Genomic DNA, 116,276 nt, shown 5'->3' on the forward strand with positions numbered 1-116,276 from the left:
AAACGAGTTTACCATCCGCTCTAACTCATCACATAGGCTCACCGGAATAAAGAAAACATTTATTATATTATTAGAAATTGATTGGGCCACAAACTTAATAAGGACCTCTTTACCCCCTCGAGAAAGAAATTTAGCATTTCATCCCTTCACTCTATAATTATTATCTGTTAAATCATTTGACGTTTACATATTATTTTAAATTTTAATATCAGATCCAGCTTCTAAGTTTCATCTCAATTATTGAGTGATTTATCAATTTCATTATAATTAATACTTTCAGTTTAATTTTATTGAATCCACCTGTAGTAATTGTAGTTTTTAAAAATGTGAGATTTTCCTATTTTGACTCCTAGTTACAGCTAATTAATATAAATAAAAATAATTATAAATAAAACACGTTCTTATGATATATTTGGATTAATTACATATAAAATCATCACCTTTACACGAGATTTCAAAAATAACACGATTTTTAAAATGTGTCAATTAAGGGCATCACCTTTTGTTTTTTTTTTTAAATAATATCGGCAAGTTTTTAGTGGCGTTTTTGCTGACGTATCATGACACGTGGCACTTCCATCAGGTTTTCAAATCAGTAAAATTTTATTTAAAAATGTGCCCATATTATTTTGAAAGAAAATGAAAGGTGATGTTCTAAGTTTGATACATTTTAGATCATAATATTTTTCAAGTTTCATATAAAGGTGATGATTTTATATATAATTAATTTTATATAATTTTAGATATTTTTGAAGGCTTCGCCTTTTTTTTTGTATGTTAAGATTGGGGGTTCGACTTCTAATTCTCTTTGGACAGTTGTTCACCTATTTAAAAAATATAATTAATTGTGCTAATTTTCCGCTAACAATTAGAATTAGTCTAACTCTGCTATTTTTTTTAAAAGCGATGAAATTTTCAATTTTTATTTTTTTATAAATTGTCTATCTTCAATTCATGAACACGTGGAATAAATCAAAACGTGGTTGTATAAATTCAGATCTAGAACGAGTGAAGGTTCAATTTACCCCCTGAACTTGGCACGAAGTATCAAATAAGCCCAACCTCGCAAAACCGGATCACTTCACCCCACAACTATGCAAAACCGGATCGGTTTCCCCCTTTTGTCCAAAAAAGAGAGTGGAAACATTTAATTTTAAAAATTAACCTTAATTAACCCTAATTAACTCTAATTAATTTTAATTAAAACACTAATTAATCCTATTTAATTAATACAAAATTGAGGGTTCTTTCCTACCCTTTTCCCCTAATCTTCTTCTTCTTCCACTACAACCTCCGGCTACCTCATCACCGCCGACCAAAAACCCCGGACACCGTCGACCTCCGGCTACGAACCACCACCAAATGACCCAGCGGGTCTGTTCCATCGTGAAGAACAGACCCGTTGTGTCTGTGTGGGTCTGTTCTTCATCGTGAAGAACAGATCCCACCGGATCTGTTCTTCACAAATGGAGAACAGATCCGGTGGGATCTGTTCTTTGCGTCTGAAGAACAGATCCCACCGGATCTGTTCTTGCGACGATGGAGAACAGATCCGGTGGGATCTGTTCTTCGCGCCTGAAGAACAGATCCCACTACTGGATCTGTTCTTCGCGACGATGAAGAACAGATCCGGTGGGATATGTTCTTCGCGCCTGAAGAACAGATCCCACTGGATCTGTTCTTCTTCACGATGAAGAACAGATCCTGGGGAATCTGTTCTTCATTGATTCCGGCAGTTAGCCTGCCGGAATTTTTTTTCCGGTTGGCGAATGGATTGGGTTAATGGGTTTGGGTTAATGGATTTGGGTTAATGGGTATAGATTTAATGATATAAAATGGTTAAAGTTAAAAATGGGTCCCTGTTTTTTTAGTTAAAAATTAATATGATTTTAAACTTATGAAATTATAAAAAATTAATAAATTTTTAAAATTAATTTATTGTTAATTTTGTAAATAATATGAATATTAAGGACTATTTTAAGCTTTAAACCATCTAAAACCACCTAAAACCGGAGAGTGTATTCACTCTCTATGGTGAGAGTGGGAAAGGGGGTGTTTGATCCGTTTTTGCATACTTGTGGGGTGATTTGATCCACTTTCGCAAGGTTGGACTTATTTGATCTTTCGTGCCAAGTTCAGGGGGTAAATTGAACCTTCACTCGATCTAGAACCTACCATTGTTCTTTTTCAGAATAATATTGAAGGATAGGATATGGGGAGGGTCAAACATCAACGGCTGGTTTTTGTTATGGTACAAAAGATTAAATTGAGAAATATTTTAGAAAATGCCAAAATAAAGGAAACAACAAGGCAAAAGTCTTACATAGCATAGTGTGTGTGTGACGATGACTATGTTGAGTGCAATGGTTGAGAAAGAAATTGTCAAAGTGTTTATTTTGATCCCTATACTAATATGTTTTCAAAATTGAGTCCCTTTATTATAATTTATGTATATTAAGTCAATATTTTTAATTATATAGACGTTAGTTTCCACCGTCGTAAAAAGTTTTAACGTGTCAAATCAAACCGAAAAAGTTGATTAGAAACCAACTTTAATAAAAATAAAAAATAGATTAATTGCATTAATGATGTGTGAAGTACAAGCTTCACTTTAGTAACGAATGGATTTAGTACTTATAAAATTAAAAATACAGATAGTTAAATTTGAGAAAAAAAAGTAGTGGACTCAATCAGAAAAAGTATAACAGTATAAATTTTTCCAATTTTTTTTTGCAAAGATAATAGCGATGCAAACATATACTTATAAGGAAAAAGTATAAAAATGACCTTAATGTTATCATCAAGGCGTAAAAAGGATTCTAACGATGTTTTAGGCGCGAAAATGACTTTAATATTGCCACCGAGGTGCAAAAATAATTTATAATACCTTGAAAACAAAAATTTAAATTCTCTGTTAAATGGAGTTAAATTTCACCGTTAAACTGAGGATTATTTTTGCACCTTTTAAATCATTAGGATCATTTTTGCGTCTTGATAATAACGTTAGAGTCATTTTTTGCACTTTTTAAATCAGGTTAATAATCACCTATGGACCCTGACTTTTGGCCCATCTTACAATAAATCTCTTGAATCTAAAAAATGATAAGTAAACCCACTAAATTATGTGGCGGCACTTACCATGGCTCTTATGCCTCAAAAATGCCTCCATCGTCGTTTTTTGTCAATTGTCGTTCTAAAAAAAATCGGCGGTGGCACGTGAGCTGCCACGTCATAAAAATTCAAAAAAACTTTCAAACATCCAAAATACCCCTAAAACTATTAAAATCTAATTAAAAAAAATTAAAAAGTAAAATCACACCGAACCCAACAACTCAACCCCTACCCCCACTCACTAATTTCCACCACCGACTCCTACCGATCGCCGAATTAATTTTTTTTTCGGCGGTCTTCTCCGAGTTGTTCTTTCATGGTAGAATATGCTCTGTTCTTTAAAGGGAAGAACGGAAGCGATATGTTCTTCCATGGAATAACATTAAATTAGAAGATTAATTTCTCTACACTCCTTCTTCTTCTTCTTCTACTTTTTTTTCTTCTACTTCTTCAAGTTATCAATCATGGATTCAGGTAAGTTTTGCATTTAGTTTTCTCAAACAATCATCTACACAAGAAATTAATCTACTTAATTTATTAAAATTTGAGAGGTTTGTTGTTCTTTCTTTTAGAAAGGTTCGTTGTTCCTTATTTATGAAGTGTTTATCAGATGGTGGTTGAATCGGATGCTATGGCTGTAGTTTCTAATATTAAAAATAAGTTTGCGGGTGATTGGAGAAATTTGATCGAAATTTGATCAAAGATATATTTTTTTAGCGAAGTAGTTAATTTTTTATTTTTTTCACAAATAAATATGTGAATCATACAACATGTTATTTGTTCTATGTCAGATTATCGGATTTAGTTTTCAAATTTTTCTAAATTTCTTACAGATATATATGATCTACTAAAGTAGATCGATATTGCCGATATAATGAAAGCAGATCTTGGTCCATGGAGTCCCAAGAAAGGTATTTAACCAAATAGGATCGTCCAGTTCCTATAGAACCTATCACTAAAATACCTCTAGAGGGGGGTAGAGGTACGCGGAGCAAAAAGGTTTTCCATGAAATGGGTTCTTCTCCTTACATCAAATAATATCAATGCATATTTGCAGTAGAATGAGGAGCAAGAAACTATCAGAGAAGATTCAAACATTGATTTTTGATTGATTCTTCAAAGTTTGATAAAATAACTAAAATAATATATTTTTATTTTAGGCTTAATTATTTAAAAATACTCTATTTTTTATTTTTTTTCGTTTATAGCCTTTTTAAAATTTTCAATTTTAGTCTATTTTTTCAGTTGTAGCTATTTATCCAAATTACAGTGGAAAGAAGTTCAAGTATGTTGTTTAAGTTTCATAGTGTTCTAATTTGTATTTTTATTTTAATAAATTTAAAAAATAAAATAATATGAGAGGTTTATTTTGACTTTTCTTCACTCTAATTTTTAAAAAACTAGTTACAATTGAAAGTGAAAATTTAAAAATTGGCTAAATTGAAGATTTTAAAAAAGAAGCCATAAATAAAAAAATAAGAAAAAAGGTGAGTTATTTTTGGTGATTAGACCTTTATGTTATTGTATATGGAGATTAAATTTTAAAAACTCAAGCTTAAAGCCATTGTTTTGAGATGGTAGTTTTGACCTTTAAACCGGAAAACCACCTCCTTCGCTCTTTTTTCTTTTCTTTGTCTAAATAATAAAAGTTTATCTAGGTTGTCTTTTCAATAAAATTTCATTTTTCGATTTTTCTCTTACCGAAAGGTTGAAGAAACATATTTTTCAGAGGAGATGGTTTTTTGGGAGAGAAAATAATATCTTAGTTTTATCTAGTGGATTTCTTCAAAATTTAGAGTTTCTTTGGATTTTAAAAAAAATTAGTTTTTTTTTCAGAGAAGGTAGTCTTTTTTGTGTGGTTGAAAACCACCTTCCACCTTTAAGATGTGGTTTCTTCAATTTGTTGTGTTGGAGATTTTAGAAATTTTGCGGTTTATCTTTTTTTAAAGTTCGTGTTGGTGTTAAATAGGGATGCTTTTTAAATTTAATTTTGCTGATTTACTTTGAAAATGCAGATTAAGTTTGAAGAGCAAGCGGTTTCAAGGTATAATCGAGTGAGTGTTTTGGATTAAGACGCCGTACTCTTAAAAAAGAGCCTCGTGTTGGCAATGTTAGCGGGTTTCCGATTTAATCATTCTCCTTTGATTAATTTTTTGCTTATACTTTATAGTTTCATTTGTAATTTTTATTATCTTATTTAGGTTGCATTCGCAAAGATCATATGTTTAAATTTTTGTTATTCTATTATCATGTAAGCCTTTAATTTATCTATCTAATTTATAATTTTGAAAAAAAAAAACAGCCCCATAAATTTTCTAAGTTTGATTTCCTTCATCCCAAACACCTTTACTTTTTTTTAAGGCAATAAATTCCTTATTCAAAATTATAAAATGACTCACGAAAAATGGGCTATGAGGCTGCTATTATGGATCATACGCCATAGTGTCCATCCTCTTTCGGCCCATAAAATGTCACAATTTGAAAAAATATGAAATTTTTTATAGAGTTATTAAATCAAGAACATACTCTTAAATTTAGTTATGTCCATTACATTTTCATTTGGAAGACATGCTATTTTTTTTTTTGAAAGTTATGGTGATCGGAGCTATCAAAACCATGTAGGTGCTACGGTTGCAGAGAGCGAATGAGACGGACTGTAATTTTCCGACCTTCAATTACTGGTTATTTTCTATTCACTCGAATATATTTTTATCATTCCATAGTTCCTCCTCACAAACGTTCTTCCTTCCTATTTATCAAAAAGAAAAAAAGAAACTTGAAACTATTCAAACAATAGACAAAACAATTTTTTTTGGTATTATAACAATAATAATCTATATTATATTTTGGGTTAATTTCTAAAAAAATCATGAACTTTACACGAAGTTTCATTTTAATCATGACCTTTAAAAGTTGCCATTTAAAGGCACAAACTTTCATTTTGTTTCAAATCTATCATTTCAGTGTATTTTTATTGACTAAATTCTTCAATAAACCATTAATGAAAGACCCAAATTATAAATCGACATTAAATCTTATTATCTTTTAGTTAGAGTATATAGGATTAGGAATTTTTGGTTCGATAAAATACACCGGATTTTACTTTGGCGATAGATTTGAAACAAAATGAAAGTTCGTGCCTTTAAATGACAACTTTTAAAGTTCATGATTAAAATGAAATTTCGTGTAAAGTTCGTGATTTTTTTTTAGAAATTAACCCTTATATTTTTAAGTCTATTTTAATTTTATAATTATTTGAAAAATATTTTTTAAACTAAAGAGAATGAATAACTATTATTATTATATAATTTAAAGTACAAATAAAATAATTGTAAAATATTTTTTAAAATTTATTTTTTTTATTTATGAATCCATATTAAAATAGAAAATTAAAAATCAAATTGAACTTTAATAGAGTGACCTATTGGCTAAATCAATTGATAATAAAGGATATAAGTGAATTTGATCAAACGTTAAAATATTTTTTTTTTTGTAAAATGTGAAGAGAGGGGAGACTTGGTTATTTCTACCTTACCTCATGAGGAATAAATTTCGTCGTTGTGAGAGACTTAGTTATTATAATCTTACCTCACATGATGAAATTATTTGAAGAAAAGCATTAAGCGGTGCAAGAGGTGTACCTAGAAAGCGAAAATTATCTAGAGAGAGATAATATTTTTATTTCGATTTTAACATGGGACGGTGATTTTCAGCTTTTAACCGATATTATCATCTCTTAGCTTGTTTATTGCTTTTTTTTCTCTTTTTTTTTTAAATAAATTGTTATGTTCTTTGGAATTTTGTGTGATTTTCGTGAGTTGTGTTTGATAATTTGTGTTCTCTAAATCCTTGGATCATTCAAATTCTTTTAGCGTTTGTTCAAATTTCAGATTCAAGTTCTTGAAGTTTCAAATTGTTTTAATTGTTTGAAGTATAAAAGTAGCGGAATAAAAGATAAATAAAAATTTTGAGGTGCAATTGGTATCAGAGAATTATTAACACTTGAATTCTTTCTGAATATTTCACACCTGTAAACTTTGTGTCTTTCAATTTTTATGTTTGTTTTGTTTCTTTTTCATAAGTTGATTGTAGTGTTTCAGTTTGTTTTTTATTTTTTATAATTTGATCTACGATGTACTTTGACAATTTAAATTGTAATCCATTTTTTACCTTAATATATTATCCTTGGTTAAAACAAATCTTACCTCATGACAAATTTTAGCAATTATCCACAATAATTGTAAATTTGTTGGTGTCTACTATTGCACGTAAATGAAAACAAATATTGTTATGAAAGTGGATACACTGAAACAATATTTTTTTTTGGAAATATAAAAAGTAGAAGCGGGAAAGAAACGTGCAAATAATGAATTCATAGATATATATATTAACAAAAACAGAATTTTAAATATATCATAATTTATTTATAGATAAATATATTTATATAAATAAATTACTATATATTTATAATTTTTTTGGATCATTGAACTTAGCTTTATTTTAAAAATTATAACTCTTCATTTGATGGATTCATAAAAAAAACTCTTCATTTGATGATGATGATGATAACGTCGTTGACGTCGTGGAGGTCGACGGAGAACGAGCAGAAGTTAAAAGCCATCAGACAAATCTATAGATAGCACGCGGTGGTAATAGTTGTAATCTGTTCCTCGATTTTCAATTTTTTGTTATTTGATGAAGTATGGATAACGTCGTTAAGTGTCATCCCGTTAATTAGGCCATTTTCAAAATTAAATTAGTAAAAATGGTAGCGATGAAAATTATAAAAAGATGGCCAAAATTATTGTAATTAAATTTTAAAAATAATATATTATATAAATAATTCCATAAAATAATGAGAATTTTAATAATTGAGTCAATTTTTTTTTAGTTTAGAAACTAAATTGATTTCTTTCTACTAATGTTAGAGATTAAAGGTTTGTTTTAAATATTTAAGAAGGTTAAAATATATTTTATATAAAATTTATTACAGAGTTTAACTTGTACAATATATATATATATATATATATATATATATATATATATATATATATATATATATATATATATATATATATATATATATATATATATATATATATATATATATATATATATATATATACCTAATTAGCAAATAGGTTCAACGTACATATTGAATCCTCACGTTTGGTTTAGTTTTAAATTTAGACGCTAATGAATTTTTCTTCTTCGATGAAGGTACTTAAAGTTATAAAACAATTTCACATCAGACTCTCAAAATCGAAAATGTCACATATCTGTTGGTAACTGGCCAATGTGAATCATCAAACCTAATATGTTAGTGCTAAGTTGACTAGTCATTCAGGGATATGTAGCATTTTGAATTTAGAGGGTCTGGTATGAATTTTTTTATAACGTTAAATATTTCCTTCAAAAAAAATCATTAAAGTTCAAAGTTAAAACTAAATCAAATGAGAGGATCCAATATGTAAATTTAACTTTATTAATATATTTTTTTTTTGACAATCGAATAATCTTTCATTTATAATAAAGAGCAGTTACAGGTTTATGAATTCAGAAAGGGTATAACCGTTTCTAATGACCTGACATGGAACAAGATATAAACCTTAATTCACATATCGCCTTACAAAATAAAATCAAAATTACATAACTGTTCTAACACAATAAGATCCAATCTTTTTCTGTCTAACAGAAGACTCACAAACTCTTCATAAAAAACAACAAATCTATCATATAGAAAAGGCTTAATTTCTTAAAAAACCCACACCTTTCACTTTTTTTTCGTTTATACCCTGATCTTGTAAAAATAACATTTGTACCCAATTTTGGATTTTTATGTTTCATCCCTACCCAAAAGCATTAAATTGTACTCTTTTCATTTAGAAAAGAGTTAAAACATACTTTTTTCTATTTTTAAAAATACAAATAAATTCTTAAACTTAAAAAATGATCAAATATATTCAAATAATTAATTAATTTTTTTAATTATATAAAAAAATTAAAAAAATTATTATTAATTTTAATTTTTTTGTCAGAAATATTTTTTAAAAAAATTAAAAAAAATAAAAAAATAAACAAAAAATTCGGAATTATTTTTTAAAAAAATTAAAAAAAATTTTATTTTTTATTTTTTTGAAGAAGATGATATTTTTGTACTATTAATAATTTTAATATCTAATTAGTATATAAGTTAAAAATGAAGGATTGTTTTAAACTCTTTTTCAAATGAAAATAGTACAATTTAATGTTTTTGGGTAGAGATGAAACATAAAAACCCAAAATTAGGTACAAATGGTGTTTTTACAAGATCAGGGTATAAACGAAAAAAAACATGCAAGGTGGTTTTTTTTTAAGGAATTAAGCCTATAGAAAAAACAGCAAAATTTTCAAAAAAGAAAGACAATCGCTGTAAAATAATTATAAAAAAAACTAATACAACCAGTAACGATTTCATCTTTAATCTTGGAAGGTCTTGATCCATCTCTAATTTTTTATTTGTATATATATTGAAATTGATGCGTCTCGTCGATAGATTTACCAACCAAAATGAAAAAGATGAAAAGGAATCGGTCATTTATTTTATTTTAAAGTAATACAAAAATGGCTACCGCTAACGGTAAAAATAAACTATTGATGGCAGCCGAAGCGAAAAATAAAAAGAGAAACGCTTGACGGTCTATTTAACTTTATTAATATCTTAAGCAATGGGGGTGGGGTCTATGAGAAATGCAAAAATAGCAAGTCACGAGCGAAAGAAAGAAAAGGATCGGCCCGTGACTCGTAATATGTATTACTATTATGACTCTTCTTTTGTCTACTTTTGCTATTTATCCAATTCACATGCACACTGTTTTTGCTCATCTCACTACTTGACAATTCTAGTACATCCTTTTTTATTTTTTTCTCTTTATTTTCCCTTCAATTTTTTTAGCTTTACTGTATTTTTCCCTTTTTAGTACTATTTAATTCATTTATATGAAAATAGATTTAATATTTTATCTTATCAACATTAAGCAAATAATTTTAGGTTTTATGAAGATTATAAAATAATACAAACACATCATTATTATGAGATTTTAGATATCCTGTCAAAATAATAAATTACATGAGATTTGAATTTAAAAAGAACATTGAATTAAAAAATTAAAGGGAAAACGGTGGCAAGAATTATGTGGCAATTTTGGCATTTCATTGTTTTTATACTTTAATGTGTTTTTATATTAATATATTTTATTTAATCATTGAAACGAAATCCTCAATGCACCCTACATTTACCCATTTTGTGAGTTCCTATACTTCTGATATATAGATATTTGAACTTGTCGTCACAAAATAAAATGCGTTTACTTCATATGCGTTTAGTAAGACTATGACAAATTTTTACTCATTTTTATACTTTAACATTGTTAAAATCTAGTTTTTATATTTTAGTTTTTGTCGATATTAAGTTTTTTTAATTATTTTTTGTATATTTTTAGGTTGCTTTGTTTTGTTTTGTTTTTCATATTATTTATCTAGACAAAATGATTGATAGTATATATATATAAATGTTTAGATAAAATAAATTATAAATTCTATTAAACTAATAATAACTTATGCTAAATTTGAGAATATTAATTTTCAAACTTTGTATTTAAACATATATCCCATTCAGTTATTTTAAGATTGAAAATTTCAATAATTTTTCTAAGTAATGAGTTATTTTAGTTTTTAATTTAAACTAAAATTTAGTTTCACTTTTATTTATAATTTAATAAAGCAACATATTTTTCTAAATATGTTTGGAAAATAGAAATATATTAAACAATGCATTATACTTTAAATTTTAATAATCTATCAGAACGAATGCAGGGACCCAAATGTATATTTTGAATAATTCAAAATGAAACTTGAAGCAGCAAGGTGTGGGGGTAGGATTTCAAGGATCTTCATGAATAAATGGCCATTTACTTGAACCTTAAATGCTGACCCATTAGCCCCATACTAATTAATAAAATAAAACTAATTAATTAATAAAATACAACTTTATATATATATATATATATATATATATATATATATGTCATTTGATGAATAGTATTATAGTATGTTTTATATTTAATCAGTTAAACTTTAATATAATTTTCATCATTTAATATAATACATATTAAATAAAGAAAATTTCCGAATAAAAAATCAACAAGACTTTTAAATTGGCGTCTTAAAATTAAATAAGTGCATTTTAATTTTTTGAGTCAATTAGATCTAAAATTTATATTTTTAGGTCAAATAAATCACTTGAATCAATTCTAAATTTACATTTCGGGGTCAAATAAGTTCACATTTAAGGTGTATAATTTTAGAATTATTTGACCTAAATTAAGAGTTTTAGGTTTAGTTAACCTAAAAAGTTAAAATAGATTTGTTTGATCCCCAAAATATAAGTTTTTAGTCTAATTAACCCCAAAAATTAAAATATACTTATTTGATTTTAAATCACCAGTTTGAAGGCCGCATGGATATTTTGTTCGAAAATTTTGGCAATAGTAAAACTGCAAACAAAAATTATAATCACAAAATAAAAAAAAGTAAGACCCAAAAATATAGAAGCATGGTACAAGTAACGTACGTTGATAAATAATAAATTGGTTAGTCCAATAATGCAAACAGGACAACCCAACAATTTTAAAATCGGGGACAAGAGTTGGTATGCTTGTTGAGTGAGGTTGTTGTTGTAGGGACATGACTTGCACAAATAATACATCTTTCTCCTATTAATTAGTTAATACCGAGGGAGTGAGCATTCGATCAGTTCGATTAAAATTAAATTAAAATCCGCTAAAGTGATCAAATAAAATTCTTCCAAGCTCAAACTCAAAACTATAAATAACTAAATTTAAATTAAGAAAATTCACAATATTTAATTAACAAAATCTCACACAACTAGATTTTTACTATTTGTACAAATAAATGGAGGAGCTATAGAAGGAGAGTGATGAGATTGTGGGGCAAAGGAATCCTTGCAAATTTTGTTTTGGTTTAGATTGGCCCCCTTTTAAAGATTTGATCTACATAAAGTACAGTATTTCTCACAGAACAAATTTAATTAGATCCACTTTTTTTTTCATATCCATATTTTGGATATAGAATCTGATTTTTGCCTAGTTTAAAAAAAGGATTTTGCTTTTACAAGTGAAATTAGAATGAAAAAAAGATCTTTAACATAAGGCGCAAGTGAGATGATGAGACGCTTTTTTGAATTAATTGAGATTGTAGATTCAAACCGTATGCATGTATACAGTCATTCAAATTTGAAGTTAGAATTTTACTCACGCAAGTAAATCTATACGGCTTGAACGAGGATTAGTCTGAACGTGGAAAATTTAAAAATGTCGTCTCATAGTTGAAACCCGTTGAGAACACTTCATGTACTCTATAAGAAAATGAAAATAAAAAGTCTCTCAAAATATAAATTATATGTTAGCAGTTCTTGTGTATTGCTAAAATGATATTTTACTCAAGAGCAAAAATGTCATTTTTGTTTCTAAATAATATCATCTAATCTCCTTTCATGAATATTTTTTAATAGATCTTACTATTTTTTATAAATATATTAATTGAGCTGATTTAAATTATTACTTATTAAAATTTGATATTTAATATTCGGTCAAACTTATTTAAAAATTAAATATTCAGTTTTAATGGTTTAAAATAACCATAAAGCAGAGTGGGTGGCGTAAAAAAACACGCGACCAAGTAATAGAAATATATTTTTAATTATTTGCTTGGAGTTTTATTTTGTATTTTATGAGTATAATTTCTATTTAATCTTTGATCAAATTATATTTCTATTTTTCTATAAATAAAATATTCGTTATTGCATAATTAAAAAAAGGAATTAATACAATTTGATTATGAAAATTACAAAAATATGAAATTTTATTTGATTGTTGCTAAAAATAAAACAAAACAATCTCATATTTTAAACTTCGAATCCGTATTCATAAATTAAAAAAATGAAATATGTCTTTGATATATTAAAAAAACCGAACTATAAATTTAAAACCTAAAATAATAAATTTAGAAAAGTTTAGGTAGTGATTATTGAAAGGAAAAGGTCAAAAGTATAAAAAAGCCTCGTAGTTTATTAAAAAGTACAAAACAACCCTCGTAATTTTTTAAAAAGTACAAAACAACCCTCGTAATTTTTTAAAAAGTACAAAACTACCCTTTAGCTTTTTAGGTACAAATCAACCCTCTAATTTTTTTTAACAAAAAAGACCTTCCGACCAAAACTCCGTTAACTAGTGATGTGGCATGTAAAAAACAATTTAAAAAAATTCTTAATGTTTAAAAACCTTACCAATTTTATATTTATAATTTTTTTAGCATATTTCACCCTCTTTTTCATTTAAATGTCAATAATTGAATAATATTTAAAATTAAAATATTTATTAAAATAAATCAAAACACAATTAAACGAATCGAAACCTAATTAAACACTTCGAAACCCAATTAAATCAATTGAAACCTAATTAAACACTTCCGAAACCTGATTAAATTAATTGAAACCTAATTAAACATTTCAAAACACAATTAAACTAATCGAAACACATCGAAATCCAACCAAAATTTAATTATTATTTTTTAATTTTTTTTTAAAACCTCATACGGAGGAGAATTCTCTGATTGCCAGCCGAACAAATCTCCTTTAGCGGCCTGTTCTTCATGAAGAACGTACCGTCATTTGTCTATTCTTGAAAAATAAATCTACTAATAGACCTGTAGATCTGTTCATATAGACTGTTCATGAAGAATACACCATTACTGGACTGTTCTTGAAAAATAAATATACTAACAGACCTGCATATATGTTCATCATGAGCAGACCTTCGTAGTTTGTTCATGAAGAAAATCGCCGGAGGAGAATTCTCCGGCCGGCGACCGGAGATTTCTCCTTCGTGTGTGGTTTAAAATAATAATAATTAAATTTTAATTAGGTTTTGATGTGTTTAATTAGATTTTGATCGGTTTGATTGAGTTTCAATATATTTAATTATTTTAAACACATCAAAAACCAATTAAACTACTAAAAAATCAATTATTATTCTTAATTGTGTTTCAAAGTGTTTAATTAGGTTTCGATTGATTTAATCGGATTTCAGTTGTTTTAATGAATTTTGATTGGTTTTAATTTATAATTTTATTAAATTATAGATATTTAAATAAAAAAAGAGTGAAAATAGTTAAAAAAACTATAAATATAAAATTGGTAAGTATTAGTAAATATTAAGGCTGTTTTTAATTTTTTTTCCTATGTGCCACGTCATCAGTTAATTGAGATTTTGGATGCAAGAGTTTTTTTGTTCAATTTTAAAAGTTTGAGGGTCGATATATATCCAAAATAAGTTAAAGAGCTGTTTTATACTTTCTAAAAAAAATTCAGGGATTGTTTTATACCTTCAGCCAAAAGAAAATAAAGAGTGCAGAAGATAAGGGCAGTTGGGTAAAATAAAGAGGAAAACATAAGGTTGGGGCAGTAGTAATGAGATCAAAAATGTCATGATCAGCAGCTTTTCTGATAAATTTATAAACTTTTTTATTTCTCTCTATATTATAACCAACACGCTCACTGAGTCTGAGTCACTCACTCACTCACTCGTCCACCCACATCACATGCATTATCTTTCTATCCCTCTCTTTCAATTCCCATTCTCCAATGGCTGCTATTTCTTTCGACCAGGTTCGATTTAATCTCTCTTTTTTTTCATGAATTTTGCTGCATTTTGTACTTGTTTTGATTCTTGAACAAATGGGTTTTCGATTTGGGTATCAATGCAGGGAATTGAAAGTTGCGGTGGTGGTGGGGATCTGCCGGTTGTTGTTGGTGCTGCTAATTCTTGTTTTCAGATATTAAATCCCAGTTTTGATGATGACCTTAAAAACCAATGTACTCTAGGTAATGCATTTCTGTGTTGTTGATTAAGATTTAGTTTTGTAAATTGGTTGTGTTGGTTAATTGATTGTGTTTGATTGTATTCTCAGATGTTGTGCCTATTCTTTTTGAGGATGCTTCTTTTCCAATTCAACATAATTGCTCCTTTCACACTTCAAATGTAAGTTTTCTATTTTTTGATTTTGTTAATTTAAATTTTTTGTTTGTTTGGTTGAGTTTTTTTTGGTTAGAATTCTTTTTAACGAAAAAACATTCTAAATAACCAATTGAGTTGGAGCAAATTAACAAAATATTTTACAAACCTGTATGTCTTGCTTGTCAATCAATGTTTATGTTGCCTATTCATTCAACCTTAATTTCTTTTTTATGTTTTTAATTTTTTTAAAAGGAATTCCTACCTCTGCAATTTATAATTTTAAGCACTTTAGCTACTATGCCATGCCAGGGATACATGTAAGAAACTCATAATCAAATGAAGTCATATCTTACGATAACATTTACGGTTAGCGGAAATCTGCTCCCGAAGCATACTGTTTCTATTGTTTTGGCATAGTACCAATTATTGGTCTCACAAGCTGACCAAGGAGTACAATAGTTGATTTAACTTATATATAGCTTTGCAACTACTGTTTGACTCCCTCAAACCCTGTTTCCAGTTGCAATTAGCTAGGAGAAATGCTAATATTCATATCGGCGCTATTAAAATAAATGGGGGTCGCATGTCAATTTAAAGTTAAAGCATTTTAAATATGAACATGCAGATGCACCATGACAATCCTAATGTCTTTATTGTTTCCTTACCATGCAAATAGGCTATAGTTTCTCTGACTAAACTATGGTTATTTCTGTTCCAAGTTTGCTGCTACTGCCATACAGTAACTTCTTTTAGGAAGGCGATCACGTTTCTTATGTTTGCAAGAACAAATGTTCCTTTTGTCAATCTTTAGAGTTTCCTGTAGCTGATCAAATATCCATAAGTTGAAGTTAGTATGATGAAATAATTTTCAGAATCATAATTTACATTTTACAGTATACTTGGCAATCATGTAAAAGCATCTAATGGGACTAGACTTCTTGCTATCCGTGTCTACTATTTTGCAAGAAACAAAATGGCATCCCCACCAGTCATCTTCCTCTTATATCCCTCTCTTTTAGTTTTATGTTTTCTTTTAAAGAGGCTAAAGAGGCTGATTTTGTATGAAGCAACCTTCTGAATACTAATTATGAGAGCTCAATCTTATAATTGTGCCTAATCTTTGTGACTAAATATGAAATTAGTATATGGAGATTCCTAGACCCTTTTTATTCCCACATCAAATGAATAGGTGATAAATAGATGTACTTAGTCCAACTTTGCGCTGATTATTCATCTGGTCATTCCCAGTGAGTGCTTGTTAGATTTAATGGGAATTTAGTTGTTCTTAAGACTTGCATTCTGTCACACGTCCATTAACCTTTTCCTCTTTTTTTTCTTTCTTTTTTTTACTTTTGCAGGGCCAAGATCTCTATAGTATTTCAATGTTGTCCGAGGAAGATAAAACCAATCCAATTTGTACATCACAATTAGCCTTTTTAAGCTTTGTCGAACTTCCTGTTTCACCAAAAAAACAGATGTGTTTAGACCCACAACTGAAATGCCAGAACTTCATTGGTTTACAAATGGAAAGTCCAGATGCTTATTCGCCATGTATTGTTGATATAGATATTGAGATGGAAAATTGTGAAAAAGTGAAAGCCGTTGATGAAACTATTGGAAGTACAAAAACGGAAGGTCTGCTAACAGTAAGTCCTTCTTCCCTATTGTGTAAAGAACAGTATGAAGGATTCTTAAATACCAATCATTGAAAGTAAATAACAAAAGACTTATGTTAGATGCCAAATTTTTTAAAGTTCGGTTGTCATTTGAATTACGTCATTTTGCAGGGGGTACTGCAGAGACAAGCAAGCATAAAAACACGTGGAAGATTGATGCAACTTTTGACAGATCATAGCTCAACTTTGATGAATTTGATTTCTAAACGTATGTAAGCATTATATACTACTTGCCATGTGCAAATCTAGATATGTTGCAATAATCTGGCAGAAAATTTGCTTTTAAAGAATGTTTGCTACAGAAGCAGTTTTTCTTTTATGCTGAATCTCTACAATGATTTTGTCACAAATGCGCCTTCCAAAAAGTGTGTTTTTGTAATTGTATGTTCTGCATAACCCAGGCTTTCTTTGTTATCCTGATATTAACCAGTTTGTGTATAAAAACCATCACATTGTTTATTGTTTGCAAGTTTATTTGAAGTCTTTTTTTGATTAGTAAAAAGCATATATATTTTATCTGCATCTACTAAAATAAGCCTTTTGCTGAATTTTTTTCAACAGAGAAGTCATTCAATGAAAGGGTTCATGATGTGCCAAATAACAGATGGAGAAAATACAAGCGTGCAGCATCTTTTGATTCACGGAAAGTTGTTCTTTTTTTCTCAATCTTGTAAGTTTCTTGCTTCACAAGGAATTAGAGACAAGTAAATGGCCTTCTCTTTTATTTTTAAATATTTTTCTATTCGATTGTCTTTTATTGTTGTTTATTTCTCCCAATTATTTAAACCACCATTAGTTAGACTAGGCTCTTAAGTCACCATCACTGCTTCGTGCATTCACAGTGAGAAGGTTCAGCATTAAGCAACTTACGATTTTTCCCTGATAGGCTGACACTAGCTATGGTTGTTATCATGTTGTCCTGTTGGTTAACAGATATCTTATCATGGGATGTGCCTATATATGTAAGCGAAGTACAATGCAAGGCTGCAATCTTTTATGAGAAATTATTGGTATGAGGAATGGGGATATATATCATCTTACAAATAAGGTTTCATTAAATAAGTTTTCATTAAATAAGGTAGTGAAGATTTAATACTTGCTAGTGTGTCCTTTGGATGAAACCTGATTGAATTGGCTCATTAGCATTCTGTTTAATGGAATCTTGCACCTTTTCGTGACGGCTTGAGCCTGAGATTACATATTAGTTCTATTATTATAAGATTACGCCATTAGATTACACTATATAGTATTGCACATCGAGTCTATCATTTAGGCTATTATTCCTCATATTATAGATGAAGCAAGGCTAACCTGCAAATAGAGCACTTCATCTCAGCTGGCTGTCCTGCAATATATGATCTGACCATTTGATATCATGTACTCTTTCATCTCTAATGTGCCTGCTACAATCAGGGGTGTGCAGAAATCAAACCAAACCAAACCGAATTCAAGATTATAACAATCAGTTTTTAGCTAGGCTAGGTTTTAGTAGTACATTTTCTATAAGTGGAAATTGAATCGAAAAAATGGCCCAACCTTTAATCTTCTATTTCATTCGTAGTCTAACTGAACCGACTGGTTCAATTTGAAAATTCTTATAAATTTGGTTGGTTCGTGTGTAAAATAGAAAATCAAATCCTAGTTTGATTCGGTTCGGTTTAGTTCGGTTTGAACCACATGCACACCTCTAAACTACAACTGTGTGGGATGATACACACTAAGATGGCGTCCAAAAATAGAAACAGAAAGATGGTGAAGAGGGAGTCATTTTATGTTTTTGTAAATCATGCTTACCATGTTTGGTTTTGTTAAATTATTGATGCAGGTCAAGTTTGGGGACGCTGATACTGATTTATCTTACGCTGAGAGTTAGACAAACTGCCGATGGCTATGTTAACATCTAACGGTGTGGCTTTCGGTGCATGATTGAAGCAGTTTTTCTGAAATTTGTAACTAAGAATTTCTGTTGAGGCCTTCAGTTTGTTCCATCATTTATTCCCACTCTGTAAATAACTTCTTCCAGTTTCTACCATTTGTATTTCCTTTGTTCTTTTTAGCAATGTTCCCACTCAGTTTTTCGCATACCCGAGTTGGCTTAAAGCTAATCAAATCTACACATTCTCACTCAAAATCCAAGAAACACTCAATTTATATTGCAGGAAATAGAAATGTTGAAATGAATAATGCTGAAATGAGAAATAAATGAAATAATTTTTTTTGGAAGAGAAATAAATTATAAATATAAAATTTTAGGTATTTAAAGGTATTTTTGAAAATAAAAATAGAATGTCGTTGAAACAAATTAGGTTATATTTTGAACCAAAAATAAGGTGGTAATTTCTGACCTTGTAAAATCATATTCTTAAAGTTTAGTAATTGCTTTCCTACAAAGCGTAATAAATCCAAAAGATAAACAAGGAACAGAGTCGAGCTTGTAAATTAACCTGAATACCTTTCCATCCAATTTCAGAAAAAAAGAAGATGGTATACATACATGACCTATAGCTACAACCATAAAACGTTAAACAATAAGCTAGGAATATTCGTCTGAGTTTTGTGACAATACACTCTATGAAATTGTTCAGTGCAATGAAAAAAGAGATATCAAAAGTTCAAAAAAAGAAGAATAACATTGGAAAAATAAAAGGTATCACCAAGCTTCTGGTTTACCATCTTGGATTAGATGTGCGGTTTTTTGTCACCATCGCTATTCGACGGCATATGAAACAAAGAGCATCATTCTGTAGCGCACTTCTTTGTCACAGTAGTTTCATATAAACACATTTTACTTTGTATCAATTAGGTGTAAATGAGTATGGAAAGTGCTTCAACCTCTGTTATACAATTTCTAACATGCACACCCGCCGCCTTTCTGCTCATTCTGGGATGAATTGACAGAAGGCTTAAGGTTCACATCAACCATGTCTTCTTGTTTTGTTGAAGACAGTGTTTCCATTCCCGGCAAGGCGGATGCAATTTTCCGGAATAAAGGCTGCCATTCATATTCAAAGGTTAAAAGAAAACAAACTAAGCATCCATAACAAGAACAAAAGAAAGTGCATCATCTTGCAATGGCTACAACTTCAGCTATTTAACTTGGAAAATAGATTGTCACCTTGATATTGAATCCTGCTTTTGCACTAGTTTCTATAAACATCACTCCGAACTCTTTAGCCTTGTTATCTCCTTCCTCTATGGACACTTGCCTGTTTGATCCATAAACAACCAATTAAAGCAAAACAGAATATGAACTCCAGAAACAGATGAAAGTGGAATTGCCATCACAGTTCCTTTGGTTTCTTGCTCGTGATGCAGAAACACGACACCCCAGAAAGCATGATCATTCATCAAAATATTTTCATGAGCTAACTCCTACCTCTTATCCACAAGGTCGGTTTTGTTGCCAACAAGGACTATAATGACATCACTTCCCCTTTCTGTTCGTACCTCCTCAATCCACTTAGAAGTGTTCAAAAATGATTGTCTATCTGCATAATTACATTTTAGCAACAATATTAATAAGGCGAAGTATACATAACATATTAAATTTCTTCTTTTTTGACAACTAAAGAGTTCCAAGGAATAAAAGCAAACACATGAACATGCAAATACCTTCCATAAGACATAGGTAATTGAGAGAGAAGAAAGAGGAGCGTGCAGAGAGGCTTCTGAATGCACATGATTATCAACTTTTTGTAGTTTCATTTTAGTTTTTAAAAAAAGCATTATTTATAAGTACAACATGTGGGAACCTTATAACTTTTGGAAGCCCTGTTTTGTTCCTATGTGTCTTATTTATTTATTTATTTAATTAATTATCATCATTTACTTATTTCTTTTTAGTTTCTAGACAAATTACTGGCCAGGACAGCTATGCTGTCCATATACATGCTTGAACATGTATGCAAAAGTTTCAATGTCGAAAAGATTTCAAAAAAACAGTCCAAGAAAACATGATTTAAGGTAAGACAGCTCACTTGCTACATCATATACAATTACAGCGACAGAGGAGTCCCTGATATAACTAGGTATCAGACTCCTAAATCTCTCTTGCCCGGCAGTGTCCCTGCCAAAAAAAACAAAAAAATCAAGGAATCTCAAAAAATAGCTAGATATGCAAGTATAAAATGGATATATATGTAAAATGAGTCCTAAGTTTTCAATCACCAAACAGATCGCAAGACATTATTCAGTTGACAACAATACAATAAAAGGAAAGATAAAACAGCTTCAAGAGTGAATGTCATGGTATAAGACAGCTATAAAAATCAAAGGCCATATCATTAGCTTTTCAAGAAAAATGTCCGCAAATGCATAGGAAACAAATTGAAGTAAGCATTAGATGGAGTACTACTATCACCTGCAATCTAACTATACAAAACACTAATGAAAAGAAGGCCCAATTGCTTAAAAATCACGAACTTTGCAATTTTAAAATGAACTTTCAATTATGGTAATATCAGACACCAACTTTCGAATTTTCGCAATTCGAAACACTGAACAATTTTTTATCAGAATAATATTATTCTGGTGTCCTCATCAGCAATTTTTTGCTGAAAAATTGCTCGAGGTTTTGAATTGTAAGAAAAAAATGATAGTTCATGTATTAAATTGCCAAAATTGAAGGTTCGTGTTAAAAATTGCAAAACATGCTAAAATCCATGATTTTTTAAGCCATTAAGCCAAAAAAAGAAATTGCAAGCTTGCTCAATGGTATTACAACAAAACAAAATCAAAAGAAACGAAATGACTTAATTAGGTGAATAATATGAAGATTAGAAGGCAATAATAATGAAAAAATAAATAGAAAAATGAGTGATAATTACCAAAGCTGCAAACGAACAGTGCGATCTTCAAGGTACATTGTTTTTGACAAAAAGTCAATTCCAATCGTAGCCTGCAATGAAATCAAAAAATAACAATTAGCAATAACAATCATCAGCTTCACAAATCACAAATCAATAGATCTGAATAAAAAAAGCTGTGTTAACATCACAATAAAAAGATCAGCTTCAATTTTCCTTCAAAACTTGAAAATTAAATGCTAAAAATGAAGAATACAAACAAGAACAAAGAGAAAACCTGATAAGTGGTGTCAAATTTGTCGTACATAAAACGAGTAATAATGCTGGTTTTCCCCACTGATTGATCTCCTAAGAAGACCAGCTTGTATTTCGCCAATGGTGATACTGTCGCCATTTTTTCTTATTTTATGTGAATTTGATTGAATTTCTGTAGATCTGTAAATCTCTCGTCTCTCTTTCAAAAATGATTGGATTTGATTTGATCTATGGGGGAAGAAGAAGAAGAAGAAATGGGAGAAAATAAGGAAAAAATGGAGAACTTTGAGTTGAAGGTATTTATATGTGCGATCCAAGAGAAACCGCCAACCTTCCAGTACGCGGCTTTAATCAGTCAAAAACGGCTTTTCGTTTTGGTATTAAAAAAACATTTTTCTTTTTTCGTTTTCCTTTTATACTTGGAAAAAGGGTCATTTATGCACATAAAGTTTGATTTGAGGATCAAATAAGCCCCTAACTTTCAAAAAGGTTCAAATATACCTCTAATGTCTTAAAGAGTGAACAACGAGGCCCCTATTTTGATTTATTAATGAGACGTAAGGGGCCTGATTGTCAAATCCGAGAGCCTGTTTGTTCAACTTTTAAGACGTTAGGGGCAATATATTTGAATCTTTTCGGACATTGAAAGCTTATTTGATCCTCGAGTCAAACTTTAAGGACATAAATGACTGTTTTTCCTTTATATTTCCATTTATCTTGTTATCGCGTATCATGGATTGGGCTTGTCAAACTTTGCTCATTTATAAAAGGGACGATGACAAAAGTACCTAAAATTTTAAAAATATTTACAAAAGTACCTGTAAACTTTTTTTATTTACAAAAATACGACTGATTTAAAATTAATTACAAAAGTACCAAAAAATGAAAATTAATTACAAAAGTACGATTTGTATAATGTCGGTATAATTATGGTATAATTTTGGAATATTAAAACTATAAATCAGATAATTTAAAAATAATATTTGGTTTATTATTGGTATAATTTTAGTATATTTTCGGTATATCGATTATAAATTTTTATATATTTTTTCTAGTTGATAACATGTATATTTTTTTTATATGTATTTTTCACAATAGTTGGTAATGAACTAGAGAATTTGTATATTGTTGGTATAATTTTAGTATATTGTTAGGTTAATATTTAGTATGTGATGTGGTGTAATGTTGATGTAATAATAAAATTTTAGTATATTTTAATGTGTACACTCTTAGTATACTGTTGGTATATTATTAATTTAATTTTTAGTAAACGATTTGATGTAATTTTGGTAAATTTTTATTTAATATTAATAAAATCTCAGTATATATAATGTTGGTATAATATTGATATAATGTTGATATAATGTTAGTTTTTAGTATACTGACATTAGACCCACAGTATACACCGTATGTTTGATATTATTTTTTATTTTTTTGTACTTTTGTAAATATTATTAATACTTTTGTAAATAAAAAAAGTCAACATGTAGTTTTGTAATTATTTTCATTTTTTTTGGTAAATGGTGTAATTTCCTCTTTATAAAAATACATATTTAGTAAAAAAATTAACTTTATCTAAAAATTAAATAATCCTATATAATTTATATACTTTTTTTACTGCAAATTGAATACATTTTTGATACATTGACAATAAATCTCTTATACAGTACGTAAAAAGTGAAAACTTATTTCGTATTTTTGTAAACCTTTTAGGTATTTTAGACATCTATTTTCCTGACAGGTAAAAAGTGATAAGTGACTGAAGCGTGCAATAATGATTTTTAGAGTAACTCGTCCAATTAAGTGACGAGCTAGCGGTGCGCATGTTTGAATTCAAGTGGGTTAGATTAATGCACAATGACAAACTTGAGGGGTTGAAGCGTAATTAGCCGCAAATAGCCCATAAAAATCCAAAAGTCACAATAGAAGTGTGAGAAATTGGACCAATTGGAACGCCTTAGAAGTTTATGGTTCAATTTGCAATTTTAACGAACTAAATTGTCCATATTCAAACCCTTGTGGCTCTGTAAGCCCTTTTTTGATACTTCTGGGCACCAAAATAGCCCTTTAGCCACCTTTTCATGACGTACATTAATTAATACAGAATTTACATTATAATTATGTAATCTATATTCTAAACCTCTCTAACCACTCACAGTCCTAATGATAGGAGTAAAATACTCTTATTTACTCGAGTCATTTTATTATGTTTTTATGCTATTAATCTTGCATTTTAAGGTGTTTGTGTGCCTTATTATCTGTCTGAGCTTTTTAACAAAAAAGGTATAATTGCTTAAAAATCAAAAATATTAGTGTGTTTAGCAATTTTAACACCATCTTTCAATTTTGGCAAATCGAAACACTGAACAATTTTCCGTCAAAAAATGTCGATGTGTACGCCAAAACAATATTTATTCCGGTGTCCACATTAGCAATTTTTACGAAAGCATTCATCGTAGTATTATCCTTCATAGCATCTATGGTCGTATCATCAATGAGATCTTCCACCATAATTGCTTCCTCATTGAACCGTGCTATAAAATCTTTCAAGCTCTCCCCGGACTTCTGAAAACACTTCTTCAAATCACTAGACTTTCTCCTCCTCTGGATGCTCAGAACAAAGTGTGCTTTGAATGCTACAGCCAAATCTTGGGAACTTTCAATAAATCCCTCCTTCAGGTTCTCGTACCACTTTTGAGCAGCATCACTAAGAGTCGTTGGAAAAATCTTACACACAGAGGCATCTGAAATGCTTTATACGCCCATGGTCACCTGAAAACAGTTTAAATGGTTCATGGGATCTGATTTTCCGTTATAACAATTAATATGCAGATTAAACTTATCTGGGAAAGGCTCATCGAGAATAGCTCGACATAGTGGACTACCAATCCCTATCAAGGTGGCTGGCCGAGATCCACCTTTGTTTCCTTTCTGTTTCTCTAATTCTACCTGGACAAGGCATGCTACCTTATCCCCTAGGGACTTCTGAGGTTAAGGATCTGCCCCCAAGCTATGTACACTTTATGCATTGTCTAGCCTGGCTGGTGGAACTCCCGTTCTCACAACCCGTAGAGGGTCTACCACCGGGTCTGGCACTTCCCTTCCCAGACCCTCCCTAAGAGGAACATGACCATTCCAGTCTTCACCTTCCAGAATGTTAACACCGCCAGCAGCAGGCCTGGTGCTGTTTGCTCCTCGTGCTATAACGGTGGAGTCATGGTCGGAGTAACTGGTGCTCCATATCCCGGGTAGTATTGTGCTAAAATAGCCATTTGCATCTGTTGGGCCTGTTGCATCTGTCAAGCAATATAATCTACATATTCTTGCGCATGTAACACCGCCGGGTGTACCTCAGTCACCTGGTTTGTTCCTGTTCCAGTCGCCATCGCGGTAGCGTTTACCGGAAAAGTTAGTTGCGTGGGAGGCAAACTATAGTGCAAGGAACTCTGAGGAATCGTGGCTCCGGGTGTTAACAACACTTGATGACCCAAATCTGGTATCTGAGGATTAGGTCTCGGGTAGTTTTCCACGCCATACAAAGGAATAAACCCAGTTCCACTACCAGATGCCCGCATACTTCCAAACTGGATATTGGCCGGAGGTGTTATCCTCGTGATCACTGAGGACCGACCACCAGTTGAACCACCATCAACAACATCAGTTTCAACTCTAGTGGAGCCTGGGTGCTCTACCCTTTCAAAGACAGTATCATCCGCCATTGTTCAAGATATGAAACCAGAAAAACAACTGAAACCAAGCAAAAACTGGGGATATTAAAAAAGTTTCCCACAGACGGCGCCAAGTGATAAATCACTGCCGATTGCACTGGTCTACGGAACCTGAGGCACTAAGAACAAACAATGTTAGACGAAATACTAGTAGGGAACACCGGCAAATCGCTCCGACGGTCTAGTGAGTATTTGAGGAAAGAAGAGAAAGAAAAGAAAGAAAGAAGAAGGTGTAGGGTAAAAGAATAAGTACCTTAGGGTTTGCACATAAGGTGCCTTATATAGGTTCACCTCGTGCAAACCTACCACAGCTGATTATTTCTCTTCTTTTGGTCCCCACGATTTTGTTAGCTGATGTGACAACTTCTCGTTGCGTCTCGAATATCGAGTGAGATACGCGATGCGAGAACATTCTTTGTGTGTTAGATCATGTTTGTGGTCTCAAGAAGTTTGTTAGGGAGTTGATAGCTCGGTGTAAGTAATAGCGGATATAGACCTTGGGCTGAGCTAGTGTGGGAACTTCGTTCGTCGCATTGATTGCATCTTGTACCGAGATACCGTGGTTCGCTTAGCTCGTCTTGGCTTAAAGGTGGTAGTTCGGTATATTTCATAATGAAGGTATCTTGGTCCGGGTCCCCTAATTGCCTAATCTAGTGAGATCTTATCTCGTTGAGGCTGCTTTGCTTTTTTTAAGTTACTAACTACGTTATCACATATGATAAACTACAAAATTTATTTTTAATTGGATCACTCGAAAGTTAATTTTATTTAGACAGTTTATTCGAATCAAGGTAACATTTTGAGCTAATGTTAGGTAATTGTCAAAAGGATAAAAATCAATTTTCTTTTTATAGTCGGTCCTCACGGTAAAACCACATTTGAGCAGGCTTCCAACTTCAAAGCATGATTAATCCAATTGAACTTATTAAATATTTTTTTATGATTAATTTTAGTACCTGTTGACAGTTTTTTTAATGGAAATAAACATATGCAAGATATTGGTTAATTTATTTTTTGTGCAAACTATATTTCTTACTTTCTTAATGGATTGACCATAGAATTATGGTAATAAACAAAATACATTTGTAAGATTTTAATCATTGAATTACTCAGAAGATGAGATGTATGATGAGGTGATTATCCAATAATTAAAACTAAAAGCTTGATGATTATTTAGCAATGACTTGGGATTGAATGTTACACTTGTAAGTTGTAATGAATACTGAATTGGTCACTTAATAGATTAAGAGAGATGCTATTTGTTTTTGATTTAATCAGTATAGCTTATAAAAAACTTCGTTTTTCATATATTAAAATCAATAAAAAATTAAAAGTTCATGTCGTTTGATTGATATACACAAAAATGATTAATCTTCATGATCATTTATGTTCAAATTTAATTAATTTTCATTAGAATTTAAATTATGTACAAGTAATACTATGAAGTCAAAATATAAAATTTCATTAATGAACCAAATGAAATACTCCCTCTGTCCCAATAGAGTTGTCCACTTTACCTTTATCACACAGTTTAAAAAAAGCAATTATTGTTCATGGGTTTTATAAAATTTTCCTTACTTTTCTTTTCATACCCCTATTTAATATAGGGTCCACTTTCAATTTACTTATTAGTGGATTTTAAATAGGGGTAATATAGAAAAATTGAATGTAAAAATTATTTACTTTTTGAAAGTGGACAAGTATTTTTGGACAAATTTTTTTCTCAAAGTGGACAACTCTATTGGGACGGAGGGAGTACAATTTTGGGTAAATTAGGATAAATACTCCATTTTTAAAAATAATTAGATTTCCTACCTCAATAAAAAAAAGATAAAAAAAATACCTCAACCTTTTATTGTTTTTATTTTTTTACTCTAATAGATGTTTATATTATAATTATACCTAACTTTTATTATTATTTTACTCTAGTCATAATTTTTTTACTCTCAAATGACAACTGTCATTTTTTTTCTCTCTCCTCTCTCCTCTCTTCTCTTTCTTCTTTTTCTTCTTCTTTTCTTCTCTGTTTGGCTTTTCTTCGCCATTTTTCTTCTTCTTCTTCTTTTTCTTCTTCTTTATTTCTTCTCTTCTTCTTCGTCGTTCCTTCATCGGCCGTCGTCGCTCCGCCATCACTCAACCGTCGCTCCGTCGTTCTTTTCATATTTGATTTTAGTTTTTCTTAAATTCGTGGTGATTATTACGATTTATATTAACTTTTATATCTAAATAAATTATCCTTTGATTTTCTCAATTTTAGATCTACAAATCTGCATGAAAACGATTTTATGATTGAAAAAAACGATTTTCTGCACAAAAAACAACATCTGATTATCATATGAGTATCACTGCATTATCATAATATTATCATAACACTGCAGAAAAAATGATTTTTTTTAAAAGATAACGTCTGATTATCATATGAGTATCACTATATTATCATGTTGTTATCATAACACTGCAAGAAAAAAATGATTTTCTGGAGAAAATAATATTTGATTATCACATCGTTATCATAATATTATCATGTCGTTATCATAATATTATCATATGATACCGAGATGATAATATTTATGGTAACTAGATGATAATGTTATGATAATATCTATGATTATGTTATGATAAAACAATGTCTGATTATCATGTCAGTATCACTACATTATCATGTCGTTATCATAACACTGCAGTATGATAATTAGATGATAATGAAGTATGATAAGGTTATGATAATTGTATGATAACCTACGAAAAAAATAAACTACATAAGTGTTTAAGATAACCAGATGATAACGGAGTAAAATCATAAATATTTTAATACCGAGAGTAAAAACATAAATCTGGAAAAAACATGAGGTATTTTCTTATAACTTTTCCGTGTTGAGGTATAAAATGTAAATATTTTTATTTTTGGAGTAAATACCTAAACTTCCCTACAATTTTATGAAATTCAAAATGAATTCTATCAAAATTGTAAGATTCATTTTAACCAAACACACTTTTGATATAATTTTAATATAACTTTTAAATATTTGTGATTCTTATATATTTACATTTTATGTTTTATTTTTAAATTTTAATTTCCATGAACCAATTACTCAATTAGGTTTTGAAACAATATTTTGTTAAGAAACTAAAGCAAAATTTGTGAATTAATTGAGAATAATCTCATAAATTACTGTAAAAAGAAATTAAAAAGATTATCAGTATTCAAAAGGCCTAATTATTTAAAAAAACCCCACCTTGAAACAATTTTTCGTTTATACCCTGACCTAGGAAAAAGTTCATTTGTACCCTTTTTTTGATTTTTCGTTTTCAACTGTACCCCAAAATTTTATTTTTTGACAATTTAATTAATTAAAAGATGAAAATATTAAAAACAATTAAATTGAAGGGTTATATCATCTTTTTTCTATTTGAAAAAATACAAATAAGTTAAAAAATGAAGGATTATTTTAAGCCTTTTCTAGATAAAAAAAGTTTAATTTAGTGCTTTAGGGTAGAGTTGAAAACAAAAAATCAAAAAAAGGGTACAAATGAACTTTTTCCTAGATCATGGTATAAACAAAAAAATATTACAAGGTGAGAGTTTTTTTAAGTAATTAAGCTTATTCAAAAAGCTTTCTTAATTATTTTACATGTGCAATAATTTAAGTTTTGTTTTTGATTTTTCAAAAGGTGAAATTAGAGACGAAACCACCATTAAAAAAAAGGCAACACTAATTACAAAGCATTAAAAAAAAAGGCAACACATGCTTTTTCAACTTTTGAAAAATCAATTGTGGCTATGCTTTCTTAGAGGAAAAAATGGCTTTTATGGGTATTATTCAGTTCCTTAAAATAATAATAATAAAAAACTATTAATCAACCTATTTGAGTGTAACAAGCCAAAGAGGATTAGCAAGTAGATAGAATAATAAAATGAAGAAACTTTGTGTAAATTCCAAACCAAAGATCAAGGATTGCACATGCTGACACATGCTGATTACTAACAACTCAGGATCCAATCTTTAAGCTAGAAAGATGACAGTAAGGAAAGTAGTAATTCTTGTTAACATTCAATCTCTAGCCAGTGCACACATTGTTGTTAAAATCGCGACCTAATTTGCACGATTTTACGAGTTTACAAACAGATCAACTGATCAAGTGATAAGTCACAATCCTGTACCGACATGGACAGCTTCAAACTGCAGGTCAATTTCATAAAACACAGATTGTTGAAAGCCTATCATTTCTTAAGCAATCACTAGATGATCTTCTCATCCGAATCAATATAACCACTCAATTAATGATTGATTGAGCTCATGGATGCTGTGTAAATGAGTCAGAACCAACAGATCAAGTGAAAGATATGCACCACAACACGATCATGCACACATGCCCACAAAACAAGCACTCATTTAACCATTTTATTGTCCGCGCAGGGAAGGCAAAGTTCTGTCTGTGTTCTGGCGTAATTTCCGCCGGGAATATTAACTAAACCCCGAAATATTATCTGGGTGATTTTCAACGTGCCAATGCAATAAATAAGGAACACACATGGCAATTTGCTCAAATAAGGAACAGAAGAAATGCTTTCTGTCCCCCTATCAATAAGTCCAGGCAATAAAGACAATAACAGGGTATGCAAAACTGCAGACACATTAAATGCTAGAAAGAAACACTTTCAGGTCAGAGTTTATAGCCACACAAAACTCCACGGATTCAATACCTGAATACGTGGTTAAGAATTGACCCGTCAAGGCGAACATTCTGTTCACAACAATCTCAAAAACCATGAGTGATCATAATCGAATCTCACACCAGTAAGTTGATTTACAAAGACTGAAAGTAATCAACACTCACCAACTGACTTAATAGTACTCGTATTCTAGCCACAGACTAAATTTTCGCAATAATTAGACAAAGTCCCCACACTATCATTTCATAACCATTTCTAGTAAAAAGTTGTGTTACTCTTAATTTATCTGCAACTAAAGTAGACATGAAATCTCTTCAAGTAGTCCTGTCTCAAAGCTCGGACAGCAATTCCGATGGTAATGATCACAGTTACAACCAAAGCAGCATAGTTCCAATTAAAGAAATGGCTATGGCTGAAAGCTTTGAAAAGAAGGGACGCTCATGGTACAGCTAACTAGCTAGAGTTTTCATACCAGCACTTAGAATTGGCTCCATGACCACTAGCTAGTTCTGTTGAAAGAAAGTTATAGCATTGTTTGTTTCTAAAGAAATGCCTAAGCTAAACTAAGAACACCTTAGCATGTCATATTTCTTACTAGATTCAGTTTTTCTTTTCAAGCATTTTGTGTATATCATCTCACTCATGTTCGTCTTTTCTCTATCCGTCATGGGATCACGCAGGTTTATTACTTCACAAATTCCAACAGATCTTTCCATTCAAGTTCAAGACATCACTTTTACTGTTCACAAGGTAACTCATGTTCAATAGAAAATCAGAAACTTCTCTTGATTTCTCACTCAAGTTTAAACATGTAAATATATATATATGTACTTCATTTTGGTTTAATCTATCTTCTTTGCTTGATAATCGAACACACATATCAAGTGACATTTCTAGACAAAGAAAGTCATAATTTGCTAATGCTTGCATTTTTTTCTGTCCTGAGACAGTACCCTTTGGTATCAAAGTGTGGCTATATAGGTCGTCTAGAACTTCAACCTTCAATTTCAAATTTTGGGTATGAACTCAAACTCGAAAACTTCCCAGGGGGACCAGAAGCATTTGAGATCATTCTAAAGTTTTGTTATGGTCTTCCATGGGACCTAAACCCTAACAACATAGCTGCACTGAGATGTGCATCAGAATTCCTAGAGATGAGTGAGGAATTTGAAGATGGAAACCTCATCTCGAAGACAGAAGCTTTTCTTACATTTGTAGTCCTCAGTTCATGGAAAGACACCATCACTGTTCTTAAATCCTGCGAAACTTTATCTCCATGGGCAGAAAATCTCCAAATTATAAGAAGATGTTGCGACTCAATCGCATGGAAAGCTTCTAGAGACAATTCAGCAACCGAAGACGTGGTTAATGAAGGATGGTGGTTTGATGATGTGGCAACCCTAAAAATTGATCATTTTACAAGAACTATAAATGCAATAAAGGCTAAAGGAACAAAACCAGAGATCACAGGTAAGTGCATAATGCAGTATGCATCTACATGGTTGCCAGGCATTGATGTGGAATTCGAAGGCTTAAGAGGTTATGGCTATGGAAAAAATGAGTTGCAGTTCTGTATCTTGAGTGATAGGAATGAAGGTGAGGGTGTCAGACACAGCAAGGAGCAAAAAACCATTATTGAAAGTATAATAAGCCTGCTTCCCCCTCAACAAGAAGCTGTCCCATGCAAGTTCTTGCTGAAGATGTTGAAGGTGGCCATTGTTTATTCTGCATCACAAGCATTAATCTCTGAGCTAGAGAAGAGAGTGGGGCTGACGTTGGAAAATGCAAGTGTTAATGATCTTATGATTCCTAATTTTAAGACTGAAGATCAAGGAAAAATGATGAAGTAAGACTTCTACCTTCCTTCTCTCATTATAAATTTTTCTATCGTAGCATAAAAATTGATGTAAGAAAAGATCAAAACAAAAATATCTCTCAAACCAGCTAATTTTCATACACATATATAACAGACAATCCGAACAGAACACAATGCATGCCGTAGAAGTGGTACAACGAATTTTGGAATACTTTTTGATGCATGAACAAGACCAGCAACAATTGCAACCAATGTCAGGGAAATCAAAAGTTAGCAGGCTCATGGACAGTTACCTAGCTGAAATTGCAAGGGACCCAAATCTTTGCATTACCAAATTTCAAGTATTGGCAGAAGCACTTCCAGCAAATGCTCGAACATGTGATGATGGTCTTTATAGAGCCATTGATACCTACCTCAAGGTTTGCCATCTTTTAGCTATCTCTCTCTCCCCTATAGTTTTGGTTATGCAAACTTACATCATCAAACTGCCCTTTCCAGACTCATCCTTCACTCTCTGAGCATGACCGGAAAAAGCTATGCAAAATTATGAACTGCGAGAAATTATCACTTGATGCGTGCGTGCATGCAGCACAAAATGACAGGTTGCCTCTAAGGACTGTAATTCAGGTAAAGTTTTAAAATACAAAACCTAAATCCATCATCCATGAATTCAACAATTGCTTGCCAGGATAACCAACACTACCAATAAACAAAATTACTTCCACTCACAAATAATTACGCAATCTATCTCCTAATTTCTCCATCATGACAGATATTGAAAGAGTCACAGATCAAATAAACAGAAAAAGTGACATTTCAACCTATAAAGTTAGCCTTACACACAACAATGAGCGGCAAGACTATGGATTTTGGATTGTGCATTTATATTAATCATTAAAATAAATGAAAAACACACTTGAAGTGTTTATACTTCCAATTAACCTTACTTTTATTCTAAACCGCTTTCAAATCTGCATTTAGGATCTCTAAACACTCTCTACCTAACAGTCGAACAAAAAAACAATTTACATTAAACCATGTCAGCTAGTGTACAGAAAGTGATAAAACATTGGAAATAGGAGTGACAATTTAGTTCAACAGTGAATGTTTTAAATTGTAACAGTAATTTGCAGATGTTCTAGATAACACATGAGCAGAAGGTTGCTGGTTCAAAACCTTAAGCTGCTACCAGATAATATTTCTAATGAAGTTCTTCAAAGCAAATACTACTTAAACTAGTAAGAATATGTATTTATTTTTCATCCATGTAATTAAACAAACATAGATAAGACAGCCATATTTACTCGGAGAAAATGAACAGACATGTGTTGAAGAAATGACATACTAATGGCAAGACATGAATACTCGAGAATTAAATTTCTGAAAAATGATAATTCTCATCTCAAGAATAAAAATGGACATGCAGGTTTTGTTTTCAGAGCAAGTAAAGATGAGGGCCGCAATGAGAGGAAAAGAGCCAGCAACAAGTGGTAATAACTCAGAACAGGAGGGGAGCCAAACATCAACCAAAACGGAAATTCTGACGCTTAAAACAGAACTTCAGAATATAAAGGCACAGATGGCAGAGTTGCAGAGAGACTACTCTGAACTGCAACATGAATATTTAAAGGTAAACAACAAGCAAAGAAATACATTGGCATGGACTCTTAATTGGAAAAATATCAGGAAATCGTCTCTTTTCAATCGAAAAACGGATGGAGATGAAACCAGAGAAGGACAGCAGAGATCCACTCCAGCAAATACATCAAGTGGCAGAGTCAGAAGAAGAGAATCCATATCATAATTTATAAAAGAGAAAAGGGGAAAAAAGAGCAATGAAGTCCTAGAGGCCCCACTTAGATCGCACGTAGATATCATGTTTTCCAGTATTTTGCTCATTTAAAATTATTACAAAACTCCTTCGTTTGTCCAGGAGTTCGGCAAGAAAAAAAATTATATAAAGTTATCATAATCCTACTCATTGCCTTGGAACCAAAGCACTTAAATAAAATTCAATGTTCAGGGTTAGTTGAACCATAACCATTAGCGATAACTCATAACTAATGGATTAAGCAAAATGTTCATGAAAATAGTTTCAAATATTTCCAGTGTGACCAAGCAGAATGGCAAAAACATTTTTCATCAAGATGCTGGACTTTGAAGATCCAGTTCAACATATTATTTACAAGCAGGAGGTGCTGGGTTGACAGTCTACACTCTGAAGTCGGAACAAGAAATAACATATTCTTGAAGCCTACACTGGTGTTTGTGGGGAAAAAAATATCACACCTCACAACTTAACCTATGTATCTTGTCATAATAGCAACCATAAAGGCAGTTAGACTGGCCTGTAACAATTGTTTATGTTGCATTATCATAGAAGCACCAAATGCTAATCTTGAATAATCAAGATTCCATGTACTAGTTGGAAATTGGAAGATAAAGATCATTTGCAAAACAGACGAATTCTATATCAGAACCTTGAAAGTTTGAAGACCCGAAAGCAGAAAGAGTTGACCTTACCCAGCAAGATGACAAGCAGTAAACCATATAATATCAGAAGCCATTCTGATTCCATCATCAGAAGTCTCGGAGAAACTGTTAAACATACATACTAGAAGAAGGCGAGATGACAACTGAAAATCCCAAGTAAAGGAACTAAAGGAGAAGGGAGATGACCATAATTATCATTCTAAGACTCCAAACCCATTCTTTCAAGGTTATTTAAAATTTTAATTAGGCAACCTGGTTACTCCACCAATATCCTATATCAATATACCTCCTTTTGCAGGTCCAGATAGACCAAGGAGAAGACTTCTAGGCTAAAGATATAACTCAAGTTCAAATATCACTATTATAATTAAGTTGCTAGTTAATCAAACAAACAAAAATCCATCAGAAACACAGCAAGTAGGATTAGCAACTAACAACATACATTCAGGGTTCAACAACTATAATACATTTTATGCTTTTCCAAGAACTCGATTATTTTTCCGAAACAAGTGACAGCTGAATACTTTTTCATAGTCTAAACATTACTAACTAAAACAATTCAACACGAAACACTGAATTCACCAAACAAAATTTAAACATCCAGACAAATTCATAACAACCAAAACTTAAAAAAATTAACAAAAACCACTACCTAGAAGTATTCCTCATGCTAGTCCATGGAAACTTCACATCAGCATTACCATCACCCCCACCATTACCATTAAAACCGCGACGGCCGTCTCGAGAATTTCTCTTCTGCTTCCCAAATGTCTCCTCCTTATACCTCTGTCTATCATCAAGCCAATGCCTTCTCCCTTCACCATCATCAACAATACTCGACTCCCTCGCCTTATTCATCCGCTCTTTTTCGTCTTCGATAACCCGAAGCGGGTACAGATCAGGCGAAATCGAGAGCGGGTTTTTCAAAGTAACGTAGGCTTTTTTATAATCTGGCTTTGCTATAAGTAAGCCACCTCGTTTTTTCTTCTTGCCTTCCATGTTAAGTGTGCGGACCTTGTCGACTTCGAATCCGTATAGGGATTCGAGTAGGCGTTTAATTTCGATTTTGGTAGCTGAAGGGATGGTTTTTAAGGCTATTTCTTGGATGTTGTCGAAGGTTTTTGGCATAAGGAGTTTGATTGGGAGGTTGGGGAAGTGGACTACTCTTCTTACTAGTCTGCCCGCCATGTGTTTGTTGTTTTGCCTCACTGAGTTTGTTTAGAACTAGCTGTTTGGAGGAGATGAATATTGAATACGTTTTTGAGTAATGGACTCGGATCTAAAAGGAGTGTGGTATTTGGGCTTAAAGCCATGGCCCAATCAGCAATGTTATATCAATTAAATTCGAGAAAATGTCACCATAAACCTCAAAATCTGAAAAGTTTATGTTAGTGACTCAACATAATTTTTTTAGCAAAAATCCCTCTTATTTCATTTTCCATTTTCAGCTCTACCCCTTTCATTTATAAGTTACTGAATTATCGTTTTAATGCAGCCATGCAAAATAGTAGTAACTTCAAGATTAGTGATATTTGGAGAACTTCTGATGAAATCCCCTCTGACGAACACAACAATTTGTCTTCTCTTGCAAACCCTTGTGATGAACACTTGCCTTTTCTTGCAAACCACTCTGATCAACCCAATGAATTGTCTTCTGATGTTCTTGCAAACCCCTCTGATCAACATAAAGAATTGTCTTCTGATGATAATGATGCAGTTCTTGCAATCCCTGATGAAGAACACAGGCAATTGCCTCACTTCAAGATTAGTGAAGCTGGTGGAGGAAGAAGATGCCCAAGCTGATAAGCAAACGAATATGATGACATGAAGCAAACTGAGTATAAGGCTATGGAATTGAAGATTCATGAACAGTGGCGATCCATCACTTTCAAACATCACACAAGAAAATGATCATCTTTTTGTTCATAGGCACAACAAGCGGATGATTCGTCTCTTGATATTTGGTATTTGCTTGAGTTTTTCATTCATTATTGACAATTGAGCGTCTGTATTTTACATCAATTGTGGTGTTATGGTACTAGTGCAGGAGTGTCTCTAATTCACAAGTTAGTGGCTACAGTTCTGAGATAAAACCATTTCATTCATATTTTGTAATCACTACTCAATACAACACCTCTTGAGAATACAATCATTGTTCATATATTTTGTGAAACCCTCTCTTTTTGTAGCATAATCTAGTAGATGTTAATACACTAGTGAAACAAAAGTAAAAGTCCCTTCTATAACTGGGGATTAATATCTTCACCAAATAGGTTAAGCTAGTCTGTTGAAATAGATCATGATTCCTTCTTTTTGTGTCGGCACGGATAGTTTTGGTATGTTGAAATGCTGCAAATGACAAGCGGTAAGAGCTAGCAGACAATACACTGAAGGTGGATTCCCTTCGATAATAAACTGCAGCATGGCTGTTACGAGAAGTGCAGAAACAATAACAAACCCCTGCATGCAGAAGCAAATTTTGTTTAATAATCAATCTTCCTGCCTTCTAATTCCCAAAATTTTATCTGACAAGAACCTTAATATTTCTCTAAACTGCATAAAATATATTTATCTTTTGTATAAATTAAAAAAAATTGTACCTTTCTAACACCTCCGGCATGAGTTGTCACAAGACCGACAAGGATTCCCTCGAGAGCATTAGCTATAACTGGAATCTAAAACATAATAAAACACAGTTCATCAGATTGACGGATACATGACATGACCACTGCAATAGCATGCTGAGAAAAGAGAGATTAATTCACTAATCATTTGGCTTGAATCAGTATCAATGTGCCATTTTATATGATCATACTGCTGAGTTTTCCATGTACTCAGATTCTACAAGGTGTGTTAGTGCCGCTAAATTTCCCTTATTAGAACAATGATACAAATTTGGATTATGCACGTGAGCAAAATAAAGGACTTAATCAAGGGAACTCAGAATAAAGATAAAATGACACTGACACCTAACCTGATTCCAATAATAAGGTAAATTAATAAACACTGATGCTGGAAGATCTTAACACAAATACCACCCAAGCAAGTATAAATTAGCAATCCAATTTCAAGAAGAAAAAAAATGACAAATATCAAGGACATATAATCAGGCTCATTATATTTTTCTTATGGATATGTTGAACTTTTCCTTAAAGAAAGACAGATTACTACAGCTACAAATGCATTTTGAAAATTTAATGAAGCTGTTTGACATTTTTCTATTTTTCCTTCTATTACTTTTGCGATACCAGATGTAAAAAAACACATCCCTTCACCATGTAAGCAGTTCTAAGGGGACTTTGACTATCTCAAGATAAAATTTGAAAGTACCATAGTCAGTGGAGTCCAGCCATGAAAGAATCCATATTTCCTGATAGCTTCACCATCTGGAGACTTGGTTTTGCTGGCTATTAAACACAAGCTTCCAACTATAGACATTTCAACTGTCATCAAGTATGATGAGTGCTTCTTAACCTAACAAGGGGTAAATGCTAAGGAAAGGCAGGGGACTCAAAATGCTACAAGATCGCCTAAATCAACAAAAAATGAAGTTTCACAAACCTGAGAAGCCCATTGACACAGAGAAGAAGCAAGGCCAGATAGAACAGAAGCGAACAGGACAGGGACAATACCAACAAATAATATTTGAGCAGGGTCACTAGTACTGGACCCTCGACTAGAGCCTTCACCAACGCTTAGAAGAACAGCAGCTATGATCAATAAGAGCAGAGCATCAATTTGTTGAATTAACTGCTTCTGCCTACACATTCAGACCACAGATTAGGGTAAAGAAAATTCCATACAGGTACATGATTCCGAAATCCAAAGACATGCCTTAATTATTTTTCTCTACACTACACACCGTTTCGTGTCTTTCTACCTGACTATGGAAAAATTAGAACAAACGGGGAAAGGAAACAAAAGAAATATCAATCAAAATTGGGCTATGAAATTCCCAATTTCCTGCTAAATATCAGCTTTGCTTTCAAATAGTTGATCAGGCCTCAATTGCATGGAAATTAGTTCATACTTTTAAAAACGTGTTAAATAAACAAAGAATGTTGTCATAGTAGCTTGAGAGGAGATGGTATTGGTGACTGAAACAGTTAAACATGTTCTGGTGGTTTTCAGGAATGGTTGGACTATTAACGCAATACTGCAAATGAATATTGCATTCAAAATAAATCATGCATTCTAGCCTTTTCCTGACACTGATTTTATAAATGATATGCTGGATTGTCAAACATTAAAAGAAAATACTACACAGTAGATACTTCATAAAACATACTGGAATTGGATATCTGGAATCGACCTCAATCAGAAAGCGCATAAACATAAAACACAGTGATAATTAATGCATGAGAAATGAATGTCATCAGTTTATGGAGGAAATCATTCAAAACAGATGAAGAATTACCAAAAATAAACTTTAGGAAACGTGCCTCCATATTATATAAGTAAAGAAAGCGGTGAAGAATATTTTTGTCTGATTCAGCATTTAAAATGTCAGTGAATCAAGATTCTTATAACATATCTGTAGCAAGCTGTTTTGTAGAGCGTAAATTGCTGCAGGAAGTCCTGATGCAGCGAGTGAACCAACCAAAGTCTATTCTCTGTATAATTTCTTCAAACTACCATCTTTAGCCATGAGAACAAAGGCACATATTACCTAGAGCGCATAAGTAGGGAAAGCATAAAAGTCTGAAAGGTATATGATAAGATAAAATATAAAAGAAAAATATATATGGAAATTACCTTGGTTATCTCACATGTTAAGACCAGTGTAGTCACAATAACTTCTCGTCTGCATGAAAATACAACAATGACATGACTAGCAACCCCTATGGAATTTCAGAGCAATTAAGCATTTATGGAGATGCATAAAACCAAGAACAAAAAAAAAAGTTAAATACAGATGAAGAACGGCAAGCACCCAAAAGTACATTTTTAGTTCTCAATTTCAAAACTAAAATTTGAGATAACAATCAGTGCAATAATAAAAAGGATAGAAATGGTAATCATATAATGAAGAACTAAAAATGATGTCTGACATTGAAACATAAAATTCTTTTTCACACGTGTAATCAGGGGCGGAGTCAGGATTGTTATACGGGAGGGGCCGATCACATCCATTAATAATAATAAAATATTTAAAAATAAATAATAAATTAATAATTGACAAATATTCAGAATTCAAACTAATAACTAAAATACAAAACGTCTCCCTTTCGAATCGCGGAAATCGTCAATGAACAAATTTAATTCAATTTTTTTTGTAATTGTGATTTACTTAAATTAAATATGCTAGTCTTTAAAATTTTGAGCATGGACTTTGTAATTTATTGATAGGGCAATAATGATAACAGGTTTTATAAAGAAATAAAAGTGGAAGGGGCCAAATGTGTTGTGGACTTTATAATTTTTGAATTTTAAAATTTTCTAACATTGATTTAATTAAAAACAAAAGTTGGGAGGGGTCAGGACCCCTCCCAAGCATACTGTGGCTCCGTCACTGCGTGTAATGCTTGCTAGTGTGGTTTTCAAAGAACGCCAGTAATCAATCTGCGAGCTAGAACATGTACAAACTAGGTAGCATGGACACAGGGACATGAAACACTTGAACACGGCGAAACAGTGTTATTTTAAGGTTTCCTATGTAAAAAATGAAGTTTTGTGTCCGAAACGTCAAATTGATTGTATAAATAGCATGCAGGCTTTAAAACGTTCACATTTTACACTTCAACGTCTATCTAACATACAGACACTGTTGAAAAGTGGCTATAATTAAAATTCTAATTAAGCATAAAACCGTATAAACCAATAATCTCCAATTGCTACAAATTCTAGTGAAAACAGTCTCTACATGTATATCCCAAAAGAAACTGATATATAACAATTTTGCAATAATGAGAATTCAAAAATTGAGTTATTGCAGATAGTTAAATAAAGTTACCCAGTGAAACGCTTAGAGATGAGAGGCTGAGCACCGTATTGAAAAGTGAGCAAAATGGAGTATAACCATACTCTTCCTCCATTATTCATCCCATCGGATCCTGAATTGATGGTTTCCTTACGCTTCTTCGCCGCCATTATCGCCGGAGCTGAGAAGCTGAGACTTGAGAGAGAGACCGGAAACTTTTTTCAGCGACCAAACGATCATTCCATGAGAAATCAAATGGGGTTACAGGTGCAACACTACGCCGTTTTGACACTTATTTTATAATTGCCAGAAGATACGAAAAAGCCCCTGTAGTTTTTCTAAGAAAACACATAACACCTTTTATTGTTTTATGTATCTCATTGACCCTCAAAATAATGACCCAAATTATAACCTTTTTAAGCGTTTACTGACAGATTTATGTTCGTCTTTGGGTCATCCTTTACGAGCTTATATCATATAGGAATTTTAGAAAATAAATGAAATGATCTATGGGGCAAGCTAACATAATTGATTTTATGAGTTACTAAATTCTTGAATTATTTAATTTGAGTGGTCGATTTTTTTTACTAATTTTAGTTTTACGTCAATATGAAAATTTAGTCACGAAAATAAAATAAATTAAAGTATAGTCACAAAGAATGTTTTTATCAATGAAATAAAATTAAAGTTTGTTAGGAACTTTAGTCACTAAATTAAAATAGTTTAAAAGTTTAATAACTTCCAAATAAATTCCTAATTTTTAATGACACACTGTTATATTTGAAATAATTTAAGCTACTACTGATCAATTCCCTGCTATAAATTATCCTGACTATGTTAATGTTAATCAGATTTTATACTGATCATCAGATTATCATTGCACATGGGTTCTAATCAGGCCCGGCCTATGCCTAGGGCCTCAAGTTTTTAAGGGCTCCATTTTAGATGGATTCTCTAAAAAAAAAAAAATTAAATTATTTATATGTTTATTGGGTTTTTTTTAGTGATAAGGTGTTGGAAATTTTATATAAAAATTAATTATATATTTAAATAATTAGTATGTTAAATTAAAAAGGCCCCCATATTCCTATAAGATCTTATTAAAAATATTAAGCTATTTAAAATATAAAATGATCATTGGTTCTTTTAAAAATAGGTGTTGTAATTTTTATTTTAAATATCAATTGGAACCATTTATAATCAATGTGCCAATAAAAATAATATATAGTTTATATATTTTTAACTGTATAGAGATGATCTTTTTTTATTTATTTACTTATTAAAAATATATTTTATATTCTTTTATTGATAAATAGATATATTTTTTTAATTGTTTAAAAAAATAACGATTTTTAAAAACATATCAAAAATAAAAATCTACTAATGATATAATAAGTCTACCAATGATCTACTAAAAGCGTAATTTTATAAGAAAAAAAAGTGAAATGTCATTTTTTTTATATAAAAAAGATAAAACAGGCGTATATTTGAAAAAATGTCAAAACAACCCGCCTAGGGCCTCATTTCATCTAAGGCCGGCCCTGGTTTTAATATATGAATCCTAATCAGCTCTGCAAGTAAATAAATAAAGCTGCAAACTAAAGTAAAATGTATCATGACACAAAACTAAAGTAAGAATAGAAAAAGCTGCAAATGTTAGAGAGATTGTGTTACATTCCCTTGAAACTTAATAAGCTGTAACTCTTCCAATGCTCGTAATTTTTCCGACATTTAAGCAAAATAGGTGTCGCGTTCTTCTCTGTTTCCAGTTCTCTCTTGTGGCTTCTACAATTATAAATTATCGCTTCGTTCCCTTTGGCAAAGAAAATCCAATGATTAATGCAGAATAATGGTTCTAATTCACTCCACATTTTATCACCTTCAACAAAATCCAATCTAATCATAACATGCTCACCAAATTTGTTTTTCTTACTATCTTCTAATAACACAAACTTTAGATCATAAAAATATATATACTTGAGTCGCGTCCTTACTACCATAGCGAATCCTGGAAACACAGCGTTCCGATCTAAATCGGAACGAAAAACGAAAAATTCGAAGCCCTCTCGATGTTTTTAAATATACCCAGAGGAAGAGTATTAGTGAGCACAGTTTCATCCTCTAATATTATTGTGATCACTTGAGCTAAATTGGTTCTAATTCTCATCAGGTGAAATTTAAGCCTGTCAGGATATTGCAGATTAAATAGAATATTCTCCCTTTTGAGATCAAGATCATGTAAGCAAGGGATTTCAAGGCTTCTCCAAGCAAGATCATCACCACCACCACCGAGTGTTAGAATTTCACAGCCGCCCATCTGATGATTGGTAGTGAAATTCGGACTTGGAAGGTTAAGTAGTTGTTTGGTCGCCGGGTTTCGGATACGATACCTCGGATTAATACCGTTGATTCTCTCAATGAATGCGCCGTAACCGTGGGCTATGAGTGCAAATTCCTGACTGCCAGCACCGTAAACTCTCCAGCTAACGTTGAAAAAGATTGAACTATGCATGTGTTTGTTTATGAAATATTGTTCCTGGATTAAGGAATTCCATTGCTGGCATACGATCTTGCATTTCATCGCAGATTTTGCATCTAATCGACTCAGAATCTCTATTATGATTACGCTTGGCAGGGAAGAGATATCCGTTTTCATTACGTATAACAATTTCTTCAAGTTCATGTTGTTAAGTTTCTTCTTCAAAGCCTTCTTTTTGGATTTATCAGTGGTTTGATTAGGGTTTGTAACTGGTACTGTTGTCATGTTTTTGGAAAAAGATGAGACAATGGAGTTTTTTTTAGTAGAGGTAAGAGAGGAGTCATAGTTAATGAGTTTACTAGGTTAAATTACCTATTTGTGTTGGACTTTGATTTGTAAAACAAACAAAACGTTGCATTTAAATTTAAAAAAATTATTTAAATAACAAAAATAAGGATCTGTTTTTTAAAGACTAAGTAAAATTCTAACCTAAGTAACAAAAATATCGTTACTCCCGACAAGACTCTCCAGCAGCTGATTTATAGCTGTTTGTTTATTAATTTGATGGGTCCTTTTACTAGTCATGCTTTAGGGTATGAGATTATTGGGATTCCTGTGAATTTGGATTTGGATGCTGCACCTAAAACTTGTTGATTATAATGGTCTCCATTCTCAAGGAATATTTGGGTTCAAATTGTTTAAAAGAATGTGATTACCTGATTAAAAATATTAATTCTAATGAACTCTAAATAATCTAGCTTTTAGTAATTTCTCTCTCTAATATTTGTGCTCTCACTTCTCTCTAAAAAGAACTTCCATTTTCTCCATTTTTTTGAGGGTGGGAGAAGATGATCTTTCCGGCTAGCCGGAAAATCATCTTCTCTCCGCCCATATTACTAAGTAGTATAAATTTACTCTTTATTTCAATAAATTTTTGTTAAAATTTTCATTTTGAGTTGGGTTTTTTTGATTTTTTCATGTTGGAATAAATTTTAAGGTCTTTACCACCTCTTTTGCTTTGATTTTTTAGATCTACAAAGAATTTTTAGTGTTTGATCGTTCTTCAAAGTCAAGTTTTTGTAGATCTAAAAATTGGGAGGTTTGTGACTTTTAACTTTATAGATCTAGATGATGAAGATGGTTGGTTGGCAAAAATAATACGCTTCAACGGTTCAAGCGGATTTTCCGTCTTATCGGAAGAAGAAGATCGAACTCCCCGTCCGACGGTTTATCGTTGTGTTAAGTTTGCGGGATCCATGATTAGACTTTGTTGCCTTTTATTGGTTGTTTAATCTTGAAAGATCATATAAAAAAAATTATTGTCATATGACTTTCACTCTTGTATTGTTATCTTCATCAATAGATTATCTTTGGAAAAAAAAAACTCTAAATAATCTTAATTAACACTAATTTAAATTTTAGATTAAACACTATTAACACTAATTTAAATTATTTTTTAAATACAAATTAGGGATTTTTTTTCGGCCTAATTACTTAAAAACCACTCACCTTGTAATTTTTTTTCATTTATACCACGACCTAGGAAAATTTTCATTTGTACCCTATTTTCGATTTTTATATTTCTTTTGTACCCCAAGAGTAATTTTTTTGATAATTTAATTAATTTAAAGATGAAAATATTAAAAACAAGATACATAAATGATTCACATTAACATTTTATTAGAATATAGGTTAAAAATGAAGGACTAATTTAAACTTTTTTTCAAAAAAAATAGGTCAATTAAACTCATTATGGTAGAGATGAAACATAAAAATCAAAAATAGGGTACAATTGAAAATTTTCCTAGATCATGGTATAAATGAAAAAAAATTATAAGGTGGGTGGTTTTTAAGTAATTAAGCCTTTTTTTTCCCGTTTCTCCTTTCTTCTCCTTCCCTCCCACCGCCGCCACTGTCAGCAGTTCTTTTGAGAGGTTCTATCATCAAAATAAACATAGTTAATACAAAAATAACAGTAGGGAGAGTTGGAATATAAAATAAAAATTTAAGGACAGTTGAGATACGAATTAACATTTAAAAACGATTGGGAGATACGAAATAACAATTTAAAATGGTTCGGAGAGAGATGAAAGTTTGAGGGCTGCTGGTGAAAAATACCCTATTAAAATGTGGGTTTTTTAGATAAATACCAAAAAAAGATAAAATATTCTCAAGAATACTACCTCAACGTTTTTTTTTGAGAAATACAATCTGTACTTTTTTTTTGCAAAAATAACTTTTGTTATTCTCATAAATATCTTTTTTAATCTCAGGAATACGATTTTGGTTATCCAGCGGTATACCAACACTGTTGGTTAACCAAAAAAAAAAACTATTTCAAATTCAAACCTACATTTTTATTAAACTAGTTGAAAATTCTATTACAAACCCCTCCCCTTCATCACCGCAACAGCAACCGTCAAATAAAATCTAAATCGTCTTTTTTAAAATCTAAAATTATTGATTAACCATTTGTTAACCAACATGGTACTAAAAATAAGGTCATTGGTGTACCATTAGTACAGCACTGGTTAACTAACAATAAACATAAAATTCAGCAACTGTTTGCTAATAATTTTATCAATGATATATTCAAAATAAAAATACAGGTTATCTAACAGTTTACCCAATGTTAACCATTGGTTATCCAACATTTAAAAATATTACAATTCTCACAAACATTTCTTCAAACACCTAGAGTGCAACATGCTGTGCAACATAAAAAAATCGAACCACAAACATAAAATTCAGTAACTGTTTACTAACGATTTCATTAATGATTTATTCAAAATAAAATTACAAGTTATCTAACGGTTTACCCAATGTTAACTATTGGTTACCCCAACACCCAAAAATATTACAATTCTCACAAGCATTTCTTCAAACACCTAGAGTGTAACATGTTGTGCAACACAAAAAAACCGAACCACAATTACATCAACATCATCGTTCAGAAAACAAAAATAAGAAATGGATTAAAACAATACACAAAATATTGATTCGATTTAAAGTGCAACATGCTGTACAACACAAAAAAATCGAACCACAATGTTTGCCTGCCTAAATCTAATTGCAGCAGCTCCTAACTTACAAGTTAACCAACGGTTTACCCAAAGTTAACCATTGGTTACTCAACACCCAAAAAATTACATACATCAAGAGATATTCTCATAAGCATTTCTTCAAACACTAAGAGTGCAAGCTGTGCAACACTAAAAAAATAGCATCTGCTCATTTCTAAATTTCAAAATCAAAGTAAATTGCTAATATATCAAAACAAAAATCTCAAAAAAAACTCCAAAAATTATACAAAAAGCCCCACAATTCCCTCTAACAAAAAAATTAAATACAGGTGTATGTGGCTTTTCACTCTCTTACTCGCCTCATCCATACTTCATCAACAGTTCTCCATCCTCGTCGTGATACCTGCAAAATTATTATCGGGCTTGTGTCGGAGGCGGGCTTACAACGGCGGCAGCGGTAGGCTTGGGATTTTCTGAAAACAGCGAGAAGGCGATCTTGAAGGTGGCTTCTTTAGTGGTTGTTGCTTGGCAGTGACGGCGGAGAGATTGCGTCGGAGATTGCAGTTTGGGTGATTATGTTAGGGTTGCAGTGGATGTTTTTATTTTTATTTGAAGAATAAAAGACAAGATGGCATTTATCAAAAACAGAAAGTATAAAAATCAAAAAAAGAAGATGGAAAATGTAAATAGCTAAATGGAAACTTGGCAGCGTACTATTCTAATTACTTTGGGTAATGAAGGTATTATGTCTAATTAACTCTTAAAATGTTGAAGATTTTTTTTATCTTTCTAAAAACTTACGATTTTTCTATTTTATAATAATGCATGTATTGATGTTATGATTTTTAAAAAAAAATTACTGTAAAACAAAATATTTTTAACATAAATTTCTATATTAATATAAACTCTATTATAATTAGCAATGTTTATTTATATTAATTTGGTTTGATATTCCGAGAAACCAGATTTTATAGGAACACTTGTCAAAACTCGATTCCAGACCAGCAGACCAAATCTCAACGGATCAAACAGATACCCACTGGTGGAGAAGAAAGAACCAGTGGCTATTGAATTAGAGGATATAGAAGATATGCTAAATGAAGATGATAGTGACCTCCAAATGCTTGAACTGCTGAAGCATATATTTTTACAAGTTCTGAGATAAATGTTGAAAAATCATTTCATTCATATCTTGTAATCAGTACTCAATACAAGACCTCTTGAGAATACAATCATTGTTCATATATTTTGTGAAACCCTCTCATTTTGTAGCATAATCTGGTAGATGTTAATACACTAGTGAAACAAAAATAAAAGTCCCTTCTATAACTGGGGATTAATATCTTCACCAAATAGGTTAAGCTAGTCTGTTGGAACAGATCATGATTCCTTCTTTTTGGGTCGGTACGGATAGTTTTGGTATGTTGAAATGCTGCAAATGACAAGCGGTAGAGCTAGCAGACAATACACCGAAGGTGGATTCCCTTCGATAATAAACTGCAGCATGGCTGTTACGAGAAGTGCAGAAACAATAACAAACCCCTGCACGCAGTAGCAAATTTTGTTCACTAATCGATCTTCCCGCCATCTAATTCGCAAAATTTTATCTGACAAGAACCTTAATATTCTGCATAAAATATTTTTTTTTTTATGTATAAATAAAAAAAGTAACAAAATTGTACCTTTCTAACACCTCCTGCATGAGATGTCACAAGACCAACGAGGATTCCCCCGAGAGCATTAGCTATAACTGGAATCTGAAATACAATGAAACACACTTCAAGCATGACATGATTATCGCCATATCGATGTGCCATTTTATATGATTATACTGCTAAGTTTTCCATGTATTCAGATTCTAAAACATGGGTGAGAGGGCTGCGAAATTGCTTAAATGTAAAACTATTACTTTGTGGTACCAGATGTAAAACCCCACATCCCTTCACCATGTAAGCAATTTTAAAGGGGGACTTTGTCTATATCAAGATGAAAAAAATTCTAAGTACCATAGTCAGTGGAGTCCAGCCATGAAAGAATCCATATTTCCTAATAGCTTCGCCGTCCGGAGACTTGGTTGTGCTGGCCATTAAACACAAGCTTCCAACTATAGACATTTCAACGGTCATCAAGTATGACGAGTGCTTCTTAACCTGTAACAATGGGTAAATTTCAAGGGAAGGCAGGGGACTTGTAATGCTACAAGATCACTTAAAAAAACAACAGATGCAATTTTACAAACCTGAGAAGCCCATTGACATAAGGAAGAAGCAAGGCCAGAAAGAACGGAAGCAACCAGGACAGGGACAATACCAAAAAATAATATTTGATCAGGGTCACTACTACTGGACCCTCGACTAGAGCCTTCACCAACGCTTAGAAGAACAGCAGCTATAATCAATAAGAACAGAGCACCAATTTGCTGAATTGACTGCTTCTGCCTACACATCAAAGATTAGGGTTAAAAAATTCATGAGTACAAGATTCAGAAATCCAAAGACATGCCTTATGCCTCTCTACACTACATACCGTTTCATATCTTTCTCCCTGACTATGGGAAAATTAGATCAAATGGAAAAAGGAAACCAATAAAATTCAATCAAAATTGTGCCAATTCACAATTTCCAGCTAGATATCAGCTTTGCTTTGTGGTCCAAATAGTTGATCAGGCCTCAATTGCATGATAACAGATATTAGGTTGCTTGAAATAAGCAAAGAAAGTTGTCATAGTAGCTTCAGAGGAGATGGTGACTGAAACAGTTAAACTTGCTCTTGTGGTTTTAAGGAATGGTTGGACTACCGAGGCAATACTAAGAAATGAATATTGCATTGAAAATAAATCATGCTATCTAGCCTTGTTCTGACACTGATTATAATGGTACGCTGGATTGTCAAATACTAAAAGGAATTACTTTGTAGTCAATGATTCATAATGGAATAGGATATCTAGAATCAACCAAGAGCAGAAAGAGCATAAACATAAACCCACACCCCTCTTTTTGTGATAGTTAATGCATGTGAGATGAATATCATCATTATATGGCGCGAGAATCATTCAAACAAAGATGAAGAATTGCCGAAAATAAACTTAGGAAACGTGCCTTAATATTATATAAGTAAAGAAAGCAGTGAAGAATATTTTTGTCTGATTCAGCATTGAAAACGTGAGCGAATCAAGATTCTTGTAAGATATCTGCAGCAAGCTGTTTTGTAGAGCGTAAATTGCTGCAGGAAGTCCTGATGCAGTGAGTGAACCAACCAAAGTCCATTCTCTGTATAATTTCTTCAAACTACCATCTTTAGCCATGAGAATTAGAGCGCATATTACCTAGAGCGCATAAGTAGGGAAAGCATAAAAGTCTGAAAGGGATGATAAGATAAAGTAAATACAAGAAAATAATATAACATATGAAAATTACCTTCGTTATCTCGCATGTTAAGACCAGTGTGGTCACAATAACTTCTCGTCTGCATGAAAATCCAACAATGAGATATAACTAGCGATTCCTATGGAATTTCAGAGCAATTAAGCATCTATTGAGATGGAGGATAAAACCGAGAACAAAAAACAGTAAATAAGATGGCAAACTTCAGTGTAGTACTAAAAGGAATTAGAAATGGTAATCATATAATCAAGTACTACAAAAAATGTCCGACATAGAAACACTAGAAGTTTTTTTGTTGTTGTTGATGAGAACTCACTCCCCCGAGCCAAAGCCTACAATGGATCACCCGCAAGCCCACATGCTTGACGATTCGGGGCTATAATGGCCAGCATCTCAGTCCCAACCACTCCAATTATTAGAAAGGGAGTAGCCGGGGTTTGAACACGCGACCATGGCGCCCAGATGACCGAGGCTTAGACCACAATACCAAACCCGTGCAGGCAACACTAGAAGTTTTATTCACACGTGTAATTCTTGCTGGGGTGTATTTCAAAGTACATCAATAATCAGTCTGCAAACTAGAATATGAATGAAATCCAAGCTTCGAAACGTTCACATTTCCCGCTTCATCGTCTCTCGAACATACAATGTAAGATATTGTGGTTCTAATTAGAATCCTAATTAAGCATAAAACCCTATAAAACATTGATCTCATATTGTCACAATTTCAAGTGAGTGCAGTCACCAAAAAATCTATATCCCAACAGAACTGATGTATATGATTACTGTGCAAGAATTAGAATTTACAAATTGAGTTGTTGCACATATAATTAAATAAAGTTACCCAGTGAAGCGCTTAGAGATGAGAGGCTGAGCACCGTATTGAAAAGTGAGCAAAATGGAGTATAACCATACTCTCGTTCCGTTATTCACCCCATTCGATCCTGAATTTCCGGTTTCTTTCCGCTTATTCGCCGCCATGATCGCCGGAGCTGAGAAGTTGAGACTCGACGGAAACTTTTTCCAGTGACCAAAGAATCATTCCATTTCGTTTCCTGCTTTTGTAGCCGCCGGCGTGGGACCACGAGAAATCAAATGGGGCTTCAGCTGCAACACTACGCCGTTTTGACACTTACTTTATCATTGGCAGAAGATACCAAAAAGCCCCTGTAGTTCTTCTAAGAAAACACTTAACACCTTTTATTGTTTTCTGTATCTCATCGACCCTCAATAATGACCCAAATTATAACATTTTTAAGCGTTTATTGAGGAAACTGTGGGTTCCAAGACTGCCTGCAGTCTGGTGAATAATTCCCTTCTGCTTAATTGGAGAGTACAATTAATTACTACCATCTTAGCACTATCAAAATCAAACTATAGATTTATGAATTATAGTTGAAGTTCATTCATGAGTTTTGTACCACCAATGTTAATCAGATTTTATACTGATCATAAGATTATCATTGCACATGAGTTCTAATATACGAATCCTAATCCGCTCTGAAAATAAATAAATAAAACTGCAATTAATAAAACTAAAATAAAATGTATCATGGCACAAAACTAAAGTAAGAAATAACAAAAACCAGAAAAAGCTGCAATTGCTAACAACATTTTGTTACATTCTCTTGAAACTTAATAAGCTGTAACTCTTCCAATGCTCGTAATTTTTTCGACATTTAAGTAAAATAGGTGTCACGTTCTTCTCCGTTGCAAATTCTCTCTTGTGGCTTCTATAATTATAAATTATCGCTTCGTTTCCTTTGGCAAAGAAAATCAAATGATTAATACAGAACAATGGTTCCAATTCACGCCACATTTTATCACCTTCAACAAAATCCAATCTAATCGAAACCTGCTCACCAAATTTGTTCTTCTTACTATCTTCTAATAACACAAACTCTAGACCATAAAAATATATATACTTCTGTAGCGTCCTTACTACCATAGCGAATCCTGGAAACACAGCGTTCCGATCTGAATTGGAACCCTTGACGAAAAACGAAAAATGCAAAGCGCTTTCGATGTTTTTAATGTTTTTAAATATACCTAGAGGCAGAGTATTAATGAACACAGATTCATCCTCTAATATTATTGTGATCACTTGAGCTAAATTGATTCTAATTCTCATCAGGTGAAATTTAAACCCGTCAGGATATTGCAGATTAAACAGAATTTTCTCTGTTTGGAGATTAAGATCATGTAAGCAAGGGATTTCAAGGCTTCTCCATGCAAGATCATCACCCCCACCGAGTGTTAGAATTTCACAACCGCCCCTTCTGTTATTTTCGACCGAATACGCGGAGATCAGTTTACAGATTTTACTTGAATAGTCATAGCAAATGGAGATCTGATGATTGGTAGTGAAATTCGGACTTGGAAGATCAAGTAGCTGTTTGGTCGCCGGGTTTCGAATACGATACCTCGGATTAATACCGTTGATTCTCTAAATGAATACGCCGTAACCGTGGGCTATTAGTTCAAATTCCTGACTGCCAGGACCGTCAACTTTCCAGCTAACGTTGAAAAAGATTGAATAATGCATGTGTTTATTTATGAAATATTGTTCTTGGACTAAGGAATTCCATTGCTTGCATACGATCTTGCATTTCATCGCAGATTTTGCATCTAATCGACTCAGAATCTCTATTATGATTACGCTTGGCAGGGAAGAGATGCCCGTTTTCATTACGTATAGTAACTTCTTCAAGTTCATGCTGTTAATTTTCTTCTTCAAAGCCTTCTTTTTGAATTTCATGCTGTTAATTTTCTTCTTCAAAGCCTTCTTATTGAACTTACCAGTGGTCGTATTATTCCTTGATTAGGGTTTGCAACTGGTACTGTTGTCATGTTCTTGGAAAAAGATGGAGACGATGGATTTTTTTAGTAGAGGTAAGAGAGGAGTCATAGATAATGACTTAAATTAGCTAGTTGTGTTGGACTTTGATTTGTAAAACAAACAAAATGTTGCTTTTAAATTATTTAAAATTTACTTAAATAATAGAAATAAGGAATTTTAACAGATTTTTACGTTGTTTAAGAAAAATAATTACTACAATTTCTAACCTAACTAACAGAAAATAGTAGATTATGAATTGATTGGAAAAAATTGGATTTGTGGTACATAACCAAATTGACCGGAGGAAATCGATGGAAAGCAAACTTTTATTTTTCCCGTATTTGATGTCTCCGTGCTCAAAATAATAATTTTTAAAATTATAGAAACAAACAGCTTAACAAATAAGAACATAACTAAATTTATACTTTTGTTTAGTTTAGTTTTTGATAATATATACACAAATCAACTCAACATTCTTTTTTCATCCAAAAAAAAAATCAACATTCTTAAATTGTTACTTTCTCCGTTCTACAAAAATAAGCAAAGTTTCTACATTGGCGTCCTAATATATAAACAAAATTGCTATATTAATTACTTGAAATATCAATTTTGTCTTTCATTAATTTTAATAACTTTTATTATATTCTATAAATCATTATTTATTATCACTTTATTCAATACAAAAATTAATAACAAATCTAATTTTTCAACATTTTATTACAATTCCAACAAATATTTAGCTTTTTTTATAATATAAATCAATAAAATTTAAAATATTTATATAATTAAATTGAAGGCAATATTGAATATTAATAAAAAAATAATTAATTTAACTTCTATTTCTTAATTATTATGTGGTTGTGGTTTGATTTTTTTGGTGTTGCACACCCTGCACTCTAGGTGTCTGAAGAAAAACTTATGAAAAGTGTAATGTTTTGGATGTTGGGTAACCAATGGTTAAAATTAGGTAAATCGTTGATTAACTTTTAATAAAATTTATTTTAAATATGTCATTAATAAAATCACTAGTAAACAATTGCTGAATTTTATTTTTGTTGCTAGTTAACCAATGGTATACTAATGGTACACCAATAACCTTGTTTTTAGTACACTGTTAGTAGACGTTGGGTTAACCGTTGGTAAACATGTAATAATTTTTATTTTGAATATATGGTTATAAGTTGTACTCCTTCCGTCCCAATAGAGTTGTCCACTTTACCTTTATCACACTGTTTAAGAAAAGCAATTATTGTTTATGGATTTTATAAATTTTTCTTTACTTTTCTTATCATATCCCTATTTAATATTGGGTCCACGTACAACTTACCTTCAATTTACTCATTAGTGAATTTAAAATAGGAGTAATATAAGAAAATTGATTGTAAAAATTAGTTATTTTTTAAAAGTGAATAAGAATTTTGGGACAAAAAAATTTCTTAAAATGGACAACTCTATTGAAACGGAGGGAGTAGTATTATGTGAAAAGAAAATCTATTGACCTTTTTTATACTTTTTATAATTTTATTTTTAAAATACCATTAGTGAACCGTGAGTAAATCGTTGATAAATTTATAGTTAATTAATTTTTAATATATTGTTAATAATTTTTAATAAATTAAAATTATGTATATAAAGTATAAATTATTTTTTAATATATTGTTAGTAATATGTTAGTATACTGTTGGTTAACTAAAATCGTATTTCTGAGATTAAAAAAATATTTTTGAGAATAACAAAAAAATAAGTACAAATTATATTTTTTAAAAATTAATTTTGACATTATATTTTTAAGAATATTTTAACTTTTTATAAATATTTATCAAAAGAGGCCTTGATAAAAAAACTTGTCATAACTCGATTCTAGCCCAGCGGACCAAATCTCAACGGATCAAACAGATACCCATAATTCATTCAACGTATCTAAGCGCGATGCACAATTTTCAAAAGATTCTCATTTCAAAACTAAATTTAATTAATTTCTATTGCCATCAGGGTTTCCATATCAGAATCGGACGGTTCTGTTTAAAGATTCAGTTAGGTTGGTAAGTGGACCCCACTTAATCACTCTTTCCAAAATTACTCTTTAGACCACACAGCCACAAGTTTTTATACTTTTCCCTTTTTGTGTTGTTTTTTTGCCGTTAATAATCGCAAAATATATAAAAAAGAGGGGTTTTATTATAATATGAATAAGAAAACGGGGTTAATCTGTCATTGACTCTAAAATCTGGACTAAAACCGTAAAAATCAGAACCTCAGCAGCCACTGTAAGCCAGCCCCCAATTTCAGTTGTCTTCTTATTTTCTGTTTCTTTCAGTTTCTGCAGATAGAAAAACAAAACGCTGTCGTTTCTCGCTCTCCGCCGTAGCCATGTGTGGTATTCTTGCCGTCTTTGGCTGTGTCGACACTTCGCAAGCTAAACGAGCTCGTATAATCGAATTATCACGAAGGTATCGGTTCTTAGAAACTCTACATTTCGTTTTTTTGTTTGTTTTGCATGTTTTTTGTAGTGTTTTTTCAGTGTTCAGTTTATGAAATTATTTGATGAGTAATGAACGGATTGAAATGAAATTTTTGATTGATTTGATATCATTTTTAATGAACAAGATTGAGGCATAGAGGACCAGATTGGAGTGGATTGCATTGTCAGGATGGATGTTATTTATCTCATCAGAGATTGGCTATTGTAGATCCCACTTCTGGTGATCAGCCTCTTTACAATGAGGATAAAACCATCGTCGTCACGGTGTGTTTTTCTTTGCTGTTTTTGTTGATAATTTGTGATGTTTTTGCATGTCATTAATTTTGGATTGAATATGATGAATTTATTTAGTGCTATCATGACTTTATGGAGGTGTAAGAAGTCCTGTGAATAGAAATATGTACTGTTGAATTGAGAATTAGATTTATCTAATTGAGCAGAGTTCTTGTTTGTCGGATTTCAAAATTGCAAATGCAGTAGGATAATGATGTTGTGATGCTGGCTTTTAACAAAACATCTTCTAGAATTTGTACTTATTTCATTTTGGTTATCTATTTGGGATATAGAAATGAATGCTCATTTTAACTAGGTAAGTGAAAGGAATAATAATTTAAGCTTATGAATGAATATCAACCATAAACGTTCATCAAAACTGTTTAGAGGCCGTAACATTGTTTTTTCATGTCTGGAATTACCCTTAAAAAGATTTTACGGTTCAACGAAAGAATGCCAAAGGATAATGTCACATGGATTTTGTTTCAAGTTTGATTCACGGAGTTTGATTTCTCCAGGTTAATGGAGAAATATACAATCACAAGCAATTGCGGGAAAAGCTAAAGTCTCACACATTCCGAACTGGTAGTGACTGTGAAGTTATTGCCCATCTTGTAAGTATCTGAGTATTTATTGAGGTTATATTACATGCTTTCTATTAGCGTATGATGGCACAGTCCCCGGATCATGCAAACAGCATAAATAGTTTAATTGATGTTTTCTCCTTTTTTTTTTAAACTGAGCTGCATTTATTCAAGTTTGAGAATTTAATTCATTATTCTTTTATGCTTTTAAGTAGTTCGTGTAAACTGGATTATGTTTCTCATCTTTTTCCTTTTCTTTTCTGTATCCTATACTTTTACCTCAACTCTATCACTCATTTTGCCAGTATGAAGAATATGGAGAGAATTTCGTTGACATGTTGGATGGGATGTTCTCATTTGTTATTTTGGACACCCGTGACAAAAGTTTTATTGCAGCTCGGGATGCCATTGGTATTACTCCCCTCTATGTGGGCTGGGGTCTTGATGGTATGTCAGATTATTAATTTTTATATGTGCTTCAAATTTGCTTTTGTTCTATTCTTGGAACTCATTGAATGATTGTTTTCATTGCTAAATTATGTTATTGGGTGTTACATGTTCATGATGATGACTTAATACATAGGAAATATTGTAATGTTGATATGAAGAATGGCCTCAGACTTGTTTACTCTATGCAATAGACAACCCTGCCGTTTAAAGATAGTTTGTTATATTATTCCCATCCCCATGCCAGCCATCTAGAACAATTAAACAAAATACCATTATATATCAGTCTATTGGTTTTCTTGTTACTGAGTTGCTGAAGTAGAGGTTTCATCATTCTTTCTTACTCTCTTTGTCGATGTAATTTGAAGCTCGTTGAGCTGTTTGTCCTTGGAAAAATTCAACTCTTGTATCATAACTTAATTAGGAATGTTACTACCACTAGCTTTTTCAAAACAGAAATGTAAACTTCTATGAAGTTTGTAGGTACGTCATTTTGATATTGAATGTACATCATATAGTAGGTATTATCTTATTTTCTTAACACAAAACTAGTTAGCTCTTTAAATTAATTGAGTTAATTGTTTGTGCTTGACACCTGTTTGTGCAATTATTTGTGCTTACCTCATCATAATGATGTTAATTTTAGAAGGCGTGATCCATTTCGGAATCCCTATACTTTAATTTTTGTTGATTTATATTCTTGCATTTTTATTTGTAGATATTGGATTCTTGTACTTTCATTCCGACATGGTCCCACCTTCAATTACATGGTTAAAATACTATTCATTTTAGGTTTTTTTATTAATTGCATATAATATTTTTATATTAATTTTAAGCTATAATCAGGAGTGAAAATTACAAATTATGTAATAAATGTATTGTCAAATTATTAATGGCATTGTGCTTTGATAAATTTTCAACTATTAAGAAAACCTCGGGTTCTAGTAATTCAACTATAATTAATTTTTTGATAAATTCATTGTTAACATAAGTTTCTAATATTAAATTTAAATGTTATTTTAGTTAGAATACACTTTCTTATCTTAAATTGTTAACATAATTTTAAATTCCAAATTGCTAATTTTAATATGATAAAAAATCAACTAAAATTTATCCCATTCTACACTACTGAATATATAATTTATGTACTTTTCAAAGAAATTTACAATTATTCAAACTTTCAAAATTTATTTTCAGAAATTTAGTGTTGATAATAATGAACTATCAAGTCTTAATATATATAAGCATAAAATTTTAATTCAAAATAGAAAAATTATAATTTTTACTCCCACTAACAAAGCACACGATATACACGCTTTATAAAAGGACTTGATTTGAATAAAATGAAAATGCCAAGACTTGATCTACATAATAGAAGTATCGGGATGTACTGTAAAAAAATGATAAAGAAAGGGGCCCTGAAATAGGTTAGGCCATTCTAAAATGTAATTTTATTTGTCACATTACTGATTGTAAAGCAAGCTTCATGTTTCTCCTATACTCCTTGCATTTCAACTGGTCTTTTAGAATTCTTGATCATTGTGTTGCTTTGATAGTTCAGCTTGGCTGTTTTGAGCAGTGTGCTCAATATTATATAAATGGTAGGCTAGCTTTTGTCTAATTAAATCTAATTAAATTTTAGGATTTATTATAAATATGGGTTAAGAGAAACAGTATGAGATGGCATCTAGCTATTACAAATATTAAGGATTAAAAGAAACATGATATGGTTACTGGGTTATCAAAGTCCTGATCTTAGTTCTTTTTGTGGAATATCTCCTTCTATTTTGCGGAGAACAGTTTGAGAAAAATGTGAGAATATGCTTATTTATGTCGTTACTAAACTATTATTCACTTTTCAGGATCAGTGTGGTTTGCTTCAGAAATGAAAGCATTGAGTGATGATTGTGAACGATTCATCTCTTTTCCACCCGGGCATATATATTCAAGCAAAGAAGGTTTGCATTTACTTACAGGGAAAGATTAACTTATATTGTTTAAATAAAGATTGATCATCATGTTCTATTAATGCATGTCCTATACTCATAAATTTTTGCAAGATTTTTGTGAAGACAACAATTTTACATTTGGTGAAATTTCTCTGTATGCATTAACAATTATATTTGTGCAAATTGTTCAAAAATAATTATAGATAGAATAGAACTGGGTATAAATTTTTTTCTATGATAATTAGGTTTGACTAACAATTGGTGAAATCTAACTATTTTAATGTGTGTAATAATCCCTGCACATATTTAAACCCATTCCTGGCTGCCTTCCTCCCATTGTAATTCGGAAGAGGTGAAAGGGAAAAGCTTAGGAGGATTTTTTCATTTTCCTGTTGAAGTTAGCTTGAAACCTTTGTGGTGCACGGCAATTTGGGAGATCTTTTCTGTAAAATATCTAATTTTATTAGTTTCTTGTAGTTTTTGATACCATGTCTTAGAATTCTTTCTGTTCAATCTATTTAGTTCTTGTTTCTGACATCATTACAGGAGGCCTTAGAAGATGGTACAACCCACCGTGGTACTTGGAGAACATACCTTCAACACCTTATGACCCCCTAGTATTAAGAGAGGCTTTTGAAAAGGCAAGTTTTGCACTCCACTTATATTTTTGTTTAAGCTCTCTCTCTCTCTCTCTCCCCTTCACACACACACAAAAACAAACATAGTCACACATTTGCAACTAAAATCTATTTTGTAAATGCCGCATATCTATTTGCTTGTCATTTTAAGTTTTTCTTGTTTGAGATAATTACTTATTGGGTGTCTGAACATGTTCGAAAACGATAATTTGGTGTTTGAACAAATGTTTATATTAATTTGGTGTTTGAACCGGCTAAAAATTACAAATAAATATTTTTATCAGGTCACTTTTAGGTTAGATATAGAATAAAGGGCCATTTTATCCCTTACTTTACATAACATAGCAAAAATATTACAAACTTATGATATTTTGACAAAAAAAACCAAAATATTTATACGTTTGGAGTACTTAACCCTACATTCTATCTAAAGTGAGAATGCGAAAATTACTCTCTCGATATAAATATTTAATTGTGTTAAGTTAATAAAAAAGGGTCATTTATGCCCCTAAGTTTGACTACTGGATCAAGTAAGTCCTTAATGTCCAGAAAGGTTCAAAGCCCCCAACATCTTAAAAAATGAACAATCAGGGTCCCGATTTTGACGCATAAATGAGACGTTGGGGCCTAATTGTTCATTTTTTAAGACGTTGGGGACAATAAGTGAACCTTTTCAGACGTTGAGGGCTTACTTGATCCTGGAGGCAAACCTTAGGGGCATAAATGACCTTTTTCCCTTACATTAATCTAAAATAATCATAGTTTATCTTTAACTTAAAGCAAATAATAGTTGATTTTAGCATAAATCTAATTTAATTATAAATAATATTTTCGTTCATAATGGTAATGATAATATCTTAATTTATAATAATATTTTAATAAAAAAATAGATAAGTTTAATTTTTCTTGGAACCGTGAAGCGGAGGGTTCTGAACCATAGCTAGGGATACTAACAAATGAAAATGAGAAAACTATTTTCCGTTTGTTTAACGGAGCCTAAAGATAAAGATTGTCTTGCATGCGACAGATTTGGCTGTATTTAGAATAAATCGTATGTTGCCCTCTTGCTGTATCTGTATTAGTTTATTTGATATAGGAGTTATAATTTCTCATTTCTGCCTGCCAATTTCATATAGGCTGTGGTCAAGAGACTTATGACAGATGTACCATTCGGTGTACTTCTTTCTGGAGGCTTGGACTCATCACTCGTTGCTGCTGTGACTTGCCGTCATTTAGCCGACTCAGAAGCTTTTCGTCAGTGGGGTTCTCAGTTACATACATTCTGCATTGGTTTGAAGGTCTTGACATAACTATATTATTACCTAGCGCTGTGTGGCTCTATCTTTTAGATATTCTTAGATTTTGATGTTTGAAGATAATCTTATGATATTTATAAGGCTAGAGTACTGGTATGCTCCTCTCTCTCACACATATTTGTTTCGTTATTAGAGTTTGTTGGCCGTAATTTTCGGTGGCTGCATCACTATGATAATTCTATGCTATATTATGCAACTATGAGTCAGCTACTATATAACACTGAAGGAGAAGAAATTCACATTCCTATCATTGCATCTTTGTTTTGCTGTTGCTACTACTGAGTACTGATACACATTAGGAAATAGAGTTGCTAAAATTTTAAGTTGCATACTTGGCAATCTCCACATCAAAGTGCGAAGCTATGAGACTGAAAGTAACACATATCCTTATGTCCTTATGTGGTCTTTCCCGATATTTCAGCTCTATTTATTTCTTGTAATAAAAATTTCCCTGTCCTTCCATTTTCTTGTTATTTTCTGCTATCCAGGGTTCTCCAGATCTGAGAGCTGCAAGGGAGGTGGCAGACTATCTCCAAACTCGTCACCATGAGCTTCATTTTACTGTTCAGGTATCACTGCCTCTTTTAACTGGAATGTCAGAATCTATCATATGCAACTCTGATAATTGTTGGTCTTTATTTTGCATTAGGAAGGAATCGATGCTCTTGAGGAAGTCATTTATCATATTGAGACCTATGACGTAACAACTGTTAGAGCCAGTACACCGATGTTTCTCATGTCACGAAAAATCAAATCCTTAGGAGTTAAAATGGTTATTTCTGGGGAAGGTTCGGATGAAATCTTTGGAGGTTATTTATATTTCCACAAGGCACCTAATAAGGAAGAGTTTCACGAAGAGACATGTCGAAAGGTAGAATTGCTTTTGTTTTCCTTAATTACAAGTTTTGTGTATGTATGCTCCACTTATTATTTCAATTGAGTAGCTTCCACTTTGTAAATTAATGTATAAGGTTTTGGCTGCACCTTTAACAATTAACAGATCAAGGCTCTTCATCTTTATGACTGCTTGAGGGCCAACAAGTCTACTTCAGCATGGGGTGTTGAGGCTCGCGTGCCCTTTTTAGACAAAGAGTTCATCAGTGTGGCAATGAGCATAGATCCTGAGTGGAAAATGGTATTTCCCTTCTTGATATGATTTTAACCTGGAAGAACAACTGTTATATACGATATGAGCTCTCATGGTTGCTCATAGAACAAAGTATACAAATGAATATAACCTTATCATTTTATGATTAGTGAACAAACCCAGACCAAAAATGTTTCATCCGTCCCATCTGGGAATGGTGCAACTTGTATTCACCAAAGTGTTATCATATACTCAGCATTGCTGCAACTTTTTTAATCTTATATTGCTTGTTCATGAGTATATTTATAAGTCTCTTATTTCAATTCAGCACTTGCATTTATATCAGGCCTTTACTGCTTTCTTTCTTTTTTCAAAAACTAATTTGGTGCTTGATTTCCTATACATTGAGGGTGTATATTCGGAACTGTTCTCATTTTTGGCCTCATCAGCTTTTGACGACTCTATTTGGATATAAATAAAAATAATGTGAATGGAACTTCAGTGATTTTAATTGGCAAGGAACATCTATAATCATTTACATTTAGTTCCTCAATGCTGATAAATAGCATGAATTCTAAAATTTGAGATTCTTGTCATTAGCTCTTCATTATCATAGTAACTTGCATATATCCTGACAGATCAGGCGTGATCTTGGAAGGATAGAGAAGTGGGTCTTGCGCAATGCCTTTGACGATGAGAAGAACCCGTATCTTCCGAAGGTTCTTACCTTCCCACTTTTGATCTTTGGTTGCCAAAATGTTAATAATTTTCTTTGTTTTTACATATCCTTATAAAATAATCATGGAGAATTTGTGAAATGTTAATTTCATTTTTTCTGTGCTTTCAGCACATACTGTACAGGCAGAAGGAACAATTCAGTGATGGAGTTGGGTATAGTTGGATCGATGGTCTGAAAGATCACGCAAACAAACAAGTATAAATACCTGGCTTCTGAAGTTCTCTTTTAAAACTTTTATCTGAATCATTATGTGTTTGTTTTTTTCATTTTATTTTCTTGTTGAGCAGGTTTGAATGTTGTTATATATAGTGGTATTAATTACTAGCTACTGGTTTCATTGGACAGGTAACAGATGCAATGTTGATGAATGCAAACTTTGTTTACCCTGAAAATACCCCTATGACAAAAGAGGCATACTATTACAGGACCGTCTTTGAGAAATTCTTCCCAAAGGTGTAATTTTGTTCATTTGTAATCTATGCTGTCTTTTGCTTTTTCCTTTGATCTCCTGGAAATGAGCGGAGCATCATTCAGTTTACTGGATTTCGGCCTGCAATGTGTTAATGTTTTCGTATGCTCTATGTTTTTGTTAAACTCACGTGATGTTATTCGACTCATTCTGAGCAGAATGCTGCAAGGGCTACAGTTCCTGGAGGTCCAAGTGTTGCATGCAGCACTGCAAAAGCAGTTGAATGGGATGCAACATGGTCCAAAAATCTCGATCCTTCTGGTCGTGCTGCTCTTGGTGTTCACGAGGCTGCTTATGAGGAAACTTTGGATTCCAAGACTGCCAATCTGGTGAATAATTCCCCACATACCCTGTAGGAAGGGAATCTTAAGAAGGATCTGCTTAGTTGAGGACTTACAAGAATATGTATTTCCAGGTGATTAAGCGAAAAGTTGCTGGTGGCAGACACAGGTACTGTATTTCATTCTACGTTTTGAGCGAAAGAAACTGATTAGTGCGATGCTTTATTGTTTGACTTATATATTTTTTTTCCAACAGATCATATGGCAAAGGTTGTGTAGAAGATCCTCAAATTTACATCAGCAGATGTAAAATTGGTCCCCATGTTGCTTCTAGACAGTGTAATGTTAGTTTCTTATTGTCAGTCTATTTTTGTAGGCTTCTTACGCTTGTATGGCAGAAATTTAGAATTTTAATTCTCCAAATCTTTGTACATGGAGAGAGTTGCGATAGTGGAATTCTAGTAAAAGTTCTAGTCCAGTATGTGATGAATGTTCAATATTTGGTGCAGTTATTTCATAAGGATTGGAGTAGTCGGTTCTGATGCAGCTAATTTTGTTCCAAGATTTGTTTTTTTTAAACAATACATGAATCTTTTCAGAGTATTGAATACTACTACTATCATAATTCTGAAAATGAAGGATCCTAAGTCCTTAAGTGACTACTAGTCAATTCCATGCTATAAGAAGTCTTGATTGTGCTGTAGTCCATTGATGAACCAACAAGATCAATAAGCATCTAAGGGGCCGAATGGGAATGGGAATAATTTCTATTATTTGTGTTTGTTTTGTTAAATTGTATTAGGGAATGGAAATGTGATTACCCCTTCAATGAGAATCACACATTCCCCCCTATCCCATGGGAATGGACTTTTAAGAATAGAAATTAAAATTTAACAAAATACTTTAATAATAAATATTAAATATATAATTATTAAAAAAATTATTTTTAATTATTTATTTTAAAAAATACATTTAAAATAATAAAAAATATTTTTTAATTTTAAAAAAAAATATTGATTTTTTTAAAAGTTATTTTTTTACATAAAAAAAATAAAAAAAAAGCACTCTTAACAAATAGTAATAAATAATTTTTTTTATTAAATTTTACCCATTCTCATTCCCACACTAATTTTGAACCAAACGGCTCCTAAATTCTTTAATCAATCATCTATAAATGCCTTGCTATTATTTGCATAAATGGGATTTCAAGATGTTCTTTGAAAGTTGATCTTCACGAAGCATATAGTTCAGCTAGATGAGAATATACAAAAGAAATATATATCTCAGTGATTTCTACGAAGCAAACTTCAAAAAAATAAAACTCCGATCTCTATTTTCTTGAATATGACATTACAATACCTTTCTCTTAATGTGTTTTTACAAGGGCTTAACACATTATTTGACCCCTAAACTATACCATTTTATTCTCTGCTACCTCTAAACTAATTTTGTGTTCTTTTAGACCTCTTAACTCTTTTTTTTTTGTTCTATTTAACCCCTCATTCAGAATGTGCACACCACGCGCGATGACGTGAATAAAATTGCTGACATGGCTTTGCTGACGTGGAGTTATAATAGAATAAAAAAATTAGTTAAGAGGTCCAATGAAACACTAAAATAATTTAGAGGCCATAGGAAATAAAAGAGTAAGGTTTAGGGGTCAAAAAATATATAGCCTAAATATTTTTTTAATTTAAGATAAAAAGTGATTGAAAAAATCATTTAAGGCTTTAAAAATCATGAGCGTGTTTTTCACTTTTAACACAAATTTTAAAAATTCAGAATTGATTTGAAAAGTTTGATATTGCAAAAAATTAAAAGCTGGTGTATTAAAATTTTTAAAATTGGAAATTCGTAAAACACACTAAAAATTATAATTTTTTTAAAAAATTAGTCTTTTTTTAATATTATCACAATATAGTAAATTTATATATTTTATAATATCGTTAAAAACATACAAACTTCATTTATCATTATTGAATGTAAACAAATATATACATTGAAGTTATATTATGTAATTATTTGACTAAATTTCAATATTTTTTTATTTTTCTAGAAGATTAAATGGATAAAAATTAAATAATTGTATTTTCGAGAAGGTTAAATGAGTAAAAATTAAAAGTTTGAAGGTGCAATAGAAAAATAAAATACGTTCAGGGGTCAAATAGAACAAAATAGTGTAGTTCGGGAGTGAAATAGAACAATTTATGCACTTTAATTATCCTTCACGCGCTTTAAAGTGTTTGAAAACACGCGTTTTTGCCACGTTGGATGAAAAAGGTCATATCGGCAAAAAAGTTGCAGTTGACGGGTTAAATAGAACAAAAAATAAACTTAAGAGGTCCAATAGAATATCAAATTAGTTTAAGAGTCTCAGAGAATAAAAGTGTATAGTTTACGGGTCAAATGATGTATTAAGCCTTTTTACAAGTCTAGAAACACATTTTCGTGCTCCATATTATCGTTTATCAACGCTTTATGGTCAACATCCAGGTTAGATCTAAAGACTTTCAGGTAGGGTGAACACTCTTCGTATATGCATACAAGGTCTATGTACAAAACTTGACAGTAAATCAAAGGACAGGTATGACATGAGAATTCGGACCATTTCTATGAGCACTTCTGCCTGAAGGGCACCTTCCGAGTGATCCACCTTGACATTTATATCTGCTCTATGTTTGAATATTTACCACCGGCAAATCCCAGGAGCCTCTGTTTTGCTTAAAGCAAGCATCTCCTCGTACTTTGAACCATATACAAATCCCCACAGCTACATCTCACAAGAAACAGAAACATGTTTTACCATCTTTTCATGTGAATCAAATCCAGTACCTACGAACCGGTGTGTGCACACTGAGTGTTTGCAGAGGAAATACTTACCTCAACTTGTTTAACTTCAAAGTCTTGTGAGTGTGCAAGACAAGGGTTCCCATACGTCTCCGAGACTGAGCTTGATCCATTTAATCTTTGATGGAAAATACAAAATATCACTTTTTTTGTATGTTCACATTTAATTGGTTGTAGATTAAGTACTTAAAATACAGAGGAAAAAGAAGAAGAAATGGCTCACAGATCTTCATCCAAGTAAAGTGCAAAGTGGCTACCCCCACCAATTGCTAGGAAGTCCGTCGCACACAAAGTGAAATAACGATTTGCACCTGTTTCAATTCGTCATCAGCGTAACATTAAGAAGTAACAAATTTACATGCCTTTGTAATTAACTACCACACCAAATTTTGTTCAAGTAAACCAATAACTTTCATTTTAAATCTTCAGATATCGATAAAAGTGATACTTGGATTGGTAATTTGAAACCAATCTATGTATGATTTTAATTTGAAGTCATTGATTAAATGCAGTAATCAGACATGGCAATTGAACATTCTGTTCTCGAGAATTAAGCTTTACTTAAGAAGTGTATAAGAGAACTGCCATTGAACTAAAACTCAAATTTGTCTCCAAGAGGACACGGAGAGATGTACCTGTTGGTCGGAATATCGCAGGATTGCCAGGTGTATCGGTGAAAACAAAAGTACTGTTCGTTCCCTGTTCAAAATTCAATCTCAACACATTTCAAAAGGGAATTTCATCCAAAATGATTAAAGAGCCAAATCAAATATAGCAGTACCTGATACTTTTTCTTGTTCATTGGTCGTAATGGTGCCTCCACCAGACCACCAAAAACTGCACCTTTTCTGTCTCCAACAACCTGAAAAGAGAAAAAACAGAGTGGGGACAATTTTATTTGTGATCGAAAGTTGATCTGGATAGAAGCTAAACATCCATGGAAACTGACATTTAGGACCTGTTTGGGATAGCGGTTTTAGATCAAAAATTACTTTATAAGTTTTTAGAATTAAATCTAAGATTTCTTTTTCTTGAAGTCCTTTTTCCTAATCTATTTTTTGAAAAACATTTATTTATATTTTACATGCTTTTCCCAAACAGCAGTTTTCAAAAATCAATTCCCCAACTGCAGTTCGATACACATATTTAACGTGAATAAATGATATATGATCATGAGCTAGAGATTTATGGTTTATAAGCGTAAAGCATCAAATGCTTACTTTCCTCCACAAATTGTAAAAAAGCAATATCCTAGACCTTAGTTGAAGGAGGCTACACTATGTCTTTCTCGGATTTTTTACCAAGTTGGCTAGCTGAAAACTGTTAGCTACTGAATACTAATAGAGGTCTTCTTTTAAGTATGTAAAAGACTTGATACAACTCCTGACATGTTCTATATTTGCTAAGAAAACAAACTAAAAACAGGTAAAAATGATCTTAAATTTGCATATAGACCTAACAAAAACAATAAGAAGAAAAGCATTACCAGAAGACTAAGTCCAGGCCAAAGCATGCTTCTTCTATATAATGTTGAAAGTGATATCCCATGCCTCCATGTACTGCAATGAATAGCACAGACAAGGACAGACAAGCAGTAAGCATAGAGTGTGATACAGTTAATGAAATTCTACTAGGATATTAATAGTACTAGCAGAACTTTTGAAATTATTGTCATCGAACCTGTAAAGCAACAACCACCTCCGCCCTTGTACAAGTGCCGGAAGTGAAGCATAAAGGGCACTTCTTGATTTCTCTGAGAGAAGCAATGAAGGCTCGGAAACGTCGGGAATATCTGTCAACTCGTCAGGCTTTTTCACAATTTGCATATTCTTCATCTCCAATCCATCAAAACTCTCATCACTCTCATCACCAATTATCATGTCAGAATTGCTCCTGCGCTCTTGACCCCGATTTCCACCAATTCTAGCAGCATGGTAAATAGCTCTAAGAGATTGTTTACCCCTGGAAAATAAGCCTTTCCTTGCGCCACTCTCTTTCCTCACATTGTCAGATGGCTGGCCAACAGTTTCTGCTACATTATCATTCTTCTCACCTGTATTTGAATTGTCTCCTGGATGCGAAGATGACAGTAGGGAGTGTAGGAATGCAGTAAAAGAAGAAGTATCTGGCCCGTCAACTAAATCACCATTATTCTCTTCACTAATCGACTCTAGCTGATTCCTTTTTGTTTCGCTCAAGTCTTCCTATCCAAATGATAAGTAAAGTGATACAATTAGGACAACTTCTCAACACTCTGGACTTCCAAAATAAACCAACTGATCAAAACAATAAACAAACAGCTAAACACCGCTGCCTATTTGATTAGGCCGTCATTAAGCAGGTTGCCATAGTTCATCTTCAACATAATTTCAAGCTTTTGCGGGGGATAATCTTTAAGCTTCAGTTAAATTAAAGCCACAGATAATAATCACCAAACAATTTCATAACTCCAATAAATAAGAAACCTATGAATTATAATCTAAAGAAAACAAAACCAAAGTACAAATTGACAAAAAGAAACAAAAATCTCCCTAACCAGCATCAAAATAGAATTGGGGTTTTCACCAATTATCCAAAAATAGCAACTCAATAATAAAAAGAACAAAACTTTGACCCCTAAAATGTAAAGGGTACCCTTCAAATTCAATACAAAATATAAACCAAACATACAGAAATCAGAAACAAAAAGGACTTACAGTGGGAGGAGGATGATGCTTAGAGGAGGGTTTATCAGAGATGGGATTAAGGAAAATAGTGGTGAGATCAGACACAAAGTGAACTGCTTTACTCTTAATTGACTTTGCTTTTCCCATTTATGCCTAATTTTCTATGAAGATAATGGATTTCCAACTCACTCCCCAAATTAAAAATGTTCTTAATTTTGCATTTTCTTTGTTTATCTTCAAAATTTCTTAATGTTTTCTTACAAAATAGCAGCTGATCAGCTTCAGAAGAGTAAGTTAAAAGTTACTCCAAAGAATTTGATGGAACCTTTCAACTTTCAATTTTGATTTTTGAAGCTGCCAACATAGATAATATATAGCATTAGTAATTTCACAACCTGACCCACCACATCATCATCCTCACAACTAAAAAGGTAGTTTCTTTTTTCTTTCTTTATATTTAGATTTTTTTGGAGTTGATTTTAGTAGATTTAGATTTGGTTGATATTTGTTAGTATTTCGTTCTTGGATAATACTTTGCTATGAGGATTTTGCTTTCCAAATTGGGTTTTCTTTATTGATTTTGTTTAATTATTTTGTATTATTTTTTAATTTTGAGAGGTTTCAATTAGTGATTAAAAAATCAAACCGACCGGTTGAACCAAAAAATTGGACCGACCGATTTCAATTGCCGGTTTGACCAACTTTGAAAATAACAAATCTGATTTAATCCGATTGAACTGGTTGACTTGAATTATTGTACTGAAAATTGAACTAGTAGTTGAACCATGAACTATGACTACAATTTATTTTATACTCCCTCCGGTCCATAATATTTGTCGCATTTGAGAAATTTTCTTGGTCCATAATATTAGTCATGTTATAATATCAAGAGAGCATTAATTGCTATTTTTCCAAGTTTGCCCCTCATTAATTTATTGAAAGAATACAATAAACAAATGAAAATGGTAGTCATAAATGAAAACAAATTTCAATGTAGGGTTAATTTAGTAAAAGTGTTTACAAATTAAGACATATTAATTGTTTTCTTAGTTCTTGTGCCAAAGCCAAATGCGACAAATATTATGGACCGGAGGGAGTATAATTTACTCAATGGGTTGAACCAAAAATTGAACTGGCTGAATCAATTGAATCAAAAACAAGTGGTCTCACTAGTTTAGCGACCTATTTGATTCTAAAACGCTTAATACACAATTTAACCTTTGAACTTATACTTTTTATCTAACTCCTAAACTTAACGTCTTATATGTCAAACATATGAACTTGTTAAATAATCATATTTGACTCCTAAACTTGATAAATAAGTAAACATTAAACCCCCTCCGAACACACAGTCTTTAGGGTGTTTCAAATAAAAAAAATGGACTACTATTTACCGCCCTAAATTACTACTCACCGCCCAACTTTTTACCAAAATACCCCTAAGCCATTTTCAGTTTAAAAAAAAAATCAATCCTCTCAATTCAATTAAAAACCCAACGAATATCAGAGCGAATTTACAATAAAAATGTCAAAATCGACTAGAAATAGAAGACGGAACCTCCGATAAATAATCAGTTTTTATTTATTTAATTTTTTAAATTTTTTTTAATTTCTTTTAATGCGCCATCGCCCTCAGATGGCGATGGCCCATATGAGCCATCACCAAATCAAGGAGATGGCCCCTATGGGCCATCGTCATCTCAAGGGCCATCTTCTTGAGATGGCGATGGCCCATAGGGACCATCGCCGTCATTTTGCGATGGCCCTATGGGACCACCGCCAAATCAAGGCGATAGTTCATAGGGTCCATCGCCAAATCACGGCGATGACCCATTAAACAAACTAAAAAAAAATTAAAAAATTTTAAAAACGAAAAAATTAAAAACCGATTAATTATTAGAGGTTACCGTCTTTTATTTTTAGGTTATTTTGATATTTTTATTATAAATTTACTCGGTTATTTGTCGGGTTTTTAGTTGAGTTAAGAGGATTGAGTTTTTTTTAACTGAAAATGGTTTAGGTATATTTTGGTAAAAAGTTGGGCGGTGGGTAGTAATTTTGGGCGGCGAATAGTAAAACCCTAAAAAAATGGTGAAATAAAATTAACCGCTCCCATACATCCAATTGTAGGCTACATCAATTTTATGTGTTATTTATAGAAATTTAGGATTATCTTGTTTATGACAATGTTCTGCCTTACTTGTCATGATTGGTCAATAAAAATCACGTACCCATTTTACTAATTTAATGCATGTTTTCTAGTTATTTCCAGCTTTCGAATTTATTTCTAGCATTTTCTAGCTATATTTATAATTTTTTGATTAGAAATTATATTTATTATCGCATGTATACTAATAATATTTACAATTGGGATATTGTGGTAAATTAATAATCTTTATAATAACAAATGCCTCAAGTTAATTGTATTCATGGATCCAAATCTTTTGGTTCGATGCACGATATTTTATATGTCCATAAGCGAGTTAGATATACTATATCAGTATGAAAGGTAGTCCTAAAATGGTTAGTTTGTTTCATTTTTCAAGTAGATCGGATGTTAGCAAATTAAATTGGTTAAATTATACCCTGTTCCAAAATAATAATCTATATTTTTCTTTTTTCTTTTTTTCCAAATAATTATCCACATTCCTTGTAAATCACAATTTATATTATTTTTTGGAATTATTTACAAAATACCCTATTTTTTAAACTTATTTATACCAATTTGGCCATCTTTCCTTAATTTCCGTCGCTGCCTATTTTACTAACTTATTTAAAAAAGTACCCACTATATATAGAAGTTTTATTTTATTTTAAGTTAAATTTTTACATAACCACTATTTTTTTTCTCTTTTCTCTCAAAATTCTTTCTTATTTATTTATTTTTTTCGTTTATTCGAGTTTGTCTCTTCCGGCTGCTTTTCCGTTCGTCTTTTCCATTCGCGCTTCCGTTTGTCTACTTCTGATGGATTTCTCGTCATTTCCGGTCGTGTTTTCATTCATCTCTTCCGTTCGCGCTATGAATTTCTTAACATTGTTTTTAGATTTGCGTAATTTTTTTAGGTTCTTTGTGATGATTTAAATATTTTGTAAATAAATTATTGTAGATTTATAATTTTTTTATTTATAAAATTATTCTATTATTCATATAATTATTTATCTTTTTCTTATTCATACATTTGTTTATTGCTACTAATTTTATAAAGAACAAATTGATTTATGGTGTATTTGTAGTGATTTTATAATATATTTATATTATAGTATATTTTTGGTGTATTTATAGTATATTTTTGGTGTTTTTTGGTATATCTATGTTTTTTGATGTATTTCTGCCGTTTTTAGTATATTTATGGTGCATTTGCAGTGTTTATGGTGTATTACAAAAAAACTACAAAAATACCATAAATACACTAAATATACACTATTGTTAGACTATAAAAACACCATAAATACACTATTGTTACACTATAAAAATATCATAATTACACTTATAGATACACTATAATATACCATATTTACACTAAAAATACGATAAAAATAAAAAAGTACCAGAAAAAAAATCTATACAAAAGAGAATAAATCATTAAAAGTGAAAAAAAGTATTTGTGAAATTAAAAAAAGAAGAAGGTATTTTCCGTAAAAAAAAGTTGGAAAAAAGAGTCAAAACCCGGTAAGTAAAGTTGTAAATAAAATGGAAAATGGTGTATTGTAGGAAATTACCACTTAGTTTTTTATATTGACTTTATTTAAAGTTTATTATTTATTGTCATTAGTATAAAAGGTAAATTAATTATAATATTTAATAAATACATGGTAGGAAAAATAAAAATTAAGTTATAAAAAGTAAGAATATTTATTATTTGGTTTAAATTGTGTGAAAAGAAAAAGAGGAATTTGCATAAAATACTCCTTTTTTTTAATTTATTTGTTCCAAATACCTCAATTTTAAAAATTTACTTTTTTACTCTATTTTTATGTTGTTTTTAGTTGTACCTCAATTAGCAAAATAACTTATTTGTATTTTTACTCTCATTCTCTTAAACACATGCATATCTCATTTTTTTTCTCTTTCCTCCTCTTTTTTTTTTTCGTTTTTTTCTTCTCTTTTTTCCTGAAACTTTTTTCTCTCCTTTTTTTCTCTCTTCTTTTTCTCTTTCCTTCTCATTCTTCTTTTTCTTCTTCTTCTTCTTCTTCTTTCTGCAACTTTTTTTTCTTCGTTATTTCCACATTATATAAATGAACTCTAAAATAAAGAAATTTGAATAAAAAAAGAGTTTAAAAGATAACATGATGGGTGATAGATGAGAAAGTTCTTCTTCTTTTTCTTATTCTTCTAGTTCTTTCTTTCTATGTTGTTTTAATTATTATAGTATCGTTTTTTGGAGTTTTTTATAACTTTTTTTGAAAAATCGCAATGTTCTTCATTAATGATGTTTTGACCTAATTTTCAAATGTTTTAAATTAATTTTAGAAATCGTTTGAAACTGTTTTTTTCGAAATTGTTTTATACTGTTCGAAACCTTTTTAAACGGTTTGAAACTGTTTTATACTGTTTGAAACTGTTATTTTTTAAATTGTTTGAAAGTGTTTTTTAGAAACTGTTTTAGACTGTTTGAGACCTTTGTAAACGGTTTGCAACTGTTTTATACTGTTTGAAACCTTTGTAAACAATTTAAAATTTTCTTTTGAAACTGTTATTTTTTATGTAAACGGTTTGAAACTGTTTATACTGTTTGAAACTATTATTTTTTAGACTATTTGAAAGTATTTTTTAGAAACTGTTTAAGACCTTTGTAAACGGTTTGAAACTTTTTTATACTGTTCGAAACATTTGTAAACGATTTGAAACTGTTTTTTAAAACTGTTATTTTTTAGACTGTTTGAAAGCGTTTTTTAAAAACTGTATTAAAATGTTTGAAACCTTTGTAACCGGTTTGAAACTGCAATTGAAACTGTATGCTTTCTGTTTCTGAAACCTTTGTAAACGGTTTAATAGATTTTTAATGAGAACAAATAAATTAATAATTTACAGTTTTCTTTGTTTTTGTAGAAAGTTATGATCGTTAGATTTGAATTCGAAGTGAAATTTGAAACTATTTGATTACGAATTAAAAATTCGAGCGGATCGAAATTAAATTTGAAAGTCACAATAAATTTTTAAAAAGTAATGATAGAATTAGAGAAATCAATTTGTTGAATTGTTATGAATCGAAAATTTTGAATTTAATTGTTGATTTGTTGTTTTTTTTCTCTTTAAATGAGCTGAAGAAGAGAAGAAGAAGAAAAAGAAGAAGAAGAAACTATGAATAAAACATGTTATGTATAAGTGGAGTATAAATAATAAAACGGCAGGGTAAAAAAATAAGTGGCTGACACGTTTGGGGTATGTAAATTAAGTTAGAATTTTAGGATTATCAAATGCTAATATTTTCCTAATTTAGGTAATTAGCTAATTCTCTTAAAGAAAAAAATAGACTGTAAGGAGGGAGTATTTTTTTTTGAGGAGGGAGATAAGATATAATAGGTATATATATATAAACATCATTTTTTGTTAAATAAAGATGAGATTATTTTCCAAATATCTGTTTTTGGCAAAGTATTTAAATTATTTTGACCAATCATTTTCGTATTTCCTACGCTACATATTTCTCTAACTTAATTATGGTGCATTTGTAGTAATTTTATAATATATTTATGTTTTTGTGTATTTTTGGTGTACTTATAGTATATTTCTGCCGTTTTTTAGTATATCTATGGTGCATTTACAGTGTTTATAGTGTAGACCATAAAAACACTATAAAATGTCTTAAATACACTATAAAAACACCATAAAAAAACACTATATATAACCTATTTTTACACTATAAAAAATAAAAAAATCCAGAAAAAAAATCTATAAAAAAAATAAAATTAACACTATATATGCACTTTATATACACAAATCTTAAACTATAAAAACACTATTGTTATACAATAAAAAAATTAAAAAAAATTCAGGAAAAAAATCTATAAAAAAATTATTAAAAATGTCGGTCGGTTTGGTCGACCGAACCGAAAAAACCGAAAATCGAAAAAGGGATTTGTGAAAATAAAAAAATATTTTTTTTTAAACAGAAAAGTTAAAAATAATAATAATTAAAACTTGGAAGGTAATATTATAAAAAGTTGGCGAATAGTGTATTTCAAGAAATTATCTATCTATCTATACTATATATAAAAGCACGGATGGGGGGGAGGGGGACAGACAAATTTACTGAATAATTCTTTTCAGTTTACTAATAAATAAAGGTTTTTATAGTTATTAACTAATTAGTTATTTAATTAATTATTATTGTAATTAAAGTTCTAATTAGAATAGTTAGCTAAATTATCTCCAATTTAGTTTTTAATATGTAAAAAATAATTAAATTTTCTCCAAATTAGTAGGAATACCTATCTTTTAGTTTGATTGAACTACAAAATTAAAATATTATATTTGGTCAATATAATATTATTTAAATTTCTATCTTGTTATTTTTAAAGATATTATTAATAAAATTAAGTTAAATATTTAATTATGATTATTATAAAACCAAAAGAAGAATAAATTTAGTATGAAAAAAATTAATAACTGAATATATTATATTTACTTGTACAAAAATTCTTAACTAATTTAATATTAATTATAAATAGAAAAAATTGATATAATTACAATAAATTTACTAATATGTTCATTGAAGAGTTACGTTACGAGCCACTGCATAGCACGTAATGCAAAACTAGTCATAATAAATATAGCATTTTCTTTATTACTATATAAATATAATTTTTAATTGTTTTCATCTCCATATAATTGACCAAATTCTACCTATATAAGACCAAAAGCCACACCATAAAAAAACAGTGATTTGGCCTTGTATTCTTCCCAAGACAACGTCGGTGAACGATCACGAAAAGGAAATGGCGACGCTCAAACTTCCCGCCCATGTTCCTCCTCCATCGGAGGATGCTGAGCAGCTCCACAAAGCTTTTCAAGGTCCATCATCTGTTCTGTTCTTTAATCTGCTGATTTTGATTTCTATCTACATTTTGAACTGTTCCTTTTATTTGATGCTGATAATGGATCATCTGCTGTTATATTTAGCGATCTTTGATTTATTTTTCTTAAATTGTATGATCCGATTTTCATGGGTTTTGATCTTTGTTAGATTATCTATATTTATGTCCTAATCCGGATTATATTATTTATCTGAATGATTCTATGAAATTATCCTTACTGTCATAAGCTGGACTCATTTTCAATTATCTCTTTGTTTGGTTCACTTCTATTCTAGAATTCATTTCATTTGCAAATGAATTCATTGAATATAAACGATAATCAATTCTATGAAACTAAAAAAATCGAGTTACTAAATGAATTTTTAGGTAAACCAAACACTGTTATTACCTCACCATCATCACACATTTATTCTTAGTATAGCTGATGGTCATGTCATGCGTTCCTTTCTAGCTGCCGCGTAGTTCACAGACTTTATTCCTTGCTAGTGAACCTGTTGGTCTTTGGTTCTGTGCCTGTAGACCTTCTCAAAGGAAATGAGATCGCGAGAGACATTAAAAAGAAAGGGCTTTTTCATTATGGAATATCACTCTGGAAATGACCTAATCGATAGACAGAGTTTAGTCCTTTAAACAACCTTTTTATCTATCATACCTTCATCCATTTCACCTGTTTTTTTTTTGTCCAAAACGGCATTTTCCTGATCATTCCGCGCTAAAGGATAAATATTGGACTTACGTTAGGGCTAATAAAAGAAATTGAAAATACTAATGGTCCAATATTCACTTCTAACAATTAAAACATTCAATTTAATGATTGTTTACTTGAAGAGCACCTTATTGTACATTGGATGAACTGAAACTGAGTATATGTTCTGATCATGTTTTGTAGGATGGGGAACGAATGAGTCATTGATTATTGATATCTTGGCTCATCGCAATGCTGCTCAGCGCAACTTGATTCAGAAAACCTATTTTGAAGCTTATGGGGAGGATCTCCTTAAAGCCCTTGACAAAGAACTTACTAGTGACTTTGAGGTCAGATTTTGATGTATCTAGTGTTTGTTCAAATAAGAATGTTAGCATTGCTGTTGAGCAAAATACTTTTCATGCCGCCATGTCTGATGCCTTTTGACGCTAGATCCTCTTCTTCACTAATGCGATGTTTCTTTTTGCACTCGGATAACTAATGCTAGCTTACCTTAATTTTTCCCGACTTCATGCAGAGGGTTGTAAAGTTATTTACAATGGATCCTGCTGATCGCGATGCATACTTGGCTAATGAGGCTACTAAGAGGTTCACATCAAGCCACTGGGTTCTCATGGAAATAGCTTGCACTAGGTCTTCGATTGGCCTATTCAAGGCGAGACAAGCATACCATACTCGCTACAAGAAATCACTGGAGGAAGATGTTGCACATCATGCAACTGGAGACTTCCGCAAGGTACCACCTTCATTCTCATCGGTACTCTGTCTATGTTACTATTTCCTTGATATTTCGTCTCAGTTTTAAGCACGTTATTCATGGCTATTTAGCAGAACACCATTGATAAATCTGAACCAGGTTTGACTCTCATTATTCAAATTTCTTACAGAATGTAAATCTCATATTTGGAACTGAAAAAAGTTGAACAAATAAGCTAAAGCATGTCATGCTTATAATTTTCTTAATAGGCATTCTTTTGTTTCTACTTCTTGCCATTGGTCTTCCCATTGTGCTCTAAGTTGGACCGGTTTTTATGATCTTCAATATTGTACGCATGCAGTTGTTGGTTCCTCTCGTGAGTGCATTCAGATATGAGGGAGAAGAGGTGAACATGATATTGGCAAAAGCAGAGGCAAAGATACTTCATGAAAAGATCTCTAACAAAGCCTATAATGATGAGGAAATCATTAGGATTCTGACAACAAGGAGCAAGGCACAAATTAATGCAGCTCTTAATCACTACAACAATACATTTGGGAATGCCATCAACAAGGTAATGACATCCAATATACTTTTTGGAAGTTTTTCCTCTGAATTATTAAAATTTAAAAGGCCGAAATGAAATTACTCGATGTTGATTTATGTTGCTTGGAAATTTATCGAGTCCTATACTTTGACGTTTCGTCTCTATTTCCCAAACACTTACTGAAATTTTGAAACTTTATTTTTAAAATGTATTCTTGTAGAAACATGGTTTCACCATTTTCCATTTTCGTGGATGATTTCTTAGTGAACGGAACATGTTATTCGATTTATGCTGAATGTATTGGTCTCAATTTTCCTTTTTTATTTCACGTGAAACACTAATTTGCCTAAACGTCTCAAAATTGAAAATTTCTTTGCAGGATTTGAAGGCCGACCCTAGCGATGAGTTCCTCAAGCTGCTGAGAGCAACAATCAAATGCTTGACCACTCCTGAGAAATACTTTGGGAAGGTTCTGCGAATGGCCATTAACAAGCAAGGGACAGACGAATGGGGTCTTACTAGAGTTGTCACCACTAGAGCAGAGGTGGACATGGAACGTATCAAAGAGGAATATCATCGCCGAAACAGTATTGCTCTTGATCGTGCGATTGCTGGAGACACTTCTGGTGACTATGAGAAAATGCTCCTCGCCTTGATTGGTCATGGTGATGCTTGAGCAAACCCTGAACGGATGCAAAATAAACGTTCTTTTGGTATGGATGTTTTATGCATTTCCTGCCTGACATTATATTACCTTTCTGATGTGAGTTCTTTTCTGTGTTTGTTTTGGCTTCTTAAAAATTGAATGGACCAAAGTGGGTGTTTTGCTATACTTATATGCTGTGGTGTATATGAATGGGAAGTTGCTTTGTGTTTTTTTTTTTATAATATATATGGTGTCCAATAGGCATGTGCGAGCTATGCAATAAGGAGTAGTTCATTCCCTTACATGTGATAAGACTTTTATAATTCTCATAGTATGAGATTATAAATCAGACTATTCATACATTAATTGCTTTGTGTTTAAATACATGAGATGAATGTGATACTATCATTTGGATAGAAAAATATTTAGCCTTTGTAGGCAAATTTGATCCCACGATTTTAGCAAAATGCTGCCAAACGCACATAACATTTAGAGGTGTAAAAGAGTCGAGTCAGAAGATTGAGATAGTCGAGTCATGTCGAATATTGAGGAGATTGAGATTGACCTTTTTTATCTTTAAGTCGAGTAATTCGAGTTTATACATTGTCTGTTTCTCGAATTTATCAAAAACTGACGAGTTTAATCAAGCCTTGTTTTTACTTAATAAATTTAAATTCAAACTAACTTATTCAATAATTTTATTAAATATATTTTTTTCCATTATATTTATAAATTAAATATTTAAGGTTTAACTATTAAAAGAATACTAATATATTATATAAATATATGAACGAGTTTTACTCACAAGCTTTTGAGTTGAGTAGCACTAAGGTTGAGATTGACCCGTTTGCTAAACTAGCCTTAAAAATTCAAGCTCGAATCAGTTTTAACGAGTTAAGTTTCGGAATTAGTTTTATCGAGTAGCTCTCACGAGCGAGATTGATTGAGTTACACCTCTATTTTGATCTATAGCTCATGTGTATGATTGATATTCTCAAAATCCATGTGTGGAAGATTCCAAGGGATCAGTGATTGCTGGAAATTGAAGGGATGTTGCATCATTAATGCTCAAATATAGTAGCAATGAAGGTTTAAAATGTGCAATAATGGTGGTAGACCCCCCGAATATTATGACCCATTCAGCATGATGCTGATGAGCACATTTCTATGACTGCGAACCAAATTATTGCAAAAAGGACAATTATAGAGGTACCTTATTAAGCATCTCCAATATTAAACATATCTATTTTTTTTGTGACGAGGACTCACTCTACTAAGCCGAAACTCAATATCATTGTGAAACTCCGGGATATGGACCTTCCGCAAGCCCACATACCTGGTAATTCCGGACATTATATTAAACATATTTGCTGCAACACGAAAGTCAGATAAATTAAATAAATTTACTTAAACACATACAATTATTTAACAGAAAAATCATTATATATATTATTTTTTCCATATTTTTTAGTGTTATTGTAGTTTGACACCAAATACGGCATCACAGCTTCCACTGGAGATGGACTTAGCATGAAATTTTCTTTAGTGAAAGCACATTTAGGGAATTAATTTTAGCTACAAAACAATGCTAAAATGTAAATTGAGGGACTTAATTGTTCTATATGAGACCTCTTATGATTTTAGAAAGTTTCAGTTTTCATGATTGAAAATATAGAACCTAAAATGATCCCGGCAACGTTAAAAATGACAAGGGTGACCGAAGAGGATATAAATATCTCAATTAGCTATCCAGCATAAAACTAAAGTAGCTTACAAAATTCACAGCCATCACATGCCGAAGCGGAAATTTGCAAGTAAAAAACATAATCATTCTCACCGGAATTACATAACGATCGATCAATGCTACTTAAATCATGGAATATTTCGAGTTAGATTTCCCCTAGTTACACCAGTGAAATGCTGCTCTCACCACCAGGAGGCCTGCGGACACCACCAAAATAGTCCCTCGACTCTGACTTTCCATCTGCAAAAATGTTACTGCCACTAATCTCTTTCAGTTTAGCGCTGCTTAGTGATTTTTCCGCAGATCCAGGAGGAACATCTCCTTTGAAAATGTCATTGCCTGTCAGCTCATGAAATTTTTGGTTGTGTAATTTCTTTGTTACTTTAGTCTCTGGTTCTTCACCAAACAGGATGTTGCTCTGACCTCCAGCAGGCTATAACATATGATTCCAATTTTCAGTATCGGCCACATAGCTTAAAAAGCAAATCTTTACTGGTATTATTAACACATAAATTAAGGAAAATTGAATATTCCATTCGCCTATAGAACAGTCACCAAAAGGGCTTGATTTCCGAAAGCAAAAACACAGCAAGAATGTCAAAATAAAAGATAAAACAATGAAAGGAAGTGGAGAAACAACATCGAATATTGTTGTTTGCAAAAGGCAAATTCGACAATCTTCACAAGATTTTCTTGACAATACTCAAAACTTCCGCCTACACGTGCCAATATTGACTATATTGAGACTTTAGTAGATCAGATTTCAAACATTGCCACTGCTCTAAATGGACCTCTTTGAAAATACCACCTCATGATATGATTGATCAAGTTAGAAGAACGCAATAGTTATATTTACTTTGACCTCCTTATTCAAATAATATTATAGCTATGGAAATAAACAAACACACATTATAGAATGCAGAAAACAATAACATACTTACATTGGAAACTTTGACAGAAGTGCGGATATTTCTAGTGGCAGGCTTCTCGATATCTTTGCTTTCTTTTGATTCCAAGGTGCGTGCAGCAGCAGCTAATGATCGAGGTGTAATTTCAGGGGAAGGAGCAAAGATGTCATGTCCGCTGATCTCCTTGTATTTTGCATTTGATATCTGCTTCTTACTGTTCAAATCTGGATCACTTTGAAGAGTCCCACTTAACTCTCGCTGCTTTGCTACTTCAGGGATAGAAGTTGGCTTCTTAGGAGATACGCTCTCCTCAGTATTAAATGATATTTGGCTAATTCCATTCATTGCTTGCTGAAAATGCAACACCATTGAAGCATAAGAAAGATTTACCATTGCGAAAAATTAATCTTTGATAAACGAGCAATAAAGAATTGTCCTAAACTCCAATCAATGGCGAGATCAAATCAGTACCTGACAGATGCGTACACTAGTTTTCTTAGCGGAACCAGGTTGAGATGCATCATCTCCATTATTAGCAGCAAATATACCACTGCCATTCATCTCCTTTAATTTATACCCAGAGCAAGGTTTCCTGGAAATAGCATAGTAATTGAGAAAATCTATTGAATTCTAAAGACATATCTAGAAGGTTTCGCATGTTAGAAAATCAATGACTAGCTATGTTGCACAAAAACTTCTCGACACCTATATTTCAGTATTTCATTTCCGTTTCCATAAATACTTCTGAAACTCTATATTATTAACCTTTTTCTATAAAAAGAATCTACATTTTCAACATTTCATTTCCTTTTCATAGATACTTACGAAACTCTATATTTTAACCTTTTTTTATAAGATTTTCCGAGTCTTAGCGTATCAAGATCATCTCGACCAACGGAAGATCCATAATCCAAATTCAAGGATATCCCTAATTGTTTTTCCTACTGTTTTTTCAAAGATCTTCAATTTTTTCTTTTGCATTAATCTCATCAAACTTTCTAAATCCAAACTTGTTCTCCAACATTGCATGGCCAATTAAACTATCCAAACTTTCATATTCGATAAAATTAAAAAAATACCCATAAATGCAGCATTACATTAGATCTGATCTGAAGAGCTAAAAAGAAAGAACAAAAAATATTACTTTTTCAAGAGATCAGTTTCTTCCTCTGTGAGCTGACCACCGGAGAGCACCTGACCCATCCTATCCGACGGCTGACATTCATAAATTCAACAACCCAAATTAAAAAAGATTAATAATTATATTTCTTTTAGCAACAATGGAGGCTAGTAAATGAAATAAAAATTACCTGATGAGAGCGGTGGGCGGCGGAGGCGGTGGCCGGAGCGTGAGAGGGAGTAGAACCCTCCCTCCACGTCAGCAGATCGGAGGTGGAAGTGTGTGACTTTCTGACCGGTGTGTTTCTTTCCATTTCTTTTCTTTTTCTTTCAAATTTGGGAGAAGAGAAGAGTAAAGTGTTTTAGATAATTTAACGTTTTTATTTTGTCTGAAAACAAATACTAGTATTTAAAATTTAAAAATTTAAATAATTTGTTTTACTTGCTCTCATTTATCGACACGTCGGTTTCAAAATTTGATTTTTGTTACTATTTCGTAACAGAATTAATTAACAAAAAAATATCTCAAACTTTTGAATATGTTGGATAAGGAAAGAGTTTGAGAATTAGTAGTATTATTTTCAGTTTTTTTTTTTTAAATTGTGATCAATAGCTCAACGAATTTAACTGAAAATTAATTTCATATCTGGCTAGATTTTATCTTAAATTATAATAATAATTAGCTATTGATCCGATTTTAGCGTTCAACCGGTAATGGAACACAATTTTTGGTCTAAATTAACTTTGTTTTAATTTTTTTGTTCTAATTACTCAAAAGCCCTCCATCTTTAAAATTTTTTCAGTTGCTCCCACTTTTAAATTCCATTCTAATTGCACCATGATGTAGGAAAATTCTCTCAAAATCCTCCATTTTTAGATTTTTTTTCTTCAATTGTACCATAAATTGGAATTTTTTATGGTTTTAATTTTAAAAATTTATTGGATATAATTTTAGGAAGAATGATTTTTTACGTTATTAATAATATTAGTGTTTAATTAGAATATAAATTAAAAATAAAAGATTATTTCAAATTATTTTTTATGTGAAAAGAGGTCAATTTAATATTTTGGGATATAATTGAAAAAGAATCAAAGGTGAGGGGTTTTGAGAGGATTTTCCTACGTCAGGGTGCAATTGAAAAAAAAAATTAAAGGTGAGAGATTTTTAAGTGATTAATTTTTTTTTTATTTAGTTTGCTTTATGTTATTTTGCTATAAATAATGAAAGTTTTTTTTTTAGAGGAATGATGAAAGGAACTTACAAAAGTTTTTTTCTTTTGACAACAAGGGATTTGCAAATGTTAGAGCTAAAGGAAAAACATAATTAACGGAAGAAACTAGTAATAGAGAAGAAAATATAAAAGAATCAATTAGAAAATATAACAATAGAAAAAGGAATTTAAGTTTTTAGGTGTCTTTTATTATTATTTATTTTTTTATAAAAAGATATTTTATTAATTTATTGTCATTGAATAAATTATAACTGGTTGTGGAAATTTCGGCTTATTTTATTTTATTTCGATTAATTTTTTATTTGTTCTTTATAGAAAGATGTATTTTGTTGATAGATTAGAATTTTGAAAGTTCATTTTTTGACTATTCATGACTTTCATCTTATATTTTTTTTATGAATTTATCTTTTAAAAAAAGATTAAAAATTAAATAACTATATTATGTTGAAAATATATCTTTGTTATTGCTTTCATTTTTAAAAGTAACAAAACATTTTCAATAATAATTTGATTTTTTATTAATACTGTTATATTTTTGACAATAATTTAAATTTTGTTATCAATAACTTAAGACAACGTTTTATTAAGGTACTGATAACTTGTGAATCACCAGGACATGTCTAAGGCCGAATTGGATTCTTGAAACTCACTTGAGATACAAAGAACGACAACTAGAAGGTCGCTGAAAGAAAATTGCGGAGTATCTCTCTGACAGTCAAGTAAGTATAAGTGATAAAAAGAAATAACAAGTGAAAGAATAGGAGTGTGAAATGAGAAAAAGAGTATTTACCTTAAACTTGTCTACTTGGAGTGTTATAAAGGATCTTAAAGTGGTATGGGTTGGTATAACGATCCAAAATCTTGGGCCAAGACTAGCATTAGGAAATGACAATGATAGCTCTGAAACTCGCAATAAGCCTAGAAATCACTATTAGTTATTCGCGTTTTAATTTAATAAAAAGGTTTTCAATTTCTTTTTTGAAACACTTCAAAACCTTTACTGGAAACGCTATCACAAATTTTTTAATTGTATCTCTAAAGAATAGGGCATATACATAAACCTCTTATGACATATATGTCCTGTATCAAATGCAATGTCAAAACCAACCAGTTTACATAAGGAATAACTGGTAAAAAGGTCTATGAAAAGACGCACCCATTAAAACAATATGCAAATTACAGTAGTTCGTACAGAGTAAACAAGTTAAAATGAACTACTGTCAAATAGATTGTTCAAGGTATTTGATAGGAGTAAATTACTCCTATAATATAGAGTGTTTTTGATGCATTTTAGTGTCTCTTATTATGCACTTTGAGGTATTTTTATATCTTATTTGTGTGCTTAAGCGTTTCAGGATTATGGAGCGTTAGGATGCATTTTTGGCGTAAAAAGAAGGAGATTCAAAGAAAGGAAGCGAAGAGCAAAGCCGGAAGCGAAAGAATCGAAGAAGTCCTAGGGGCCAGAAGCATTGCACGGATCGTGCACCTCATTGCACGGATCGTGCATCCCTCAGAACCATGGGCAGAAGCTTTTGAAGATTGTTGCACGATTCGTGCAAGCTTGGATAAGTTGAGTTGCACGGATCGTGCAATGGCTTATTCGAGGGATTCAGAAAATTGAAGAAAAGGACTAAGGCTTTTGCATATTTCCTCTTTTGGCCCAACACTCATTTGTAGGATGTTTTTATTTCCTTTTTGAGACTACTTTATGTACTACCTTATGATTCAAATTAGGGTATGCAACATTTATTATTTTCATTCCTTTTGTGTTGCCTCCTAAAAATAGCTTAGAATCTCTTTAGAGTTGTGTGCTCCATCTTTTCCACCATTGTTGGTGAAGTGAAGCTTTTAATGTTTTGATTGAACAAGATCTCTTATTAATTAATGCAAGCTTATTTATTGTGGAATCTTCATTATCTTTTATGAGTTATTGTTCTTCCATTTTACTTAAGGTAATCTTTCTCTACTTTTTAATGTTTAGTTGTTTGATTAGTGCTTGTATTGAGAACTTAGCCATGAGTGGCTAAGCCCCTTGTTAGGGGGTTGGTATGATAGCCTAGGGTTGTATGATTGGTTGGTTCTTAATGTTGTTTACTCATGTTTTACTCCTATTGCTTATTGCTTGTTTAGGATTAGCTACCCTAATCATGTTTAGAGTTTGATTAATGCACCGAGAGGTGGTTGATTAGATTGACTAATAGGATTAAAAATCTAGGTTTTAGAGCGCCACGAGAGTGGGTTTGAACTTAGGTGGCCCTAGAGTTGATTGATTAATCGCTAGTTAATTGTTTGGTTATGCCTTGTAACACGAGAGTGAGCTTGGTATTGATTAGGTGATTAGGTAGCGGTTTTGTTGTTCCTTGAGGCTCGAGAGAGCGGGAATGACGCATTAGACTTCACTCGGCCCTTGAAATACTTCCGATTTGACCAACCATGAATGCATGACCTAGGTGTGATTGCCAATCCCTTGACGTTTCCCTTTATTGATTTTAAATCGTTGATAATTAGTGCTTTTTCTTGAGTTATTGCATTTTACCGTTTAGTTGATTCTTAGTTGTTAGAATTGTTACCTAAAACCAATCTTTATTTGTGCTTTCCGAATTGAATTTCATAAGCGATTTCACTCACTTTAAACCTTTAGTCCTCGTGGGATCGACATCCGACTTCCGGATTTACTACGAGTTGGGTTTTTTCTCAACAAGTTTTTGGCGCCGTTGCCGGGGACTAGGTTGCGTTTAATTGATTGAAAGTATTTTGAAATTCGGTCGAGTTAGCGTTAATTTCTGTTTTTACTTTTATTGTTCGTTCTTGCGTTTTCGTGATTTACGCTCGGTTCTCTTGTCGTTGTTTGTGTAGGAATTTACCCTTTGTGTATGCATAATACACGGCGTGCTAATCTCCCACTAGAACCTTTTCAAGAGGATCTCGGTAGTTACGAAAGAGGCGTGAGAAGAAGAGCCCGGATTCCTTTAGTTATGGAGGGTGACGGACATGATTATGAGATAGAGGAAGGATTCAATCCTCTAGTGGATGAAGGGGAACAACAATATCCACCCCCTCCTCCACTTGAGAATGTGAATCAACAAAGGCAACAAGAGCGACCAAGGGAAGTTCGCCCTCGGGTGCAACCGCAAGTGCAAAATCAACCGAGGCAAACTTTGGGCGAGTTCTTCTTGCCGGATGTGGATAATGCCACGTTCGGATGTTTTGCTATGCCGGTTCAAGCGGCAACTTTTGAGATCAAGCCGAGTACTATCCAACTCTTGGAGAACCGTTGTGCTTTCTTTGGGTTGAAGCATGAGGACCCAAATGCCCATATAGCCAAGTTCTTGGGGGTCCTTAACACGTTCAAGCTTCATGGGATAACCGCGGACCAAATCAAGCTCCGGATGTTCCCTTTTTCTTTGAGGGATAAAGCTAGTTTGTGGCTTCAATCTCTACCCAATGAATCGATCCATACTTGGCGGGAGTTGGCTCAAGCTTTCCTTAACAAGTACTTTCCGCATGGCAAGACAACAAAGTTAACCAAAGACATTCTTGAGTTTGTGCAATTCGACGGGGAGTCGCTCTATGAAGCTTGGGAGCGTTTTAAGGATTTACAAAGGAGTGTTCCCCATCATAAGCTTAACAAGGAGCACGTGATTCAAATTTTCTATGATGCAACGAATGTCACCACTAGAGCCACTATTGATGCGGCTTCGGGGGGATCTTTGATGCAAAAGACGTATGAAGAGGCTCTTGAGTTGGTAGAAAAGTTGGCCATGGTTAGTAGCACATGGGGACCCACGGAAAGAAGGGCACCGGCTAGTCAAAAGTCGGTAATGACGCTTGACCAAGTTAGAGAGATGGAGGCCATCAAGGAAAAAAATGCTTCACTCCAAGCACAATTGGATGCTTTGAAAAAACAAGTTGCGCCTAGAAATGCTCCGGTGGCTTATATTCAAGTCAGATGTGAGTTTTGTGGTGATTTCAACCATTCGGGGGGAGAATGCCTAGTTACGGGGCAAGCCTTGAGTGAGCAAGTAAACTATGTCGGGGGTCAAAGGCAAGTAAATGATCCTTATTCCAACACCTACAATCCCGGGTGGAGGAATCATCCAAACTTCGGGTGGAGAAATCAAGAGGGGCAAGGCAATGCTCAAGGGTCTAATCAAGCGGGTTCAAGCTTTCAAAGCAATAATAGGCCTCCACAACAACAAGGTCACTATCAAGGAAACCCAAACCATGGGAACAATTACGGTGGAAGACCACAACATCCTCCCGGTTTTCAACAACCACGGAATACGGATGAGGGAAATGTGCTTGCCAAGGTGCTTGAGAAATTAGAGAAAATGGAGCAAAGGGAGAAGAACCAAGCTTCCACTATTCACCATTTGGAAACTCAAATTTCTCAAATGGCTATCTCACTTCAAGGTAGAACTCAAGGAGGGTTGCCATCCACGACGGAAAATAATCCTAGAGAACATGTTAAGGCGGTAGAGCTCCGAAGTGGGAGAAACCTTGAGAAAGCAAATGGGAAGAAGCATGTTGTGGAGGAAGATGAACCCCAAATTGTGATTGATATAGCAAGCTCAAGCCAAGAATTACCAAGGGAGCGTGAGGAGGTATCTATTGAGGTTGAAGAGCCTTATGTGAGACCGCCACCGCCACCACCGTTTGTACCACCGGTTCCGTTCCCAAGCCGGTTAAGGAAAGCTCAAGGGAACGAAAAGTTTCATAAGTTCCTTGAGATTTTCAAGAAATTGCAAATTAACCTTAGCTTGGCGGATGCACTCCGAGAGATGCCGCAATATGCCAAATTCTTGAAGGATATCATTACCAACAAACGGAGTTGGGATAGTGGTGCAACGGTTCCCATTCCGGAAGTTTGTAGCTCAATCATTTTGAATGATCTACCGGCTAAGTTGAAGGACCCAGGGAGTTTTTCTATACCTTGCACTATTGGCACTATGAGTTCTATAAATTGCTTATGTGATCTTGGTGCTAGCATTAATCTTATGCCTCTAACTCTTTTCAGGGAATTGTGTGGAGATCAAACCGTGAAAAGCACCTCGATGGTACTCCAACTAGCGGATCATTCGTTGAAGAGGCCGTTTGGGATTGTTGAGGATGTGCTTGTCAAGGTAGATAAATTCATCTTTCCGGTTGATTTTGTTATCTTGGACTATGCGGTGGATAAGGTGTGCCCAATGATCTTGGGGCGACCCTTCATGAACACCGGAAGGGCTTTAATTGATGTGCATGGTGGTAAATTGACTTTGCGAATCGATGAGGAAACAGTTGAGTTTGATATGAAGAAAGCCATGCGGGGTACCATCGAGGAGGAAGAGTGCATGAGGATTGATGTAGTTGATGAACTTGTGAAGGAACAACTAGAAGCAAACTTGAAAGCATCGAACCGGGGACTAGAGTTGAAAGTGCAAGAATTGGGGGAGTGCAAGCTGTTGCACGATTCGTGCAACACCCACAAACTTGGTTGCACGATTCGTGCAAGGGAAAGAGGAGCTCCAGAAGCTAAAACTGAGACTTGCACGATTCGTGCAACACATTTAAGTCACAATGCACGGATCGTGCAAGGCATAGTTAAGGCAGATTTTGAAATTTTCGAAGTGAAGCAAGTTGTATTCCAATCCGATGATTCCGAAGACGAGTGCAATGATGAAGACGGGCCCACACCGGAGACTTTGACTAAGAATGAGGGAGTCACACCTCCTTCCTCCCAAGTACCACCTCAAGTCGAAATGAAACCCCTACCTATGCATCTCCGTTACGCTTTTGTCGGAGAAGGTGAATCTCTACCTATCATCATCTCAAACAAACTCTCTAAGGAACAAGAGAAGAGGGTTGTGCAAGTAGTGAGGGAGCATGTGTTAGCCATGGGATGGCAAATCTCCGACATTCAAGGCATAAGTCCTCAAGTGGTGATGCACAAGATCAACCTCGAGGATGGGGCCAAGAAGGTTACACAAAGGCAAAGAAGATTGAACCCGAACATGAAGGAAGTTGTGCATAAGGAAATAGTAAAGCTTCTAGACGCCGGGATTATTTATCCGATTTCCGATAGTGGTTGGGTTAGTCCGGTTCAATGCGTACCAAAGAAGGGAGGAATGACGGTAGTAGAGAACGAAAAAGGGGAGCAAATCTCTACAAGAACGGTTACCGGGTGGAGAGTTTGTATCGACTATCGAAGGTTGAACGCGGAAACTAGAAAGGATCACTACCCGCTACCATTCATTGATCAAATGCTTGAACGGGTGGCGGGTCACAAGTACTATTGCTTTCTCGATGGATATTCCGGATACAACCAAATTCTCATATTCCCGGATGACCAAGAGAAGACAACTTTCACTTGCCCCTACGGGACGTTTGCCTATAGACGGATGCCATTCGGATTGTGTAATGCCCCCGCAACCTTTCAACGTTGCATGACCTCGATCTTCAATGATATGATGGAGGACATAATGGAGGTATTTATGGACGATTTCTCCGTTTTTGGTGATTCTTTCGATGGTTGTTTAGCTAATCTTGAGCGGGTGTTAGCACGGTGTGAGGAGACCAACTTGGTACTTAATTGGGAGAAATGCCATTTTATGGTGGAAGAGGGTATTGTGCTTGGGCATAAGATCTCGGAAGCGGGTATTGAAGTTGATAGAGCCAAGACGGAGGTTATTGAGAAATTGGTTGCTCCGGTCACGGTTAAAGGAGTCCGGGCATTCTTGGGCCATGCGGGATTTTATCGCCGGTTCATTAAAGACTTCTCATCTATTGCGAGACCTCTCACAAGTTTGTTAGTAAAAGACACTCCTTTTGTTTTCACCAAGGAGTGTCATGAAGCGTTTGAGAAATTGAAAGAAGCTCTTGTGACCGCGCCTATCATCTCGTCTCCGGATTGGAACTTGCCTTTTGAGCTTATGTGTGATGCAAGCGATCAAGCTTTGGGGTGTGTATTGGGTCAACGGAAAGATAAGAAGGTGCACGTGATCTACTATGCTAGCCGGACGATGGCCGGAGCACAACTCAATTACACTACCACCGAAAAAGAAATGTTGGCGGTAGTGTTTGCCTTGGATAAATTTCGGCAATACTTGCTCGGATCAAAGTCCATTATCTATACCGACCATGCCGCTTTGAGATATCTTTTTACGAAGCAAGACGCCAAGCCAAGACTTATTCGGTGGATACTTTTGATGCAAGAATTCGACATAGAGATCCGGGATAAAAAGGGCACGGAGAACGTGGTAGCGGACCATTTATCAAGATTTGAAAATCCGGAGCCGATTCCTATTGGTATTGAGATTAATGAGCGGTTCCCGGACGAAACACTTATGATGATTCGGGAAGTGGAAACGCCATGGTATGCCGATTTCGCCAATTATCTCTCATCGGAAGTCATGCCTCCGGATTTGACATCGCATCAACGGAAAAAGTTCTTATCCGATGTAAAGAGGTATTTATGGGATGAACCTTTCTTGTTTAAAGTTTGTGGAGACGGGATGATACGGCGGTGTGTGGCTTGGGGAGAAATGATGCCTATTCTATCATCTTGTCACGAAGCCGGTCATTATGGATCGGCAAGAACCGCCGCTAGAGTGCTTGAGAGCGGGTTCTTTTGGCCTACGTTGTTCCGGGATGCCAAAGAGTTTGTTGACCATTGCGACCGGTGTCAACGGGTGGGTAACATATCCAAACGTGATGAGATGCCTTTGACTTCAATTCAAGAAGTGGAGATATTCGATGTATGGGGAATCGACTTTATGGGGCCCTTTCCGGTCTCATTCAAGAAGGAATACATCTTGGTGTGTGTCGATTATGTTTCAAAATGGGTGGAAGCGGAGGCTTTGCCTACAAACGACGCCAAGGTGGTATTGGAGTTCCTAAAGAGGTTAGTGAACCGCTTCGGGACGCCTAGAGTGATTATTAGTGACGGTGGCTCACATTTTTGCAATCGGCAATTTGGAGCTCTTATGAGAAAGTATAATGTGCACCATCGAGTTGCTACTCCTTATCACCCCCAAACTAGCGGCCAAGTTGAGGTTTCGAACCGTGAGTTGAAAAGAATCCTCGAGAAGACGGTGAATGGATCCCGGAAAGATTGGTCATTGAAATTGGATGATGCATTGTGGGCTTATAGAACGGCCTACAAAACTCCACTTGGGATGTCTCCATTTCGTATTGTCTATGGAAAGGCGTGTCATCTTCCTTTAGAACTTGAGCATCGAGCGTATTGGGCTATAAAGAAGTTGAACTTCGATTTTAAGGCGGCGGGGGAGAAGCGGTTGCTTCAATTAAATGAGTTGGATGAATTTCGTTTCATGGCATATGAGAACACAAAGCTTTATAAAGAAAAAACGAAGAGATGGCATGATTCTCACATCTCCCCCAAGGTTTTAGAGGTTGGATCATTTGTTCTTCTTTACAACTCACGTTTGAGGTTGTTTCCGGGAAAATTGAAATCTCGATGGAGTGGCCCATTCAAAATCCGGAGTGTGGCGAATCACGGTGCGGTTGAATTGGAAAATTCTAAGGGTGAGACTTTCAAGGTTAATGGACACCGGTGCAAACCGTATCTTGGGCCTTTGACTAACCGGGTAGAAGATGAAGTCTCTTTCACCACTCCTACTTGAGTCAACCGCGGGATAGTCGAGCTTCCGACTCTAAACAAGCGCGCTTGGGAGGCAATCCCAAGAGGTTCGTCTTAATTTTAATTTGTGTTTAGTTCATAGTTGTTTAGTGTTTAGGTTGTTTGTTTATTTCTCGTATTTTATTTTGTTTGGTTCAAGATAACGCCGGTGTGTTTTGGTTGTGATGTGTAGGAGAATGTCGGAAAAAGAAAGAAAAAAAATTTCAAATTCTCTCCTCTGTGCATTGCACGATTCGTGCAAACTTCATAAGTCCACTTGCACGAATCGTGCAAATCTCCAAACCGTGGGCAGTAGCTTCTGCCAACTTTTGCACGGATCGTGCATTGCAATTAAAACATATTGCTCGATCCGTGCAACATGAAAAGAAGAGAGGGGAATGAAATGTTCCTATTGGCCCATTCTTAAAGCACTTGGATTGTTGTGTGGCTTGATCTTGGCCTTTTATAAGAAGCACAAAACACATAGATTGATGAGTTGGCATCATCTTACACCATTCAAATTCAAATTTGGTTTCTTATCCTTAAAAAGCCATCCAACACTTCATCTTCTCCATCACTCTTTTCCTTTTCTAGCAAATCTTCCATAGCCAAACCTTCTTTCTCTTTCATCAAGCAAAAACTCCCACAAGCTTTAACCACCACTTAAGCCACCCAAATTAAAAACCGAATTCATTTCCGACTACCCTTTTCCCTTCTCATCATGTCTCGAGCCACAAGATCCAAAGCCAAAGCAAACAACCCCACTCTTGAAGATGATCAAACACTACGTACATTTCGTTCCTCCCGAAAGACAACCGCCTCCGGTTCAAGAACCATCGGAGTTAACACTCCGGGTGCTCTCACTCGTCAATACGAAGCACCATTTGAGATACGGACGGTAGAAGAGGGCGAACTTTACAAGAAGCTCAAGAAAAGGGGGATTGCCGAGCACTATGCACTTCATTGGGAATCCTTGGAGAAGCTCGGTATCAAGGCCGGGTTAGAAAATTGTCTAGATTTGGTGGAGTTAAGGAAGATGACGGGTTCGACACACGATTTTTGTGAAGCTCTCACTTATGAGTTTTTCACTACGCTCAAGGTAGTGCCCGGTTCCGAAACGGACATCACTTACCGGTTGGTAGGTAAGGAAGCGGTATTCACATTAGAAGACTTGTGCAATGAGTATGATCTACCGAATGTGGGGATTAAGTACATGCCGTCTTATGATAATTATGATGACAATGCGGTTTGGAATGCGGCATCGGGAAAGGCGGTTTTTGATACACACCGCTCTAAGTTGAATGAAATTCGAGATATTGTGTTGATAGTGTTGCTCAAGTGGTATAGTCATGTGTATTGTGGAAGGAATGAGTCCAACAAGCTAACACGAGGAGAATTGCTCATCATCAATCTCATTGCAAATCCCCTAGCGGATAATGTGGAGGTGAACACGACTTTTCGGTTCATGAAGATGTTGCAAGAAATCCCCCGCAAGTCGAAGATGATAGGATATGGTTGGTTTGTGTTGCAATTGGCTCGGAAGGTTCCGGATTTTGATGAAAGCCGCTACAAGATTGAAGCTCCAAAATTGATAGATGAGGATCACCTCACCACGGGCGGATTTGTGAGAAAGGGGAAAATTGTCACCAAATACCTTCAAAATGAGTGGGAGAGAGCACACCCCGGTGAGACATATCCATACTCCGGATATCAACCACGAGATGAGGCCGCCCCAAGAAAACAAAAGGAAAATGTGAGAAGAAAGGGAAGTGAGGCGGCCGGAACAAGCGCCGAAGGAGAAGCGGTACCGGAGGGCGTGCAATGGGAGCCTCCCGCTCCTAATGAGAATGCAAGGAACGAGTTTGAAGCAACCCAACTCCGATTCATGGAGGATCAACGCAAGATGTGGGCGCGCATGGAATATCGCCAAAAGAGGCTTCATGATCAACAAAGGCGTCACGAGGAGAAATTACGTGACTATTTCAATGCCCAAGGAGGACCGGCCTATCCATCCCCAACTCCATCCCCCGAACCACCGGAATTCGATTGAACCAAGATTTGCAATTCTCTAACTCAACTCATACAATTTTGTGTTTCTTTATTTCTCGCTTAGGGACTAAGCTTAGAAATAGTGTGAGGAGGGTTGGTGAATTGTATTTCGTTTTGTTAGGTTTTATTTTAGTAATTGCTTTATGTTTGATCCATTTTGTTTTAGAGTCTAGTTGTGTTAGGTTGTTTTGAGTCGCCTCCACTAAACTCTTGTGCCAAGCTTGTGAAATGATCTTTGTGATAAATTTAGTGTTTTGGTAATGATTTGAATTGTATCAACATTCACTATCTCTTGTGCTTTAATGTCGTTATGCATTTTTCTAGCTTAGACAATTGTGTTCAATGCTTTCGTAATGAAATGAAAATTGACATGACATGTTGCAAAGGGATAGCGGTAAAATTGACCTTTAGTTGTTGATTATCGAATTCAATTGATTAGCCTAATACGGATGCATGATGTGTGACAAAGTTTTAAAAATTTGTGTTGACGCAATTTTGGGCATAAGTGGCATGAAAACATAGGAATTGAGCATTAGGCATAACACCACGTATTTTTTCGAGATTTTTTCGAGCCTAATTGTTTGTTGTGAGTGTTAATTGTCCGAAATTCCTAGAATTTGCTCGGTGTCCATTCAAAATTACATTGTTGAGTGGTTGATGATTAGATGAGCATGGCATTAGGTGTAACCAATTCTAGAGACCACTTTAAAAAGCTAACCTTTTACCTCTAGATAGCCAATTTGAGCCTAGACCTTTGTTGAATATTTCCATAATCACATCATATTCCGTTCTTCAATGTCCACTTTTAAATCACCCGAACTTGACTTGAGAACTAGTGTGAGGAGGAGAGGGTAATAGCTTGATGAAAATGAAGAAGTTTGAACTTGAGTTCCAAAGGCAAAAATCTACACCTAAGAAAGAAAAAAATTCAAAAAAAAAATTCAAAAAAACAAGAAAAATCAAAACAAAGAAAGAATAAAGAAAGTTTAGAAAAAAAAAAAAAATAAAGGTGTTAGAACAACAAGAGAAGTTCAATTATGCTAAAATTCCAAGCTAACCTAAAAGCTCGATGTTAATGTAGTAACTAGTTTCAAGTCAAGTTGTAGCCTAAAATATCAACTTCACCTACCCCGACCTTGGCCACGTTACAACCCGTACAAAGTCCATAGGATAATCATCGATCACCGAGCTAAGTAGTGGAGTTTAGGACTATGAGCAAACCTATGGGAATTCCGTGTTTGTGTGCTTCATTTCTTTGCTTTAAACACTTGTGTGTTAGAGTGATACCTTGAGAGGATTTTAGTGCCTTTGCTCAATGCTTATGTTTGATTTAGCCATAACTTGCCCAATGTTCTTGTTTGACCAAGTATTCGCATGTCCCGTAGATGATGGTAATAACTTGAGTATTCGAGATTGACCTTAGACTAATGCAATTGTTTTCTCTTTGTCTTCGCAATATGTCATTACAACTTGCATGGCTCATTTGTGTGCATTGTTCATCATTGTTGATGTTAGACGTTTGCATTTGTGCATTTTTGATACTAGAGTATGATTATTGATGCGTGTTCAATCTTGCCAAATTACTAGTCTTTGAGTTTTGTGCAATGCATTTCTTGCTTGGGGACAAGCAAAGATTTAGTGTGAGGAGGTTTGATAGGAGTAAATTACTCCTATAATATAGAGTGTTTTTGATGCATTTTAGTGTCTCTTATTATGCACTTTGAGGTATTTTTATATCTTATTTGTGTGCTTAAGCGTTTCAGGATTATGGAGCGTTAGGATGCATTTTTGGCGTAAAAAGAAGGAGATTCAAAGAAAGGAAGCGAAGAGCAAAGCCGGAAGCGAAAGAATCGAAGAAGTCCTAGGGGCCAGAAGCATTGCACGGATCGTGCATCCCTCAGAACCATGGGCAGAAGCTTTTGAAGATTGTTGCACGATTCGTGCAAGCTTGGATAAGTTGAGTTGCACGGATCGTGCAATGGCTTATTCGAGGGATTCAGAAAATTGAAGAAAAGGACTAAGGCTTTTGCATATTTCCTCTTTTGGCCCAACACTCATTTGTAGGATGTTTTTATTTCCTTTTTGAGACTACTTTATGTACTACCTTATGATTCAAATTAGGGTATGCAACATTTATTATTTTCATTCCTTTTGTGTTGCCTCCTAAAAATAGCTTAGAATCTCTTTAGAGTTGTGTGCTCCATCTTTTCCACCATTGTTGGTGAAGTGAAGCTTTTAATGTTTTGATTGAACAAGATCTCTTATTAATTAATGCAAGCTTATTTATTGTGGAATCTTCATTATCTTTTATGAGTTATTGTTCTTCCATTTTACTTAAGGTAATCTTTCTCTACTTTTTAATGTTTAGTTGTTTGATTAGTGCTTGTATTGAGAACTTAGCCATGAGTGGCTAAGCCCCTTGTTAGGGGGTTGGTATGATAGCCTAGGGTTGTATGATTGGTTGGTTCTTAATGTTGTTTACTCATGTTTTACTCCTATTGCTTATTGCTTGTTTAGGATTAGCTACCCTAATCATGTTTAGAGTTTGATTAATGCACCGAGAGGTGGTTGATTAGATTGACTAATAGGATTGAAAATCTAGGTTTTAGAGCGCCACGAGAGTGGGTTTGAACTTAGGTGGCCCTAGAGTTGATTGATTAATCGCTAGTTAATTGTTTGGTTATGCCTTGTAACACGAGAGTGAGCTTGGTATTGATTAGGTGATTAGGTAGCGGTTTTGTTGTTCCTTGAGGCTCGAGAGAGCGGGAATGACGCATTAGACTTCACTCGGCCCTTGAAATACTTCCGATTTGACCAACCATGAATGCATGACCTAGGTGTGATTGCCAATCCCTTGACGTTTCCCTTTATTGATTTTAAATCGTTGATAATTAGTGCTTTTTCTTGAGTTATTGCATTTTACCGTTTAGTTGATTCTTAGTTGTTAGAATTGTTACCTAAAACCAATCTTTATTTGTGCTTTCCGAATTGAATTTCATAAGCGATTTCACTCACTTTAAACCTTTAGTCCTCGTGGGATCGACATCCGACTTCCGGATTTACTACGAGTTGGGTTTTTTCTCAACAGTATTGAACTACACAACTCTAGAGTTTTAAAAAAGGTATAAAAACGACTTTTGAAGCAAGGACTGGAAGCCTGGTCACGTCCAAACTACTATCTACTTGAAATGGGAAAACATCCACGGGTCAGTAAAAACTGAGCGAATTTACATAATTATTAAAAAATATTAATAAAAATACAAATCGCATGTAAAACATTCATAATGCATCTAGACAACCGATTCAGATAAAACCCTACTCCTTAATTCCCCTATTAAACATACCATAACTCATGAACCACAATATAATAAACCTCAATTTCTTATTACAAAATCTGGACCGTGAACTATGTTACTGTTGTCTTAATTTTGTATTGGATTTTTGGACCATGAAATATGTTAATGTTACCTTAGAATTTCCCGTTACGTCTAGGCTGCGAATTATATTACTGTTACCTTAGACATAACTTATTATCATTTCTTACTTCTAAGTAATCATAGGCTTATTCTAGGATATCAGTACCGGCGATCACACAGCCCTTTTGCCGCTCAATAAGAAGCACGTTCCAATGGATCTCTATCGGTTTTAAATCGACACATGTAATACGATTAAAATGACATTTACAAATAAAAATATTTTAATATCAATATTAAAAAGTAAAATGCAAACTCACTGTAATACCCCGTAGAATTTTTAGCGTTTATTTTCGCTAGAGTCCAATTTTAATTGATTAGGACCTCGGAAATAGTGAATAAATTCACGTGATGAATTTATAAGGGTAAAAATGTGATTTGCTATGTGTTTGCCTTAAATGTGATTTTTGGCAATTTTACGTGTTAAAAGTGAATTTTTGCGATTTTTCACTAAAAACCGTAAAAATAATTATTTTAAATATTTTTTAAAGGCCCAAAAATATTTTAACTCAGCCCATATGATATGATTTAATGTTTTTGAATATTTGGTAAAGTTGAAATTATTTTGCCCCTAGAGTTCGAATTATTTACAAGAATGCCATAATGGCAAACTTGTAAATAATTGAACAACCAAATAATATCTAGATATTTTTTTAAGACAACTTGGTGCCCAAGTCTTCAATTGTCTTCTCCATTTGAGTGTGGGTGCCGAACCATTCAAGCTCAAAACACAAAAATTTATCCTTTGATTTTCTCTCAAAATTTTCTTAACGGAAATTGTCGAGGAGCTTACGTAGATCATTAATCTATATTTGCATGTTCGTTTGAGGTATAATTTCAAGCTCAAATCTTGATTTTTATTTTCTGAAGTTGATGAACTCTAGAAACATGCTTAGGATGGTTAAATATTAGTGTTTGATGGTTAATTAACTAGTTTTGGTTGTTATTTATGTGGGTTTCGGTTTTAAATAATTTTTTTTCCGTGAAAATTAAATTATTTATTTAAATTTCTGGGCTGATCTATATGTTGAAGTTTATATATGCTTTAAAGTGTGATTTTTGTGGATTAAAAATGTTAAACATTTCGGGTGTTAATTTAATTAGTTGAGTTTCGATTTTTAATTGTTTTAAAGCTTAAAAATAGCTTAAAAAGGGTAAATAAATTGATTTTTAATTTCTGGAAATAATTTTGTTCATGTATGAGTTATATTTGTGGTTGATGTTAATTAAATGGTTGATGGTTAATTTTTAGCGGTTTAATAATTGGGTTTAATTTTTAATAACTCTATTCGGCCAAAATTGTTCTAAAAAGGGTAAAACGGTCATTTTAAATTCTGGGCAGAAAATATTTATGAAAAATTTATGAAATGTGTTTGATAATTATTTGTGGAGTTTAAATGATTTTTGTGTGGTGTTTTGACGGATTAATAATCGGTTTTGATTATTAACGTATATTTCGGTTTTAATAGTTAAAGTAATGGAAAATATTATTTTAAAAATATTGGGCTGCTGTTTTTACAAGATAAAAATTAAAATTGTATTTGAAAAAGATTTTGGTGAATTTCGGTGTTAAAATGGCTTAAAATGAATTTTTAAGCGTTTTTAGCGTTTTTGAGTTTTCCGGCCAAAACCACCGGAATACGGTGACCGGAGTATGAGTAGAGGGGATAGAGCATGTTGGCTCAGTCCTAAACTCAGTTGGCAGCAGTTAGCGCCGAAATATTTTTGGCAGAAAATAAGGGGGGGCCGAGCCCCGGGTCAAAAATATTTTACGAAAAAAATATTTTTGGATATTTTTGAATTGTGATATGTTTGATGAGATTTTCTAAAAGTGTATTTTAGAAAATTATGTGAATTGAATGTGTGTTAGAATTATAATGGAATTATAATTCTATGTTTATTTATTGAAATAAATAAACTATGTGGTGTATCGTATAGAAATACGATGACGCGGAAATAGATAGTCGGAATCAAATTTGGTTTGTGATTATGTGGTTATATGGTTGAGTCGGTCTAGAGTTTATCCTAGAATTTAGAGTTATTACATTTATTAATGTTTAATCTCTAAATTAGATCCAGCGAGTTTTGTCGCGGAAACCGGCGAGCAAAGGTTTTGATATTCGACGGGTGGTATTTTTAATATTTGGAATAAGCGAGTACTGTGAGTGTGTTTACAACTTATACTGCTAAATATTAGTATTAAAAATATTGCGAACTGCTTTACATGATTTGCAAATGCTTTATTTTATTTTGAATTTAAATCGCATGAACTATATACATAGTTTTGAAACCGATTTAGATTCATTGAAACATGCTTACTATTGGGCGGCAATAGTGCTGTGTGATCACCGGTATTGCATTTAGAATGGGTTGCATGTGAATGTGCTGTGTGAATCCTGGCGACGGCCTGGAAAGTCAGGCGACGGCCTAGACTCTGTGTGAACAGATCTTCAGAGGCAACGGAATATAGACGACCAAAGGCAGTCAGCAAACTGCCGAGATCTGAGAGGTTGAACCTTTTATTTAAAAAAAAAAGTGAAATTGGCGACAGTATTTATGTACTGCCGAAATCCGTTGTATTGTAAGAAGAGTCTGGGACTTTCAAATACGTAAAATAAGAATAATCGGATTTGACTGGCTAAAAGTACAAAAAGAGAAAATAAATACGGCCAAAGAAAAATAAAAGGTTAACCCGAATATGATGAAATGATGTGGAATATTTATGTTTCCTGTTTTGAAAGCATATAGGAACATGAATCATGGTTTAGGGTTTCATATGAATCGGTAATCTGGAATGCATTGCTTTCATATTAATGTTTATTAGTACATGTTGTACGCATTCACCAGTTTTTATAACTGACCCCGTTGAATTTAATATTTTTACAGGCGAGTAGTTTGAGGTGCGGATTTCCAATTTCTTGTTCCGGAAATCCCTGGATTGAATAAGTGAGAATGACTTTCCTTTATGTGTCTAGAGTTGCAGTAGCTAGAATAATGAACGGTGATACCTTAGTGGTCGTTGGACTTATTTATGCTTTATTTTATTATAACGCTAAACTCTGATAATATGTAATATGTGAATGCTGTGCGAAAGTCCGAGCGACTGCACTTGAATAAAATGCGGCGAACGCATCTGCATAGTGAAATGCAGTTAAGTCCATTAGAGAAATGGCCTGCATAGTGAAATGCAGTAATTACCATAGTAAGATGGTACGCATATTGAGATGCATGATAAACCATAGAGAAATGGTTTTGAAACTAAAATGCAATAATTAAAGAGAAAATTATGTGCATGTTTTTTAAATGGTAATTTTGATGAGAACGTTTTAAACTGCAATTTTAAAATGTTCGAAAATGATTTGAATTCCGCGAAAAATTTTAAGTGATTTTTAATGTATTTTTAAGGCTTGCTACGGGTTTCGGAGCAACCACTCCCATTCCCTAGCGCCGGTCTCGATGCCGAGAATCGGGTCGTGACAAAGGTGGTATCAGAGCAATGGTCGAAAAACGGGCCATTGTCGAGTTTGATATCAAAGTGATGGTTTATAATCTTAAACCATTACTAATATGTGAAAGGTGGTATCATTGTAATATACCGTTTGGAATGTGAACCTAGGAAATTAATATATAGAGTCTACTGCAACATATAAGTTTCTGTCATGTCATTCGTTAAGTCATCATTTGTTTTTATATATTCCCAGCTGTGCTCTAGGATCGAGTCTGTATGCTTGTTAGGAGTAAGTAGAGCCTGATAGTATACGATTAGAACGTTTAGATAGATTTTTAATAGACGACGTGCTTTGATCAGAATGGCTGATCAGCATGAGGAAAACATTCAAGAGGAGAATGTTCATGATGAGGAGTCCGTTCATAACGATGCAATACCTGATGTTGGATAGAGATAGGGTGAATTCAAGGTTTATTAAGGGGCTAGGACCCGAATATATTGGATTGCTATCTGATGTTAGTAAGGATCTGGTTCAAATCATCGATAGTGCACGTCAGATGGAAAGTACTTTGATCCAATTTGGAAAGATCAATGTTACTGGTGAGCTCGTAAGAGAAGGAACTGCTAGTTCGAATACGAACAGGTTCACTGGACCATATCGTAAAGGATTTAAGAAAGGAAAGAAAGATAGGAGGTTCAGTATGTCTGGATCAAGTTCTAGTGGACGAAGTTCAGGAGGAACAGTACCACTATGTAATACTTGTGGAAAGAAGCATTTTGGAGCATGCTATTGGGCAACAAGAGGTTGTTACACATGTGGACAGCAAGGTCATTTCTCAAGAGAATGTCCTATGTCTGGACCACAAGGTTCAAGTGCTAGTGTTGTTCAACCAGTGTTTCAACAACCTAGACCTGTATATCCTGCAGTGTCTGGACAGGCACAGAACCAGAATGTGTTTAATGGACAACGTGGAAGAGGATATGGTTTTGGTAATCGTGGTGGAGGAAGGACCACAGGCGGACGAGGATCTGGAGCAACTGCTAGCGGAGGACAGGCTAGAGTTTTTGCGATCAATCCTCAAGAGGCGAATGCATCGAATGCGGTAGTGCAAGGTATATTTTCAATATCCTCGCATGATGCATCAATTTTATTTGATCCCGGTGCTACGCATTCATTTGTATCGTCGAGTTTTGCATTAAAATTAGGAATTCAACCTGTGATTTTGCAAAACCCATTGTTAGTAGCTACACCTGTAGGCGAAAGCATAGACGTTACTGTAGTTTATCCGTCGTGTCCTGTGTTAATTGGAGAGCGAGAGTTGCTTGCGGATTTGTTGTTGCTTAATGTCTTAGAATTCGACGTCATCCTAGGAATGGATTGGTTGTCGCAACATTATGCGAATGTGGATTGTAAAGAAAAGATAGTGACGTTCCATGTACCTGGAACTGAACTTATCTCTATTCGGGGAGAGAAGTTGGAAACCCCAAAGAGTTTAGTCTCGGCTTTGAAAGCGAGAAAGATGTTAAATAAAGGATGTCAAGGATTTTTAGCTCTGGTACGGGATATTCAGAAGGAAGTTGGAAATGTGAATGATGTACCAGTAGTTTTGGAGTATTCTGATGTGTTTCCAGAAGAGTTACCTGGATTACCACCAGATCGAGAGATTGAATTCTGTATTGATCTAGTTCCTGGTACAAGTCCAATATCGATACCTCCGTATCGTATGGCACCAGTAGAACTAAAGGAGTTGAAGGATCAATTAGAAGAATTGATTGATCGTGGATTTATACGACCAAGTGTCTCACCTTGGGGAGCACCTGTGTTGTTCGTAAAGAAGAAGGATGGATCTATGAGACTCTGTATAGATTACAGACAACTCAATAAGGTCACAATCAAGAATAAGTATCCTTTACCCAGAATTGACGATTTATTCGATCAATTGCAAGGAGCGAGGTACTTTTCGAAGATTGATCTGAGGTCTGGTTATCATCAGTTGAAGATTAGAAATGATGATATTCCAAAGACTGCATTCAGAACAAGATACGGTCATTATGAATTTTTGGTGATGTCATTTGGATTGACAAATGCACCAGCGGCTTTCATGGATTTGATGAATCGGATTTTTAAACCGTTTCTAGATCAATTCGTGATAGTGTTCATAGATGATATCTTGATTTATTCGCGCACAGAGGAGGAGCATGCGCAACACTTAAGGATTGTGTTACAAACTTTGAGAGATCATCAGCTTTATGCCAAATTCTCGAAGTGTGAGTTTTGGTTAGAAGAGGTAGCATTTTTGGGACATGTAGTATCTCAAAGTGGGATTAAGGTGGATCCTAAAAAGATTGAAGCTGTGATGGATTGGAAAAGGCCAAGTTCAGTAACAGAAATTCGTAGTTTCTTGGGTTTAGCTGGTTATTATAGACGGTTTGTGCAAGACTTTTCTAAGTTGTCTGCACCATTAACTAAGCTGACTCAGAAGAACGCGAAGTTCATTTGGACTGATCAGTGTGAAGTGAGTTTCCAGAAGCTGAAGGAGTGTTTGACAACAGCGCCAGTTCTGGCATTACCTTCTGGTAGTGATGGACTTACAGTCTATTGTGATGCTTCTAGGATCGGGTTAGGATGTGTACTAATGCAACATGGACGAGTTATAGCTTATGCTTCTCGCCAGTTGAAAAAGCATGAAGTTAATTATCCAACCCATGATCTAGAATTAGCAGCAGTGATTTTCGCATTAAAGATTTGGAGACATTATCTATATGGAGCAAAATGCGAAATATTCACTGATCACAAGAGTCTGAAATACATATTTGATCAGAGAGAGTTGAATCTCAGGCAGAGGAGGTGGATGGAGTTGCTAAAGGATTATGACTGTACGATACAGTATCATCCTGGCAAAGCTAACGTAGTGGCTGATGCATTGAGCAGAAAATCAGCAGGAAGTTTAGCTCATGTTACTTTAGTTGAGAAGAGACGAATGATTAGAGAAGTGCATTCGTTGTTTGATCAAGGAGTTCAATTAGAGGTTTCGTATTTGGGAAGTTTGTTAGCTCAAATGACGATTAAACCTACATTGAATGATCAGATTAAGGAACTTCAAACAACGGATCCTCAACTAAAGCATGTTATTGCAGAAGTTCAAAAGGGAATGAACTCTGAGTATAATTTGAAAGGTGGTATTCTGAAATTTGGTACAAGGGTGTGCGTACCAAATGTAGAGGAATTGAAACAGAGAATTATGATGGAGGCACATGGATCTAAGTATAGTGTTCATCCTGGTTCTACCAAGATGTATCACGATGTTAAGGAGATATATTGGTGGAATGGTATGAAAAGAGATATAGCAGAGTTTGTTGCTAAGTGTCCGATATGCCAACAAGTGAAGTTGGAACATCAGAGACCATTTGGATTTTTGCAACAATTGCCAATACCAGAATGGAAATGGGAAAGAATAACCATGGATTTTGTCGTTGGATTGCCTAAGTCGCAACATGGTTTTGATTCGATATGGGTTATCGTTGATCGAATGACAAAGTCGGCTCATTTCATTCCGATCAAGGTTACCTATACAGCAGCGAAATTGGCACAGATTTATATTGACAAAGTGGTCAGTTTACATGGAGTTCCTGTGTCAATTGTGTCAGATCGAGGATCAGTTTTTACATCCCGATTTTGGCAAAGTCTGCAAGAGGCTTTAGGAACGCGTTTAGATTTTAGTACGGCGTTTCATCCCCAAACAGATGGACAGTCTGAAAGGACCATCCAGACTTTGGAGGATATGTTAAGAATGTGTGTTTTAGATTTCGGAGGCCATTGGGATGAGTATCTACCGTTAGTAGAGTTTTCATATAACAATAGTTATCATTCCAGTATTGAAATGGCACCGTATGAGGCGTTGTATGGACGTAAGTGTAGATCTCCAATTTGTTGGGAAGAAGTTGGAGAAAGGAAGTTGACAGGAGCTGAAATAGTTCAGATTACGTCTGAGAAAGTTCCGTTGATTAAGCAACGTTTAGAAACTGCATTTAGTCGGCAAAAGAGCTATGCTGATGTGAGGAGAAAGAATATAGAATTTCAAGTCGGAGATTTTGTGTTTCTTAAAATATCACCTATGAAAGGTGTAATCCGATTTGGAAAGAAAGGAAAGCTAGCGCCGAGATATGCAGGACCTTACGAGGTTATTGAGCGAATAGGAGCGGTAGCTTATAAGTTAGCATTACCGTCTGAGATGTCGCTAGTACATCCAGTGTTTCACGTGTCGATGCTTAGGAAGTATATACCTGACCCTCATAGACTTATTCAACCTCAGGAGGTTGAGATAGACGAGGAACTATCTTATGAGGAGGAACCCGTAGAAATTGTGGATACCCAGATTAGGAAACTCCGTAGTAAGGAGATACCTATGGTAAAAGTGCTCTGGAGGAGCCGTACAATTGAGGAATGTACGTGGGAAACAGAGGCGGATATGCGGAAACGATATCCCCACTTGTTTGCTCAAGGTAATAGTTTGTTTTGAAATTCGAGGACGAATTTCTTATAAGGAGGGGTGAATGTAATACCCCGTAGAATTTTTAGCGTTTATTTTCGCTAGAGTCCAATTTTAATTGATTAGGACCTCGGAAATAGTGAATAAATTCACGTGATGAATTTATAAGGGTAAAAATGTGATTTGCTATGTGTTTGCCTTAAATGTGATTTTTGGCAATTTTACGTGTTAAAAGTGAATTTTTGCGATTTTTCACTAAAAACCGTAAAAATAATTATTTTAAATATTTTTTAAAGGCCCAAAAATATTTTAACTCAGCCCATATGATATGATTTAATGTTTTTGAATATTTGGTAAAGTTGAAATTATTTTGCCCCTAGAGTTCGAATTATTTACAAGAATGCCATAATGGCAAACTTGTAAATAATTGAACAACCAAATAATATCTAGATATTTTTTTAAGACAACTTGGTGCCCAAGTCTTCAATTGTCTTCTCCATTTGAGTGTGGGTGCCGAACCATTCAAGCTCAAAACACAAAAATTTATCCTTTGATTTTCTCTCAAAATTTTCTTAACGGAAATTGTCGAGGAGCTTACGTAGATCATTAATCTATATTTGCATGTTCGTTTGAGGTATAATTTCAAGCTCAAATCTTGATTTTTATTTTCTGAAGTTGATGAACTCTAGAAACATGCTTAGGATGGTTAAATATTAGTGTTTGATGGTTAATTAACTAGTTTTGGTTGTTATTTATGTGGGTTTCGGTTTTAAATAATTTTTTTTCCGTGAAAATTAAATTATTTATTTAAATTTCTGGGCTGATCTATATGTTGAAGTTTATATATGCTTTAAAGTGTGATTTTTGTGGATTAAAAATGTTAAACATTTCGGGTGTTAATTTAATTAGTTGAGTTTCGATTTTTAATTGTTTTAAAGCTTAAAAATAGCTTAAAAAGGGTAAATAAATTGATTTTTAATTTCTGGAAATAATTTTGTTCATGTATGAGTTATATTTGTGGTTGATGTTAATTAAATGGTTGATGGTTAATTTTTAGCGGTTTAATAATTGGGTTTAATTTTTAATAACTCTATTCGGCCAAAATTGTTCTAAAAAGGGTAAAACGGTCATTTTAAATTCTGGGCAGAAAATATTTATGAAAAATTTATGAAATGTGTTTGATAATTATTTGTGGAGTTTAAATGATTTTTGTGTGGTGTTTTGACGGATTAATAATCGGTTTTGATTATTAACGTATATTTCGGTTTTAATAGTTAAAGTAATGGAAAATATTATTTTAAAAATATTGGGCTGCTGTTTTTACAAGATAAAAATTAAAATTGTATTTGAAAAAGATTTTGGTGAATTTCGGTGTTAAAATGGCTTAAAATGAATTTTTAAGCGTTTTTAGCGTTTTTGAGTTTTCCGGCCAAAACCACCGGAATACGGTGACCGGAGTATGAGTAGAGGGGATAGAGCATGTTGGCTCAGTCCTAAACTCAGTTGGCAGCAGTTAGCGCCGAAATATTTTTGGCAGAAAATAAGGGGGGGCCGAGCCCCGGGTCAAAAATATTTTACGAAAAAAATATTTTTGGATATTTTTGAATTGTGATATGTTTGATGAGATTTTCTAAAAGTGTATTTTAGAAAATTATGTGAATTGAATGTGTGTTAGAATTATAATGGAATTATAATTCTATGTTTATTTATTGAAATAAATAAACTATGTGGTGTATCGTATAGAAATACGATGACGCGGAAATAGATAGTCGGAATCAAATTTGGTTTGTGATTATGTGGTTATATGGTTGAGTCGGTCTAGAGTTTATCCTAGAATTTAGAGTTATTACATTTATTAATGTTTAATCTCTAAATTAGATCCAGCGAGTTTTGTCGCGGAAACCGGCGAGCAAAGGTTTTGATATTCGACGGGTGGTATTTTTAATATTTGGAATAAGCGAGTACTGTGAGTGTGTTTACAACTTATACTGCTAAATATTAGTATTAAAAATATTGCGAACTGCTTTACATGATTTGCAAATGCTTTATTTTATTTTGAATTTAAATCGCATGAACTATATACATAGTTTTGAAACCGATTTAGATTCATTGAAACATGCTTACTATTGGGCGGCAATAGTGCTGTGTGATCACCGGTATTGCATTTAGAATGGGTTGCATGTGAATGTGCTGTGTGAATCCTGGCGACGGCCTGGAAAGTCAGGCGACGGCCTAGACTCTGTGTGAACAGATCTTCAGAGGCAACGGAATATAGACGACCAAAGGCAGTCAGCAAACTGCCGAGATCTGAGAGGTTGAACCTTTTATTTAAAAAAAAAAGTGAAATTGGCGACAGTATTTATGTACTGCCGAAATCCGTTGTATTGTAAGAAGAGTCTGGGACTTTCAAATACGTAAAATAAGAATAATCGGATTTGACTGGCTAAAAGTACAAAAAGAGAAAATAAATACGGCCAAAGAAAAATAAAAGGTTAACCCGAATATGATGAAATGATGTGGAATATTTATGTTTCCTGTTTTGAAAGCATATAGGAACATGAATCATGGTTTAGGGTTTCATATGAATCGGTAATCTGGAATGCATTGCTTTCATATTAATGTTTATTAGTACATGTTGTACGCATTCACCAGTTTTTATAACTGACCCCGTTGAATTTAATATTTTTACAGGCGAGTAGTTTGAGGTGCGGATTTCCAATTTCTTGTTCCGGAAATCCCTGGATTGAATAAGTGAGAATGACTTTCCTTTATGTGTCTAGAGTTGCAGTAGCTAGAATAATGAACGGTGATACCTTAGTGGTCGTTGGACTTATTTATGCTTTATTTTATTATAACGCTAAACTCTGATAATATGTAATATGTGAATGCTGTGCGAAAGTCCGAGCGACTGCACTTGAATAAAATGCGGCGAACGCATCTGCATAGTGAAATGCAGTTAAGTCCATTAGAGAAATGGCCTGCATAGTGAAATGCAGTAATTACCATAGTAAGATGGTACGCATATTGAGATGCATGATAAACCATAGAGAAATGGTTTTGAAACTAAAATGCAATAATTAAAGAGAAAATTATGTGCATGTTTTTTAAATGGTAATTTTGATGAGAACGTTTTAAACTGCAATTTTAAAATGTTCGAAAATGATTTGAATTCCGCGAAAAATTTTAAGTGATTTTTAATGTATTTTTAAGGCTTGCTACGGGTTTCGGAGCAACCACTCCCATTCCCTAGCGCCGGTCTCGATGCCGAGAATCGGGTCGTGACACTCACAGAAACCGCTATCCACAAAAACAAAACTTGATAACTCCACAAACGCTTTACTCACCACGTCTGGTAGCCTGTTGGCCCGTCAGATCTAATTAGAATTCAATTATTAAACACAATTCAAATCAAGAATTCTAACTGTAGAGTAGACTCTATGAACAAAACATAACACATGAAATATAAACTAATCCCGACATGGAACCTCTCATTCAAAACTATAATTTCGTTTTCGATATAGACTTGTAATCCTTTTCTCATTAATCAATTTGATTAATCCATAACTAAATTAAAACGTCATATCGTTTTGATAAACCGATTACCTTTTATTTTAATATTATTTTTAATCTTCTGAACATCCTCGTTCACGTTTAGAAGTCCAATAAACCAAATTCGAGAGTACTACTTGAAAACGTGGCGAAAACGCCCAAACTCTGCCAACCATACATCGTTGTGCGTTCGCACAGCTTGGCTTTGCCTATGCACAGCCAAAAGAATCACTTCCCCGGCCTCCCCAACCTCGTTTCGACCCCCAAATCCGTACTGAACACTAAAACAATAATCAGTCCAACTCAATTCCGCAATTGAAACGTTAAAATGTTATAAATTCAATCGATTTGATACGATTAACGAACAATATACAAATATAAATAAATTTGATATTATCTAATCCAAATTAACGATTATTTCCTCGTATACATGCAGATTATCGAAAGAGTCAGAGTTAGAAATGAGAAATCGGACGAAACAGATCGAAACTCTAATCGCCGTTTGCTTCGGAGCGAAGAACAGAAGAAAGAAAAATAAGAAGATAGATTTGGTTGCTAACCAAATTCTACACTCATGTGTGTGTGTGACTATATATATAGCTAAGTGACACTTGGTCTCTAGCTCAACGTTGTACATTAATCCAATTTTTTAAGGCTTAAATGCACAAAAAATCACCAACTTTCGCGTATTTTTAGTATTTAACATAATATTTTAATTTTGGCAAAAAAGTACATGAACTTTCAAAATTTTGCAATTAAAGACACCGACACCGTTTTGGATGTAAAACGGCACCGTTTTACATTAAAACGACGCCGTTTTTGATGTAAAATAACACTATTTTTTAAAGGAAAACACATGTGGTATTGATTGCAAAAAATTGGAAAGTTCATGTTAAATTTGCCAAAATTAAAAGATTATGTTTAATACCAAAAACACGCGAAAGTTGGTGATTTTTGGTGCATTTAAGCCATTTTTTAATTATCGTCTGCACTAATTATTTAAACTACGTCAAAATTTTACGAAAGTTTGACGATAAATTATTAAAACTATACCTATATCTTCTAAGGTTTGAATATTCCTCTTAGGTTGTCTGCGTGTTTGTGGATGGAAAGCAATACTGAAATCTAACTGTGTTTCAAAGCCTCATATACAAACTTCCCTATAACCTAGAGATAAACACTAAATCTCGTTCTGAGATAATTGACACAAGAACTCCATGTAAACTGACAATCTTGTCAATATAAATGTGCCAACTTTGCATAGTATAAGATATCTTGATTGGGATGAAATATGCTAACTTCATTAAACGATCCACAATCACCAATATTGAGTCGAAACCTTTCTGCGTTCTAGGTAATATAACCATAAAATCCATTGTAATTCTCTCTCATTTCCATTATGTAATGGGTAGTGGTTGAAGAAATCCATTGGTCGTTAGTGTTCCAGCTTAAGTAGCTGACATACCAGACACTTTGCCACAAACTTTGCTATGTCCTTCTTCATTCCATTCCATTTATACTTCTTTAATATCGCGATACATCTTTGTGGAACCTAGATGAATAGTGTATAATATTGCGATACGTCTTTCAGCTCACACGATCCATTCTCTTTAAGTTGATGTCTCGATCGAGACATGTCCTTCTCGATCGAGACAACCTTCTCGATCGAGACAACCTTCTTTAAAATCTCACCGACTCAAAATATCATGGTCTGGATCGAGATCTGACCTTCTCGATCGAGACAGGCTTAGACCAAAATTATTTGTCCTCTTTTCAACATGGTCTTGATCGAGATGCTAGGGTTCTCGATCGAGAGTTCTCCTCAATCTTTAATTTCTAACTTTTCTTGCTTTGCCAATTCCGAAGCTTCATTAACTTCACGATTCCATACTCCTTTCCGCTCATTTAGCTATATAATAACCATTATTTGACCCGAAACACTGCAATGCAAAATGAGACAGAATACCCTCAAAATGCATATCAAAACATGATAAAGTGATACAAATAGACTCGTAGAATATGAGTGGGCTTTTTACACAAACAACTTACTTTGCCAATTTCTTATCTTTTATACGGGTCCAAGTTTGCCTTTTCTAAACTACCATGTGCGGCCTATTTTATTACTTTTATACGGACTCTATATATTAAACCCTAACAGCATACAAATCATAATTTCATTTATTTTCTCTCTCCTCATCATTCAATTCTCTCTTCCTCTCAGTTCATCTTCCTCTCTCTTTTTACCGTTCGCCGTCTTCTGCTGAGCCGTCCTCTGTTCCTCCGCCCCTCCGTCATCGTTCTCATCATCGCCTCCGTTGTCATCTTTGTTAACGTCATCATCTCCTCTGCTCATCGTCGTCATCTATTTGATTTTAGATCTATAATTTATTCATTGTTCTTCTTCTTCTTCTTTTTTATTTTCAGATCTACAATTTTTTTACTGTTATTTCACCATTAAACATGTATAGAGATTATATTTTAAGAATATAATGCTAATTTCATGTTATGTAATATAAATTTATGGTTATATGGAATAAATTTTTGTTATTTCTGCATTTTTTGTGTTTGGTTGTATTTCTGTGTTTTTTTATTCTGCAGTTCGATTTATTGATGATGGTTGATTGCTGAAATATTATAATATTACAGTGTTGTTGATTTTATGTTGATTTTGTGTTGATAATCAGTTGGTATTTCCTTAATTTTAACATTGAAAACATTTATTCTAAAAAAAACATTAGCAAATTAGATAATTTCGTGCGTGAAATAAACTAAGAAAACAAAATTTAAATGATATTAGATAATGATATGTTACCATTATCATGTTGACATGTTGTTGATTTCTTGTTGATATTTTATAGATTGTCACAATTTTTCAAAAAATTATGTTTTATTTTATTCCTTATGTTGATTCGTTGTTGATTTATTGTTGACATTATGTTGATATGTATTTCAACTTTTTTTGATTTTCAAGTTTATGTTGACATGTTGTTGATATACTGTTGATAACATGTTGATTTTTCAATCATTGAAAGAAAAATAAAGTTAGTCTTAAATTGATGTATTAATGTACTATTGATATGTTTTTGATAATAGGTTGATTGTTTTTGACTCAAATCAATCAATGTTCTCATTTTACAAACATCTTGACTAAATTAGCATTAATTGTTAATTCGTTGTTGATTTATTGTTGACATTATGTTGATAAGTATTTCTACTTTTTTTGATTTTCAATTTTTATGTTGACATGTTGTTGATATACTGTTGATAATATGTTGATTTTTCAATCATTAAAAGAAAAGTAAAGTTAGTCTTAAATTGCTGTATTGATGACCTGTTGACATGTTTTTGATAATATGTTGATTGTTTTTTTGCTTAAATCAATCGATGTTCTCATTTTACAAACATCTTGACTAAATTAGCATTAATTGTTGATATCATGTTGACATTATGTTGATAATTTGTTGATATGGTAGTGTTAATTCTACTAAAGAACAACAAAGGTATAAAATGTTTAAAATAAATGAATTAGATAAAGATATTAGCATAGTAAGTAATCAAAACAATATGAAAAAACAACAACAATAATTCAAATGAAAAAATAAATTTATTCTTACATATAAAAATAAAAATATATTAAATATACACCAACACAACAGTTCACAAATTAAAGATATCCATTTTAAAATATTTTTTTCCTCAATTCTCTTTGCAGCTGCACAGTTTCTTCAAAATCACTTGTATAACTGTTTTGCGTTCCGCCTCTCATACCTAACTAAATTTCGACAAACACGGTTATGATACAGTTTCATTTCATCTAACGAAAGTTTATTTCACAGACAATATTATCTTATTTGTCAATGTTAAAATAAAAAAAAATCAGTAGATATCAACATAATATCAACATAATGTCAACATAAAATCAATAACACTGTAACATTACAATAATTCAGCAATCAATCATCATCAACAAATCATTCTGCAGAATAAAAAAAACGCAGAAATACAACAAAACACAAAAAAATGCAGAAATAACAGAATTTTATTATATAAAATCACAAAATTATTCTATATAACATGAAATAAGTATTAAATTCTTTAAAAATACTCTTTATACATGTATAATGGTGAATCAACAGTAAAAGATAAACAAATTACAGATCTGAAAATAAAAAAAAGAACAAAAAATTTCAGATCTAAAATTAAAAAGATAAAAGAAAGATAACACGGCGAGACAAAGTCGGAACGATGGAGGCGAAACGGCGGAGGCGGTACGGCGAAGGCAGAACGGCGAAGGCAAAACGGCGGAACGAAGGAGGCGGAACGGCGAAGGCAGAACGTCGAAGGCAGAACGGCAAAACGGAGGAGGTGGAACAGCGGAAGCGAAGGAGCAGAAATCGTGAAAATTGTCTTCCACAACTCAAAAGAAATCATGGAGAAGAAGAATGATTGAGAGAAATAAGAAAAATCGTATAAAAGAGAGAAATTTGAAGTACAGGTTATTAAAGTAAGAAAATGAGGTAGGTAAAGTAAAGATTTAACTTGTCCTGTATAAAAGTAAATGGGCTGCCAAAATCAGTATTTTATATAAAAAGCCCTAATTCTACTCCTATGATCAAAACTCCATATTTTTCAAGCAAAAATACACTAGAGAATTATGTGTACTCCCTGTTTCCTCCTCTGAACAAATAGAACAAATATATTCAGAAGCTTGATGAGTCCCTTTCCTTACTAAAACTGAATTAGAAGAGAGATGAGTGTATACTCACTGATAATTCAAAATATAAATATTTTCGAACATCTCTAATAATACCTTTTATCTTATAGCTCTTTTAAAAAAATATAGATCATTTTAAATATAAAAAAGGTTGAAGCGATATTAAATAACATTTGTGACTTTTAAGGTTGAACCTCTTTGAAACTTTTCCTCTTCATTTTAATAATCCGAAACCTTCCACTCTTCATTTTAATAAAAATAATTAGGTTTGATTTCAAAGTAAAGATCCACAATGAATTTTCTCCTTGGTCAAGAAAGTATCTTATATATCCAATCTTGCCTAACCTCCTAATGTGATATATATGTTACAGAAATTAATCATACAAGTTGAATTGGTATTGGGTTACAGTAAAGTATTTGATCAGTTAGATTCTATATTATCTAGCAAGATTTTGAGTAGAGAGTTTAGTGCATTATAGGAGTCCCACTATTGTATTTAGTATTTAATAAATCAATTTTATAAAATAAAAAGATGAAATTTTTCACCAAATATTATATATAGGTTATTTGCCATTCCATAGATTTTTAATAATTAATATATATGATGAATTAAAAATGTATTTATTATTAAATTTGTAAAAAATATAAATTAATATATTTCAAACTATTTATATTTATGAATTTAAATATTAATATTATATTATAAAAAATCAACTAAATATACTTTACGATCACTAAACAATTATTCATTTATTTGTATTATATTTGCCAACTTGATATATAAGAAAAGTTAATGAAATAAGTGTGAATGACACTTTAGTTATGATACACGCCCATATATATTAGAATTTGTTTTAATAATTAATATTTATATATAATATATTTTAAAATTTTATTTATTAAATAATAAAACTATTAATTATCGGACACAGAACAAAGTTGATTTCCTAAATTTTTCTTAATTATTAGATTTAATAATTTATTTTATATTAAATTTATCGGTGTCGTCCGACATTTATGTGAATCATCTCTGCAATTTGCATGAGTTTGAACGATCCTACAATCAAAATCATTCAATTTAGCTTCAATCTTTGTTACTTTAGTTCATTCTTCATTGAAAGTATGATATTTTAGCATTTAATCATTAATGTCTACTTAAACAACAAATTAGGGTTAACCTTTACAAAACCAAACCCTTCATACGAAAATTCCTATAACAATATTTCATATATCAATTCCAAAATTTTAATTAACAAACCTAAAATAAATTAAAATTGAAAAAATGTGCTAATCTTTTGTGTCTACAGTGCTTCAAATGCAGCCACTAATGCAAAAATCTCATAATCTTGGCATTTACATCCACTATCTTTGCAGCATCCACACTCATCATTTTTCCAGTCCCTCAATTTTCCATTTCTCTTCTTCATCTTCTCCAATATTACAATTTCTTGGACTTTAACTTTCATTTGTATTTGCACTGATGGAAGCTTATAATCATTAACAACACCTCTGCAATTTTTTTCTGAGACCATCATAACCCACTTTTCGATTTCCATTCTTGGCGATTCAACGACTGTTTTCCATGGAATTTCAGCTCTACCCACAAGTTTTGACCCTCCAATTTTTGCAAGAATTGGTTTTGTGTTTCTCCATCTTAGCTCAAATACCACAGTTTCTTGTTTCAAGTTGTTAATGGAATCTTGAGTGCCTAAACACTCTAAAGAAAAAGATTCATTCCAAATTAGGTTAGATTTTGAGGAGATTTCTTGGGTATTTAGTTGGATCCTTTTGTTGTTTCTTGAAGAAAGATAGTATCTAACAAAAAGATTACCATGAGATTTTAGGTTTAAATTCTTGGCTTGAACTATATTTATTTCACAGCTGAGAGATTGAGTAGCAGTAAAACCCATTTTCAAGAAATAAAAGGAGCAAAGTTGATGATTTCTTGGGTATCAAGGAAAGAAGTTTAGGGTTTTGATTGGGATTCTTTGGTGATGAGAAGTTGTGGGTTATGGCATTGTAATATATATATGAGTTATTCTTGTGGATCCAAAATTTTGTAAGAAAGTGGAGTAATATTTGCTTTTAAAGGAATCTGCTTCTTTAAATATAAAATAATGTGCATTAATTAAGTGTATGTTTTAGTGATCACCCACCAAGCAACATGTTTTCAATTGTTAAAAAAAATAAGATGCTACAATGTGGGGAATGATTTTGTTGAATTAAAGTAAGCCCTTGAGAATCCTGAAGACCTGGATAGATATGTTATAAAATGACCCTTGCAAGTTGAAATATATGGTATTGGGTTACATTAAAGTATTTTGATCTTCATTATCTTGTAAGATTTTGAGTAGATAGCTTATATAGTGTATAGTATAAAACCCTACTCTTAAGTGCTCTAATTATATGCATTAGCTTATATAGTGTATAGTATAAAAACATACCCAACTCTTAGTGCTCTAATTATATGCCTTGTCTATTTAAGGTTTGCAATTTGATACATATGACCAGTCGTTAATCACACATTATGGTGGCAGAATCATAAATTTAATTAGGAGGGGCAAATTTTTTGCTTGGCCCCATGATATATCTTTTAATTTTAGACCAAATAATCAAAAAATGCCACACATTTCATTAAAGTTTCACAAAAGTTCAAATCTTTAAATTTTATCTAATTTGTCCAGAAACGCATGATTTCATTCCAATTTTATCCAACTACACAAATTTGCTTATGTGTAGGCGCCAATTGAGTAAAATTATATATTGGACAAAATTGAAACAAAATCATGCGTTTCAGGACAAATTGGATAAAATCGAAAGGTTTGAAATTTTGTGAAACTTCCATGAAAAATTTGACCTTTTCTGGTAATTTGGTTTTAGTTTTATATTTAGATCGAATTACATGTCGTTTGACAATTAATTAATCTTAGTTTTTTTTAAATCAAACGATAAGTCGTTTGACTTATTTTTTTTAAAAAAAATAACTGGTTCTGTTCAAATTAAACAAAATTATCAATTGGATCAATTTATTTATAAAACATATAAAATATAAATTCATCTAATTCATAAATATTAATTAATTAATTTACTTATATATATATATAAAAATAAAGTAATTATTTTAAATTTAAAACTTCCATATAACAAAAAATTAATTCATTTATCATCAATAAATAAATTTACACTACTATCAAAAAGTTAAAATAAAATATTTGATTAGTATAGTTTTTTAAATTTATTA

The 116,276-nt window shown here is 32.8% G+C and overlaps 10 protein-coding genes, 2 long non-coding RNA genes and 1 pseudogene across 12 annotated transcripts; 6 read left to right on the forward strand and 7 right to left on the reverse strand.

The window, feature by feature from the left end:
• The first annotated feature begins 14,637 nt into the window (after positions 1–14,637).
• LOC126657659 (uncharacterized) lies at positions 14,638–18,943 on the forward strand. The gene is made up of 7 exons (XM_050352380.2): positions 14,638–14,836; positions 14,935–15,052; positions 15,139–15,209; positions 16,544–16,831; positions 16,973–17,069; positions 17,423–17,531; positions 18,687–18,943. The coding sequence occupies exons 1-7, from the start codon at positions 14,813–14,815 to the stop codon at positions 18,763–18,765; spliced, it is 786 nt and encodes a 261-aa protein (XP_050208337.1). The 5' UTR covers positions 14,638–14,812; the 3' UTR covers positions 18,766–18,943.
• A 424-nt stretch (positions 18,944–19,367) lies between these two features.
• LOC126654710 (ras-related protein RABH1e) lies at positions 19,368–22,249 on the reverse strand. The gene is made up of 6 exons (XM_050348658.2): positions 21,944–22,249; positions 21,688–21,758; positions 20,839–20,927; positions 20,238–20,349; positions 19,977–20,067; positions 19,368–19,853 (listed from the first exon to the last, which is right to left on the reverse strand). Exons 1-6 carry the CDS (start codon positions 22,058–22,060, stop codon positions 19,710–19,712), a joined length of 624 nt encoding a protein of 207 aa, XP_050204615.1. The 5' UTR covers positions 22,061–22,249; the 3' UTR covers positions 19,368–19,709.
• A 7,467-nt stretch (positions 22,250–29,716) lies between these two features.
• Positions 29,717–34,151, forward strand: LOC126654574 (BTB/POZ domain-containing protein DOT3). The gene is made up of 6 exons (XM_050348486.2): positions 29,717–30,767; positions 31,005–31,074; positions 31,275–32,170; positions 32,295–32,559; positions 32,639–32,767; positions 33,567–34,151. The coding sequence occupies exons 1-6, from the start codon at positions 30,628–30,630 to the stop codon at positions 33,942–33,944; spliced, it is 1,878 nt and encodes a 625-aa protein (XP_050204443.1). The 5' UTR covers positions 29,717–30,627; the 3' UTR covers positions 33,945–34,151.
• Positions 34,152–35,035: 884 nt separating this feature from the next.
• LOC126654577 (uncharacterized) lies at positions 35,036–35,913 on the reverse strand. The gene has a single exon (XM_050348493.2). It carries the CDS (start codon positions 35,819–35,821, stop codon positions 35,282–35,284), a length of 540 nt encoding a protein of 179 aa, XP_050204450.1. The 5' UTR covers positions 35,822–35,913; the 3' UTR covers positions 35,036–35,281.
• An 800-nt stretch (positions 35,914–36,713) lies between these two features.
• LOC126654578 (UDP-N-acetylglucosamine transporter ROCK1-like) lies at positions 36,714–40,869 on the reverse strand (annotated as a pseudogene).
• Positions 40,870–47,217: 6,348 nt separating this feature from the next.
• On the reverse strand, positions 47,218–50,533 carry LOC126654575 (UDP-N-acetylglucosamine transporter ROCK1). Its single transcript, XM_050348491.2, has 7 exons — positions 50,283–50,533; positions 49,472–49,520; positions 49,150–49,380; positions 48,295–48,489; positions 48,062–48,205; positions 47,738–47,812; positions 47,218–47,597 (listed from the first exon to the last, which is right to left on the reverse strand). Exons 1-7 carry the CDS (start codon positions 50,417–50,419, stop codon positions 47,436–47,438), a joined length of 993 nt encoding a protein of 330 aa, XP_050204448.1. The 5' UTR covers positions 50,420–50,533; the 3' UTR covers positions 47,218–47,435.
• Positions 50,534–54,513: 3,980 nt separating this feature from the next.
• On the forward strand, positions 54,514–63,073 carry LOC126656177 (asparagine synthetase [glutamine-hydrolyzing] 2). The gene is made up of 15 exons (XM_050350682.2): positions 54,514–54,727; positions 54,885–55,023; positions 55,551–55,646; positions 55,922–56,063; positions 57,926–58,021; positions 58,559–58,653; positions 59,787–59,948; positions 60,455–60,535; positions 60,616–60,837; positions 60,967–61,101; positions 61,692–61,772; positions 61,901–61,987; positions 62,138–62,245; positions 62,420–62,711; positions 62,799–63,073. The coding sequence occupies exons 1-14, from the start codon at positions 54,648–54,650 to the stop codon at positions 62,615–62,617; spliced, it is 1,722 nt and encodes a 573-aa protein (XP_050206639.1). The 5' UTR covers positions 54,514–54,647; the 3' UTR covers positions 62,618–62,711; positions 62,799–63,073.
• Positions 63,074–65,057: 1,984 nt separating this feature from the next.
• Positions 65,058–68,408, reverse strand: LOC126657807 (uncharacterized). Its single transcript, XM_050352590.2, has 8 exons — positions 68,086–68,408; positions 67,070–67,593; positions 66,876–66,948; positions 66,171–66,251; positions 66,025–66,088; positions 65,613–65,700; positions 65,423–65,507; positions 65,058–65,312 (listed from the first exon to the last, which is right to left on the reverse strand). Exons 1-8 carry the CDS (start codon positions 68,200–68,202, stop codon positions 65,229–65,231), a joined length of 1,116 nt encoding a protein of 371 aa, XP_050208547.1. The 5' UTR covers positions 68,203–68,408; the 3' UTR covers positions 65,058–65,228.
• Positions 68,409–74,911: 6,503 nt separating this feature from the next.
• Positions 74,912–77,879, forward strand: LOC126657355 (annexin D2-like). Its single transcript, XM_050352027.2, has 5 exons — positions 74,912–75,070; positions 75,983–76,128; positions 76,317–76,535; positions 76,858–77,070; positions 77,423–77,879. Exons 1-5 carry the CDS (start codon positions 74,995–74,997, stop codon positions 77,717–77,719), a joined length of 951 nt encoding a protein of 316 aa, XP_050207984.1. The 5' UTR covers positions 74,912–74,994; the 3' UTR covers positions 77,720–77,879.
• A 1,524-nt stretch (positions 77,880–79,403) lies between these two features.
• Positions 79,404–81,846, reverse strand: LOC126657633 (uncharacterized). The gene is made up of 5 exons (XM_050352344.2): positions 81,652–81,846; positions 81,486–81,556; positions 80,813–80,933; positions 80,375–80,692; positions 79,404–79,866 (listed from the first exon to the last, which is right to left on the reverse strand). Exons 1-5 carry the CDS (start codon positions 81,772–81,774, stop codon positions 79,594–79,596), a joined length of 906 nt encoding a protein of 301 aa, XP_050208301.1. The 5' UTR covers positions 81,775–81,846; the 3' UTR covers positions 79,404–79,593.
• A 15,704-nt stretch (positions 81,847–97,550) lies between these two features.
• On the forward strand, positions 97,551–100,118 carry LOC126654651 (uncharacterized). The gene is made up of 2 exons (XR_007632666.2): positions 97,551–97,663; positions 98,908–100,118. It is a non-coding gene; the product is annotated as an uncharacterized LOC126654651 (long non-coding RNA).
• Positions 100,119–105,293: 5,175 nt separating this feature from the next.
• LOC126654650 (uncharacterized) lies at positions 105,294–107,861 on the forward strand. Its single transcript, XR_007632665.1, has 2 exons — positions 105,294–105,406; positions 106,651–107,861. It is a non-coding gene; the product is annotated as an uncharacterized LOC126654650 (long non-coding RNA).
• A 6,352-nt stretch (positions 107,862–114,213) lies between these two features.
• Positions 114,214–115,045, reverse strand: LOC126654753 (uncharacterized). Its single transcript, XM_050348730.2, has one exon. It carries the CDS (start codon positions 114,943–114,945, stop codon positions 114,337–114,339), a length of 609 nt encoding a protein of 202 aa, XP_050204687.1. The 5' UTR covers positions 114,946–115,045; the 3' UTR covers positions 114,214–114,336.
• Positions 115,046–116,276: the final 1,231 nt, after the last annotated feature.

The sequence above is a fragment of the Mercurialis annua genome, linkage group LG7 (assembly GCF_937616625.2).
Source record: "Mercurialis annua linkage group LG7, ddMerAnnu1.2, whole genome shotgun sequence".
In the NCBI taxonomy this organism is placed as follows: Eukaryota; Viridiplantae; Streptophyta; class Magnoliopsida; order Malpighiales; family Euphorbiaceae; genus Mercurialis; species Mercurialis annua.

Coding starts and splice junctions, on each gene's coding strand:
- LOC126657659 (XM_050352380.2), top strand. CDS start 14,813: ATGGCTGCTATTTCTTTCGACCAG. Junction 14,837..14,934: donor CTGCTATTTCTTTCGACCAG/GTTCGATTTAAT, acceptor GTATCAATGCAG/GGAATTGAAAGTTGCGGTGG. Junction 17,532..18,686: donor GTTCTTTTTTTCTCAATCTT/GTAAGTTTCTTG, acceptor TTATTGATGCAG/GTCAAGTTTGGGGACGCTGA.
- LOC126654710 (XM_050348658.2), bottom strand. CDS start 22,060: ATGGCGACAGTATCACCATTGGCGAAATACAAGCTGGTCTTCTTAGGA. Junction 21,759..21,943: donor AATTTGACACCACTTATCAG/GTTTTCTCTTTG, acceptor ATTTCATTGCAG/GCTACGATTGGAATTGACTT. Junction 20,350..20,838: donor AATTGTATATGATGTAGCAA/GTGAGCTGTCTT, acceptor GTAATTATGCAG/ATAGACAATCATTTTTGAAC.
- LOC126654574 (XM_050348486.2), top strand. CDS start 30,628: ATGAAATCTCTTCAAGTAGTCCTGTCTCAAAGCTCGGACAGCAATTCC. Junction 32,171..32,294: donor GATCAAGGAAAAATGATGAA/GTAAGACTTCTA, acceptor CATATATAACAG/ACAATCCGAACAGAACACAA. Junction 32,560..32,638: donor CCATTGATACCTACCTCAAG/GTTTGCCATCTT, acceptor TGCCCTTTCCAG/ACTCATCCTTCACTCTCTGA.
- LOC126654577 (XM_050348493.2), bottom strand. CDS start 35,821: ATGGCGGGCAGACTAGTAAGAAGAGTAGTCCACTTCCCCAACCTCCCA.
- LOC126654575 (XM_050348491.2), bottom strand. CDS start 50,419: ATGGCGGCGAATAAGCGGAAAGAAACCGGAAATTCAGGATCGAATGGG. Junction 49,521..50,282: donor ATCTCTAAGCGCTTCACTGG/GTAACTTTATTT, acceptor ATTTTCATGCAG/ACGAGAAGTTATTGTGACCA. Junction 47,813..48,061: donor GCTGGACTCCACTGACTATG/GTACTTAGAATT, acceptor ATTGTATTTCAG/ATTCCAGTTATAGCTAATGC.
- LOC126656177 (XM_050350682.2), top strand. CDS start 54,648: ATGTGTGGTATTCTTGCCGTCTTTGGCTGTGTCGACACTTCGCAAGCT. Junction 54,728..54,884: donor ATAATCGAATTATCACGAAG/GTATCGGTTCTT, acceptor TTAATGAACAAG/ATTGAGGCATAGAGGACCAG. Junction 58,022..58,558: donor TATATATTCAAGCAAAGAAG/GTTTGCATTTAC, acceptor ACATCATTACAG/GAGGCCTTAGAAGATGGTAC.
- LOC126657807 (XM_050352590.2), bottom strand. CDS start 68,202: ATGGGAAAAGCAAAGTCAATTAAGAGTAAAGCAGTTCACTTTGTGTCT. Junction 66,949..67,069: donor AGGTGGTTGTTGCTTTACAG/GTTCGATGACAA, acceptor TATTCATTGCAG/TACATGGAGGCATGGGATAT. Junction 65,508..65,612: donor CTTTACTTGGATGAAGATCT/GTGAGCCATTTC, acceptor TTTCCATCAAAG/ATTAAATGGATCAAGCTCAG.
- LOC126657355 (XM_050352027.2), top strand. CDS start 74,995: ATGGCGACGCTCAAACTTCCCGCCCATGTTCCTCCTCCATCGGAGGAT. Junction 76,129..76,316: donor AACTTACTAGTGACTTTGAG/GTCAGATTTTGA, acceptor GACTTCATGCAG/AGGGTTGTAAAGTTATTTAC. Junction 76,536..76,857: donor CAACTGGAGACTTCCGCAAG/GTACCACCTTCA, acceptor GTACGCATGCAG/TTGTTGGTTCCTCTCGTGAG.
- LOC126657633 (XM_050352344.2), bottom strand. CDS start 81,774: ATGGAAAGAAACACACCGGTCAGAAAGTCACACACTTCCACCTCCGAT. Junction 80,934..81,485: donor GAAACTGATCTCTTGAAAAA/GTAATATTTTTT, acceptor TGCTATTTCCAG/GAAACCTTGCTCTGGGTATA. Junction 79,867..80,374: donor CTTCTGTCAAAGTTTCCAAT/GTAAGTATGTTA, acceptor CATATGTTATAG/CCTGCTGGAGGTCAGAGCAA.
- LOC126654753 (XM_050348730.2), bottom strand. CDS start 114,945: ATGGGTTTTACTGCTACTCAATCTCTCAGCTGTGAAATAAATATAGTT.